The sequence below is a fragment of the Lemur catta genome, chromosome 3, assembly GCF_020740605.2.
Source record: "Lemur catta isolate mLemCat1 chromosome 3, mLemCat1.pri, whole genome shotgun sequence".
In the NCBI taxonomy this organism is placed as follows: domain Eukaryota; kingdom Metazoa; phylum Chordata; class Mammalia; order Primates; family Lemuridae; genus Lemur; species Lemur catta.
This window is the reverse complement of record NC_059130.1, coordinates 14203341-14342238: the sequence shown is the minus strand read 5'-3', so window position 1 is coordinate 14342238 and position 138898 is coordinate 14203341. Positions and strand designations below refer to the sequence as shown.

At 49.5% G+C, this 138898-nt stretch overlaps 8 protein-coding genes across 13 annotated transcripts; 3 read left to right on the top strand and 5 right to left on the bottom strand.

Moving 5' to 3' along the window:
- Positions 1-3470: 3470 nt before the first annotated feature.
- EPS8L3 (EPS8 like 3) lies at positions 3471-14955 on the top strand. Its single transcript, XM_045546317.1, has 18 exons — positions 3471-3501; positions 3669-3733; positions 5359-5517; positions 5786-5935; positions 6053-6108; positions 6482-6588; positions 6677-6792; positions 7015-7135; positions 7216-7277; positions 7500-7574; positions 7991-8136; positions 12000-12081; positions 12319-12353; positions 12847-13045; positions 13243-13371; positions 13679-13752; positions 14246-14378; positions 14638-14955. The coding sequence occupies exons 1-18, from the start codon at positions 3471-3473 to the stop codon at positions 14647-14649; spliced, it is 1752 nt and encodes a 583-aa protein (XP_045402273.1). The 3' UTR covers positions 14650-14955.
- A 3874-nt stretch (positions 14956-18829) lies between these two features.
- On the top strand, positions 18830-21868 carry GSTM3 (glutathione S-transferase mu 3). The gene is made up of 8 exons (XM_045546742.1): positions 18830-18939; positions 19293-19368; positions 19687-19751; positions 20471-20552; positions 20648-20748; positions 21076-21171; positions 21265-21375; positions 21665-21868. Exons 1-8 carry the CDS (start codon positions 18892-18894, stop codon positions 21761-21763), a joined length of 678 nt encoding a protein of 225 aa, XP_045402698.1. The 5' UTR covers positions 18830-18891; the 3' UTR covers positions 21764-21868.
- A 10167-nt stretch (positions 21869-32035) lies between these two features.
- LOC123635006 (glutathione S-transferase Mu 1-like) lies at positions 32036-37319 on the bottom strand. Its single transcript, XM_045546738.1, has 8 exons — positions 37187-37319; positions 36876-36951; positions 36383-36447; positions 36004-36085; positions 35803-35903; positions 34757-34852; positions 34560-34670; positions 32036-32564 (listed from the first exon to the last, which is right to left on the bottom strand). The coding sequence occupies exons 1-8, from the start codon at positions 37220-37222 to the stop codon at positions 32475-32477; spliced, it is 657 nt and encodes a 218-aa protein (XP_045402694.1). The 5' UTR covers positions 37223-37319; the 3' UTR covers positions 32036-32474.
- A 13492-nt stretch (positions 37320-50811) lies between these two features.
- On the bottom strand, positions 50812-56416 carry LOC123635005 (glutathione S-transferase Mu 1). The gene is made up of 8 exons (XM_045546737.1): positions 56325-56416; positions 56015-56090; positions 55525-55589; positions 55146-55227; positions 54945-55045; positions 53535-53630; positions 53338-53448; positions 50812-51341 (listed from the first exon to the last, which is right to left on the bottom strand). The coding sequence occupies exons 1-8, from the start codon at positions 56358-56360 to the stop codon at positions 51252-51254; spliced, it is 657 nt and encodes a 218-aa protein (XP_045402693.1). The 5' UTR covers positions 56361-56416; the 3' UTR covers positions 50812-51251.
- A 4864-nt stretch (positions 56417-61280) lies between these two features.
- On the bottom strand, positions 61281-67378 carry LOC123635007 (glutathione S-transferase Mu 2). Its single transcript, XM_045546739.1, has 8 exons — positions 67106-67378; positions 66795-66870; positions 65712-65776; positions 65333-65414; positions 65132-65232; positions 64068-64163; positions 63871-63981; positions 61281-61777 (listed from the first exon to the last, which is right to left on the bottom strand). The coding sequence occupies exons 1-8, from the start codon at positions 67139-67141 to the stop codon at positions 61688-61690; spliced, it is 657 nt and encodes a 218-aa protein (XP_045402695.1). The 5' UTR covers positions 67142-67378; the 3' UTR covers positions 61281-61687.
- A 14230-nt stretch (positions 67379-81608) lies between these two features.
- On the bottom strand, positions 81609-86921 carry GSTM4 (glutathione S-transferase mu 4). The gene is made up of 8 exons (XM_045546740.1): positions 86769-86921; positions 86459-86534; positions 85962-86026; positions 85583-85664; positions 85382-85482; positions 84314-84409; positions 84117-84227; positions 81609-82105 (listed from the first exon to the last, which is right to left on the bottom strand). The coding sequence occupies exons 1-8, from the start codon at positions 86802-86804 to the stop codon at positions 82016-82018; spliced, it is 657 nt and encodes a 218-aa protein (XP_045402696.1). The 5' UTR covers positions 86805-86921; the 3' UTR covers positions 81609-82015.
- Positions 86922-105939: 19018 nt separating this feature from the next.
- Positions 105940-117752, bottom strand: AMPD2 (adenosine monophosphate deaminase 2). 6 transcript variants are annotated; one of them, XM_045546733.1, is made up of 18 exons: positions 117316-117752; positions 112337-112467; positions 111974-112104; positions 111502-111570; positions 111302-111413; positions 110841-111027; positions 110462-110603; positions 110263-110352; positions 109895-110024; positions 109519-109713; positions 109302-109433; positions 108992-109155; positions 108584-108710; positions 108329-108492; positions 107883-108003; positions 107407-107580; positions 107132-107242; positions 105940-106980 (listed from the first exon to the last, which is right to left on the bottom strand). In XM_045546733.1, the coding sequence occupies exons 1-18, from the start codon at positions 117323-117325 to the stop codon at positions 106771-106773; spliced, it is 2400 nt and encodes a 799-aa protein (XP_045402689.1). In that variant the 5' UTR covers positions 117326-117752; the 3' UTR covers positions 105940-106770. The 6 variants fall into 6 exon arrangements, with proteins under 6 accessions (XP_045402689.1, XP_045402687.1, XP_045402690.1 ...); XM_045546731.1 differs by lacking the exon at positions 117316-117752 and adding an exon at positions 116355-117294; XM_045546734.1 differs by lacking the exon at positions 117316-117752 and adding an exon at positions 113629-116139.
- A 6370-nt stretch (positions 117753-124122) lies between these two features.
- GNAT2 (G protein subunit alpha transducin 2) lies at positions 124123-132567 on the top strand. The gene is made up of 8 exons (XM_045546729.1): positions 124123-124463; positions 126189-126231; positions 126515-126656; positions 127340-127497; positions 129702-129830; positions 130027-130156; positions 131804-131957; positions 132377-132567. The coding sequence occupies exons 1-8, from the start codon at positions 124346-124348 to the stop codon at positions 132565-132567; spliced, it is 1065 nt and encodes a 354-aa protein (XP_045402685.1). The 5' UTR covers positions 124123-124345.
- Positions 132568-138898: the final 6331 nt, after the last annotated feature.

The following is a 138898-nucleotide window of genomic DNA, read 5'->3' as shown; positions in this document are numbered from 1 at the left end:
CTTGATGGAGTTGGGGTGGGACTGGGGGAGGCAGCAAAGGGACAGGCTGTACTGTCCTAAAGAAGCTGAAGCAAGGCCATGAGGCTGAGACCCAGGAATGGAACAGCCGGGAGGGTCAGGAGGGCTGTTTCCTGGGAGGCCGTGGCTGGGTGCCTGTCCCACAGGCACCTGACCCCTGGGCCCAGAAGCTGGCTGCAGAGTGGGCTCTCCCAGGGACCCACACAGCCCAGGTGGGGAAGGCCCCTCACGGGGTCCAATCCCTGGACTCCAGGACACCCAGGGCAGTGTTGGGTGGGGTGGGGGTGGGACAGAAGGCTGAGATCTCCTGGGACAGTTCCAGGGAAGTCCTGCCCTCAGACTCTGCAGGACTCTCCATTAGACATTCCAGTGCCAGCGGGGTCCACTCCACACTGGGATATTCTCTCCTCTGCCCTCCCTTCTGGCCTGGTCCCCTTGGTTTCTGTTTACACCTGGCCTTACTTGTTAGACTGAGTTCCCAGAGGGCAGGTGGTCTTGCCCACCCTGGGTGCCAAGGAAGGATTTTAAATAAAATGAAGTACAAGGACTGGGTGGGTTCACAAACGGAGATAGAGGCAGGCCTCAGTTTTCCATCTTTGCTTGAAGCCAGCCAGGCATCCATCAGGGGTCTGGGGCACACGGTGGGGTGGAGAAGGAAAGAGAGTGGGAGGGCAAGAGTGGATGGGTGAGAGGGCTCCCTGCTGGGTGGGAGGGGACAGAAGAAGGGACAGAATGAGGGGGCCCTCACCGCAAAGAAATCTCAGCCCTCCAGGTAATGTCCAGGTCCCCATCTTCTCTGACAAGATTCACATCCTGCTCACAGACACCGCCTGGGCACATGTGATCACGAACCCATGGGTACAGCACACGTGCACATGCACACACACACACACACACACACACACACGTGCCAGCCCTCAGATTCCCCCAAGCCTGGGGTCCACCTCCAGCTGACCTGTCCCCTGACCGCAGAACCCAGACTCTCTGGGCCATGGGTGCCCTCTCCTTCTGGTGCCAGCTCCCACGCCCGGTGCCGTCCCGGGGCCCCAGACGAGGTGCCCATAATGCAGAGAGAAGAGCAGGGACGTACCCCGAGGCCAGGGGCAATCAGGGGAGGAAGCCGGGAAGCAGGGGTCTCTGGCTAAGCTCAGGGCACCTGTCAGCACAGGCACTGCCATGGCCCAGTTGGGTGTTGAGCGCGTGGTGGCCCAGGAGGCCTCCCCACCCACCAGAGTCCAAAGAGCACAGGTGTGGCTGCCTTCATTGCCTCATCACACACAGTCTGCCTGCTCGAGGAGCTCTGCCTGTAGCCGCTAGCAGAGGAGCTGCTGTCTTTCCGCCACCAGCCGCAGAACACCAGTACAGTCCCAGGGGGACCAGCCACCAGGCCTCACTGGCACTCAGGTACGGTCCTGGGCCCCAGGGAGGATCAGGGTCCAGCTCAGCCGCAGGGGATCCCAGGGCAGGTGCGGGCAACTCAACGGCTTCCCAGGCCAAGGTCTCCAGCCTACTCCCAGGAGGATCAACCCCAAGGAGGAGCTTGGGGCTCAGCAGCTGGCTGGCCAGCTAGAAAGCGGAGCAAGGAAGTCTAGGCTCCAGAAGTATCTCCGGATGTTTCCCCAGTGTCTGTGATGTAGATCCCTCTTCCTTGCCCCAAAGCCCTACATTTAGGGGATAAAGGGAGAACTGGGCTGCACAGCCCCCCGACTCCTCCAGGGGAAAGGCAGGCCAAAGCCAGCCCCGCTTCCTTTCCTGGGGTCTGGAACTCTAGCAGCAGCTATTTCTCCACCTCAACTGCCCACAGGGACCCACAGGGACCACCCTGGTGTGGGGGGAGCGAGCAGTGGGGCTGACCAGGGCAGAGCTCACTGTCTCTTCCGCATCTAGAAGCAGGAAGTGTCACAGCCTGGGGGGACACTGAAGGAGGGGGAGTGGGCTTCTCGCCGCCTTTACCCTTGGAGAGGAAGGGGTCCTCCCAAACACGGAAAACAGATCCAGCCACCCCCTCCACATTCCTCAATTGTTCACCAGCAATTCATTTCCCGATCACTGAGTCACCTCATGGAATCCTCTGTCATTTTCCAACGGTCCCAATAAACAAGGGTGTGGGTGGCTCTCTCACACTTTCCCAGGATAGCCAGGGTTTCTGTACAACTCAGGCGCTCCAAGTGCATGGGTGGATACCCACAGAACCGACACCCCACTCGTGGTGCGTCTACACCTCATTCCGATACCACGCACACCTGATCCCCCTCGCGTACCCACACCCCCACACTGAATTCCCCCATGGCAACATTTCTGTATGCTACACCCGCTCTGTGCCTGTTCCCAGCCCAGTGACAGAGGCAAGTTCACAAACAATGAAAACACGAAATTTGCAGCCAGTCAGATCTGGGTTCATTCTCTATGAAATATTCCTTTGTCACCTCAGAGCTGTTACTCTCTTTGGGCCCAGAGTCCTCCTACAGTGTGATACCAGTGCCCACCCCGAGAGGCAGTGAGCAGGATTAGATGAGTTGACGTAGGTGAAGCCCTACGTCACACAGCACCAAGTGCAAGGGAGTGGCATATTAAGTGAATATTAAGTGAATATTAAGTGACACGGTGTTCGTAAGGGGCTTGGCACCAAGCGCACGGCACTATGGCGGCTGGTGTGCCCACTGCGTTATTAGGGAGGAATGTGCAAGGTTCAGCGCGGCATGGAGAGGGCACCCCGGGCAAGGCGGGTGGGGAGGTCGAAGAGGGCTTCCCCGAGAAGGTGACCCTTGAGCTGGAAGTTAAAGGGTTGGGGCGGCAGGGTTGGGGATCTGGGCAGAGCACACAGAGTATGAAAAGCAAAGAGACGGGAGATTCGCTCAGACATTCGGGGAAGCACAGATCACTGACAGATCCTACAGAGCCCCACTGCAGGCGCGTTCGCGTGCGTGTACCCCCTCTCCTGAGAGGGCCCGTGGCTGAAGAACCAACATCAGCATCCTCCCAGCTTGCACAATCGAAGCAGGGTTGGCAAGAAGGCCTGCTGTGGTGGGGAAGGCTGCGGACCTCTGCCTTCGATACAGAAGCTGGGTGCAGCCCACTCACCTGGGCCCAGACAGGATCTGGTCCCGGGTCCCTGTCCATTCAGGGTTCCTGGACCCCCCCCACCCCCCGCATGAGGTTTATTGGTAAAATAAGGAGAGGCTGGAGCCTGCCCTGGGGCCAGCCATGCTGTGGTCTCCTGGCGCTCCTTCCCCTCAGCCTGGGGCCTCCAGGCCTAGCCGAGACAGAGGTCTCCTCAGGGGGGACACTGGCAGGAGACGCTCTGGAAAGGCCCCCTGGAGCCAAGGCTGTGGGTCTGGTCCCAGAGGCCCCGGGTCAGAGCCCCGCTGTGCGCGATGCCACTCTCCCCAGCTCTGATTGCTGTGTCTCTGGTCCACTTTGGGTTCCAGGAAGCCGTCCTCAGCAGGATCGACATGTCTCGGCCCAGCAGCAAAGCCATTTACTGTAAGCTCTCCCCCAGGCCCCTGTCCCCTGCCCTCCCACTGAGCTCCCTGCTCCCCCCCATCCTTCACTCTTCCCCGCCTCACACCGACAGCCCCCTGCAACGGCCCAAGTCTCATCGCACTCTTCTTTCTGCCCACCTCCTGTCCCCCCACTTTGTACACCCACAGTGCACCGGAAGGAGTACTCCCAGAACCTCACCTCAGAGCCCACCCTCCTGCAGCACAGGGTGGAGGTGAGTACCTCTGGAGCCCCGACTCCAGGCAGTGTCCAGCTAAACCCAGGTGTTTCCGTGTGCCCTCCCCCTGCTGAAACAGAGACACCTCTCACAAGTCCCTGCCATGGAAGCCAACAGCCTGACCCAGCCAGATCCTGTGGACTCAGATCCGACAAGCCTCACCGAGTGTTTGCTATGGGCTGGGGAGGAGGAGGGGCAGTCAGGGATGGGACAGCAGGCCTGGCTGGAGGTTGAGGGTTGGATGTCCTGTCCCCAGACAGAAAGAAGTAGCAGAGGGATGGGTCAGCAGGCACCCACAGCCACACCCCCACCCCCACCTGTCTCCCCCCACACCTCCTACCACACTAGTCCCCAGGGAACTGCTCTTTGCCCAGGACCGGGCATGGCTGGAGGAAGAAATGTGTGCTGTCTGCAGGCCCTGTGAGGGCTTGAGAGGGCCACTGTTGGACAGGGGCACTGTCTGGGCCTGAGCTCCCAGGGTGGGCATGAGCCGCTCAGAGGCTGGAATGGAGTCTCTGGCCCTGCCTGGGAGGATGACACAAGCGCTGCAAGATCTAGTTGCCTGAAGGACTGTCAAGGCCAAGGTACAGGCTACAAGGGTGTGGCTGGGGAATAGCATGCCCCAGGTCAGGCTGAAGCTCTGGGGTAGAGCCGCCCACCGCAGCATCGGGTGCTAGGGCTCTAATGGAGAAGAAGCGGGGACCTGGGGTGATGGTCTGCTGGTCCCACAGGGTAGTGGAGGCAGGGCTCCTCCAGCCAGCTGGGGAGAGGCCAGGAGTACTCGGTTCCATTGTGGGGTGGAGGCTGGGAAGTGGCTTCGTTTGGGCCCAGCAGGTGAGAGCAAGAGGAGACATGTTCCAGATGACAGGCGTTTGCTCATGGCGCCAGGCTCCCCTGAACATGCTGCCAGTGTGAACACAGGGAGAGGACCTGGGACCTGGGCAGAGAGCAGGAGTGTGGGATCAAGGGCAGGAGGCAGACTGCATCTCTCTCCAGCAAGAAAACGGGGTGGAAGGCAACTTGTGAAGGCAGCATTTGGCTGGGAGAAGGGAGGGGTCTCCTATAGGATCACAGCAAAAACCCACCAAATGGGCAGACTAGCAGTGGGCAAGGACACGAGTGAACGCTGAGATCACCATGGATCTCTATGGGTGGGGAGAAGGTGGGACCTGATCTTCCAGACGGGAGAAGGGGTCAGTGAGGAGGCAGATGGGGCTGGGGCTGTGAGTTCCCAAAGGGAGCAAAGAAAGCTGGGGACAGAATCTGAGGGTCCTATATCCCACCCACAGTTCACATATTATCGGGTGATTGGAACCCGCATCCATCACCACCCAGCTGCCTCACCTGGCCTGGACTGTTAAAGGCCATGACCATCCTTCCTGTGGAGTCCTGAAACCCCTCACACAGCCCCTCAGACCCAGGCTTGGAGGCCCCATCCCCAGCCCGACTGCTTCCACATGGGCCCCCACACTGGCCCTTGAAGGCTGTGTCATCTGGAGCCTGGCACCTCCTCCCTCAACGGGCCAAGGATACGTCTTCCTCCTCTGCGGCCTTTCCCACCACACCTGTGACCCACCCCCTCCAAACCTTCTCCCAGTCCTGGCCTCCTTCTGTCCCCTCAGCATTTGATGACGTGTAAGCTGGGGACTCAGAGAGTGCGCGAGCCCAAGGATGCCCTGCAGAAGCTGCAGGAGATGGACGCGCAGGGCCGGGTGTGGAGCCAAGACTTGATCCTGCAGGTCAGAAATGGCTGGCTGCAGCTGCTGGACATCCAAACCAAGGTCAGCCCCCCCACCAAACCCAGCGAGGGGCCACCGGTCACCCAGACTCACCCCTCCATGCCCCAAATGGCAGCCACCCCTTCCCATATATGACAGACACCCAGGCCTAGGAGGAGATGGGGATGGAGGCTGGGGACAGAGGCCAAGGGTCAGGGTAGATGACACCCAGCCCCGGGGCCACCAAAGGACTAGGGCGACCTGGTGAGGAGCTCCCAGGAGCCAAGCTTGGCTCTCAGTGGCCTCACAGTTGATCCTCTTCCTGGCCCAGGAGGAGCTGGACTGTTTCCGCCTGGACAGCATCCAGGCCATGGACGTAGCGCTCAACACCTGCTCCTACAACTCTGTCCTGTCCATCACCATGCAGGAGGTGGGCCTGCCAGGCGCCAGCACTCTGCTCTTCCAGTGCCAGGAAATGGGGGTTAGTAGTTCAATGACCATAGCATCACCCCCCAGCGCACGTGCACGCGCACACACACACACACACACACACACACACACACACACACACAGCCTACCTGACTGCTGCTTCCTCCAGGCATTGCAGCTGAGGACCAGCCTGGAGAAGGCCCTGGAGGAGGAGCAGGAGCAAAGGTAGGCAGCCTCTGCCCAGCCCACCTGTGAGGCCTCATCACTCAGGCCTTGGGGGGGCCAGACCCTGACCCTACATCTTGGGGAGCCCAGGAGCCTATGGCCCAACCAACCTGAGCCCGGAACTGAGGCAGGACCAGGGCAGAGACATGCATGGCCTAGGGACACTAGAGACTGTCCCTGGAGACTGATATAGGGCCCAAGATGGCCAAGAGGGTAGGCAGATGGGGCAGGGAAGGGTCTAGATAAAGACCAACGAGCAGGTGGAGGATACCTGGAGAGGGATGGTGGTGCCCCTGAATCCTGGGGCAGAAGGGTAGGCGGGGCCTCTGTCCCAAGAACCTTGTCAATGATGTGTCCCCTACCATGTCCTCAGCACACCTCACCCAGGCCAGGACAGATGGAGGGGCCCTGTGGAGCAGGCACCCACTCTGGAGCGAGGGCTCCCCCCAGAGCGGCTGTACCAGATGACCCCAGAGCACAGTAAGTTTGGGGCATGGGGGCAAGTGGAGGAAAAGGTTTAGATCAAAAGTCAAAGAAACTCTAGATCCATGGTCCCCTTACATTGCAGGCCTCCCCTCAACCCCGAGGTCCCTGCCACGGCACCCCAGCACCCAAGAACCAAGCGCCTTCCCTCTGCCTCCTCCAAGCCGGTCCCCATCCCCCGAGAACCCACAGAGGGATGAGGTAACTGCAGAAGGTCTTGGGGTTGCTGAGGCTTTCTGGGCCTGGGAGAAGGGAGGCTGAAGTCCCAGGAGGGACAGGGCAGGCTCCGGGCTGAGGAGGGACAGGGAGGCTGGGTTAGACCCCAGGCTGGGCCTGTGGTAGGGAGGGGCATGGTGGGCAGAGTTGGGAGTTCCAGGGTGGGCGTAACTGCCCACTCGAGGACATGGGTTGTGTGGGGCCCAGGAGGTGCTGAACCATGTCCTAAGGGACATCGAGCTGTTCATGGGCAAGCTGAAGGAGGCCCAGGGAAAGACCAGCCGTAAGAAGAAGAGGAGGCTTGGGAAGAAAACCAAGGATCAGGGCGGTGAGTGTTGAGAGCCCGGGAGAGGACTGGGGGTGTCTCGGGTGATCTGCGACCCACCACCTTTGCCCCTTCTCCCACAGAGCCGACAGAAGCACAGTACATCGACTGCTTCCAGAAGATCAAGTACAGCTTCAACCTCCTGGTATGTGCCTCCCCACAAGTTCCCCAGCCCTGCCACCCCCACGCCCACCCAGCAAGCCTCTGCTCTCTGCACTCAGACTATCCCAAGCCTTTCGCTGGAACCTCCCCTCCCTTCTTGGGACTTTGGGGGAGTACCAGGCTCCCAACAAAGGCATAAAATAATTATGGGGGCTGGTGAGAGGGTGGGCTGAAGGGTGGTAACGGGCACTGCCTTGTTCCCCAGGGAAGGCTGGCCATCAGGATGCTGGAGACGAGTGCCCCTGAGGTCGTGCACATCCTCTTCCAAACTCTGGACTCGGTGAGTTGGGGGAGGACAGGGTGGTGAAGAGGGACAGGCTGAAGTCCAGGAGGAGCAGAGGGAGGACAGGAGGTGGTAGAGGGGGATAGGGGAGCAGGGGCCAGGGAGGAAGGCAGAGAACAGAGGGAGACTGTGAGGCCTGACTCTTGCTCACCCCAACAAACCTTCCTCCTTGGCCCCAAAATGCCATCCCTGGTATGCACAGCACCCCTCAGCAGACTAGATGGACTGGGATCAAAGCCAAGATCAACAGGGCTCCAAGAGAGATGGAAGGAGCAGGCCCAAGGTGCACGTGGCCACTTGCGGGAAGCAATGCAGCTCTGCAAAAGGGGGCAGCCAGGGACTCTGGGCCCTTTCCCATCCCCACTTGGCCCTGAGGGAGCCTGGGCTTCCTGACACCTTCCATCCTTCCCCAGATCCTGGCCGAGTACCCCAAGGATCTAGCAGCCAAAGTGATCTCACCCCTCCTCACCTCCAAAGCCATCAACCTGCTGCACTCCTGTCTAAGCCCACCTGAGAATAGCCTCTGGAAGGAGCTGGGCCCAGCCTGGACTACCAGCCGGTGAGTGAAGACAAGTCCTGAACTGAATCAGGGGTGAGGGGCTGGAGGCATAGAGCAGGACATCAGATGTGGCCAATCTCTACACTGTTGCAAACCAGACATCTTTCAAAACAATTTGAGGACCAGGCACGGTGGCTCATGCCCATAATCCCATCACTTTGGAAGGCCAAGGCAGGAGGATCACTTGAGGCCAAGAGTTCAGGACCAGCCTGGGCAACATAGCAAGACCCCATCTCTAAAAAAATTTTTTTTCTTAATTAGCCAGGCGTGGTGGAGCATGCCTATAGTCCCTTCTACTTGGGAGGCTGAGACAGGAGGATCACTTGAGCCTAGGAGTTCAAGGTTACAGTGAGCTATGATCGCACCACTGAGCTACAACCTGGGCAACAGAGCAAGACCCTGTCTCTAAAAAAAAAAAAAAAAATTGGGAGGGAGGGGCCTCTACACGAAGTTCCCAACTTTTTATTAGGCTAAGTGCAAAAAGTTTATAAAAAAAAAAAGAAAAGCCTACAGGTTACCACCACCCACTACTGAAGGAAACACATTTATCTCAGAAAAAAGAACAATTCTTCCCAAGAAAGGAGATGACAATCTTCTACTGAAATAATTTCTCATTTTTGTCAAGGATAAATGAAAATTTTGTCTCAATCGAGCCCAGAATTTAAGGATTATTGATGTAAGAGATGCCGCAAATGTAATCTCAGTAAGACTTGGCCACCAACCGGCCAGGATTTAAGAGAGGAGGATACTCCACGGTGGTGAGACAGGCAGCTGGACGGAGGCCAGACCGATGGGAGCTCTGGGGGAGGGGACGCAGGGGACCAGCCTGGGCATGCTGAGCTGGGGCATCCCTGGAACATTCCACAGAGACCAGGCCCCCCAGCTGGAAGGGCGGACCTGGCTGTGCGGTACAACAGGGAGCCCAGAAGTGACAGCAGGAGGCACAGCCAGCGGAGAGCGCTCCAGTGGGCGCCAGTTTGCTCTAGTCCATGACAGAAGAGGGCAGGGCCTTGGGAAACTGCTACATGCAGGTGGCAGAAGGAAAAGGGTTAAGGCGGCAAAGAGAAATTCCAGAGAATTAAAGGAGAACCTAAAGAGCAGAGGGGTGAAAACCAAGAGAGAAGAGGCTTTCAGAAAGACAGAGACATCAACAGGGAAATAAGCTAGTTTTTCCTAGTGAGTCTTTCGCCTAGTGATCAGTTCCTTTCAATTCAGCCCCATTTAAACGGATTTTATTTGTCCAGTTTGTCTAAAGACATGAATTATAGTTCAAAACAATCCATTTTTATTGTGGTAGAATATACATAACATAAAATTTACCATTTTAACCATCTTAAGTGTATACTTCAGTGGCAGTAAGTATACTAACAATGTTGGACAACCAACACCATTTTTACAGTATTTCCAGAACTTTTTCATCACGCTAAACAGAAATTTTGTACCCATAAAACAGTAATTCTACGTTTTGCCGTCTCCCGAACCTCTGGTAACCTCTATTCTACTTTCTGTCTCTTTGAATTTGCCTATTTTACCTACCTCATATAAGTGAAGTCATACAATATTTGTCCCTTTGTGTCTGGCTTGACTCATTTAGCATAACGTCCTCAAGGTCCACCCATGTTGTAGCATCTATCAGAATTCCTCTCCTTTTTACGGCTGAATAATAGTTCATTGTTGTGGATATGACACATTTTATTACCTATTCATCTGTTGATGGACACTGGGTTGTTTATACCCCAAACAATCTATTTTTATGTGTTTTCTTGGTTCAATCGCCAAAATGAAATCATTTACGGATTCTGGATCTCCCATCTCATAACAGTGTCCAGTTGCCTGGGACACTGGGGACGAAGGGCAACTGGGCAAGCCAGTCCTGCAGCTCACTGGCTCTCACGGATATGCTGGGCTCACTTGATCTGTGGGAACAGCCTTGGTATCTGTCGAGCACTAGCAAGAGAGGAAAACAGAGGCTCTGCAATGGACTCAAACAAGAGGGCCTCAAACACTTTCATTCAGACACTTCAACATTGAGTAACCACGTTGAATATACCATTTTCTATTTCAAAACCCAGCCATGGCCGGGCGTGGTGGCTCACGCCTGTAATCCTAACACTCTGGGAGCCTGAGGAAGGTGGATCGTTTGAGCTCAGGAGTTTGAGACCAACCTGAGCAAGAGCAAGACCCCACCTCTACTAAAAATAGAAAGAAATTATATGGACAACTAAAAACATATATACAGAAAAAATTAGCCGGGCATGGTGGCACATGCCTGTAGTCCCAGCTACTCGGGAGGCTGAGGCAGGAGGATCACTTGAGCCCAGGAGTTTGAGGTTGCTGTGAGCTAGGCTGATGCCACAGCACTCTAGCCCGGGCAACAGAGTGAGACTCTGTCTCAAAAAAAAAAAAACAAACCAAAACCCAGCCATACTTCAAGAATTTGAGGCCTTAGAAAAACAGATCGGCAGTTATAATTTTAAAAAAAATACCCACAAAGATGCAAAACAACTCCAGTATTCATAAAATGATGTACATTTCATACTTATTTTAAATACAATATTAAGTCAGATGTACCTTTAGATGTTTTCTAGTTTCTTAACATAACCAGAAATGAATGAATGAATGAAATGAAAGACAGAAACACAGAAAAAAGAATAACTTAAGAGATGTAAAAACACTTGAAAGAGTTTAATTTCGGGCACATTATATTTAGGTGACTTGATTTTAGGCGAATTGACCCAAAGCTGTAGCTGCTGTGGTATCCAGAGGGATGGAGACCGTGCGAGGCCCCTGGATTTGGCAATTGGGATTTTAAATGGACTCGTTTCAATAACATAATGGCAGAGGTAGAAATCAGGTTGTAGGAATAATGAAAGAACCAGAGGTGAGAAAATGAAGGCAGGGAATAGAGGTACATTTGCAAGAAATTTGGTAAAAAGAAGGTAATAAAATAGCAGCTTAAAAGGAGTAGGAGCAAGGTCAAGGGACAGCTTGAGCATGTTTCTAAGGCAGAGAAGGAACCAATTAAGATTTGAAAGAGGGATAGTTTATTTTTTTCCCATTGAATAAACTCTTATTAGGTGCCTCCTATGTACCAGCCACTGTACTAGGGCTACAGCCCTCAGGAGATCACTATAGGGAAGAAACAAAGATATTATAAGAATCATGAGCTATATCGTGTGAGAGCAGCAATAATCCAGGGACGGACCAAGTTCAGCGGAAGTATTCACCTCTTCCCTAGTGAAGCAGGGAGGGGAACTTCCCAGCGGAGGTGAATGGGCATTCCCTGGGTGGGCACGTGGAAAACACTCCTAGCAGAGCAAGCCTGGAGGCCACAAACAGCACAGCCCTTCCGGGAGCTGTGCAATGGGCAAGGCGGGAGACCGAGAGGCAAGTACCTGCTCCATCCTACAGTCAACCAGAGCAGCTCTTCCGTGATCTATTTCACAAGGTGAAACTATTTAGCTAGAAAGAAAGACATCTGCTGCTGGCAACCTAACATAGGTTAGAAAAATACTGCACAAGACCCCAAGGGGTATTCCAGCCCTAATGCCCTGTGATCCTACCGTTTTAATTCAAAACCCCGATCAGCGCAATGAAGTGCCCACTGTGTTCTTATGGAGGTGATATATCTGCACTTCATGGGTGGAAGTGAGACTGGCACACAGATACCTGCCCCATGGGATTTGTTGAACTTAACTCTTTGCTCCTTTTAGATGTTGTGGGCTTTTCGTTTGTGCACATGGGCCACGTCACCTATTAGCTAGAAGATTTCTGAGGCCAGGCCTTGTCGTCTCCTCCCTCTCCACATCCCACAGCCTGCACAGAATAGACATGGACTCAGCTTTGCTTCCTCCTCCCCCCAGGGCTGACTGGACAGATAATGAGCCCCCACTCTACCAACCCACCTTTTATGATGGCTGGCAGCCTCCAGAGCCCTCCAACCAGGTAAACGGAGCTTAGCACAGGGCCCTACCCAAAGCCCTGCCTGTCCATTCCCTGGTCATGTGACAACTACCAGGTGGGGGGTGAGCCTGTGTGAGTACCCGGATCTGGATGTTGAGCGCTGCCAGAAAGGGAGCAAACCGCAGCTGGGTGTGAGCAGGCCTGCGGTCTGGTGCCCCAGCTCCCTATTCCCAGGCCTGCCCTCCTGCTCTTGCTCACGCTCTGTTCTGTCCTTTACAGGAACCCTTAGGATACCAGGACTCCATTTCCCTCCGGTATGCCCTGGGCTTAGCAAGGACTGCATGGTCCTGGGGAGGGAGGGTCAGAGCTGCTCCTCTGGATCTCTGGATCTCAGAGACCCTCTGGGCTCTTTTAGTCAGACGTGGACATGTACAAGCACACCCCTCCCCTCCCTTGGGTGAAAAAGCATTTGTTTCCCCTCCCGGGCCCCCATCCCTTCTTCTCATGCTGCTACCTACACATGCCTCTCACTTCTCAAGCTCAAGCACAAAGTGCTTAGAGCAAAGCTCCGATGTAGAAAATTCTACCACTGGAAATGTCTTCAGAAATCAGTGACATTTCAGACCCCTCCTGCCAGCAGAAACCCCCACTCCAAGCCCCACCTAACACTGACCTGCCAGCAAACTCTACAGAAACCCAAAAGTTAACACCAGACTGCAGGCAGGAGATATTTGGGGCTCTCTGGGCTGGGACATAGGCTCAGTTTCTGAGACCCCATTCTCCAGCCATCCTGACTCTGTTTCTTAGAGAGAGAAGTCCTAGGTTAGGGAGCAGCACACCTTTTGCTCAGGAGAAGACACACAATGATGGTCCTCGGCCTGGGGACCCCAGCTTCCGGCTCTCCAGACCCACACTTGTCAAGCCAGCCCTGAAAATGCAAGTCCTGTATGAGTTTGAAGCTAGAAACACACAGGAACTGACTGTGGTCCAGGGAGAGGTGCTGGAGGTGAGGCTTGGGCTGGAGGATATGGTGGTTGGTGGGAGCCACGGGCAGCTAGGGTGGGTGGTCGGGGATGGGGCTGCCAGGGTGGGTGGCCTGGGGAGGGAGAAGGAAAGTGGCAAAGGGCAGGAAGGAGAAAGCGTTGGGGCAGGGTGGAAAGGCTGGCTGGATAGAGGGGTGACTGAGGTAGTGCCTCTTGGCAGGTTCTGGACCAGAGCAAGCGGTGGTGGCTGGTGAAGAACGAGGCAGGACAGAGTGGTTACATTCCCAGCAACATCTTGGAGCCCCTGCAGCCGGAGACCTCCAGGAGCCAGGGCCAATCGCCCCCTAGGGTACTACTCAGCCAAGACCACCCAGAAGCCTTAAGTCCTGAGTTGAGGAGGTGAGGGTGGGGAGGATTCAATGGCAAGCAGAGGAGATAGTCCTGGTTGGATTTAGACAGTATTATTGCACGTTTACTGTGTGTCAAGTTTACTATGGGGCCAGAGCACAGAACGAGACCGGCTCCCTACCAGACCAGAAAACCGCGGAGTGAGATAAGTGCTTTGATGGGAACCCAGAGACGCAACCCAGATGCCAGGGGCTGTTGGTGGCTGTGAGATGAGATGGGCTCTGACCCCTAGCTCCCCCTGATCCTAGGCTTCAGTGCTTCGCCCCAGCTCGAAGCCTGAGGAGGTCGCGGCCTGGCTGCAGGCAGAGAACTTCTCCACTGTGTGAGTGCCTGGCCCTACGGGGTGTGGGGGGAGAACTTTGTAAAGGGCAAGGGCTCAGATGACAACCAAGGAAACCCAGTGATCCAGAACATACAACCTGGCCTACATGGTACATGACAGACCCTGTCCCCGCACTGTCCCTGCTGAGTTAAAAGGACAGAAGCGGGGAGCTTGTCCTAGCCTAGGTTAGAGCATTAAGCGGGACCCCTGCCGTGGTGAAGGCAGCAAGGTCAGCAGAGTGAACTCGGGAGGAACCTCGGCTGCCAGCTCAGCCACCCCTCCCCACCAGAAGATTCTGTTCCAGAGCACTTCTCCCTTCAAACCTGGAAGTTCTGAAATTGGTTGCAGCTGATTATTTTACTCCTTCACATTCAGATATCCTATCCGTGAATGCTCCTGTAACCCCAACCTCCAAGCCCCTCCTTTTACCCAAATACTTGGGCCTGGGTCCTTCCACCCTACCATGGAAGGGTTCTGCCGTTTTTGTTCACAGCACGGTGAGGACCCTCGGGTCCTTAACAGGGAGCCAGCTGCTTCACATAAGACCTGGGGAGCTACAGATGCTGTGTCCACAGGAGGCCCCACGAGTCCTGACACGGCTGGAGGCTGTCAGAAGGATGCTGGGGGTGAGGACACGTTGGGGTCCTGACTCCCACTGGGAGGGGCTGGTCCTCCCTGGGTGAGAGAAAGACTGCAGGAGGAGAAGCCTGCAGGCCCAGCCCTGGGGTGGGACTGAGCATGGCAGGTGCTGGGCACAGGATATTCCTCCAGGGGCTTAGCTTCATGCACTCAGGCATGCCTTGAGGCACCAAGCTTATTGGTGGCATGAGCTCTGGAGGTCCCTCACCGGACACTAGCCTCATCTGAAATCTTTTCTTTCTTCAGATGAGCCATTAGGCACCAGCTTAGACAATTCCAAGACCAAGTGCCGCTCACATGCAAGATGGCAGATCTGCCACCCTTTAGAGCACCAAGAAGTCCTCTTCCAGGTCCCCGGGTTGCAGTAAACCCCACACCCTGGCTCACACAGCAAAGAGGATGAGCAGACCCAGAGGCTGAAGCAAATGGTGCCCCTTCTGGCTGTGTTGGGAGCCCTCCCCGGTTACTACCTATTTATTTTCTCTCTCCCCTGAGCCTAGTGCACTTCTGTCTAGGCTTGCCAGGAATCTGTTCGGTCCCTCTCCTTCCCAATAAAAGCATCTTTGCACTTGACATTTGCCTCCATCGCAGCTTCTTGTCGACCTGATGGGGGCCAAAAGCAGGGAGGCAGGGGGTGCTGAGCATGAAACAGCCGCAATCCTACATCCACCACCGAGCCAGACAGAGTATGAGTGGGGATTCACACTGCAACCTGGAGCTGGGAACCAAAATTTTACAATGGTGGGCCAAGCTCTCCTTACTCTTTCTAAAGAAACTCCAAGATAAGGCTATGCTCACCATCTTATCCTGCATACATTTCTCCCAGCGTATGTCAAGGCACCCAGCACAGCCAAAGGCACAACGCTTCATCCACAGCAGCAAAGAGCACTGGGCTGGCAGTTGTGGGTTCTGATCAGTTGCACTGGCCGATGGTCCGGCACAGCACTAGCAAGCCAGGCAGGTGACCCCGGCTCTACTCGGTAACCTCCTCTTTTAATACAACCTCTGTCCCTTGCGGTTGGGTGACCTGACCTTGCGTTCCCACCCTGGCTTGTCTTTTTAGTAGCAGAACATAAGGAACATTGGACTGAAAGTTGAAAGTCCACCAATTAGCTGTGTGAACTCTAGCAGGTCATTTCACTGTCTGGGCCACTGCTTTCTCAAAGGTTAAATGAAAGATTTGGACTGTTAGTGGCTCCTTATATTTTTTAGTATAAGCAGCCTTGTTTAATCTCAAAACTGTCATGGACCCAGCTCTCCACATAATAGTAGCTATACTTTTATTGATTTAGTCTACAAATAAGTCCCAATGTACTTATGGATTTGTGGGTTCTTAATATGTTCGCTGAAGTCTCTTTTAGCTGACTTTGTCCCTGACCCTGACATGGTCTGGGCCCCAGATTGCCCTATTTTTAGTCTGCCTATGTCATTCCCTCAAGTTCCTGGCCTCAAAATCATCTCTCACGGCTGCTAACACAGAATAGGGAAGCACACATTTTCCCTCACAAAAGAGAAAAACAGTGAGACTCTTAGGGTCTGACTTGTCAAGGGCAAAAGTTAATCAGAAAAGTTGATTTCTCGGAATAGGGAAGGAGATATTAACTCATTGCCCTCACAGAGCTGAAGGAGCCCTAGAAGCAGGGAAAACCTCCAGGACCAGAGGGAAGTGTTTCAGCCCAGTGTTCCCCCAGTTTTCCAAAAAGGTGAGGTGAGGTCAGATGTCCATGTGCAGTGGGACTAGCACCAATTGTGTGTTATTAGGCAAATCTAGGTTTGGATCCCAGACCACCCATGGGACCTTGAGCTTAGAAGAACAGTTCACCTAAACCTCTCAGGGCCTGTTTTTTTTTTTTCTTCTATAAAATGGTCATAATGCCTACTTCATAAAGTTGTTGTGAAGCATAAATTGGAAGTTAGCTAACATGTGAAACACCTAGATATTTCCTGGCATATCACAGGTGCTCAATAAATGCTAGTGTTAGTCCTTAGCTTTATTTGTTATCTTGGAAGGTGAAACCCAGGCATTATAAATTCATCTGCCCCTATGTGTTTGCACTTTTTCCCTTTCTTCTTTTTAGTGAAATGTCCTTGTAAAAGTCTCAACCTTGCTTCAGCTGAACTAATATGCAAATGTGATTTCCCACGGCCAGACTAGGGCCTCTAGGAGCTGAGGTTCATATGTGGCTGTGCTGTGGAGGCCAGGCCAGAAACCCTCGGAGAGCTCTGGACTGCCCCTCTCCCACGCCTTCACAGTCCGCTGACAAATCCTATCTCTCTCCAGTTGACACTGTTGCAAATCTGTGCCCTGTTTTTCATTTTCATGGGCCCTGCTTAAACTCAGGATCTTAGTTCTTCCCAGGACTACAAGGGCCTCCTACAGATCTCTTGCTCTGTCAAGGTCACCATGACCCCCACATTGCTAAATTCAGCCATTATTTCTCAGTCTTCATCTTACTTTGACCTGTCAGCCACATTTGACATAGCTGCTCACTTCCTCCTTCAACATCTTCACTTAGTGTCCAGGACACTTGGTTTTCCTCCTGCCTTAGCAGCCACTCCTTTCAGACTCCTTCACCGGTTCATTCCCCCACTTCCAAGTGTTGATGTGCCACAGCACCCCAAACCCTTAGACCTCGTTTCTTTTATTACTGTCACTCCCATGGTGATCTCATCTAGTCTCACCGTTTTAAATGCTCTCTGTACAGTGATGACTGTACTTGTTTCCCTCTGCCTGGAGCTCCTCCCTCCCTCCTGCACCCATGGTGGCCCCCACAGCACAGTGGCTTGGTCCCTCACCTCTTGCAGGTCTTTGCTTAAAGGCCCACAGTAAACACATCCTTTAAAAACACAAACCCCCTTCCTACCGGGGCTCCCTCAACTCCCATTCCAAGACCCCCTCTCTCTCTTGGTTTTATTTCTCCCCATAGGCTGTGTCTCACCATCTGACTTACTAGATATCTATTATATATTTGTTTATTTATGCCTCTCCCCATTAGAATGTAGGCTTCCTGAGCACAGGAATTTTGTCTGCTGAGTTCAATTCTGTATTCCCAGCACCTAAACTAGTGGCTTCTCAGAAAGGGCATGTTATGTTAATAAACGTTGTTGGATGGATGAATGGGTGAATGAAAAACAGCAGTACCTTCCCTCCTCAAGTTCACTCCACACAAAGAAAGAAGTTAGATGAATTTCCCTGAAGGAGAGTCTGGCAGTATCACACATCTCAGCAAAGCATCCAAATCTGCACCCTCCAATAGAGTAGTCACACGCTGCGTGTGGCTACTGAGTACATGAAATGTGGCCAGTCTCAACTGAGATGAGTCTAAGTGTAAAATACACACTGTGTTTTGAAGACGGTACAAAGAATGTAAAATATCTCAATAATTTTCATTTTAATTACATGTTGAAATTATAGTATTTTGGATATATGGGGCTAAATAAACTATATTATTAAAATTGATTCACCTGTTTCTTTTTACTAGTAACAGAAAACTTTAAATCACATATATGGTTTGCATTACATTTCCACAGGACAGCTGTGCCCGGGGGACTTCCCACAGACCAAAGGAACAGCATCCACACTCCCCTTGCTGGCAGTCACTGCCCTCTGCGACCTGATCCCAACATGCTTTTCCAGCCTCATAAACCAGCCCAACTCAACAATACTTCCTTCTACACAAACTTGTATTTCCCACCTTTCAGCGTTTGCTCTGCGATCCTCCTGCCTGCTATGCCCTTTCCTACATCCTAATGTCCATGGCTTGTCCTACCTCAGGGGCCTTGCTCAAGTGCCCACCTCCTCCTTGAAGCACTCTGGGAACCACCCTCTCTCCTGCCCAGAAGAGATCTCCCTCTCCAAAGTAGGTAACACCTCCTACTTTGAATCGCTTCCTACCTTAGAGTTTTATGGCTTTAGGTGATTTAAGGCTTTATCACCATCCCTTCTTTTCCCAAACCCTCCCACCCCCTAACGCTGGCGCCAAAGATAGTGAGTCCCTTGAGCCCAGGAATTTGAGGTTGCAGGGAGCTATGATCATGCTACTGCACTCTAGCCTGGGCAACACAGCCAGATCCTGTTCCCCACCTGCCCACCCCGCCAAAAGAAGAAAAGAAAAAAAAACTGGCGATTCCCTGGTGTGGTGAGAATCCGGTTCTACTCCCAGGCGTCCTCCCACCCTCCCCCACCTTATCGCACCTTATGCCCGCCGCCCTCCCCCCACAGTGGGGAAGTGCGGAGCCTCAACTTCCGGGCCCCTGGTGCGTCCGAAGCGCTCCTAAACGGACCCCGCCTCGGAGTCCCAAGCCCTGAACACCTGGCAAAAGTCGCGCCTGCGCATGCCCAGTAGGCGCGCGGGAGTGGGGGTGGGGTGGAAGGGGGAACAAGGACAGAGGGGGCGGAGTCAGGGCGCTAGCGTTGGCCCCGCCCACTCACGTCGGTTATAAAGGGCCGCCCGCTCGCGCTTTGCCTCAGGGCCTCGAAGACTGGCTAGCGGCGCTGTGATGTCTTCTAAGTCGTCTATGGTCCTGGGTTACTGGGACATTCGCGGGGTGAGTGCCGTCTCGACGGCTGAGCAGCTCCGCCAGGAAAACGGACGCGGAGGCGGCCGGGGCTCTCAGCCCGCGGTCTCCGTGAGAGGCGGCTCTACGCCGGAGCCGTTTCGCGGCGGCCGGCCCCAGTCGAGCCCCCTGGCCACGGAAACCCACCCCTGCCCCGCCTCGGGATCGCTGGGCCTCGCCTGGAGGGCCCGAGGACGGCATGCCGCCGGGGCAGGGCTCGAAAGCCGCTTAACGACCGCCCCGGCAGGATGCAGGGTCTCGGCGGCCCGGGCCGGGGACGTTGGCGGGCGGGGGTTGGGGGCGGGTAGGAGCTGCGCAGGCGCCGACCGGGCTGTCTCCCCCAGCTGGCGCACGCCATCCGCCTGCTGCTGGAGTTCACGGATACGTGCTATGAGGAGAAACGGTACACGTGCGGGGAAGGTAATGCCGCGCTAGGCCAGGCTGGCCCTCCAACTGCCCCCGTCTTCTCGTGCCCAGAGGGTGGCATCACGCCGAGGTCGGGTGGGAAGTCTGCTGTGCCCTGTGTGGGGAGAGGCGCATCCTTGGAGCTGGGGATTTTCCTCTGCTACAGCCCAACTCCGTCTTAATGCTTAACCACATAGGGCCCAGAGACTAAAGGGTTAAGCTTTTGGGCCCTGGAAATTTGAGCTATTGGGACTAAGTCATTTCTTCAGATCTTTTCACTCATTTGGTGGGATGTTAAGGAGGTTGGGACCCACTTCATTCTGTCTCTTACAGCTCCTGACTATGATCGAAGCCAATGGCTGGATGTGAAATTCAAGCTAGGCCTGGACTTTCCTAATGTAGGTGGCTTTAGGAGAAGAGTGGGCAGAAGGGAAGGCCTTCAAGTATATCTGTTTCTTCCCTCCCTGAACCAAGAGGGACCTAGAATAGGGGCTCTTAACCTGGATAGAATAGAAAGGATTCAGGCATCCTCGAACTGGATGGGGGGAAGAATTACATTTTCATTTCCACTAACCACTAACAAAACATTAACATTTCCTTTTATTGTGAAAATAAGCAGTAAGCAATGTCGGTTATTATCCATCTCTGTGACTTTGTCACTAGTAGAAATCAGGTGTTTTCATATTGTATTACATGTGTTACAGATATCTTAAGTGTTATATATATTCATCACTACTTTGAAATTATGGTAGTTATTATGTGTGCTTGTTATTTAATGTATTTATTAATAGGCATATATTACTCTATTAAAAATTTTAAAAAATATTTTATAATTGTGTAAATATATGTATTTTGCTGTATGCATTTAAAAACTTTATTCTGATAAAGGGTTCATGGCATGCACATACACACACACATGCACACAGATTTAAGAACCCTTGTCTAGAATCACGTGGAGACCCAATTGCTACCTTATACTTACTTTCTTCTTTCTGCTAACACGGCATCTTCTCTGTCCTGTTCACTGCTCTGCAAGTCTCCACTTCCCCAGGAGAGAGAGGTAGGGGAGCGAGAGAGAGAGGTAGGCTGTTCAGTTGACTTGTCCTTTTCCTTTCAGCTGCCCTACCTCATGGATGGGAAGAACAGGATCACCCAGAGCAATGCCATCCTGCGCTACATCGCCCGCAAGCACAACATGTGTGAGTGGAGTAGAGCTGGTGAGGTAGCCCAGGCTGGTTGTTTGCCTGGGGGGGTGGATGATTCCGAGGGTGGTTTGTTGTCATTTGACCTACAGGTGGTGACACTGAAGAAGAAAAGATTCGAGTGGACATTGTGGAGAACCAAGTAATGGATCTCCGCACGAAACTGATACGGCTCTGTTACAACTCTGACCATGTGAGTTTCCTTGGCGCACATCAGCAGGGAAAGGAGCATTAGGAACCCAAAGGTTATCTTTTCTCCATTCTACTACTGCTACCTTCCCACCAACTCAGTCTGTCAGAATAAGAAACAGAACTCTTGTTTTTTGGATTGTTTCGTCATGTAACTCTGGTGTTGGCACCTCCTCCTTTCCAAACATCTCCTTCCCATCCTGCCTCCTCCAAATGAAGGCAGTGGGAAGGCACCTGGAGAGGGGCCTGCTAAGTGTCCATCACTGGCTTGTGCCCTGACCATCTATGAAGATGATGACTGCTATTTGTGCTCTCTTTTTCCCTCTCTCAGGAAAAAATGAAGCCTCAGTACTTGGAACAGCTACCTGGACAATTGAAACAATTCTCCATGTTCCTAGGGAAATACTCATGGTTTGCAGGGGACAAGGTAGGAAGAAGAGAAAAGAAGAGGATACCTCTCTATCTCTGCAGGTGTTAATGAACTCCTCAGACCTGACCATCTTATTTCCCCTCCTTCTAGCTCACCTTTGTGGATTTTCTCACCTATGATGTCTTGGATCAGAACCGTATGTTTGAGCCCAGGTGCTTGGAGGAGTTCCCAAATCTGAAGGCTTTCATGTGCCGTTTTGAGGTGATGGTTCCCATACCTTTCTCTTACAAAACTACTGCAGTCTCCCCTGGTCACTGAGGGACCCTATTGTGGTGGATTCTTGCCCAACACCAGCTTTTGCCTAAAGTTATGAATGGTTGGACACCTCTAGACCTTTAAGTCTTGGAAAAGGTCTGGCTTTCTAGACCCCAAAGACGTCTATAAAAAATGGGGTCAATAGAGGCAGGCAGCATGTGAATGTCGCTGTTTTGGTATGGGTCTATTGGACTGGGTTAGGGTCTTTATAAAGTTTGGTGTGTTTTCCCTTCAGGCTTTGGAGAAAATTGCTGCCTACATGCAGTCTGACCGCTTCTTCAAGATGCCCATCAACAACAAGATGGCCCAGTGGGGCAACAAGTGCACATGCTGAGCAGGAGACAGGCTTGCACTTCCTGTTTTGTTCCATCCTGTCCCTACAGGGCCTGCATTCTATCTTCTTTGTTCTTTTCAATAAATAGCACTTGTGCTGCTGGTGTCCAGCTAGATTTTTCTTGGGTGTAAGGGCCAAAGTAGAATAAGAATATGTGGAGAATTATCAAGATGTATGCTTGCATTATGTCAGGACAGGGAAAAAAGAAAAAAAAAAAGATGTAAATTGAATCACTGCAATATTGACATGCCCCTACTCCCCAACTGAGTTCAAGGGCTAGAGGTTCATGCCCAAGCCTTGAGAGTGAGTACTACAAATAAAAATTGCACAGTTGGAGAGAACAGGTGTTTCAAATGGGACTGGAGCCTGTGTGAAGACCTGGTGAAGATACCAAGTAAAACTGTGTAGTAATGATGGATTTAACTGGAGTTCAGAAACAGACCCATGTATATATGGGAATTTAGTGTGATAAAGGCAGTATTTCAAACTGGTGAGCTAGCCAATAGAGTTGGGACAATTATTTACCAATCAAAAATAATAGAGTCCTACTTTACACCATTTATTAAAATTAATCTGGAATTTAAGGCCCAACATTAAACACAAAGCTATTGAAGTATTGATGAAAATGTAAGAATATGATAATGGGGTAGGAAAAGTTTCTTTGAAGACTTAAAAAGAAAAACCCATAAGAAGATTTGGCAACTGAGTAGGATCAAATGCTAAAACTTTCATGATTAGGCACAAATAAAGGACAAGTGAGACAAAAGCAAAGGACCAGTGTAAAAATTATATAAAGAATTATAAATCTTTAAGACAACTGAGTTTTCAAAAATGGACAAAGTCTGTGAACAATTTACAAAATAGAAATATTGATGGCCAAAAAAATGTGTAAAAGATAATTATAATCCAAGGAACTACAAATTAAAATGAACATTTTTTTCCACCTATCAGATAAAAAAAATTAAGATGTTTCTAAAGTGTTGGCAAGCCTTAGGAAAGTGATATGTGTTTCCTGCAGGTGAACTTGTAAAATAATATAGCTACTTCGGAGAACAATTTATCATATCTTTAAAATTCAAATCATACCCTATGACCCAACAATTCCATCCTATGAAAACTCACCCATGTCCCTAAGAAGACACATACTAAGATGTTCATTGTGGCATTGTTTGTAATGACAAATAAGTGGAAGCCGTGTAAATGCTCACATCAATGCTGTGGAATACCATGTGGCATTTGAAGAATGAGACTGAACTGCATGAACTAACTTGCAAAGATCCCTGAGACATTTTCAATTTTAAAATTAGTTTGCAGATTAGTATGTACAGGATTATATCCTTTATGATATAAAAAGAGAAACCACGGAGGGGGTATTTTCTACAGATACATTCGTGTATATGAATGCATAGGGAAGAGGGACACGACCAAACTGATAACAGGCTTACTCTGGGCAAACGGGAGAAAAGCCCAGGCTCCAGGGTGGAGGTTAAAAGGTATTTCTGAGATAAGGCTAAGGTTTTCTAACTAGGAGAGTGTATTCATGCTTTACTTGTGCAATGGAAACTAGTTTTAAGGAGAAAAAAAGGCAACTTAAGGGAAACTGACTCCTGTGGAGATTGAAATGGCACCACCCTCCACTCACAGGCAAAGTCTTTAATAGTCTCCAGCCAAAGAGAGACCTGCAGGTCGGACTGCTGTTCCCTAGGAACCAGAAGCCAAGGATCTCTCTGGTGTGGGACAGAGGGCCCGAACGGCAGGGAGACCCAGTGACATCAGGAGAGGTAGTACAGACAGAAGATGCTAAGCAGACAGTTCCATTGCCATCTTCTGCCACTCCTGCAAGCAAAGTCCAGGCCAGTAGCTTGGGTATGGGCAGCCTTTGGCCAGAAAAGGTGTAAAGCTCTTCAGTTTGATAACTACTGACATGAATGTCCATAGTGTGAGGGAGTGGCATGCCCTAAGGAAAGGCCTTGTGGATTTTAGGGAGGACAGAGAAATTGAGGATGACTCTTCGACTACATAGATGATATAACCAGAAATCTATCTATTGCTACACAGCGATAAATATTAGTACAAATTTAGCAGCCTAAAACAACATACATTTCTTATCTCACAGTTTTGTGGGTCAGGAGACTAGGCACAGCTCAGGTGGGTCCTCTGTTCAGGGTTTCAGCCGAAAGCTGCAAGCAATGTGTCAGCCAGGGCTACAATCTCATCTCAAGGCTCAAGCGGGGAGGAGGATCTGCTTCCAGATAGTGTGATTGTCGATAGAATCAGTTCCTTGTGCCCTGTGGGACTGAGGGCCTCAGTTTCTTGCTGGTTATCAGCTGGAGCCACCTCCAGTTCCTTGCAAAAGGGGCCACCCCAATATGGCCACCTGTTTCACGAAAGCCAGAAAAGGGGTCTCCTGGAAAGAGGGACACTGCGGCCCTATGCAATGTAATCACAGCGGTAACACCCCATCACCTTTCTGTATTCTGTTAGAAGTCACAGGTCCTGCCCACACCGGGGGGATTACACAAAGGCATAAATACTGGAGGAGGTAGGGGCACTAGGGCCATCTTAGAGACTGTTCACCTCAGGGGAGAAGGCGAGGGCACAGGAAACTGGTCCTGCAGGCTCTGGGAAGGGCATGGCAGGAGAGAGCAAAGTGCTAGGGGATCAGCAGCTGTGAGGGAGAAGTTTAAAAAGCAAAGGTTTGCAGGTCAAATGTATTTCCTATGATTCCAGACAGACTACAGACAAATCACATGTTCTTATTTTTTCTAATTATTATGTTTGTCAGTGAAAATCCACTTAACAGTTATCCAAAACCTGGACCCAACTGGCCCCGAAAGCGAGGAAGGCCGCTGAGAGGAGCAGATCCTTTCCACAAGAGAGGTGGTTCCCCGGCCTCAATCAGCCCCTAACTCTAATTCTAACATGGGCCAAGAAAAGACACTGTCTTAATGGCTCCCTTCAAGGAAGGGGCAGTGGGGCATGGAGGAAGACATACTATCGTCCCATAGGTACAGAGGCACGCTAGTGATGGATTTAGACAAGCAGCATCAGTAAGAACTTAAAAAAAAAAAATTTGTGATAGGTACATTAAATTTGGTGGAGCAGCCAGGTGCGGTGGCTCATGCCTGTAATCCTAGCACTCTGGGAGGCCCAGGTGGGAGGATCACTTGAGGTCAGGAGTTCAAGACCAGCCTGGACAGCACAGTGAGACTCCAGCTCTACAAAAAATTTTAAAAACATTATCCAGGTCGTGGTGGCAAGTGTCAGTAATCCCAGCTACGGGGGAGGCTGAGGCAGGAGGATCCCTTAAGCCCAGGATTTTGAGGTTGCACTGAGATATGATGGTGCCACTATACTCCAACCTGGGCAACAGAGCGAGACCCTGTCTCATTTTGGTGGAAAAATTCCCCATAAGTATTAGGAAAACTCATTTGTATTCATTGTTGAAAATTGAGCAACTGGGTTAAAGCATTCTTAGTTCAGAAGGAAATAGCCTATGTGATCAAAGGAAAATTGTTGCAGAGTTGCTTCACTGATGCAATGGGCGGAGAAGGGGACACAGATACGTGTGCACATGAATTGGCCTTTAAAGCCAGCTTAAAAAGCACTTAGGAGAACACCTAGACTTTGTATTGAAATTGCACATTCTTGGGCTGGGCACGGTGGCTCACGCCTGTAATCCTAGCACTCTGAGAGAACGAAGCCGGTGGATCATTTGAGCTCAGGAGTTCAAGACCAGCCTGAGCAAGAGCAAGACCCCGTCTCTATTAAAAAATAGAAAGAAAATAGCTGGACATCTAAAAATATGTAACAAAAATTAGCCGGGCATGGTGGCACATGCCTGTAGTCCCAGCTACTCGGGAGGCTGAGGCAGAGAATTGATTGAGCCCAGGAGTTAGAGGTTGGTGTGAGCTAGGCTGACGCCATGGCACTCTAGCCTGGGCAACAGAGTGAGACTCTGTCTCAAAAAAAAAAAAAAAAAACGAAAACAAATTGCACATTCTTTATCCTCCAGCTGCAGGACAGGTGGCACAAATGAGCACCACTGATAAAGAGGGACTTAGAGGTCAGGTGACTAGTGAGGGAGAGAGGGGGAATTGAAATTTAGCCAGTCATTTTACTGATGTGCAAATTTGTTCATGTCACTCCCCTGCTTAAATATATTCAAGGACTTTTAATGCCTCAGGGAAAAAAAACATCTTCTCATGCTTATCTTCATATCTGCTTGTTTATCCAGCTACATCTTTTGGCACGTGCCCTCCTCCACCCTGGAGGACTAGGTCCCAGCTTTGGGAATCAATGTTTTCCTCCATCAGCACTCAACACTGAACTCTAATTGCTCATTTACATGTCTGTCTCTGCCACTAAACTATGTCACCTGAGAACAGGGATTGCCTTTGGGGCAAACTTTTATATTTAGTGCTCACAGAGAGCCTGACACCAGGTGAGCGCCCACAGCCATGCACTGCCTGCCTTCAGGCCAGTGAGACTGGGAAGAGAAAAGAGTTTGCTTTCTGTAAACGCTTAACGCCCTCAAGGACCTTTTAAAAATTCCTCTCTGTTCTGGTTGAGAAACAGAACATGGAACAGTGGAATGCCTTGTTCTTAAAACAGAGACAGTTAGGGGAGAAGTGCTTGCAGTGAGAACAGAAGGTCATGTTCAGGGAGGTCCCGGAGCACAGCGAGGAGCTGTGGCTGGAGAGTGGGCTGTGCTGTTTCACGGTGGGCTTGCTCCCTGCCCGGGGCAAACTGGAACGAAACATTTCTGAAAACTAACGGGGACCGGCTCTTAATGTTCTTGTGGGGTTTTCAGTGGAAATAATTACAGGTGACTCACGTGTGGGACTTGAATCCAGAAGATTAAATGGATGTGTGTGTATCTGAATTTTAAATGACTAGGTGCTGCGGTGGGCCCTGACTTGGAGACAGAGAGCGGCCTGAGGTTATTAGAAAGAGGTGCTCTTAGTGGTACAGAGGGTTAGAGATAGAACAAGCAGGATATTGTTCATGTTGTATTAGAAGTTTGAAGGAAAATTAGAGTTATTAGATAGGCCTGCATTTTATCTTCGATGGTATAATATTTTTAGGTATATTAAGAAATATTCTCGTTTTTTTTTTTTTGAGACAGATTTGCGCTTTGTTGCCCAGGCTAGAGTGAGTGCCGTGCCATCAGCCTAGCTCACAGCAACCTCAAACTCCTGGGATTAAGCGATCCTTCTGCCTCAGCCTCCGGAGTAGCTGGGACTACAGGAATGCGCCACCATGCCCGGCTAATTTTTTCTATATATATTTTTAGTTGGCCGGATAATTTATTTCTATTTTTAGTAGAGATGGGCTCTCACTCTTGCTCAAGCTGGTCTCAAACTCCTGACCTCGAGCGATCCTGCCGCCTCGGCCTCCCAGAGTGCTAGGATTACAGGCGTGAGCCACCGCACCCGGACTATCAAGAGATATTCTTTTTCAACTGAGACCAAGACCCTATCAGCTTCCTTCCAAAGTTGTGTTTCAATTGCAAAGAGCACTAAAGGAATGTAGGAAATGTAGGGGGGCCCTTGGATCTTTCAGGCAGGACTGTGCTTGAGGGGGGTATTGTTGGCGCTGCTGTGCAACGTGGAGTCCACTGGGAAAAGCCATATCTGATCACAGGGAGTATGGCACTGTACAGGCAGAGTTGTTCTGGAATCCATCAGGATGGACCCCTCTGGCTCGCTGCTTCTAAGTCTTGAGTTACCATGTAATGGCAGCTGGTCTGTCTCTGTGTGTCTGTCATCGACAAAGGTTTCCCTCATCATGCCACACGTTAGGAAAACGTACGCTAATAAAGTGGGATGACAGTGAACCTGAGTGGGGTCATCAGAGGGATGGAGACAAGAGCCAGTCCAAGGAGTTGCTTTAGGTTGCTCATATCAATGTTTTGTATAAAAGGCTCACTATGCAACATGTCTTCGGATTCCTTTCACCGAAGAAGGGCATTCTATAAGCAAATGAGTGTAAGCCGTTTTCTACTGCATTGTATAGGCTCACCCAATTTTCCCTTTTTTCCACTTCCCATTGCCTTTACTATGTTATGTAGGGTGAATTGGGGGTCATTGACATTACACTTTAATCTGTCATTTTCAAAATACTAATATGAACATTACCTGGAGATACCAAACTCAAGACTGGATCCAGAAATTGATAACACTTAGGGTTGTTCCTGTTTGGGGGGAAAGAAGGTGCACATGTTTTTGTTTTTACATTCTGTTAGGCAGGAGCATTTTATAGTGGTGACTGTCATAGTAATAACTGGAAATGTATTAATACATATGGAAAAAGAATATGTTTATGTTAGGCATCTGTCCTCTGCATCTTTTGAAAACCCTACTTATAAGGTGGGGAGTTTCTTACATTAGAATCTTACGTTTGAAGTCCCAACTCCCCAAGGTAGAAGACTGCTAGTTGACTCCCAATAGCCATTCTCTCCATCTTCTTTTGTCACAAAAATCTTCATTTCTGCTGAGCATATTACTTCCCAGGCAAAAAATGTCATTTCCAACATGACTAAGTTCTAGCCAATGATAGTAATCAGAAATATCATATATTATTTCCAGGAAGTTTCCTTATTATACAAGGGAAAGAACAACCTCCATTCCTCTTTTTCCCTTCTGCTGTTTGGAATGCAGGTGTGATGACTGGGGCTCTAGCAACCACTTTGGACTAGGAGGTGATAGATTGGAAACCACATGCTGAAGATAAAGATAGGAAGCTAAGTCACTAAAGCCACTGTGAACCCAACATTAGCACCATTTAATATCTACCTCTGGATATTTTTTAATATGAGAAATAAATTGCTGGCCTATTTAAGCAACTGCTATTATTTGGTTATAGACAACAGAACTTAATGCTAACTAATTCACTTGCTTTTCCAGCCTCCCTTGTGTCTGAGGCACAGGCCTGTGACCCAGACTCTTAATTGCACACAGTGATAAGGACTTCAATTCTAAAGAAGCAGGTCCTGCTTCTTTGTTTTCTTACAAGAAGGGTAGCGGTGGAGGGATTAGAATTTCAGAAACAGCAATGGTGAGACTGGTATCCAATGCCTCATGTCATGAGTAGGGGCTCTGGTGACTGTGCCCAGCAACGGCTATGGAGCTTTCTCTAGAACAACCCCACATGTGGTTACGCATACTTCCTGACCACACAGCTTCCAAAACCAACTGCCTGGCCCTCCCAGGGATTCAGTGAGCTACCTGATACCTCTAATACATTCTTTTCGTGTTTTAGCAATAAGAAACCCTAAGTGATATGCCACTCCACTCAGGTTTAGCTGAAGATAAAGATCTTGTTTCTAATACTTTGGCCTCTATCCTACCTGCTTTAAATCACTAGCTGAAACCCAAGGTTTCTCTTGAACTTGGGTTTAATTAACCTTTATCCCTACTTTTCTCGATGTGGGAGAGACTGGAGTTGGCTACCAACATCCATTCTTCCGTTGAAATATGCGTCTACTACTTGTGACTAGGTATAGCCACACGGCTGAGTCTCGCCTGTGGAATGTGAACGGTGGTGATGCATGCAACTTCTGCCTCACTTGTGTAATGAAAAGATGCTTCCTCGCTTTGGGCTTTTTCCTCTCTCTTTTCCTTCCCACACTCATGATACAGCTTCAACTAAGGAGATAATGGAGCAGCCGAGGGGACAGCAGACCCACAAGATGGAAGGAGCCTGAGTTCCTGAATAACTTCCTGGAACAGGGCCGCCCCACAACCTGGACTCTTCCCCATGGGACTGTGACATGAAGAAGAACAAACTCTGTTCCATAGCTGCTATCTTGGGGTCTCTTTCAGCTTGATCTTTCTCTCCTAATATAATGGTAACAGGGGAATATCAGACATGGAAGTTGTCATTAATACCAGGTGATTACGTACAGATCAATGCAGGAGACACCAACACAGGCAGCTGTGTTGTCACAGCATGGCTAGTTTCCCCACTCTAGAAGGGCAAGACAGACACTCAACAGTGTCAGAGCACTGTCAGGAGACTCGAAGAGTCTCAAGTCTCAGGACTTCTGCTAGCAGTCCTCGCCACATCAAATCATCATTTTTGGTTGCTGCAGTTTGAAATGTATAGGTTATACTACTTCCATCTCAGACTTCAAAATGTATGTTTTTATCTTTATTATTTTAACCACAATGTTTAGAAAATTGTTTTCATTTGCAACTGTCCTTATTTATGTGTCTGTTCTTTTTTAAGGATTGAGTTATTTCGGGTGAGTTCTTTGGTAATTAATCACCTTTTAAATTTCAAATATTTTACGTTTACTATAATACGCCCTTTAAATTTGAACTTCTAGATCAGGAGTCAGGAAACTATAGCCACCTGCTGGTTTTTTTGTTTTTCTTTTTGTTTCTTGAGACAGAGTCTCACTCCGTTGCCTGGGCTAGAGTGCCGTGGCATCGGCCTAGCTCACAGTAACCTCAAACTGTTGAGTTCAAGCAATCCTCCTGCCTCAGTCTCTCGAGTAGCTGGGACTACAGGCATGCACCACCATGCCCGGCTAATTTTTTCTGTGTACATTTTTAGTTGTCCATATAATTTCTTTCTATTTTTTTTTTAGTAGAGACAGGGTCTCACTCTTGCTCAGGCTGGTCTCCAACTCCTGACCTCAAGCGATCCTCCCGCCTCGGCCTCCCAGAGTGCTAGGATTACAGGCGTGAGCCACCACGCCCAGCCCACCTGCTGTTTTTTGTTCTGGTTTGTTTTTTATTTATTTATTTTTATCGTAGTAAAATGCACATAGCATACAATTTATCATCTTAACCGTTTTAACAATTCAGTGATATCAAATATATTTGTGACATTGTGCAACCATCGCCACCATCGATCTCCATTCCACTTTTCATCTGGTAAAACTGGAACTCTCTACTCCTTAAAATCACAGCACCCTCTTCCCCTGGCCCCTGACAGCCAGCACTCTACTTTCGGTCTAGATGATTTTGACTAACTACCTCCAAGTGGAATCATAAAGTTTTTCTCTTTTTGTGACCGGCTTATTTCATTTTACATAATGTCCTCATGGTTCATCCACCTTTTAGCAGATGTCAGAATTTCCTTCCTTTCCGAAGGCTGAATGATATTCTTTTCTACATATTTACCACATTTTATTTACCCATTCATCTGTTGACATAGTGTTATCTTTTATAGTTTATGGTTTTATCTTTTTAAATTAGTCATTGACTTCTTAATGGCCTTTAACATTCTGCCTATTGGACTGCAGGGAGTGATCATCTGGACAAAAGCTCCACAAGACTCTCCTCACATCTTCACCCTTCTCTGGGCCACGTCTCAGGCTGCTCCACTGTCCAGGCACTGTTTGAGGAACCTGCTCATCAAACGGGTATCCAGTGAGACCTGCTCCTTTGTGGGTGGCAATATGAAATGCCCACAACACCTTCTGACCTCACAGATGGCTACACTGCGGCCCAGCAAACCAGGCTTTCCCATCTCGGGTGCAGCTGTTCATAGACAGCCAGCACCTATTAAATGCTTGAGATAGAGACCGGCTCATTTCCAAGACCTGCACACACAAAATCTTCAGAATGTCATTCTATATCTCTGGTTAACATAACTACATCCAGAGCTCTAAATCCCAATCGTGACTGTAAATGTTGGCAGAGTCTTCCCTAGGGAGAATTCTTTCAAATTTCCAAACTTACAGAGCACTTAATGTATGTCAGGCGCTCTGATAGATATCGAGATTAAAAAGCCCAGTAAGACATGGATTCTCTCTTCAGTGAATTTATGATTGAGTTGGGTGAAAAACAAGTACAACAAAAACTTTTCAGTACTACACAGTGGGGTATATTTCACTGAGAAATGTTGTGAGGAGGGATGTCTGGATCAGGGGAAGCTTTCGGGAGAGGGTGAGAGAAGATATTCCACCTGGGGACTGCTCAGCCGCCACCCCAGGAGCCGAGCCCCTCTCTGAACCACAACACACAGTTCCCCCTGGCCCCCAGGAGGCATTCCAGATGCTGAACCCCTGTGGAATCCAGGCACAGAAGGAGCGCCCTGCTGTAAAAATCCCCGTGGTGAGGACCAGAGGGATATGGATAAGGCACAGAAATGACCAAGGAACCTCACGAACCTGCCTCACCATCCACACCACACACACGCACCCCCAGCCACGCAGTCCTCGCTGGGGACAACAGAACACAGAAGAACACGACCCGTAACCCCTACACAGTCAGTCCTGCGTCCACGGAGCGGAGGGAGTCAGAGAAGACGCAGCAGGAGTGCTCAGGCTTTATTGGGCATCAGGCAGGGCTGCGCGGGGAACTAGCTGGGGAGCGGGGCCTGCACACCGGGCAGGACTGGCCTCTCGGGGCACTGCTGGGGAACTCGGGGTCCGTCCTGGCTTCTCAGAGCAGAGACAAGCACTGATGAGAAAGAGGGTCAGCTTGGCGTTAGCACAGGGACAGGTGACGTTAGCAGGGGGACTTTGAGGAAGGAAAGTGTGCAGGTGAAGCTGTAAAGAGCCTGTATGGGCAGAGGTCAGGTTAGAATAAAAGGCACCAATAAGTCCCTGGGGGGAGAAAAGAGTGGAAAGAAAAACAAAGGAATCAATGGCTGGTGCGGTGGTATTTAGGGAATCTAATCCGGCTGTTCTCCAGGGCCCCAGGTGGCAGGCACAGCAGTGGCTCAATCCTCCGTCCCCTGGCACGACAGGGCTTTATTTGTTGCCCCATTTGGCCATCTTTAAAAACAGAGGGGCTCGGAGGAAGCGGCCGGACTTCATGTAGGCAGAGATCTTCTTCAGGCCCTGAGGGGGGAAAATAAGGCCAGAGCTCAGGGGCTGCTGCCCACCAGACTGCGGCGGCCACTGCAGGCACAGCGCCTCAGGGCCCTCACGACAGCCTTTCCACGTGGGCCCACGTGCGGCAGCATCACCCGGTCTCTTAGGGTCCCCAGCTCTGCTCAGGGCACTCTTCAACCTAAGTCACGGCATACCTGCATGACAGCCACCACCCACGGAGGCCCTACACTGTGCTGGGAGCTCTGGATCCACTAGATACGACAAGGCAGGCTTAGGAAATCCACCCAGCTAACCTGCAAGATTGGCTCTACTATCACCACTCACCAGAAGGTACACAGAGGTTCAGCAACCCCCTCACACGTACACAGCTAGTCAGTGGGGCAACACTACACATACCCTGGCTCTCACTGGCTCCAGTTCTGGGCCTTCTGCCAATTCCTCTCCTCCCTCTCTCCCAGAGGAGGTCCAGTCACACCCTATCCGCTCAAACATTCTCCTTTTTCACAGGGAAGCTCTTGGCTTGCCTGGGTTGGCACACAGAGCAGGGACCCCTGCCAGGACAAAGGGGCTCAGAACATGCCTGTGCAGCCTGCAGGGGAGCCCAGGGCTCACCCAGTGACTCAGCAAACCTGGATGAAAGGGGATAGGGGCCGTGGACCAGCACAAGGAAAACTGGGCCAGGCTGAATCATTCCCCGTAAGCAGAAAGTACACACCCCTCCACGCGGTACCTGAGCCCAATCTCACTGTGCCCCAACCTACCTCACCTCTAGCCCTGCTACAGCCGACCAGGCCTCATGGCACCCAGGTGTGCTGTGCACCATCCTCCCAGGATAAAGTGCCCAGATAATTTCTGCAGGTTCAAGGAGATCCAGGCTGCATGTTCCCCAAGGCCAGGCCCTGGCAGGCCACAGGCTGCAGTGCTCAGCTCTCTCCTCCCTGTCCCCTCCCACTACCTCTTCCATAATCCCCAAGGCCACTCGGCCTGGACCAGAACCAGCGCTGATGAGAACCAGCTGAGACAGCAGCTCTTGAGTGGAGGGAAAAGGAAAACACATTCTGTGCTGAAAACCCTGTTGGACTACTGCCTCAATCCCCTAATCTGTGCTAAAGTAGGATTTGTTGCTCTCAAACTAGTTGACTACAGGTAACAGAGGATCTTCCCTGAGCTCCACCCGGTTGGTACAACTGGCACCTCACAGTCTGCGGTGCCAGCAGTTGCCCACTGCACTCACTTCCACACTGGAGTGGCCATCTCTGCATCTCCACTGCGCCTGGCACCTGCCTCGTACGGACAAGACCAGTCAACACGGGCTAAAATGAGCCCACTGCCCTTCTCACAGATAGAGCGCCCGGAATATCGGAGGACAGAGGACACTTCAAGATAAAATCCTTCGACAGGGCACCCACCTATGCACTCACATCCAGCAGCAAGACAGCCCTGGGTCTCAGTGTTCCCCAGATGAGGGTCCGATGGGAGCAAAGCTTTCTGGAGACGAGGTATGAATATTGTCTGTGTCTTGGGTACGGGACCTCAATGCTACCTTGTGTCAGTCCTACAAATGCCAGCTACATACGCACTCCTGAGATGTTCTGCCGCTTCCACAGTGTCCTGGGCTGTCAAAGCCAGGGTAGACAGGGCCTCAGGCTTTTCCTTTTGGCACAAGAAAGGGGGAGCCCTGACTGCCGCCTATGGAAGCCAGAGGCTGACAGGGAGCCCCCCACACCTTCGTTAGCTCTGGGACCTTGAGCAAATGACTTACCCTCTCATTCTCAGTTTCCTTATCTGTAAAATGGAAGTGATAATTCTACCGGCCTTGTGGGAATGTTATACTGTTTAAATGTGACACCATGGATGTAATAGGCTGAGCACAGGTCCTGGCGTGACGCCAGTGCTCAATAAATGCTGGTTATTCTTTCTTTAGCTCCAGGACTAGGAAAGCGTGACAAAGGAGAACAAAGGCATAAGGGACACCAAAGAGGAGGAGGATGGGGTCATCACCTCAAAACGGGCCATGAAGTCCTTCAAGGAGGGGAACGCGTCCAGGCACTTGGGCTCAAATATACGGTGCATGTCAAGGACATCGTAAGTGAGGAAATCCACAAAGGTGATCTGCAGAAGGCCAACAGTGAGTGGGCTGGAAGCTTCGGGACAATGGAAGTATGACAACTCTCATTCCCCACTGCCCATCCCTTTACCTTGTCCCCTGTAAACCAGGGCCCTGTCCCCAGGAACTGTGAGTACAGCTTCAGCACTTCGGGGAGGTCCTCCAAGTACTTGGGCTTCAGTTTCTCCTGAGACAGAGAACAGCTGTCACCACCCTCAGACACTAGCGTCCCAGGCACAGAGGCAGGCCTCCCCAGGGCTGTGCGTGGCCCCCTTGACCACAGGTGAGCAGCCATCTTCCCCACAACTGGAACTGGGTCAGTGCGCAGCCCTCCATGAATACATCAGCATTGATTAGGCTCCTACTGACTACCAGACCCTATCTGAGATGATGCAAAGGCAGAGAGGATTAAGACTGTCCCTGAGTCTGTCACCACTGATTCCCAAACAAGTCTCCTGTGGGTCAGACCCAGGAGCACCCTGAGCACCCGGCAGGCTCTGCACTGAGATGTCAGGCAGGTGACAACAGTAAAGAATGAAAAGAGCTCAGGGAAAGAAGTCGAAAGTTCTACCTACGGCGGTGGCAGAAAAACGCAATGGACATTTCAGCAGTTTTCAAAAATCAGGAGAGTTTCAGATTGAAAAGAAGGAGGGAGAGGCACACGTTCTCTCTGGTGACCCTGAACTTTCTAATAGGAAAACACAGGGATCCATAAGACTGTCAAGACATCAGTTGGAAAACGGTAGAGCTGAAGTCCGACTACGAGGGTGCCACTACATTGTCCCATCTTGTACTTGTTTTCCTCATAGTTTGGTTCTGTCATCCAGAAGCAGGCAGATGGGGTGAACCACCCAGGAGAGATGGCCCACAGCAGAGGCCAGATGTCAGAGACGGAGAGGATTCTGGAAGTAAATATTATTGTCTAGAAACTGGATTTCCAACCTGCTAAGATTGGTGCGAATTGAATTAGTGGCTTTATTTGACATGATTTAGGGTCTTCAGGGTCACTGTAGCAGCAGGATAGGAAATAGCCTGGAAGATGAGTAGGAGTAAGAAGTGCAAATGGAAAACAGGTCCGGTATAGATGGGAATGCAAGAGTCCTGGCTGCCTGGAACCAGGGGGAGGAGGGGACTCACAACGTCAGGGTTGTAGCAGACCCTGGCCAGCTGCATGCGGGTATCCATAGCCTGGTTCTCCAAAATGTCCACACGAATCTTCTCCTCTTCGGTCTCCCCACCTGACACCCACACAACAGAGACTCACCCTCAGCATCCCACCCAAGACAAGCCCAGGGGGGTGGCCACTGTCCCCCACACCCTGCAGCCGGCCCCACTCACACAGGTTGTGCTTGCGGGCAATGTAGCGCAGGATGGCGTTGCTCTGGGTGATCTTGTGAGCCCCATCGATTAAGTAGGGCAGCTGCATGGGCAACCGGAGAGGTCAGCTGGGCCACCAGGCTCCCCAGCATCCCCTTCTCTTGGGCAAGGGCAGACATGAGACCTGGCACTCACTGTGCCTGCCCGCGGCCCTAGGTAAGAATACTGTCAGATGGGTGAGTGAGCTGGGACACAGAACACCATGGAAAGGCAGAGTGGAGAGCCGGGCATGAGAGCAATGGAGAAAAAGGCACCTGATCCCAAAACCTCTGAGCTGGGAAAGGGCATGGACACAGAGACACCTTCCCTTTCCCCAAACCACCCCTTCCTCTGCACCTACGTTGGGAAAGTCCAGGCCCAGCTTGAATTTCTCATTCAGCCACTGGCTTCTGTCATAGTCAGGAGCTGTGGTGGAGAAGACGAGTGAAAACAAACCTCCCCAGAGTGCAGCCCTCCTTCCCCAGGGACCCTCCCAAGCAGTCAGAGGCAACACCCCTGAGGCAGGGGGGTCTAGAACCTGAGCCCTTCAGTCTCCAATTCCAAGGTTGGAGGGGGAAGGGGCGGGTGAAGAATGCTTGCAAGGGCTCTGGACTCTGTCCCACTAAGGCTTGCAAAGGTTTAGGCAAACCCCAAGCGGGGACCCAGCCAACTGCCTACACCAGGCCCAGCAATCCCTCCCAGCCTCCTGCCTGGGAAGCCTCACTGCCCCCTCAAAGGGCTTCAGGGACGGCCAGGCTGCAGCCCCGGCAGGTGGAGGCTGCACAGGGAGCCACAGGCGGCCACGGCATGGGCTGCCTGGTAGGGCAGAGGTCGGGACAAGAGTGTGCCATTACCGTCCCCGATCGTGTACATCTTTTCCTCATAGCTGGAGTCCGTGTATTCCAGGAGCAGGCGGATGGCGTGAGCCAGCTGGGAGGGAGGGCCCGGGTCAGAGGTGGAGGGACCCCGATTCCTGACTTTATCCGCCCCACGTGAGCCCCCACCCGACACCCACACGCCCCTGTCCCCACGGGCACGCGCAGGCCCTCGTGAGAGGGACAGGCAGCGGCTCCAGCAAGAGCGACCACGCCCAGCCCCGCGCCCCGCTGCTCAGCCCTTCCCCGGCCCTGCCCGCGGCCCCACCGCCCGGGCGGCCCCTCCTCACCCCGCGGATGTCCCAGTAACCCAGTGTCATCGGCATGGCGCAGGTTGCCCTGGACTTGGTGCAAGGCCCGCACAGCAGGGCTAGGCCGCGACTTTGTGAGATTCAGGGCGGCGAAAGGCGGGGCCGGCTCGGATCCCCCCGCCCCCCCCCCCCGGAGAGCAGCCCCGCCTCGAGGCGGAAGCGCCGTCCCGGGGCCCCATTGGCTGCGAGTTCCAGCCGCTGTCGCCTCCAGGCCCCAGGGTTTGGGCGGCCAGCTCTGGAGGCCCCGAAGCCAAATCAGTGGTCAGGCTCCCCCGCTTCCCCCGCCCCGCCCCCGTCCAGACCTCTGCTAGGTGACAGGGCTTTGGCCGTGCACCTGGGAGAAAAGCCACATCCTAAAACAGCAAAGCTCTTCTCCCTTCTCCTTCTCTCCTGGCATCGCTCAGCCTCTCGGCCGCCGAGTCGCTGCGGCCTCTGGGAAGCTCGGGCTGTCGGGGTAGACTATAAAGAGGTGCCCCCAACCCGAGAGTTTAATTCAGAGTCTATCACTGGAAGACCAGGGTTTAGTCCAATCTGAAAGCTGCTCGAGGCCTAATACTCCTCCAAAGCAATCCATAGGGCCACAGTAAAAAAAAAAAAAAAAATATGATCTGTTGTCTTTTAGGGACTCTTGTGAGCTGAGTCCTTCTTTCATCTGGCTAAGATATGTAAATTAGCTAATTAGTATTTTGGCACAATTCATTAATTTAAATTCAAGAACCAGACTCTGCAAGTAGGTGGAGTATCTGAGGTTCTCTTCCAAGCTTCTCCCTCACAAGAAATGTCCTGCCAGTCCGCTAGGTGGACCTCACATTGACCAGGACAGTGACCAGGAGTGCAGTGGTCACAGAGGGAATGTGATGGAGGGTGGAAGAACATGTCCTCAGAGAGGCCAGACTTCTGTCCTTCTGTCCAGACTTCTGTCCTCCCTGAGAAGGGAGCTCAAAGGATGATGGCCAGAGTAGAGCCAGGGGACCACAGGCAGGATGGGTAGACCCTCAGCTGTCCAGGTCCACAAATTCTAGCCCTGGGCCTGGCTCCTGACCCGTGTGTGACCTGGAGTATGACAGGGTAGCTCAAATGGCCTTTGAAGTCACACCGTGATCTGTGGTACAACCTCCACAATGTCCTACCTGCCAACTTTCTTCTTGGAAGGCACAACGCTATTTCAAAACTAAGAGATGTGCAATAAATTGGCCTGTTGTTGATTTGGGTTTGTTTAAACATATGACAAGAAACAATGCACCTATGAAAACAGATCCGTCGACCTTAAATAGAAATGGATTTATAAGTTAAAAGGCAAGGTTGTTCCCCTGCAGAAAAGTCATCGGTGTTTTGGAAATTAGCTAACACTTTATTAGGATTGCAGGGGATGAACCCAGCATATCAGTAAAGGTTTCAAACCACCAGGATAGTGTGGACTAGGAGTTGAGGAGGACAGGCAGACTTCATCACATCCCTATCAGGTGATAGAGGCCAGATGGTCCTCAGCTCTCTGCTACATTGGGGCGCTTGGGACTATGTCCCTGGGGCTGGCAAGATGCAGCCCTGTTGCACATGCTCCCTGCTCATTCAGCCCTGGGCAGTACTCCCCGCTCTGGTACCCAGCTTGTATCTGGGCTCGGGAAGCAGCCTCTGGACTCACAGTGCATACCCATGCAGGTTTCCCTGCAGGGAGGCAGTAGCACCATGCACACACACACACAAGTGCCTGGCCCTAGGAATAGTTACAGTTCTCATTATACATTAAGGGTTTGGCATTCTGAGACTTATACATCTTAAGCTGAGAAAGATAAAATTTCCAGATCCAATTGAGAAAATGATTTTTTAAGAAGGCTAACACCAATGAGAATGATATATTTGAAAGACTTAGAACAGATATTGTTACATTACGATTCATCCATTTAGTCATAACTTTATTGCAAAAACAGTTTTTGAGATCCTACCATATCCTAGGCACTGTGAATAAGACAAACCAAGAAGATTGTACTTTGGCTGCCTAAGCCTAGAAGTCAGGTGGGAACTGCAGGGGACAGATTTTGAAAATACGGGACACTTCTTACTGTGTTTACACAGTGAGAGGCAGTGGAGGGGCAGAGAGGTTGAGTGCGGTGGAAAGGAGCGATCCACGCTCAGGACAGGACTCTGAGGAGCCGGGAAGATGGGCCCAGGGCACAGGTGGCTTCTTCAGCAGAAGCAGGACTCTGCAGGAGGGGAAGGACTAGACCAGTGGGCTCTCAAAAGCAGACTCCACAGGGGCCAGGAGGATCCCAATGGATGAAATGGGCCTGCGCCAGGCAGTCAGGAGCAGTAGGGATAAAGGAAGCTGGAAGAGGGGCTGCAGCAGGGACTGTAGCCAGTTGTAACCACACAGAACTCAACCCCACTGTTGCCAGATCTTCTGGATTTATGTGTGCTCTTTCATGACTACGAATCGTGGACAAGGTCTGATTTTTAAAAGAATACTGTGTAGGACAATCAAAATATATTGGATCAAATTTGGTCAAGGGACTATAATGTGACCTCTGGACTGGATTGCACACTTCCTCCCAGCCCCTCTGCTGACACTCTCACACTCTCAAGGCAAAGTAACAGAAATTCTACATAAAATGACCTCAGAATAAAAGACAACTTATCAAAAAGAAATACTAACAGACAAAGTAAAATGTGTCCTACTTCATGGAAAATTTTTAAGTCTCTTAAATATTGTCTGGATAAATTTAGGAAAGTTAAAATATAAAGAATATTTCCTTAAATGTGAAAATAAGAAAATCAAAACCACCATCTATAAGATAGTACCAAATTGGGATTGAGAAAAAAAAATGTTCCTACAAGCTGGCGGTATTAAGAACATGGCAAAAGAATCTAGGGTTTCAAGAAGGTAGAATGGGAACAAATTTCAAGATTAAAAAAATGCCAAACAAGAAATAATACTAAAAAGAAAAGTATTCACACTTTCACCCATATGCTTGTGTGTTGATTCTGTGAAATCAGGTATCAGCTGACAGAGCATTACTACAACAGCAAAAACAAAACTAAAATTACAAGGTAATAAAAGTCAGTCCCAAGAAAGAAGACTTAACATCAGTACAGGTGATCTCTAACAATTGGGAAAATGTCAGCTACATGTTAATTAATTACAAAACAAAATATATGAAAACATATTAAAAGAGACAAAGTACAATCAAGTTTCTGGCAGGAAAAAAAAGAAATGAAGATTCTGAATGAAGTAATAATAGCATAATAAAGAAAAATAATGACAGAAAAGGACGCTTGGTCCTCAGGAATTTGCTAGGTAACTTTTCAAAACTTTTCCAAAAGGAATGTATTATAGAAATTGTCATTCACTACAGACAAGTATGGAATAAAGGACATAAAGGAAGGACAACACAGGCTAGAATGACTACAAATTACTGTATGAGCCCGAAGCCAAACCTCAGGAATGGCGTGGTAGAGAGAAGGTGGTGTTCTGTTATAACGGGTGTGGAGCTCACAGACAGCGCACGGGAGGAGAGACAGACAGACAGACAGACAGAATGCTGGGGGTGAGGGCAGGTGGAAGGAGGAAGAGGGAGGGGAAAGGCAATGTGGAAAAGTTAACATCTGGGGTATATCAGAGTTCCTTGTACTCTTTTCACAAATTTTCTGAAAGTCTGATATTATATCAACATCAAAAGTAAAAAATATATATTTACCACATGATACAGGACACATATACTTACATACATATGATATTAACAGAAATAAAAGTTTCATCAAACAAAACTACCTTAACTACTTGAGTTGCATTCTCATTTTTCTTATGTTACCCTGTTTTATTTTATTTTTTTAATGCTAGTCTCCATCCACTAGACCAGTGGTTTTCGACTGGAGATGATTTTGCCTCCCAGGGGACATTTAGATTTGTCTGGAGACTTTCTTAATTGTCACGACTGGGAAGTGCCACTGGCATCTACTGGGTAGAGGTTGGGTATGCTGCTAAGCACCTCCTAATGCACAGGACAGCACCTCACAGCAAAGAATGAAGCTGTCCAAAATGTCAGGAGTGCCAAAGTTAAGACACCCTAGTCTACCCCCCATGAATGGAATTGCCATTGGAGAAACAAGACCCTTGAAATTCAGGTTAGCTAGAAGGAGACCAGAGTGCCCACTGCCCTGGAAACCAGCTGGCAGAAAGGGCTGCCTGAAGGGAGGACCTAGAAATAATCTTGCCTGGGGGCAGTCCCTGCAGGCATCAGGCTACAGATCAGGAAAGAGACAAGGAGAGCTGGGCAGACAAATGGGTCTGCCAGGGGGATAGGCTGGGCAGCCTGGTCTTCCAGGGTAAAGGCTAGGGAGAGGTGTGACTCCCTCTGGTGGTCAGACAGCAGGCCTCCCATGGAGCTCCCAGTCAGTACATTGTTCCAAGGCCCAGCGGCCTGACTCCAGGACCAGCATGGTAGTTCTTCAAGAGCTGCAAAGCCTGAACTTGGCAAAAAGAGCTGAAGTTCTTTTTAACAGGTATCTACCACAACTGTGAAGGGTGTGAAGAAGTTCCTACAAGTCACTACCAACTTATAATGCCTTACAGGGACCTTCCCTCCATTTAACACCCACATCGGGGTGGCCAAAAGTCAAATATATAAGCACCTAATGACAGTCACAGACATGGACATCAGTAATGGATGTCACCATAGAAACAGCTCCTTTCCCACTGTTCACCTACCCTTCCGAGCCTCCCAGAGACCCTCATACACAATGAATCAGCAAAATGTGCAAGTAGATGGATGATTTGCCCTTTCAGAGCCCTTAACAGTGATGATGAACAGGGATATCTGCCAGAAGAAAAGAGGATATTGTCCTCCCAAACCTCCTTGGAGTTGTATATTAAGACATCTCAGCCAGTCTATTCCACCATTCGGTAGAGAAAAAGCCCTCAAATCAATGAATATGCTCCAGCATTTCATCTTAGGTTTGATTTTACAAATTTATTCATTGATTGTTGTAATCCATTTCTGTATTTGTTTGCTATGTGTACTAGTCAGGTTTCTCTAGAGAAGCAGAACGAACAGGATATCTCTCCCTCTCTATCTCTCTATGTATACATATATTGTCATTGTTGTTGTTTACTATGGGAATTGGCTCATGCAATTACGGAAGCAGAGAAGTCCCGTGATCTGATGCCTGTAAGACAGAGCAACAGAAAGGACAGTGATGTAGTTCAGTCCAAGGCTAAAGGCCTCACACAGGGGGTGGGAACCAGTCGTGTTAGTCCCTGATCAAATCTGAGGGACAGAGAACTGGGCACACAGATGTCCCAGAACAGGAGAAGATGGACAACACAGTGGAAACACAGACAGCAGATTCCTCTTTCTCTTTTTTTTCTGTCTAGGCCCTGAAAGTTTGGTTGATGTCTGCCCGCATTGGTGCAGGTGATCTCCTTTACTCATTCTACTGATCCAAACGCTAATCTCTTCTGGAAACACCTCACAGACACAACCACAAACAATGTTTTACCAGCTATCTGGACATCCCTTAGACCAGTCAAGTTGACACATAAAATTAACCATTGTATTATGCGATAGGAAACCTTAAACAGAATCACAGTTCCATTGTGCTTATAAGGAGAAAAGGTTTTGACTACCACAAGCTCATCTTTTAACCTTTCCCCAGCAGTTGACTAGGCCACAGTACAGAATGGGAAAACAGAGAGTTTCACACAGAGATATGCATCAACAGGGACACCTATAGACAGTGCTTCATCAGGCAGAAATATGCACAACCAATAAACAAAAAAGGTAAATGTAGAAAATCTCAACATAGTATTATAAATCTTTAAAAGTATCATAAGGTGAAACTATAATTCCCCAAAATGCCTAAGGTAGTACAGAAAGATCCATGTGTCTTGCCTGCAACACCATAAATTCATTATCCTCTTTGGAGAGCAGTCAAATAACGTTATACTAGCATAAAACCATTCTTACCCTTTGCCTTACACCATCTGCTTTGGGGATCTACCCAGATGAAGTAACCAAAATGGGGGAAGCAATTAGTTTAAAGATGATCATATAGCTATAAAAAAGGAAAAATAAATTAGAAAAATCCACAGGCCCAATACTGTAAGAATGACTGGGCAAACTATAATTTATCTACAGATGGAATGTCAGATAACAGATAACATGCACAGATGTGGAATGCCAACATGTACAGATTTTTTTTTTTTTGGAGACAGAGTATTGCTCTGTTGCCTGGGCTAGAGTGCCCTGGCATCAGCCTAGCTCACAGCAACCTCAAACTCCTGGGCTCAAGCGATCCTCCTGCCTCAGCCTCCCAAGTAGCTGGGACTACAGGCATGCACCACCATGCCCAGCTAATTTTTCTGTATATTTTTAGTTGTCCAGCTAATTTCTATTTTTAGTAGAGATGGGGTCTTGCTCTTGTTCAGGCTGGTCTGGTACTCCTGACCTCAAGCGATCCTCCCGCCTCAGCCTCCCAGAGTGCTAGGATTACAGGCATGAAAACATGTACAGATTTTTGAGTGAAATGTCAAAGACAAAAACCTGTAGAATCTAAGAATATATATACACACCAATCATACCTATCAAAAGAAGCAGGCATGAATAAAAATCAAGAGAATGTGAAGAGACACCACCAAGTTAGAACATAATTTGCTTAATAACTACTCACTGAGCATCTACTATGTTCCAGGGCTGTTCTAGGTGTTTGTTATGCAAACATCTGTACCATCAGGGAGTGGAAAGAGACAAAGCTACATAATCTCATGGCATTGACATCCTATGGGGGAAAGCAAACACAAGCACATGAATAATACATGATGTAATTTTTTATAGGTATACTTGGGCACGTGCCCTCCCGAACCCTGGAGGACTAGGTCCCAGCTTTCGGAATCCCTGGGAAGCAGCCCTGTGTGGCCCTCAGGGGCAGGAACTCTGTAGTCAGGCTGCCCGGGTTCAGATCCTGACTCTGGCAGATGGTGGCCTGTGCTCAGTGTCTGCTCTGATCAGCGAAGCCTCCCTCACAAGGTCCTTATGAGAATTCAGTCAACATTGCTAGATCAATGTTATTAATACATAACTTTGCAAAGATGAATTATCCAAAAGCACCGCGTTCTCTTTTATAGTTTCACGCTTTTGTATTTGCTGTTCCCTCTGACTCTCGCTTTTCCCCAGCCCCTTGGCCTACCTAATGCTCATTCGTGCTCTAATCTGAGCTTCGAAGTCACATCTAGTAACCCCTATGCTGATAGTCACCAAAGATTTCTGATTTTTTTTCCCAAAGGAAAAGCTTCATAACCCTCTTGAACTTAAATGTGCCCTTGTGACTTGCTGTGGTCCATAAAACCCGAGTAGCGACTGTACACATTTTCCAGGCATCAGCTGTGGAGCCAGAGTGCAAACCGCCACATCCGCCTTGAGGCAGGCACCGTGGGGAGCCCTCCGGCAGTCTAGTCTCTGGCAGACCACGAAGGGCAGGGCCCTGTTGACCACATCGGACACGAGGAGTAAGAAATAAACCAGTATTAAGCCTCTGAGATTTGGTTTATCCTGATCTACGGTCCTCCTCCTCTCCCAGGCTAATATAAATGCATTTTTTCTATTCCCACAGAACTCAATGTTTTCCTCAATCAGCACTCAACATACTGAACTCTAATTGCTCATTTACATGTCTGTCTCTGCCACTAAACTATGTCACCTGAGAACAGGGACTGCATTTGCTGCAAACTTTTATATTTAGTGCTCGCAGAGAGCCTGACACCAGGTGAGCGCCCACAACCATGCACTGACTGCAGAAAGAGTTTGCTTTCTGTAAACGCTTAACTCCCTCAAGGACCTTTTAAAAATTCCTCTCTGTTCTGGTTGAGAAACAGAACATGGAACAGTGGAATGCCTTGTTCTTAAAACAGAGACAGTTAGGGGAGAAGTGCTTGCAGTGAGAACAGAAGGTCATGTTCAGGGAGGTCCCGGAGCACAGCGAGGAGCTGTGGCTGGAGAGTGGGCTGTGCTGTTTCACGGTGGGCTTGCTCCCTGCCCGGGGCAAACTGGAACGAAACATTTCTGAAAACTAACAGGGACCGGCTCTTAATGTTCTTGTGGGGTTTTCAGTGGAAATAATTACAGGTGACTCACGTGTGGGACTTGAATCCAGAAGATTAAATGGATGTGTGTGTATCTGAATTTTAAATGACTAGGTGCTGCGGTGGGCCCTGACTTGGAGACAGAGAGCGGCCTGAGGTTATTAGAAGGAGGTGCTCTTAGTGGTACAGAGGGTTAGACATAGAACAAGCAGGATATTGTTCATGTTGTATTAGAAGTTTGAAGGAAAATTAGAGTTATTAGATAGGCCTGTATTTTATCTTCGATGGTATGATATTTTCAGGTATATTAAGAAATATTCTTTTTTTTTTTTTTTTTTTTTGAAACAGAGTCCCACTTTGTTGCCCAGGCTAGAGTGAGTGCCACGGCGTCAGCCTAGCTCACAGCAACCTCAAACTCCTGGGCTTAAGCGATCCTTCTCCCTGAGCCTCCCGAGTAGCTGGGACAACAGGCATGCGCCACCATGCCCGGCTAATTTTTTGTATATATATTTTTAGTTGGCCAGATCATTTCTTTCTATTTTTAGTAGAGACGGGGTCTCACTCTTGCTCAGGCTGGTCTCGAACTCCTGACCTCGAGCGATCCACCCGCCTCGGCCTCCCAGAGTGCTAGGATTACAGGCGTGAGCCACCTCGCCCATCCTATTAAGAGATATTCTTTTTCAACTGAGACCAAGACCCTATCAGCTTCCTTCCAAAATTGTGTTTCAATTGCAAAGAGCACTAAAGGAAGGTATGAAATGTAGGGGGGCCGTTGGGTCTTTCGGGCAGGACTGTGCTTGAGGGGGGTATTGTTGGCGCTGCTGTGCAACGTGGAGTCCACTGGGAAAAGCCATATCTGATCACAGGGAGTATGGCACTGTACAGGCAGAGTTGTTCTGGAATCCATCAGGATGGACCCCTCTGGCTCGCTGCTTCTAAGTCTTGAGTTACCATGTAATGGCAGCTGGTCTGTCTCTGTGTGTCTGTCATCGACAAAGGTTTCCCTCATCATGCCACACGTTAGGAAAATGTAGGCTAATAAAGTGGGATGACAGTGAACCTGAGTGGGGTCACCAGAGGGATGGAGACAAGAGCCAGTCCAAGGAGTTGCTTTAGGTTGCTCACATCAATGTTTTCTATAAAAGGCTCACTATGCAACATGTCTTCAGATTCCTTTCACCGAAGAAGAGCATTCTATAAGCATTGTAAATAAATGTAAAACAGCTTATCTGCAAATCTGAGTGTAAGCCGTTTTCTACTGCATTGCATAGGCTCACCCAATTTTCCCTTTTTTCCACCTCCCATTACCTTTACTATGTTATATAGGGTGAATTGGGGGTAATTCACATTACACTTTAATCTGTCATTTTCAAAATACCAATATGAACATTACCTGGAGATACCAAACTCAGGACTGGATCCAGAAATTGATAACACTTAGGGCTGTTCCTGTTTGGGGGGAAAGAAGGTGCACATGTTTTCGTTTTTACATTATGTTAGGCAGGAGCATTTTATAGTGGTGACTGTCATAGCAATAACTGGAAATGTATTAATACATATGGAAAAAGAATATGTTTATGTTAGGCATCTGTCCTCTGCATCTTTTGAAAACTCTTCTTATAAGGTGGGGAGTTTCTTACATTAGAATCTTACATTTGAAGTCCCAACTCCCCAAGGTAGAAGACTGCTAGTTGACTCCCAATAGCCATTCTCTCCATCTTCTTTTGTCACAAAAATCTTCATTTCTGCTGAGCACATTACTTCCCAGGCAAAAAATGTCATTTCCAACATGGCTAAGTTCTAGCCAATGATAGTAATGAGAAGTATCATATATTATTTCCAGGAAGTTTCCTTATTATAAAAGGGAAAGAACAACCTCCATTCCTCTTTTTCCCTCCTGCTGTTTGGAATGCAGGTGTGATGATTGGGGCTCTAGCAACCACTTTCGACTAGGAGGTGATAAAATGGAAACCACACGCTGAAGATAAAGTTAGGAAGCTAAGTAGCTAAAGCCACTGTGAAGCCAACATTAGCACCATTTAATATCTACCTCCGGATATTTTTTAATATGAGAAATAAATTGCTGGCCTATTTAAGCAACTGCTATTATTTGGTTATAGAAAACAGAACTTAATGCTAACTAATTCACTTGCTTTTCCAGCCTCCCTTGTGTCTGAGGCACAGGCCTGTGACCCAGACTCTTGATTGCACACAGTGATAAAGGACTTCAATTCTAAAGAAGCAGGTCCTGCTTCTTTGTTTTCTTACAAGAAGGGTAGTGGTGGAGGGATCAGAATTTCAGAAACAGCAATGGTGAGACTGGTATCCAATGCCTCATGTCATGAGTAGGGGCTCTGGTGACTGTGCCCAGCAACGGCTATGGAGCTTTCTCTAGAACAATCCCACATGTGGTTACGCATACTTCCTGACCACACAGCTTCCAAAATCAACTGCCTGGCCCTCCCAGGGATTCAGTGAGCTACCTGATACCTCTAATACATTCTTTTCGTGTTTTAGCAACAAGAAACTCTAAGTGATATGCCACTCCACTCAGGTTTAGCTGAAGATAAAGATCTTGTTTCTAATACTTTGGCCTCTATCCTACCTGCTTTAAATCACTAGCTGAAACCCAAGGTTTCTCTTGAACTTGGGTTTAATTAACCTTTATCCCTACTTTTCTCGATGTGGGAGAGACTGGAGTTGGCTACCGAAATCCATTCTTCCGATGAAATATGCGTCTACTACTTGTGACTAGGTATAGCCACACGGCTGAGTCTCGCCTGTGGAATGTGAACGGTGGTGATGCATGCAACTTCTGCCTCACTTGTGTAATGAAAAGATGCTTCCTCGCTTTGGGCTTTTTCCTCTCTCTTTTCCTTCCCACACTCATGATACAGCTTCAACTAAGGAGATAATGGAGCAGCCTAGGGGACAGCAGACCCACAAGATGGAAGGAGCCTGAGTTCCTGAATAACTTCCTGGAACAGGGCCACCCCACAACCTGGACTCTTCCCCATGGGACTGTGACATGAAGAAGAACAAACTCTGTTCCATAGCTGCTATCTTGGGGTCTCTTTCAGCTTGATCTTTCTCTCCTAATATAATGGTAACGGGGGAATATCAGACATGGAAGTTGTCATTAATACCAGGTGATTACGTACAGATCAATGCAGGAGACACCAACACAGGCAGCTGTGTTGTCACAGCATGGCTCGTTTCCCCACTCTAGAAGGGCAAGACAGACACTCAACAGTGTCTGAGCACTGTCAGGAGACGCGAAGAGTCTCAAGTCTCAGGACTTCTGCTAGCAGTCCTCGCCACATCAAATCATCATTTTTGGTTGCTGCAGTTTGAAATGTATAGGTTATACTACTTCCATCTCAGACTTCAAAATGTATGTTTTTATCTTTATTATTTTAACCACCATGTTTAGAAAATTGTTTTCATTTGCAACTGTCCTTATTTACTGTGTCTGTTCTCTTTTTTAAGGATTGAGTTATTTCAGGGGAGTTCTTTGATAATTAATCACCTTTTAAATTTCAAATATTTTACGTTTACTATAATACGTCCTTTAAATTTGAACTTCTAGGAGTCAGGAAACTATAGCCACCTGCTGGTTTTTTTGTTTTTCTTTTTGTTTCTTGAGACAGAGTCTCACTCCGTTGCCTGGGCTAGAGTGCCGTGGCATCAGCCTAGCTCACAGCAACCTCAAATTCTTGGGTTCAAGCAATCCTCGTGTCTCAGCCTCCCGAGTAGCTAGCACTACAGGCATGCACCACCATGCCCGGCTAATTTTTTCTGTATATATTTTTAGTTGTCCATATAATTTCTTTCTATTTTTTTTTTTTTTTAGTAGAGACGGGGTCTTGCTCTTGCTCAGGCTGGTCTCCAGCTCCTGACCTCAAGCGATCCTCTCGCCTCGGCCTCCCAGAGTGCTAGGATTACAGGCGTGAGCCACTGTGCCCAGCCCACCTGCTGTTTTTTGTTCTGGTTTGTTTTTTATTTATTTATTTTTATCGTAGTAAAATGCACATAGCATACAATTTACCATCTTAACAGTTTTAACAATTCAGTGATATCAAATATATTTGTGACATTGTGCAACCATCGCCACCATCGATCTCCATTCCACTTTTCATCTGGTAAAACTGGAACTCTCTACTCCTTAAAATCACAGCACCCTCTTCCCCTGGCCCCTGACAGCCAGCACTCTACTTTCAGTCTAGATGATTTTGACTAACTACCTCCAAGTGGAATCATAAAGTTTTTGTCTTTTTGTGACCGGCTTATTTCATTTTGCATAATGTCCTCATGGTTCATCCATCTTTCAGCAGATGTCAGAATTTCCTTCCTTTTCGAAGGCTGAATGATATTCTTTTTTACCTATTTACCACATTTTATTTACCCATTCATCTGTTGACATAGTGTTATCTTTTATAGTTTATGGTTTTATCTTTTTAAATCAGTCACTGACTTCTTAATGGCCTTTAACATTCTGCCTATTGGACTGCAGGGAGTGATCATCTGGACAAAAGCTCCACAAGACTCTCCTCACATCTTCACCCTTCTCTGGGCCACGTCTCAGGCTGCTCCACTGTCCAGGCACTGTTTGAGGAACCTGCTCATCAGACGGGTATCCAGTGAGACCTGCTCCTTTGTGGGTGGCAATATGAAACGCCCACAACACCTTCTGACCTCACAGATGGCTACACTGCGGCCCAGCAAACCAGGCTTTCCCATCTCGGGTGCAGCTGTTCACAGACAGCCAGCACCTATTAAATGCTTGAGATAGGGAGAGACTGGCTCATTTCCAAGACCTGCACACCCAAAATCTTCAGAATGTCATTCTATATCTCTGGTTAACATAACTACATCCAGAGCTCTAAATCTCAATCGGGACTGTAAATGTTGGCAGACTCTTCCCTAGGGAGAATTCTTTCAAATTTCCAAACTTACAGAGCACTTAATGTATGTCAGGCGCTCTGATAGATATCGAGATTAAAAAGCCCAGTAAGACATGGATTCTCTCTTCAGTGAATTTATGATTGAGTTGGGTGAAAAACAAGTACAACAAAAACTTTTCAGTACTACACAGTGGGATAAATTTCACTGAGAAATGTTGTGAGGAGGGATGTCTGGATCAGGGGAAGCTTTTGGGAGAGGGTGAGAGAAGATATTCCACCTGGGGACTGCTCAGCCGCCACCCCAGGAGCCGAGCCCCTCTCTGAACCACAACACACAGTTCCCCCTGGCCCGCAGGAGGCATTCCAGACGCTGAACCCCTGTGGAATCCAGGCACAGAAGGAGCGCCCTGCTGTAAAAATCCCCGTGGTGAGGACCAGAGGGATATGGATAAGGCACAGAAATGACCAAGGAACCTCACGAACCTGCCTCACCATCCACACCACACACACACACACCCAGCCACGCAGTCCTCGCTGGGGACAACAGAACACAGAAGAACACGACCCGTAACCCCTACACAGTCAGTCCTGCGTCCACGGAGCGGAGGGAGTCAGAGAAGACGCAGCAGGAGTGCTCAGGCTTTATTGGGCATCAGGCAGGGCTGCGCGGGGAACTAGCTGGGGAGCGGGGCCTGCACACCGGGCAGGACTGGCCTCTCGGGGCACTGCTGGGGAACTCGGGGTCCGTCCTGGCTTCTCAGAGCAGAGACAAGCACTGATGAGAAAGAGGGTCAGCTTGGTGTTAGCACAGGGACAGGTGACGTTAGCAGGGGGACTTTGAGGAAGGAAAGTGTGCAGGTGAAGCTGTAAAGAGCCTGTATGGGCAGAGGTCAGGTTAGAATAAAAGACACCAATAAGTCCTTGGGGGGGAGAAAAGAGTGGAAAGAAAAACAAAGGAACAAATGGCTGGTGCGGGGGTATTTACGGAATCTAATCCGGCTGTTCTCCAGGGCCCCAGGTGGCAGGCACAGCACTGGCTCAATCCCCCGTCCCCTGGCACGACAGGGCGCTATTTGTTGCCCCATAGGGCCATCTTTCCAAACAGAGGGGCTCGGAGGAAGCGGCCGGACTTCATGTAGGCAGAGATCTTCTTCAGGCCCTGAGGGGGGAAAATAAGGCCAGAGCTCAGGGGCTGCTGCCCACCAGACTGCGGCGGCCACTGCAGGCACAGCGCCTCAGGGCCCTCACGACAGCCTTTCCACGTGGGCCCACGTGCGGCAGCATCACCCGGTCTCTTAGGGTCCCCAGCTCTGCTCAGGGCACTCTTCCAACCTAACTCACGGCATACCTGCATGACAGCCACCACCCACGGAGGCCCTACACTGTGCTGGGAGCTCTGGATCCACTAGATACGACAAGGCAGGCTTAGGAAATCCACCCAGCTAACCTGCAAGATTGGCTCTACTATCACCACTCACCAGAAGGTACACAGAGGTTCAGCAACCCCCTCACACGTACACAGCTAGTCAGTGGGGCAACACTGCACATACCCTGGCTCTCACTGGCTCCAGTTCTGGGCCTTCTGCCAATTCCTCTCCTCCCTCTCTCCCAGAGGAGGTCCAGTCACACCCTATCCGCTCAAACATTCTCCTTTTTCACAGGGAAGCTCTTGGCTTGCCTGGGTTGGCACACAGAGCAGGGACCCCTGCCAGGACAAAGGGGCTCAGAACATGCCTGTGCAGCCTGCAGGGGAGCCCAGGGCTCACCCAGTGACTCAGCAAACTTGGATGAAAGAGGATAGGGGCCGTGGACCAGCAAAAGGAAAACCGGGCCAGGCTGAATCATTCCCCGTAAGCAGAAAGTACACACCCCTCCACGCGGTACCTGAGCCCAATCTCACTGTGCCCCAACCTACCTCACCTCTAGCCCTGCTACAGCCGACCAGGCCTCATGGCACCCAGGTGTGCTATGCACCATCCTCCCAGGATAAAGTGCCCAGATAATTTCTGCAGGTTCAAGGAGATCCAGGCTGCATGTTCCCCAAGGCCAGGCCCTGGCAGGCCACAGGCTGCAGTGCTCAGCTCTCTCCTCCCTGTTCCCTCCCACTACCTCTTCCATAATCCCCAAGGCCGCTCTGCCTGGACCAGAACCAGCGCTGATGAGAACCAGCTGAGACAGCAGCTCTTGAGTGGAGGGAAAAGGAAAACACGTTCTGTGCTGAAAACCCTGTTGGGCTACTGCCTCAATCCCCTAATCTGTGCTAAAGTAGGATTTGTTGCTCTCAAACTAGTTGACTACAGGTAACAGAGGATCTTCCCTGAGCTCCACCCGGTTGGTACAACTGGCACCTCACAGTCTGCGGTGCCAGCAGTTGCCCACTGCACTCACTTCCACACTGGAGTGGCCATCTCTGCATCTCCACTGCGCCTGGCACCTGCCTCGTACGGACAAGACCAGTCAACACGGGCTAAAATGAGCCCACTGCCCTTCTCACAGATAGAGCGCCCGGAATATCGGAGGACAGAGGACACTTCAAGATAAACTCCTTCGACAGGGCACCCACCTATGCACTCACATCCAGCAGCAAGACAGCCCTGGGTCTCAGTGTTCCCCAGATGAGGGTCCCATGGGAGCAAAGCTTTCTGGAGACGAGGTATGAATATTGCCTGTGTCTTGGGTACAGGACCTCAATGCTACCTTGTGTCAGTCCTACAAATGCCAGCTACATACGCACTCCTGAGATGTTCTGCCGCTTCCACAGTGTCCTGGGCTGTCAAAGCCAGGGTAGACAGGGCCTCAGGCTTTTCCTTTTGGCACAAGAAAGGGGGAGCCCTGACTGCCGCCTATGGAAGCCAGAGGCTGACAGGGAGCCCCCCACACCTTCGTTAGCTCTGGGACCTTGAACAAATGACTTACCCTCTCATTCTCAGTTTCCTTATCTGTAAAATGGAAGTGATAATTCTACCGGCCTTGTGGGAATGTTATACTGTTTAAATGTGACACCATGGATGTAATAGGCTGAGCACAGGTCCTGGCGTGACGCCAGTGCTCAATAAATGCTGGTTATTCTTTCTTTAGCTCCAGGACTAGGAAAGCATCACAAAGGAGGACAAAGGCATAAGGGACACCAAAGAGGAGGAGGATGGGGTCATCACCTCAAAACGGGCCATGAAGTCCTTCAGGTTGGGGAACGCGTCCAGGCACTTGGGTTCAAATAGACGATGCACATCAAGGACATCGTAAGCGAGGAAATCCACGAAGGTGATCTGCAGAAGGCCAAGGGTGAGTGAGCTGGAAGCTTCGGGACAGTGGAAGTATGACAACTCTCATTTCCCATTGCCCCTCCCTTTACCTTGTCCCCTGCAAACCAGGGCCGTGTCCCCAGGAACTGTGAGTACAGCTTCATCTTTTCAGGGATTCCCTCTAAGCATTCGGGCTTCAGTTTCTCCTGAGACAGAGAACAGCTGTCACCACCCTCAGACACCAGCGTCCCAGGCACAGAGGCAGGCCTCCCCAGGGCTGTGCGTGGCCCCCTTGACCACAGGTGAGCAGCCATCTTCCCCACAACTGGAACTGGGTCAGTGCCCAGCCCTCCATTAATACATCAGCATTGATTAGGCTCCTACTGACTACCAGAGTCTATCTGAGGTGATGTGAAAGCAGAGAGGATTAAGACTGTCCCTGAGTCTGTCACCACTGATTCCCAAACAAGTCTCCTGTGGGTCAGACCCAGGAGCACCCTGAGCACCCGGCAGGCTCTGCACTGAGATGTCAGGCAGGTGACAACAGTATGGAATGAAAAGAGCTCAGGGAAAGAAGTCGAAAGTTCTACCTATGGCGGTGGCAGAAAAACGCAATGGACATTTCAGTAGTTTTCAAAAATCAGGAGAGTTTCAGATTGAAAAGAAGGAAGGAGAGGCACACGTTCTCTCTGGTGACCCTGAACTTTCTAATAGGAAAACACAGGGATCCCTGAGACTGTCAAGACATCAGTTGGAAAACAGTAAAGCTGAAGTCCGACTACGAGGGTGCCACTACATTGTCCCATCTTGTACTTGTTTTCCTCATAGTTTGGTTCTGTCATCCAGAAGCAGGCAGATGGGGTGAACCACCCAGGAGAGATGGTCCACAGCAGAGGCCAGAGGTCAGAGACGGAGGGGATTCTGGAAGTAAATATTATTGTCTAGAAACTGGATTTCCAGGGCCGAGCGCAGTGGCTCACGCCTGTAATCCTAGCACTTTTGGAGGCCAAGTCGGGTGGATTGCTGGAGGTCAGGAGTTCAAGACCAGCCTGAGCAAGAGCAAGAACCTGTCTCTACTAAAAATAGAAAAAAATTATCTGGCCAACTAAATATATATATAGAAAAAAATTAGCTAGGCATGCTGGCCCATGACTGTAGTCCAAGCTACTCGGGAGCCTGAGGCAGTAGGATTGCTTAAGCCCAAGAGTTTGAGGTTGCTGTGAGCTAGGCTGATGGACGGCACTCACTCTAGCCCGGGCAACAGAGAGAGACTCTGTCTCAAAAAAAAAAAAAAAAAGAAAGAAAGAAAGAAACTGAATTTCCAACCTGCTAAGATTGGGGGGAATTCAATTAGTGGTTTTATTTGACATGATTTAGGGTCTTCAGGGCACTCTAGCAGCAGGATAGGAAATAGCCTAGAAGATGAGTAACAGTAAGAAGTTCAAATGGAAAACAGGTCGGGTATAGATAGGAATGCAAGAGTCCTGGCTGCCTGGAACCAGGGGGAGGAGGGGACTCACAAAGTCAGGGTTGTAGCAGACCGTGGCCAGCTGCATGCGGGTATCCATAGCCTGGTTCTCCAAAATGTCCACACGAATCTTCTCCTCTTCGGTCTCCCCACCTGACACCCACACAACAGAGACTCACCCTCAGCATCCCACCCAAGACAAGCCCAGGGGGGTGGCCACTGCCCCCCACACCCTGCAGCCGGCCCAACTCACACAGGTTGTGCTTGCGGGCAATGTAGCGCAGGATGGCGTTGCTCTGGGTGATCTTGTGAGCCCCATCGATTAAGTAGGGCAGCTGCATGGGCAACCGGAGAGGTCAGCTGGGCCACCAGGCTCCCCAGCATCCCCTTCTCTTGGGCAAGGGCAGACATGAGACCTGGCACTCACTGTGCCTGCCCGCGGCCCTAGGTAAGAATACTGTCAGATGGGTGAGTGAGCTGGGACACAGAACACCATGGAAAGGCAGAGTGGAGAGCCGGGCGTGAGAGCAATGGAGAAAAAGGCACCTGATCCCAAAACCTCTGAGCTCGGAAAGGGCATGGACACAGAGACACCTTCCCTTTCCCCAAACCACCCCTTCCTCTGCACCTACGTTGGGAAAGTCCAGGCCCAGCTTGAATTTCTCATTCAGCCACTGGCTTCTGTCATAGTCAGGAGCTGTGGTGGAGAAGACGAGTGAAAACAAACCTCCCCAGGGTGCAGCCCTCCTTCCCCAGGGACCCTCCCAAGCAGTCAGAGGCAACACCCCTGAGGCAGGGGGGTCTAGAACCTGAGCCCTTCAGTCTCCCATTCCAAGGTTGGGGGGGGGTGAAGAATGCTTGCAAGGGCTCTGGACTCTGTCCCACTAAGGCTTGCAAAGTTTAGGCAAACCCCAAGCGGGGACCCAGCCAACTGCCTACACCAGGCCCAGCAATCCCTCCCAGCGTCCTGCCTGGGAAGCCTCACTGCCCCCTCAAAGGGCTTCAGGGACGGCCAGGCTGCAGCCCCGGCAGGTGGAGGCTGCACAGGGAGCCACAGGTGGCCACGGCATGGGCTGCCTGGTTGGGCAGAGGTCGGGAAAACAGACCACAGGATGCCATTACCGTCCCCCATCGTGTACATCTTTTCCTCATAGCTGGAGTCCGTGTATTCCAGGAGCAGGCGGATGGCGTGAGCCAGCTGGGAGGGAGGGCCCGGGTCAGAGGTGGAGGGACCCCGATTCCTGACTTTATCCGCCCCACGTGAGCCCCCACCCGACACCCACACGCCCCTGTCCCCACGGGCACGCGCAGGCCCTCGTGAGAGGGACAGGCAGCGGCTCCAGCAAGAGCGACCACGCCCAGCCCCGCGCCCGCTGCTCAGCCCTTCCCCGGCCCTGCCCGCGGCCCCACCGCCCGGGCGGCCCCTCCTCACCCCGCGGATGTCCCAGTAACCCAGTGTCATCGGCATGGCGCAGGTTGCCCTGGACTTGGTGCAAGGCCCGCACAGCAGGGCTAGGCCGCGACTTTATGAGATTCAGGGCGGCGAAAGGCGGGGCCGGCTCGGATCCCCCCGCCCCCCCCCCCCGGAGAGCAGCCCCGCCTCGAGGCGGAAGCGCCGTCCCGGGGCCCCATTGGCTGCGAGTTCCAGCCGCTGTCGCCTCCAGGCCCCAGGGTTTGGGCGGCCAGCTCTGGAGGCCCCGAAGCCAAATCAGTGGTCAGGCTCCCCCTGCTTCCCCCGCCCCGCCCCCGTCCAGACCTCTGCTAGGTGACAGGGCTTTGGCCGTGCACCTGGGAGAAAAGCCACATCCTAAAACAGCAAAGCTCTTCTCCCTTCTCCTTCTCTCCTGGCATCGCTCAGCCTCTCGGCCGCCGAGTCGCTGCGGGCTCTGGGAAGCTCGGGCTGTCGGGGTAGACTATAAAGAGGTGCCCCCAACCCGAGAGTTTAATTCAGAGTCTATCACTGGAAGACCAGCGTTTAGTCCAATCTGAAAGCTGCTCGAGGCCTAATACTCCTCCAAAGCAATCCAAAGGGCCACACTGAAAAAAATATATATATATGATCTGTTTTCTTTTAGGGACCCTTGTGAGCTGAGCCCTTCTTTCATCTGGCTAAGATATGTAAATTAGCTAATCAGTATTTTGGCACAATTCATTAATTTAAATTCAAGAACCAGACCCTGCAAGTAGGTGGAGTAGCTGAGGTTCTCTTCCAAGCTTCTCCCTCACAAGAAAGGTCCTGCCAGTCGGCTAGGTGGACCTCACATTGACCAGGACAGTGACCAGGAGTGCAATGGTCACAGAGGGAATGTGATGGAGGGTGGAAGAACATGTCCTCAGAGAGGCCAGACTTCTGTCCTGCTGAGGAGGGAGCTCAAAGGATGATGGCCAGAGTAGAGCCAGGGGACCACAGGCAGGGTGGGCAGACCCTCAGCTGTCCAGGTCCACAAATTCTAGCGCTGGGCCTGGCTCCTGACCCGTGTGTGACCTGAAGTATGACAGGGTAGCTCAAATGGCCTTTGAAGTCACACCGTGATCTGTGGTACAACCTCCACAATGTCCTACCTGCCAACTTTATTCTTGGAAGGCACAATACTATTTCAAAACTAAGAGATGTGCAATAAATTGGCCTGTTGTTGATTTGGGTTTGTTTAAAGATATTACAAGAAACAATGCACTTAAGAAAAGAGATCCATAGAACTTAAATAGAAATGGATTTATAAGTTAAAAGGCAAGGTTGTTCCCCTGCAGAAAAGTTATGGTTGTTCTGGAAATTAGCTAACACTTTATTAGGATTGCAGGGGATGAACCCAGCATATCAGTAAAGGTTTCAAACCACCAGGATAGTGTGGACTAGGAGTTGAGGAGGACAGGCAGACTTCATCACATCCCTATCAGGTGATAGAGGCCAGATGGTCCTCAGCTCTCTGCTACATTGGGGCGCTTGGGACTATGTCCCTGGGGCTGGCAAGATGCAGCCCTGTTGCACACGCTCCCTGCTCATTCAGCCCTGGGCAGTACTCACCACTCAGGTACCCAGCTTGTATCCGGGCTCGGGAAGCAGCCTCTGGACTCACAGTGCATACCCATGCAGGTTTCCCTGCAGGGAGGCAGTAGCACCATGCACACACACACAAGTGCCTGGCCCTAGGAATAGTTACAGTTCTCATTATACGTTAAGGGTTTGGCATTCTGAGACTTATACATCTTAAGCTGAGAAAGATAAAATTTCCAGATCCAATTGACATAATGATTTTTTAAGAAGGCTAACACCAATGAGAATGGTACATTTGAAAGACTTAGAACAGATATTGTTACATTACGATTCATCCATTTAGTCATATCTTTATTGCAAAAACAGTTTTTGAGATCCTACCATACCCTAGGCACTGTGAATAAGACAAACCAAGAAGATTGTACTTTGGCTGCCTAAGCCTAGAAGTCAGGTGGGAACTGCAGGGGACAGATTTTGAAAATACGGGACACTTCTTACTGTGTTTACACAGTGAGAGGCAGTGGAGGGGCAGAGAGGTTGAGTGCAGTGGAAAGGAGTGATCCACGCTCAGGACAGGACTCCGAGGAGCCGGGAAGATGGGCCCAGGGCACAGGTGGCTTCTTCAGCAGGAGTAGACTCTGCAGGAGGGGAAGGACTAGACCAGTGGGCTCTCAAAAGCTGACTCCACAGGAGTCAAGAGGATCCCAATGGAAGAAATGGGTCTGCACCAGGCAGTCAGGAGCAGTAGGGATAAAGGAAGCTGGAAGAGGGGCTGCAGCAGGGACTGTAGCCAGTTGTAACCACACAGAACTCAACCCCACTGTTGCCAGATCTTCTGGATTTATGTGTGCTCTTTCATGACTACGAATCGTGGACAAGGTCTGATTTTTAAAAGAATACTGTGTAGGACAATCAAAATATATTGGATCAAATTTGGTCAAGGGACTATAATGTGACCTCTGGACTGGATTGCACACTTCCTCCCAGCCCCTCTGCTGACACTCTCACACTTTCAAGGCAAAGTAACAGAAATTCTACATAAAATGACCTCAGAATAAAAGACAACTTATCAAAAACAAATACCAATAGACAAAGTAAAATGTGTCCTACTTTATGGAAAATTTTTAAGTCTCCTAAATATTGTCTGAGTAAACTTAGGAAAGTTAAAATATAAAGAATATTTCCTTAAATGTGAAAATAAGAAAATCAAAACCACCATCTATAAGATACTACCAAATTGGGATTGAGAAAAAAAATGTTCCTACAAGCTGGCGGTATTAAGAACATGGCAAAAGAATCTAGGGTTTCAAGAAGGTAGAATGGGAACAAATTTCAAGATAAAGAAATATGGGAAACAAGAAATAATACTAAAAAGAAAAATGCTAACACTTTCACCCATATGCTTGTGTGTTGATTCTCTGAAATCAGTTAGCAGCTGACAGAGCATTACTACAACAGCAAAAACACAACTAGAATTACAAGGCAATAAAAATCAGGCCCAAGAAAGAAGACTTAACATCAGTACAGGTGATCTCTAACAATTGGGGAAAATGTCAGCTACATGTTAATTAATTACAACCAGTGGAACTAACGAAAATATGTGAAAAGGTATTAAAAGAGATAAAGTACAATCAAGTTTCTGGCAGGAAAAAAAAAGAAATGAAGATTCTGAATGAAGTAATAATAGCATAATAAAGAAAACTAATAACACAAAAGAACACTTGGTCCTCAGAAATTTGCTAGATAACTTTTCAAAACTTTTCAAAAAGGAATGTATTACATAAATTGTGGCACACCACCGACAAGTATGGAATAAAGGACATAACGCAGGAAGGACAGCACAGACTAGAATGACTACAAATTACCGTCACTTATAAGCCCGAAGCCAAACATCAGGAATGGCGTGGTAGGGAAAAGAATGTGGTGTTCTGTTATAACGGGTGTTGAGCTCACAGACAGCGCACGGGAGGAGAGACAGACAGACAGACAGAATGAGGGGGGTGGGGAGACCGGGCATGAGAGGGAGGGAGCCGATAGCCAATGTGGAAAAGTTAACATCTGGGGTATATCAGAGTTCCTTGTACTCTTTTTCCCAATTTTCTCAAAATCTCATATCAAAAGTTAAAAAAAAAATGACCACATGATCCAGGACACATACACAAACACACATACTATATTAACTAAAAGTTTCATCAAAGAAAACTTACTTTAACTACATGAGTTACATTATCTTTTTTTATGTTACCCTATTTTTTTTTAATGCTAGTACCTAACCAGTACACCAGTGGTTTTCAACTGGAGGTGATTTTGCCTCTCAGGGGACATTTAAATTTGCCTGGAGACTTTTTAAATTATCACACCCGGGAAGTGCCACTGGCATCTGCTGGGATACAAGAGACTTTTATGGATTTGCAATAATTCCTCCCAGCTGAGCCTTGCCTCAATACCTGACCCACAAAATCAGCAACTATTTCTGGTAACAGTCTGGGGACTGCTGAGCTACGAGGACCTTCCTCTGCAGCAGCTCACTCTACATTCCAGGAGGACTCAATGCTCAGGTAGACATGTGACTGTTGAATCAGCCTGGAGCCAGCCCAGGCTTAGATCGTTCTTGGAAGGCTGTGAGGCAGGAAAACATCAGCCTGTAGATACACACATGGGCTTTGGACGTAGACACCTCAGAATGACCAAAAAAAACAAAGCTTCTTAAGTGAAAAAGCAAAGGGGATGCAGTCAGACCAGCATCCACCCTCTCATCAGAAATGCTCAGTTCTAGAAAGGAGGGGGTAAATCCATCAGAATGCTGAAGGGCTTCATCCTGGAATTCCATACCCAGCCAGACTATTAAGTCAGTGTGTACCAAGACACAGACTCTCTCACTTATGCAAGGACTAAAGACATTCATCTCATAGGTCCCCAGCAACATGAGACAGTGACCAGAGTAAACCCAGCAAGATGGTCCTCATCACAGCTGTGCAGCGAGACTCAGATAGCATCGGAGAGGAACAGTGGAGATTGTGTCCCAGAGACCTGGCAGGTGTGATGGACGCAGTGTGGAAGGCAAAAGCGACCTGGTTCTCTCTGCTGGGGATTTCACGCCTCAGGGAACCTCCTCCCTGAGACACACGGCTCTGTGTGACCACGGAGAGACTCAGTAACGCTGGGTGAATGAGCAAGACCCAGGCCCGGAGAGAGCTGTCCTTCCCATAGACAGCTCCACGGCCTTCCTGCTCCAAGGGCATCAGAAATGGAAGCAAGAAGTCTCAGGCACCTCGCCACACCCTCCACAACGCCTGTGATCCCAGCCACTGCCAGGGTCACCACTCAGTCCCTTGGAAGTAGCAGACACAGTTGGACAGTCTGGTAGCCAGGAGGAAATGAGACAAGACACAGAGCAAATGGGTTTGGGCTTTACTGGGGATCGGGCAGGCCTCGTGCAGGGACCACGCTGGGGACCAGGGCCCGCACGCCAGGCAGAGCTGATCCTCGGGCCCTGCTGGGACAGCGCGGGGCTCAGCTGCACAGACACAGCCACTAACAGGAAGGAAGTCGCGGTGGCCTGAGTGCAGGGAAGGGGAAAGGTGGGAGGGGACCCTGCTGAAGGAAAGTGGGAGCTGAGGCTTCAAAGGGTCTGGACGGGACAGGGGTTGGGGGAAATAAAAAGCGCTAATGAGGCCTTGGAGAGGAGAAGGGAATGAAAAGGGCAGAGGGATGAGAAGGCTGCAACTCGGGGTGCAGAGAGTCCACCCAGGCAGCAAGCTGAGCACGGGCTCCTCACTGCCATCTCCGGGCCTTACAAGGCCCTACTTGTTGCCCCAGAAGGCCACCTTTGTGTACACAGGCGTTGGGAGGAAGCGGCCAGACTTCATGTAGGCAGAGATCTCCTTCAGGTCCTGAGGGGGGAAAATAAGGCCAGAGCTCAGGGGCTGCTGCCCACCAGGCTCCAGCGGCCACTGCAGGCACAGCGCCTCAGGGCCCTCACGACAGCCTTTCCACATGGGCTCAATGCAGGAGCATCACCCGGTCTCTTAGGGTCCCCAGCTCTGCTCAGGGCACTCTTCCAACCTAACTCACGGCATACCTGCATGACAGCCACCACCCACGGAGGCCCTACACTGTGCTGGGAGCTCTGTATCCACTAGATACTACAATGTAGGCTTTGGAAATCCACCCAGCTACCCCGAAGGATCGGTTCTACTGTCACCACTTAGCAGAAGGGAAATGGAGGTACACAGAGGTTCAGCAACTTCCTCTGGCTCCCGCAGCCAGTAAGTGGGACAGGGCTGGAAAGCAACCTGGCTCTGGCTCTCTCCAGGTCTGGCTCTTTCTGACAAATTCCCCTCTTCGTCCCCTCCCCCAAATGAGGCCCTGTCACATCCTGTGTGCACAAACATTCTCCTTTTTCACAGGGAGGCTCTTGGCTTGCCTGGGTTGGCACACAGAGCACAGACCGCTACCAGGACAAAGGGGCTCAGAACATGCCTGTGCAGCCTGCAGGGGAGCCCAGGGCTCACCCAGTGACTCAGCAAACCTGGATGAAAGGGGATAGGGGCCGTGGACCAGCACAAGGAAAACCGGGCCAGGCTGAATCATTCCCCGTAAGCAGAAAGTACACACCCCTCAACGCGGTACCTGAGCCCAATCTCACTGTGCCCCAACCTACCTCACCTCTAGCCCTGCTACAGCCGACCAGGCCTCATGGCACCCAGGTGTGCTGTGCACCATCCTCCCAGGATAAAGTGCCCAGATAATTTCTGCAGGTTCAAGGAGATCCGGGCTGCATGTTCCCCAAGGCCAGGCCCTGGCAGGCCACAGGCTGCAGCCCTCAGCTCTCCTCCTCCCTGTTCCCTCCCACTACCTCTTACATAATCCCCAAGGCCACTCGGCCTGGACCAGAACCAGCGCTGATGAGAACCAGCTCAGTCAGCAGGTCTCTTGAGCAGAGGGGAAAGGAAAACAGATTCCTGGATGAATAGTAACCTGAGGGACTAAGGCCTCAAATTCCCAAATTTGTACTAAAGTATGATTTGTTGCTCTCAAATAATTTGAGTGTGGGTGACAGATGATTAGGCATGAGGTGAGGTACCGGCTCTGCTCCCAGTACCCAGGTTCTAGCATGCACCACAGAGGTGCCTGCAACTCTCTAACTGCAGGTGTGCCTGTAGTTCTCAGCTCCTGGTGGTGCGATTATTACTGCATCTACCTGTGTGACCGACACAGTGTCTCAGAGAAGAGTGTCAGTGAATATGAGTTAAAATAAGTGTTCTAGCCCATCTCCCAGCTAGAACACCTGGGAAACTGGAAGGAAGAGTGAGAGGGTGGAAGGGAGGAAAAGAAAGTGCTGCACCGCGTCACCCTTCAAGATAAACTCCTGCAGGATGGGCACCCACAGGTGCACTCAAATCCAGCTCCAACCACAGCCCTGGGACCTCAGTAGTTCCCACGATAGATATTCAATTGCTGCAAAGCACTGGAGAGACTGGGTGTAAATACTGTGTGTGTCTTTGGTACGGGACCTCAATCGACCTTGTCTACAAATGCCAGCTTCATACACACTACTGAAATGTCCTGCCGCTCACAGTGTCCTGGGCCGTGAAACCCGGGGTGGACAGGGCCTGAGGCTTTTCCTTTAGGTACAAAACAGGGGGATCCCTGACTGCTGCCCCTGGAAGCCTGAGGCTGACAGGGAGTCCCGCACACCTTAACGGGCTCTGGGACCTTGAGGAAATGACTTACTCTCTCATTCTCAGTTTCCTTATCTGTAAAATGGGAGTGATAATTCTATCGACCTTCTGCAAATGTTATAAAGTTTAAATTTGACTAAAGAGATATAAGATACTGCATATAACATGCATGGCCACACATCCTGGCATAAGGCCAGTGATCAATAACTGCTAGTTATTCTCTGTTTTAGCACAAGAATGAGGAAAGCATGATGAGGGAGGAAAACAAGAGAAGTGAAAGAGGCGGAAGATGGAGGCATCACCTGAAAAAGGGCCATGAAGTCCTTCAGGTTGGGGAACGCGTCCAGGCACTTGGGCTCAAACATTTGGTTCCTCTCAAGGACATCGTAAGCGAGGAAATCCACAAAGGTGATCTGCAGAAGGCCAAGGGTGAGTGGGCTGGAAGCTCTGGGACACAGGAAATATGACAACTCTCATTCCCCATCACCTGCCCCTATACCTTGTCCCCTGCAAACCAAGGCCGTGTCCCCAGGAACTGTGAGTACAGCTTCAGCACTTCGGGGAGGTCCTCCAAGTACTTGGGCTTCAGTTTCTCCTGAGACAGAGAACAGCTGTCACCACCCTCAGACACCAGCGTCCCAGGCACAGAGGCAGGCCTCCCCAGGGCTGTGCATGGCCCCCTGGCCTCAGGTGAGCAGCCATCTTCCCCACAACTGGAACTGGGTCAGTGCCCAGCCCTCCATTAATACATCAGCATTGATTAGGCTCCTACTGACTACCAGACCCTATCTGAGGTGATGGGAAGGCAGAGAGGATTAAGACTGTCCCTGAGTCTGTCACCACTGATTCCCAGACAGGTCTCCTGTGGGTCAGACCCAGGAGCACCCTGAGCACCCGGCAGGCTCTGCACTGAGATGTCAGGCAGAATGACAACAGTAAAGAATGAAAAGAGCTCAGGGAAAGAAGTTGAAAGTTCTACCTACTGGGGTGGCAGAAGAATGCAATGGATGTTTGAGTAGTTTTCAAAAAATGAGGAGAGTTTCAGATTGAAAAGAAGGAGAAAGATGCACAAGTTCTCTCTGGTGACCCTGACCTTTCTAATAGGAAAACACAGGGATCCCTGAGACTGTCAAGACAGCACTTGGAAAACAGTAGAGCTGAAGTCCAAATACGAGGGTGCCACTACATTGTCCCATCTTGTACTTGTTTTCCTCATAGTTTGAGTCTGTGATTCAGAAGCAGGCAGATGGGGTGAACCACCCAGGAGAGATGGCCCACAGCAGAGGTCAGAGGTCAGAGATGGAAGGGATTCTGGAAGTAAACATTACTGTCCAGAACTGAATTTCCAACCTGGGGAGTATGGACTCTATGCTATGATTGGTGGGAATTGAATTAGTGGTTTTATTTGACATGATTTGGGGGCTTCATGGTCACTCTAGCAGCAGAATAGGAAATAGCCTGGAGGATGAGTAGTACTAAGGAGTTCAAATGGAAAACAGGTCCGGTATAGATGGGAATGCAAGAGTCCTGGCTGCCTGGAACCAGGGGGAGGAGGGGACTCACAAAGTCAGGGTTGTAGCAGACCGTGGCCAGCTGCATGCGGGTATCCATAGCCTGGTTCTCCAAAATGTCCACACGAATCTTCTCCTCTTCGGTCTCCCCACCTGACACCCACACAACAGAGACTCACCCTCAGCATCCCACCCAAGACAAGCCCAGCGGAGTGGCCACTGCCCCCCACACCCTGCAGCCGGCCCCACTCACACAAGTTGTGCTTGCGGGCAATGTAGCGCAGGATGGCGTTGCTCTGGGTGATCTTGTGAGCCCCATCGATTAAGTAGGGCAGCTGCATGGGCAACCGGGGAGGTCAGCTGGGCCACCAGGCTCCCCAGCATCCCCTTCTCTTGGGCAAGGGCAGACATGAGAGCTGGCACTCACTGTGCCTGCCCGCGGCCCTAGGTAAGAATACTGTCAGATGGGTGAGTGAGCTGGGACACAGAACACCATGGAAAGGCAGCGTGGAGAGCCGGGCATGAGAGCAATGGAGAAAAAGGCACCTGATCCCAAAACCTCTGAGCTGGGAAAGGGCATGGACACAGAGACACCTTCCCTTTCCCCAAACCACCCCTTCCTCTGCACCTACGTTGGGAAAGTCCAGGCCCAGCTTGAATTTCTCATTCAGCCACTGGCTTCTGTCATAGTCAGGAGCTGTGGTGGAGAAGACGAGTGAAAACAAACCTCCCCAGGGTGCAGCCCTCCTTCCCGGGGGACCCTCCCAAGCAGTCAGAGGCAACACCCTGTTAGAACCGGTTCCTCGTTCCGCCCCAGGAACAGAATGGCAGAGTCCAAGGCTGCAAAAGGCAAAGGAGTTTATTGGCTGGCTCGAGCCAGGGTCCAAGTCCCAGAGCACCAACGCAGTGGTCTCTTTACGAACTAGGACCCCGCTCAATGGGACATATGCCCTTTTATACTTTTGCTATAGCTTGTTACAAAAGATTGTCCAATATTGATTGCCCAAACCCACACACACACCCCCTGCACAAGCCGTCTACGTGCGATTAGGAACGTTGTCCTGGCTGTTAGGCTGTTTACGAGCTGATCATGCCTCGGCCCCTTTATCAGTAAGTTGTTTGTAGTCACCCCCCCCAGGGCCTGGGTCTTGTTTACCAAGCATTTGAGTAAGCAAGCACCGCTTCTAGTCACCCCCCCAGGGCCTGGGCCTTGTTTACCAAGCATTTGAGTAAGCAAGCACCGTTCACAGAAGCGGAATTTGGCCGTTAGCTATAAGCAAATTATTTTACTTTTCAACACACTTAGTTCAATGAAATAGCATAACACACTTGAAATAGCACAACACACTTGTAGGGGCTGCAAATTATTTCTGCTCTTCAACCCCTGAGGCAGGGGAGTCTAGAACCTGAGCCCTTCAGTCTCCAATTCCAAGGTTGGGGGGGGGGGTGAAGAATGCTTGCAAGGGCTCTGGACTCTGTCCCACTAAGGCTTGCAAAGGTTTAGGCAAACCCCAAGCGGGGACCCAGCCAACTGCCTACACCAGGCCCAGCAATCCCTCCCAGCGTCCTGCCTGGGAAGCCTCACTGCCCCCTCAAAGGGCTTCAGGGACGGCCAGGCTGCAGCTCCGGCAGGTGGAGGCTGCACAGGGAGCCACAAGTGGCCACGGCATGGGCTGCCTGGTTGGGCAGAGGTCGGGACAAGAGGGTGCCATTACCGTCCCCCATCGTGTACATCTTTTCCTCATAGCTGGAGTCCGTGTATTCCAGGAGCAGGCGGATTGCGTGAGCCAGCTGGGAGGGAGGGCCCAGGTCAGAGGTGGAGGGACCCCGATTCCTGACTTTATCCGCCCCACGTGAGCCCCCACCCGACACCGACACGCCCCTGTCCCCACGGGCACGCGCAGGCCCTCGTGAGAGGGACAGGCAGCGGCTCCAGCAGGAGCGACCACGCCCAGCCCCGCGCCCCGCTGCTCAGCCCTTCCCCGGCCCTGCCCGCGGCCCCACCGCCCGGGCGGCCCCTCCTCACCCCGCGGATGTCCCAGTAACCCAGTGTCATCGGCATGGCGCAGGCTGCAGTGGACTCGGTGGACTGGCCTCAGTGGGGCTGGGCTGCGACTTTATGAGCGATTCAGGGCTGCCAAAGGCGGGGCTGGCTTGGGGTCTTCCCTGTGCAAGTCCCTCCCCGCGAGACCCGCCCCCTCCAGGCGGAGCGCTGTCCCGAGGCCCCTTGGGCTGCCAGGAGTTTGAGTTCGTTCCGCTGTCGCCTCCAGGCCCGAGGGTTCTGGCAGCCAGGTCTGGGCGCCTAGAAACCAAAGGCAGGGGTCAGGCTCCGCTGCTTCCCCTGCCCCGCCCCATCCAGAGCTCTGCTAGGTGACAGAGCTTTGGCAGGGCGCTTGGGAGAAAAGCCAGATCCTAAAACAGCAAAGCTCTTCTCCCTTCTCCTTCTCTCCTGGCATCGCTCAGCCTCTTGGCTGCCCAGTCGCTGCGGGCTCTGGGAAGCTCGGGCTGTCGGGGTAGGCTATAAAGAGGTGCCCAATCCGAGAGTTTAATTCAGAGTCTATCACGGGAAGACCAGGGCTTTGTCCTATTCAAAGGCTATTCTGTGGCTTATACTCCAAGACAGCCAATGGCTTACAGGAGCAGTATCAGAGGAATGAGAATGACCCTCTGGGAAAGGGCCACAGTAAGGGAAATGCGGTCTGTTGCCTTTTAGGGACCCTTGCAGGCTGAGCCCTTCTACCATCTGGCTAAGATATGTAAATTAGCCAATTAGGATTCTGGCACAATTTATTATGGACTAAAATAAAATCTTAAGCCCCCCAGCTGACTGAGTGAACCCCTTCTTGGCCAAGAGGGCCCCAGAAAAACCTTAAAGCTGAGTTGCCTGCCATGAGGAGAAGGGAGCTCAGACACACCTAGTTGTGCCCCCTCTGGGTGGAGTTACTCTTTGTAATAATAAGCTAATAAATCATTAAATGGGCCTAAGGCCATGCAAGACAAAGGTTAAATGACACCTGCAGGTCATTACTTTTCTTGACAGATCACTTGAGTCTGGGTATAGGTCTGGTTGCTTGTCTCTGATTAATAGACTCCCTCATCTTAACTTAAAATATTCCAAGCCTTTAGACAAAGCTTCATTTCTTTAACCGATTGCAAATCAAAGAATCTTTAAACCAACCTATAATCTGTGATGCCCTTGTTTGGAGATGTCTTGCCTTTTCAGACCAAACCAATGTATGCCTTCCATGTATTGATCTATGATTTTACATGTATTATTAATTCCTGTCTCCGTAAAATGTATAAAACCAACTGTAACCACCATGGCTGGACCACTTCTTCAAAACTTCTTGGGTGTGGCATTCTGGGCCATGGTCACACATATTCGCTTCAGAATAAATCTCCTTAAATTATTTTACAGAGCTTGGGTTCTTTTTTGTGGACATTCTAAATCTAAATTCAAGAACTAGACTGAGCAAGGAGGTAGAGTATCTGAGGTTCTCCCCACAACACCCCTCCCCCAGAAATGTCCTGCCACTCAGCTAGGTAGACCTCATATTGACCAGGACAGTGACCAGGAGTGCAGTGGTCACAGAGGGAATGTGATGGAGGGTGGAAGAACATGTCCTCAGAGAGGCCAGACTTCTGTCCTGCTGAGGAGGGAGCTCAGAGGATGATGGCCAGAGTAGAGCCAGGGCACCACAGGCAGGGTGGGCAGACCCTCAGCTGTCCAGGTCCACAAATTCTAGCCCTGGGCCTGGCTCCTGACCCGTGTGTGATCTGGAGTATGACAGGGTAGCTCAAATGGCCTTTGAAGTCACACCGTGATCTGTGGTACAACCTCCACAATGTCCTACCTGCCAACTTTATTCTTGGAAGGCACAACACTATTTCAAAACTAAGAGATGTGCAATAAATTGGCTTGAAATTGATTTTGGTTTGTTTAAAGGACATTACAAGACATAATGTACATGGATTTATAAGTTAAAAGGCAAGGTTGTTCCCCTGCAGAAAAGTTATGGTTGTTCTGGAAATTAGCTAACACTTTATTAGGATTGCAGGGGATGAACCCAGCATATCAGTAAAGGTTTCAAACCACCAGGGTAGTGTGGACTAGGAGTTGAGGAGGACAGGCAGACGTCATCACATCCCTATCAGGTGATAGAGGCCAGATGGTCCTCAGCTCTCTGCTACATTGGGGCGCTTGGGACTATGTCCCTGGGGCTGGCAAGATGCAGCCCTGTGGCACACGCTCCCTGCTCATTCAGCCCTGGGCAGTACTCCCTGCTCAGGTACCCAGCGTGTATCCGGGCTTGGGAAGCAGCCTCTGGACTCACAGTGCATTCCCATGCAGGTTTCCCTGCAGGGAGGCAGTAGCACCATGCACACACACACACAAGTGCCTGGCCCTAGGAATAGTTACAGTTCTTGCTACACATCAAGGGTTTGGCATTTTGAGTTTTATATATCTTAAGCTAAGAAAGATAAAATTTCCAGATCCCACTGAGAAAATGGATTTTTTTAGAAAACTAACACTAATGAGAATAATACTGTTGAAAAACATAGACATTGTTACATCAGTATTCATCCATTTGTTCATTCCTTTATTGGAAAAACAGTTGGGGTGACTATCAATTTAAAATCTATAAATTTGGAAAACAGAACTTTGTCTTATCATGGGTTGCAGCCTGCAGGCACAGAAGCAGAGCCTCTGGCTGAGTCCAAAAGCAGGCGCCTTGCTGGAGTAAGCGTGGGACAGGTTTTATAGTAAATGGGTTGGCTAAATATATATAGTAACAGGTTATAATAGCAGCTATGAGTATTCATAAAGGAGGTTACATACATGCGTGTTAAGCAAACATATATGTTACATATGTCCCGTATTCACTTTGGGGTGGAGACTTAACATTAAAATGCATAAAATAAAAAAAAGCATAAAATTAGGCTCTCTATGTCAAAAGGTGAAATATAGGACACAAAGGCACCTTGTGCACAGCCTCCATAACCTGGCCAGAACCAGTGCATGGCCAGTGATCATGTATCAGTAAGAAATGCTTTGTAAACTGGTTAACTGTCATGCTGGAGTCAAGAAAAGGCAGAGGAATCTGTCCCCAGTGTCAGATACTTGGTTGAAATCAGTGGAGGAATCTTCCATTATTTTATTCCAAGGCTGATTTCTATTTAACTCTTAGGAAAAGACAGTCTGGTGACAATTAGTGAGTAAGGGGCTGTTGAGGTATGACCAACATCCTATATCGTCAGGGCTGGGAAACTTATTTTTGAAGGGTTTTCTGGGGTCTCCCTGGCCAAGGGAGTTCTGTTCCATTCATCAGGGGGAGAGTTAAGATTTTATTTTTATTCCACATTTCTCCCTTTTGGCCAATATCTGTTGCAGGCAGCATCAATGGCCAAATTTTTATTTTGTCCCATGTTGTGGCTGAGGGACTTATAGCCAGCTGAACATTCTAGACCGCACAGGAACAGGGGGAGGTGGGCAGGTATTCATTAACCCTTTTAAAGCCCATCAAGAGACACAAGAGCTAAAATGCGGGGGTACACATTTAACTTGTCTATAAGTTCTATGTACTGAGCCACCATAACTATGATTTAACCGTGGGATTATAGCAGTTGATTACACAAATCATAAACAATTTAAATCTTAAGAAGAAAAGTATGATTGAGACTATGATTATAAGGAGAAACTGAATGGCAGCTTGAAAGGGATTTCCCAGTTCAGTAGGGAGCCAACTAAACAGATCATTGAGAGGATCAGTAGCTTGTTCCTTTTTAACCATTTAGCTTACTTGGAAATTCTTTCTATACAAGTTTCTACTTCACTTGAAGTGTTGATGTAAGTGGCAGCAGGTGGTATGGGTCACTGCAGACTCTTTCCTGTCTGGCTAGGAGGAAATCTAAAGCAATTCTATTATCTATTAATAGTGCTACTTGAGCTAGGGAGTTCAGAGACTTGGCGGGGGCGGGGGTGCTGTGAGGCTTTTTGCAGTGTCTTCAGCTGTCTGTCCAAGTGGTGGATAGGTTTCAAATCATATCCCTATTGACATAAACTCCAGCACTTGGAATTCACATTCCTAGAAAGCTTTGTTCTATATTATCTTCATATCCTGCTAGCATACACCTTTTACTTTCATAATGAAGAGAGAAACGGGGTGCTTCAACATGTTTGTGTAAGGATAATGGGGTTACAAAATGTCCTAACAGGCACAGAGCTTCTATGTGTAAGCTGTTGAGGCAATGGTGTGCCCATCCCTGTGCAGGCAGATCAAATGCTATGCCTCATACAAACATATGGCCGGGGCCAGGGGCATCACAAGTGATACCCCCAAAGGTGTGTTCGCCAATAGATTCATTCGTGGGAAGTGCAGACAATACCAAATTGAACCACAGATTATTTTCTTTGCAAGTTTTCCAGATGCCATTTTCATGATATTTTAATTGTAAGTATTGTTGGCATAGTAGGGACATATTTCCAACTTTATTTATTTGATCTAAACTACATCTGCCTACCCAGTAGTTGATAGCTCAAGGAGGCCCCATGGTATAGAATGGGTTTCCAATGTTTATTCTTTAATTTAAGGGCAAATTTAAACAAGGGATGGTAATATTTGGATCTTGGACCAATTGGACCCAGAAAGTCAATAGGAAAAGAAGTTGGTCTAGATGAGTGGTGATGTTAAGGACATCTCAGAAGTCAGTGACAGGTATTATCAATGACACATTTATCATACATGGATCTGGAAAGCTGCTGGCCAATCCAGCAATCCAATAGGTTTCCTCCAGTGTCAACACTGGGAGGGCTTAACCAAAGTGTTATCATGCCATTCTATGCATTGGGACAGGGGGAAATCACAAAAGGGAGAGGAAGGGCTAATAGGACTACGAGAGTAAAAGGAAAAGGGGGACAACCATGTCAGCTATTCAGAAATTTCAACCACGGGAAAAACAGTAAGTCCCACACAAATTCAGCGGGGTTATCCGACAAACTTTGGGGATTGTCCTTAAGGTAACAGAGTACCTGACTTATAAGGAACAGAGTAACAATGTCCTCAGGGGTGAGGGTCATGAGCCCTGCCTAGCTCTGACTATAGCAGGGAAAAGAAGCTTACAGGTAGCTAAACATTCAAAATATGCAGTACGAAAGCACAGAACAAGTTACGTTAGTTTACATTGAGGCAGAATTCTTAAATGAGTCCCAGCATCTTTGAATACAGGCCTGGCCCTGTGTCTTATGAAAGCAATTCACATTGGTTGTCACCTTTTCCTGGGTCTAAAGAGGAGACTTTGCTTAACTTGAGATTGGTGTCAGATGCCAGCCTCAACGTCCAAGATTCAGTGGGGGTTGGTGCTTTTTTCAGATGAGATATATGCACCAGGAGACAACTCCCTGTAATTTAGCAGCACAAGGATGAGTTAATAGTACCTGTTAGGGACCCTTTCAATAGGGACGGAAGGAGTCTTTTAACTAATGTCTCTTCCAGTATACGTAATCGCCAGGCTGGAGGTGGTGATATTGGAGTCTGTGACCTGGCTAGAAACTGTAAAAAGATCCTACAACTTTGAGGTGACTGGTTTTTATAGCCTTAATGTGACTCTGGCAATAAGCCAGGAGTTCCCCCTCTAATTGGGTAGGAGAAAACATCTCCTGGTCTAAGGCAAAGACTGATCAGTAACAATTTCAAAAGGGGAGAGTCAGTGTTGCCCAGTAGGAGTGGACCACAGAATAGCAACACCAGCAGGAGGGCTTTAGGCCAAGACAAATTAAAAGTTTTTGTGATTTTTACTAGTTGGTTTCTAATGATCCCATTAGTCTTCTCAACTAGCCCAGAGGACTGGGGCTAGTAGGCACCATGAAAGTGCTGTAGAATGGGCCATGTTTCACAAACCCATTCTATAATAGTATTTGGCCAGTAAAATGAGTTCCCCTATCACTGTGGAGTTCAGTAGGAACACCCCAGGTAGGAATGATTTTCTCAGGCAGTATTTTGGCCACCGCCACAGCTGCTGCCTGTTTACAGGGGAAAGCCTCAACCCAATGAGAATACATGTCAACCATCACAACAACATATTTGTATCCGTGGGATGGTGGCAACTGAATGAAATCCAGTTGCCATTTATTGAAGGGACCATTGGGAAGTGGAAATTGGCCCGGAGGATGACTTCAGGGTTTACCTCAGTGACACTGGGGAAAAACGTTGTAAAATTTGTATACCTGAGATCTGTCCCATCGAATCATTTTATCTGGGTTCCAAGGGTTAGACTATATGTATGAATATTAAAGTCTGTCTCTGCAGGGTGCTAGGTAGGACTGGATCTCTACTTGGGCCTTCTCATAATTTTGACTGGGGGTTGAAAGTGCAATTTTCTTTTATCCATTTCCCCCTTTCAAACTCCAAGACTGTCTTTTGATACAGAGCCTGGAAAGGAAATCTTCAGACGGGAAAGAGAGTGAGGGGGGAAGGAGGTGTGGCAGGGGGCGGGGAAGGAGGGCTAGTGGGGTTTGTAAGCATAGTTGGAGAAGGAGTCTCCTGCAGGGTGGTAGCTTTGGCTTCTGCATCCACTAGGTGATTACCTTTATGTCCTCTGTCTCGTCGGAAGAATGTTCCTGGACTTAGAAAATGGCCAGGGCACAAGGAGCCTGAATGATGTCTAGAAGGGCTAGAACAATGTCTTTATTCTTAATAGGCTTCCCAAAGGAAGTCAAAAATACTGTTTATCTCCAAAGCACGCCAAAATCACAGGCAACTCTGATGACTACCTGTTGTCTGTATGAATATTAGCCATTTTATCCCTGGCCAGTGGGCAGACCCAAGTGCGGGCATGTAGTTCCACTTGTTGGGCGAGTCAGGCACCTGGCAGGAGCCCAATGCACTGGTTTCTATCAGAGAGATCATCCCATGGCCTGCCCGATGGAAGCCAGCAGAATTTCTGAGAAGGATCCCTCTGTGTACCACATAAAATCTGGGGGTCCCCCATAAGTCTATACAGGGTAAGAAGAGGGTGTCTGTAGAGACAACACAGTCATGGGGACCACCTTTCCTGGTAAAGGCAAAAGGTGGCTGCATTAAGGCGGTTGCAATGAACTGTAGCCAAGTTAGAAGAGGAGGAAAAAAGTATTTCATAGGAGATCAATTGGTGTCTGAGTGTGGTGAGAGGTGAGAAGGGCCTCAACTGAATGAGGAACAACGCATTGAGAGGGGATCCCATTACTATTTTTTCAGTAGCTGTAATGGGAGTACAGGTGTCAGCGACTGCCCTTAAACAGAATGGCAGTCCTTGGGCCACCAAGTCTAATTATTGACTATACAACCCAATAGGTGGCCAGGCGTGATGGCTCACGCCGGTAATCCTAGCACTCTGGGAGGCCTCGGTGGGAGGATTGCTTGAGCTGAGGAGTTCGAGACCAGACTGAGCAAGAGCGAGACCCCATCTCTACTAAAAATAGAAAAATTAGCCGGGTGTGGTGGCATGCACCTGTAGTCCTAGCTGCTTGGGAGGCTGAGGCAGGAGGATCACTTGAGCCCAGGAGTTTGAGGTTGCTGTGAGCTAGGCTGACGCCACTGCACTCACCCAGGCAACAGAGTGAGACTCTGTCTCAAAAACAAAAACAAAAACAAAAACATGAATGGGCCGATTGCTACCCCAAGGTGCTGAGTTATGACTCTCAAGGCATTTCCTTCCTGTTCATGGACAAAAAGGGAAAAGGGGAAATGATAATTTGGGTGTCCTACAGTGGGGAAGTGAGGCTAATTGCTATGTCAGGTCCCCGAAGGTCCGTTTACTTTCTGGAGTCCCAACAAGAGGATCAGGGGAGGGAATGTGAAGTAGAGCATACAGGGGTTATGCCATTAAGGAGAAGTTGGAGACCCAGGCTCTGTAGGATCCCACAAGTCCAAGAAACCCTCTGAGCTGCTTCTTCTTTGGCGGGGAGAAGAAACGAAAAAATGGCTTGAAGACAAGAAGGGCCAATGTTTAGCCCTCAAGGCGTTCATAACTGTCTGAGAAACTTAATAGAATTTTGGCAGAACTGTAGCTTCTCTTTAGCAACCTAAGTCCCTCTAGGGCCAGCTGGTGGAGCAAGTGAATAGTGTCGGTAAAACAAGCGTCTTGTGAGGCAGAGTGTAACAGTGAACCCTCAATGTACTGCAACAGGATAGCATTGTGGGGGAAGGTTATGTCCTTTAGATCAGCCCGTAAGGTTTAAGAAAAGTAAGTGGGACTCTCAGTACATCCCTGGGGAAGGACAGTCCAAGCCAACTGTTGGCCCTGCCACATGAAAGCAAAGAGGAATTGACTCCCTAGATTGACGGGGATGCTCTGAAAGGTGCAACAGAGATGAACAGCTGAAAAACAAGGAGTGTTTCAGAAGCTATGTTAGATAGGAGCGTGTGTAGTTCAGGCACGACAGGGTGCCAAGGGATAACAATATTACTGATGGCCCTGAGGTCGTGAACAAATCTCCATCCCTTTCTGTTTGGGTTTGGACAGGTAACATGGAGGTGTTACACGGGCCAGAGCAAGAGAAATCATCAACAGTGGGCTCCATATCTGCCACAGCTTCAGGACTGAGGGGATGTTGCCTTAAGCTGGGCAGAAGTTTGGTGGGGTCTATCTGTAATACGTGGTGCTGAGCAGATCAGACTGACGTCAGGGTTAGATCCTGCCCAGAGTGTGTCGGGCAGTTCTCTTAAGGCTGGGTGCTCAGTGGCAACCGAGTAGCTCGAGGCCAAGAAGGGAAAGAAAACAGTAAGTTCAGTGGTTAAAGATTCTGAAGGAGAGACCTCCAGAATAGTATCTCCCTTACGAGAAAAAGAAATGTGGGCTTGATGTTTTTCAAGAAAATCTCTCCCTGTCATGTGGATTGAAGCAGAGGGAACAAGCAAGGGACTGTGATGCCCGTCAGGGGGCCCAGCTGATGGGAGATCAGCTCTGACTTGAAGAGAGGCGTAGGTTGGCTGGTGACCCTGACCATCTGTATGGTTTGGTTACTCCGGGATTGGGGGCTTTAGAAAGAGTCTGGCTAAGCACTGAGAGTGTGTCCCCAGTATCTATTAGGGCTCACACTGTTTTATTATGAATGTGAAGATCAATCTTTGCCAACTGATTTATTGTAGAAGAGAAATCCCCCTCCTTTACCCAGAGCACCCCTATTCCTGTAATGAGGGAAGACTGGGTTCTCTTTAGCCCATTCAGGGTTATTTTTTGGAGCCATTTTTTGTATTTCTCACAATCTCTCTTAAAGTGACCAACGTCCCTGCAAAAATAGCAAACTATGTTCTTTTGTATCAGACTCTGCTCCATCTTTTGCCCCTTAGGTGGAGCTCGCTGTTTAGCAGACGGCCCTGGAAGCTGCTTAGTGGGTATGGGTAAGGCCATGAGTTTCGCAGCCTCTTCTTGGCATTTTAGCGTCCCACCTGCCCAACTGTCTTTTCCTTTTTCTAACATTTTAGAGAGGCAGTCAGATGTAGAAGCCAACTCGTGAGGCCTCTTAGAGGCCCAGCCAGGATTATGTTGCTTAACTGAAGTGTTAAGGGCCTCATTGAGACCCAGGAGAATCAGTCAATTTAAAAGCTTAGCCAGAAAGTTTTTTCAAATCGATCAAAGAAATCAAAGACTGGCTCATCCCCTTTATGAGTACCTCACTCAATAGCCTTTTAATCTACCTGACAGGGAAGAAGTATCAGGATGACCTTAATCAAGTTCTCAATTGTCTCCCGTGCTCTTTCAAAGGCTGCCTCCCTGGTAAGCACAAGATCAGTCTCAGGGTGAACCGCCTTGCATGATTCATCCATTCCTGGGCCAATGTTTCCCACCAGCATCTGGTGGGAAACATCCAAAGGCCTGGTTGATACATATTCATAATTAAGCCGGTGTTCAAACTCAAGTGAGTCTGTCTCAGGGTTTGGGAAGTCTTCCATAAGGGACAATAACTCGGTTTGGGATCATGGGGAGACAGAGACGGTTTCCCCACCCTGATGTTCTCCTGAGCAACTTTAAAAGGAGCAATGAGAGAGGTCGAAGGGGTGTGATGGAGGGGAGTGGTTCTGGGATGAAGGGGGAAGAGAAGAAAAGAAGCTCAGAAAGGAGGAAGAGCATCAAAATAGGGGCAGTGGGAGGGGGAAGGTGGAGGAGTGCAGCAACCTTTCCTGATTCATCTTCAGGGTCTGACTCAGGAAAGTTCTCAAGTGTTTGAATACACCAGTCAAGTTTTGAATTAGGCTCTTTTAGTTTTGAATTAGTTTCCTGTAAAGAGGCTATCAGAGATTCCTGACCACGTTTAGGAATACCAATTTTAAAAGACCTCCTACTGCTTCTAAGAAGTCCAGAACCCTGTCTGTCTTAATTTTGTGCACAGGTAAACTCATTTAGGCATGTCAAAAGTTACCACCCATTGTGACCAACAAAGCTTTAAATTGTCCCAGGTTAGCTTTATCCAGGATCCCAAATACTCACAAGAATTTTTCTCATAATTCTTAAACATGTAAGCCACTTGAGTTCCTGATTGGCAGCAGGTCAGGGACTGTCCCCTTAGAACCTAGGGTCCCCGTACCAGCACTCACCTGACGAAAACTTCCCTTTGAGTGCTGCTGCGGGCGAGCATCCCTGCCAAACCTTACGGACCAGATGGAGGGATCAGCAGGAAGAAATGGGGTCTCTGAGATCTCACACTAAAAGCGGGGCCTCATTGAGGAAGTTCCTTCCAGCAAGGTCAGGGAGGAGACTGAGCGTCAATGGGATCTGCAGGCACCAGTGAATTGATCCTGATCACTCTAGGGGGAACCTGGGGGTCTCCACAGATCCTATCCTCCTCACCAATTATGTCTATTAAAAATAATGAGATCCACACATTTAGAAAGGATTTTATTTCTTATGATGGGTTGCAACCTGCAGGCTGGTTGCAGAGCCTCTGGCTGACATGGAAAGCAGGCACTTTGCCAAAGCAAGAGTGAGACAGGAAGTTTACACTAAATAAGTTGGCTAAATATATATATTTTACAGGTTATAGAAGGAGCTATGAATACTTGTGAAGGCAGTATCAGGCATGCCTGGTAAGCAAACATATATGTTACATACATCCCATGTTCACTTTGGGGTGGAAAACTTAACATTAAAATGCAGTAAAGTTAGGCTCTATACATCAAAAGGTGAAACACAGGACACAAAGGCACCTTGTGTGCAGTCTCTGTAAACAGCCCAGAAACAGCCTGTGGCCAGGTGTCATTTACCAGAAAGGAAATTGCTAAACTTTGTAAACTGGTCAGCTGTCATGTCAAAATCACAAAAAGGGAAAGGAGCCCGGCTGCAGAGTCAAGTGATTGGTAGAAATCAGCGGAGGAGTCTTCCATTTTTACTTTCTAGGGCTAGATTCTGTTTATCAATTACGGAAAAAATCTGGTGAGGAAGGGAATCTCCTTAAGTGTGATTGGCTTCCTGTCTCGTCGTGGCTGTGAAACATAGTTTTTAAAGTTTTTCTGCAGTCTCTTTGGCCAAGAAGGATCCATTCAGTCACTTGACGGGCTTAGGATTTTATTTTCATTCCACGAAATTCTACCATATCCTAGACACTATGAATAAGACAGACCAAGAAGACTAGAAGTCAGGTGGGAACTGCAGGGGACAGATTTTGAAAACACGGGACACTTCTTACTGTGTTTACACACTGAGAGGCAGTGGAGGGGCAGAGAGGTTGAGTGCAGTGGAAAGGAGTGATCCACGCTCAGGACAGGACTCTGAGGAGCCGGGAAGATGGGCCCAGGGCACAGGTGGCTTCTTCAGCAGGAGTAGACTCTGCAGGAGGGGAAGGACTAGACCAGTGGGCTCTCAAAAGCTGACTCCACAGGGGCCAAGAGGATCCCAATGGATGAAATGGGCCTGCGCCAGGCAGTCGGGAGCAGCAGGATGCGGGAAACAGGAAGAGGGGCTGCAGCAGGCACTGTAGCCAGTTGTAACCACACAGAACTCAACCCCACTGTTGCCAGATCTTCTGGATTTATGTGTGCTCTTTCACAACTGCAAATTGTGGACAAGGTCTAATTTTTAAAAGAATACTGTGCAGGACAATTGAAATATATTGGGTCGACTTTGGTCAAGGAACTATAATGTGACCTCTGGACTGGATTGCACACTTCCTCCCAGCCCCTCTGCTAACACTCTCACACTCTCAAGGCAAATTAACAGAAATTCTACATAAAATGACCTCAGAATAAAAGACAACTTATCAAAAACAAATACCAACAGACAAAGTAAAAAGGGTCCTACTTCATGGAAAATTTTTAAGTCTCTTAAATATTGTCTGAGTAAACTTAGGGAAGTGAAAATATAAAGAATATTTCCTTAAATGTGAAAATAAGAAAATCAAAACCACTATCTATAAGATACTACCAAATTGGGATTGAGAAAAAAAATGTTCCTACAAGCTGATGGTATTAAGAACATGGCAAAAGAATCTAGGGTTTCAAGAAGTTAGAATGGGAACAAATTCCAAGATAAAAAATATGGGAAACAGGAAATAACACTAAGAAGAAAAATCTTGAAACTTTCACCAATATGCTTATTAAAGCAATAGTTGCTTCTCTAAAATCAGTTAGCTGACAGAGCATTACAACAGCAAAAAGAAAAGTAAAATTACAAGGCAATAAAAATCAGTCCCAAGAAAGAAGACTTAAAATCAGTATCAGTGATTTCTAAAAACTGGGAAAATGTCAGTTACATGTGAATTAGCATTACAATCAATGGAATAAACCAAAACACATTAAAACGTATTACAAGAAATGAACATAAAATCAGATTGACAAAAAAGATAAAGATTCAGAAAGAAGTAATAATAGCATAATAAAGAAAACTAATAACACAAAAGGACACTTGGTCCTCAGAAATTTGCTAGATAACTTTTCAAAACTTTGCAAAAAGGAATGTATTACATAAATTGTGACACACCAAAGACCAGTATGAAATAAAGGATATAACGCAGGAAGGACAGCACAGACTAGAATGACTACAAATTACCGTCACTTATGAGCCTGAAGCCAAACATCAGGAATGGTGTGGTAGGGAGAACGTGGTGTTCTGTTATAACGGGTGTTGAGCTCACGGACAGAACACGGGAGAGACAGACAGACAGAATGCTGGGGGTGGGGGAATGGGGCAGGAAGAGGAGGTAGGGGAAAGCCAATGTGGAAAAGTTAACATCTGGGGTATATTGGAGTTCCTTGTACTCTTTTTCCCAATTTTCTCAAAATCTCATATTAAGAGTTAAAAAAAAAATGACCACATGATCCAGGACACACACACAAACACACATACTATATTAACTCAAAGTTTCATCAAAGAAAACTTACTTTAACTACATGAGTTACATTATTTTGTTTTATGTTACTCTATTTTTTTTTTTTTAACCGCTACACCAGTGGTTTTCAACTGGAGGCGATTTTGCCTCTCAGGGGACATTTAAATTTGTCTGGAGACTTTTTAAATTGTCACAACCGGGAACTGCCACTGGCATCTGCTGGGATACAAGAGACTTTTATGGATTTGCAATAATTCCTCCCAGCTGAGCCTTGCCTCAATACCTGACCCACAAAATCAGCAACTATTTCTGGTAACAGTCTGGGGACTGCTGAGCTACGAGGACCTTCCTCTGCAGCAGCTCACTCTACATTCCAGGAGGACTCAATGCTCAGGAAGACATGTGACTGTTCAATCAGGCTGGAGCCAGCCCAGGCTTAGATCGTTCTTGGAAGGCTGTGAGGCAGGAAAAGATCAGCCTGTAGATACACACATGGGCCTTGGACATAGACACCTCAGAATGACCAAAAAAAACAAAGCTTCTTAAGTGAAAAAGCAAAGGGGATGCAGTCAGACCAGCATCCACCCTCTCAACAGAAATGCTCAGTTCTAGAAAGGAGGGGGTAAATCCATCAGAATGCTGAAGGGCTTCATCCTGGAATTCCATACCCAGCCAGACTATTAAGTCAGTGTGTACCAAGACACAGACTCTCTCACTTATGCAAGGACTAAAGACATTCATCTCATAGGTCCCCAGCAACATGAGACAGTGACCAGAGTAAACCCAGCAAGATGGTCCTCATCACAGCTGTGCAGCGAGACTCAGATAGCATCGGAGAGGAACAGTGGAGATTGTGTCCCGGAGACCTGGCAGGTGTGATGGACAGTGGTGGAAGGCAAAAGCGACCTGGTTCTCTCTGCTGGGGATTTCACGCCTCGGGGTCTCTCCTCCCTGAGACACAAGGCTCTGTGTGACCACGGAGAGACTCAGTAACGCTGGGTGAATGAGCAAGACCCAGGCCCGGAGAGAGCTGTCCTTCCCATAGACAGCTCCACGGCCTTCCTGCTCCAAGGGCATCAGAAATGGAAGCAAGAAGTCTCAGGCACCTCGCCACACCCTCCACAACGCCTGTGATCCCAGCCACTGCCAGGGTCACCACTCAGGCCCTTGGAAGTAGCAGTGACGGTTGGACAGTCTGGTAGCCAGGAGGAAATGAGACAAGACACAGAGCAAATGGGTTTGGGCTTTACTGGGGATCGGGCAGGCCTCGTGCAGGGACCACGCTGGGGACCAGGGCCCGCACGCCAGGCAGAGCTGATCCTCGGGCCCTGCTGGGACAGCGCGGGGCTCAGCTGCACAGACACAGCCACTAACAGGAAGGAAGTCGCGGTGGCCTGAGTGCAGGGAAGGGGAAAGGTGGGAGGGGACCCTGCTGAAGGAAAGTGGGAGCTGAGGCTTCAAAGGGTCTGGACGGGACAGGGGTTGGGGGAAATAAAAAGCGCTAATGAGGCCTTGGAGAGGAGAAGGGAATGAAAAGGGCAGAGGGATGAGAAGGCTGCAACTCGGGGTGCAGAGAGTCCACCCAGGCAGCAAGCTGAGCACGGGCTCCTCACTGCCATCTCCGGGCCTTACAAGGCCCTACTTGTTGCCCCAGAAGGCCACCTTTGTGTACACAGGCGTTGGGAGGAAGCGGCCAGACTTCATGTAGGCAGAGATCTCCTTCAGGTCCTGAGGGGGGAAAATAAGGCCAGAGCTCAGGGTCTGCTGCCACCAGGCTACGGCGGCCACTGCAGGCACAGCGCCTCAGGGCCCTCACGACAGCCTTTCCACGTGGGCTCAATGCGGGAGCATCACCCGGTCTCTTAGGGTCCCCAGCTCTGCTCAGGGCACTCTTCCAACCTAACTCACGGCATACCTGCATGACAGCCACCACCCACGGAGGCCCTACACTGTGCTGGGAGCTCTGGATCCACTAGACACTACAAGGCAGGCTTAGGAAATCCACCCAGCTACCCCGAAGGATCGGTTCTACTATCACCATTTAGCAGAAGGTAAACGGAGGTACACAGAGGTTCAGCAACTTCCTCTGGCTCCCGCAGCCAGTAAGTGGGACAGGGCTGGAAAGCAGCCTGGCTCTGGCTCTCTCCAGGTCTGGCTCTTTCTGACAAATTCCCCTCTTCGTCCCCTCCCCCAAATGAGGCCTTGTCACATCCTGTCTGCGCAAACATTCTCCTTTTTCACAGGGAGGCTCTTGGCTTGCCTGGGTTGGCACACAGAGCAGGGACCGATACCAGGACAAAGGAGCTCAGAACATGCCTGTGCAGCCTGCAGGGGAGCCCAGGGCTCACCCAGTGACTCAGCAAACCTGGATGAAAGGGGATAGGGGCCGTGGACCAGCACAAGGAAAACCGGGCCAGGCTGAATCATTCCCCGTAAGCAGAAAGTACACACCCCTCAACGCGGTACCTGAGCCCAATCTCACTGTGCCCCAACCCACCTCACCTCTAGCCCTGCTACAGCCGACCAGGCCTCATGGCACCCAGGTGTGCTGTGCACCATCCTCCCAGGATAAAGTGCCCAGATAATTTCTACAAGTTCAAGGAGATCTGGGCTGCATGTTCCCCAAGGCCAGGCCCTGGCAGGCCACAGGCTGCAGCCCTCAGCTCTCTCTTCCCTGTCCCCTCCCACTACCTCTTCCATAATCCCCAAGGCCGCTCTGCCTGGACCAGAACCAGCGCTGATGAGAACCAGCTGAGACAGCAGCTCTTGAGTGGAGGGAAAAGGAAAACACATTCTGTGCTGAAAACCCTGTTGGGCTACTGCCTCAATCCCCTAATCTGTGCTAAAGTAGGATTTGTTGCTCTCAAACTAGTTGACTACAGGTAACAGAGGATCTTCCCTGAGCTCCACCCGGTTGGTACAACTGGCACCTCACAGTCTGCGGTGCCAGCAGTTGCCCACTGCACTCACTTCCACACTGGAGTGGCCATCTCTGCATCTCCACTGCGCCTGGCACCTGCCTCGTACGGACAAGACCAGTCAACACGGGCTAAAATGAGCCCACTGCCCTTCTCACAGATAGAGCGCCCGGAATATCGGAGGACAGAGGACACTTCAAGATAAACTCCTTCGACAGCGGCACCCACCTATGCACTCACATCCAGCAGCAAGACAGCCCTGGGTCTCAGTGTTCCCCAGATGAGGGTCCGATGGGAGCAAAGCTTTCTGGAGACAAGGTATTAATATTGTCTGTGTCTTGGGTACAGGACCTCAATGCTACCTTGTGTCAGTCCTACAAATGCCAGCTACATACGCACTCCTGAGATGTTCTGCCGCTTCCACAGTGTCCTGGGCTGTCAAACCCAGGGCAGACAGGGCCTCAGGCTTTTCCTTTTGGCACAAAAAAGGGGGAGCCCTGACTGCTGCCTATAGAAGCCAGAGGCTGACAGGGAGCCCCCCTCCACCTTGGTTAGCTCTGGGACCTTGAACAAATGACTTACCCTCTCATTCTCAGTTTCCTTATCTGTAAAATGGAAGTGATAATTCTACCGGCCTTGTGGGAATGTTATACTGTTTAAATGTGACACCATGGATGTAATAGGCTGAGCACAGGTCCTGGCGTGACGCCAGTGCTCAATAAATGCTGGTTATTCTTTCTTTAGCTCCAGGACTAGGAAAGCGTCACAAAGGAGGGCAAAGGCATAAGGGACGCCAAAGAGGAGGAGGATGGGGTCATCACCTCAAAACGGGCCATGAAGTCCTTCAGGTTGGGGAACGCGTCCAGGCACTTGGGCTCAAATATACGGTGCAGGTCAAGGACATCGTAAGTGAGGAAATCCACAAAGGTGATCTGCAGAAGGGCAAGGGTGAGTGAGTCACAAGCCTCGGGACAATGGAAGTATGACAACTCTCAATCCCCATTGCCCGTCCCTTTACCTTGTCCCCTGCAAACCAGGGTTGGTTTCCCAGAACCTGTGAGAAGTGCTTCATTTTTTCAGGAATTTCCTCTAAGTATTTGGGCTTCAGTTTCTCCTGAGACAGAGAACAGCTGTCACTACCAGACACCAGCGTCCCCGGCACAGAGGCAGGCCTCCCCAGGGCTGTGCGTGGCCCCCATGGCCTCAGGTGAGCAGCCATCTTCCCCACAACTGGAACTGGATCAGTGCCCAGCCCTCCATTAATACCTCAGCATTGATTAGGCTCCTACTGACTACCAGAGTCTATCTGAGGTGATGGGAAGGCAGGGAGGATTAAGACTGTCCCTGAATCTGTCACCACTGATTCCCAAACAAGTCTCCTGTGGGTCAGACCCAGGAGCACCCTGAGCACCCGGCAGGCTCTGCACTGAGATGTCAGGCAGATGACAACAGTATGGAATGAAAAGACCTCAGGGAAAGAAGTTGAAAGTTCTACCTACTAGGGTGGTAGAAGAATGCAATGGACATTTCAGTAGTTTTCAAAAAATGAGGAGAGTTTCATGTTGAAAAGGAGGGAGAGGCACAGGGCTCTCTGGTGACCCTGAGCTTCCTATTAGGAAAACACCCTAATCCCTGTTGGTGTCAAGGAGAAGCACTAGAAAAACAGTAGCCCAGAAGTCCACATATGAGCGTGCTGTTTCATTCCCCCATCTTGTACTTGTTTTTCTCCTAACTTTGTGTGTACTGCACGAGTAGGCAGATGGGGTGAGCCACCTAGGAGAGATGGCTCACAGCTGAGGGCAGAGGGCAGAGGTACGGAGAATTCTGAACAGATGACTTCATTGCCTAGGAAATGAATTTCAACCCTGGGTGTCTGAACTTCCTAAGATTGGTAGGGACTGGTTTAGGGTTTTCATCTGATACAGTTTACTGTTAAGAGGGTCACTCTTGTACAGTTTAAGGAACCCCCTGGGGTATCAGTAGCCATTAAGACCACAAATCACGAATAGAACCAAAGTAGATATGAACAGAAGAATCCTGGCTCCTGACTCAAACCATTCCTGGCTCAGCCTAGGGAGGCACTCACAAAGTCAGGGCTGTAGCAGACCGTGGCCAGCTGATTAGAAACATCCATAGCCTGGTTCACCAAAATGTCCACACGGATCTTCTCCTCTTCGGTCTCCCCACCTGCCACAAGCACAACAGAGACTCACCCTCAAAATCCTATGCCAGCCAAGCCCAGTGGAGTGGCCACTGTCCCCCACACCCTGCAGCCGGCCCCACTCACACAAGTTGTGCTTGCGGGCAATGTAGCGCAGGATGGCGTTGCTCTGGGTGATCTTGTGAGCCCCATCGATTAAGTAGGGCAGCTGCATGGGCAACCGGGGAGGTCAGCTGGGCCACCAGGCTCCCCAGCATCTCCTTCCTTTAAGCAAGGGCAGACATGAGACCTGGCACTCACTGTGCCTGCCCACGGCCCTAGGTAAGAATACTGTCAGATGGGTGAGTGAGCTGGGACACAGAACACCATGGAAAGGCAGCGTGGAGAGCCGGGCATGAGAGCAATGGAGAAAAAGGCACCTGATCCCAAAACTTCTGAGCTCGGAAAGGGCATGGACACAGAGACACCTTCCCTTTCCCCAAACCACCCCTTCCTCTGCACCTACGTTGGGAAAGTCCAGGCCCAGCTTGAATTTCTCATTCAGCCACTGGCTTCTGTCATAGTCAGGAGCTGTGGTGGAGAAGACGAGTGAAAACAAACCTCCCCAGGGTGCAGCCCTCCTTCCCCAGGGACCCTCCCAAGCAGTCAGAGGCAACACCCCTGAGGCAGGGGGGTCTAGAACCTGAGCCCTTCAGTCTCCAATTCCAAGGTTGGGGGGCGGGGCGGGTGAAGAATGCTTGCAAGGGCTCTGGACTCTGTCCCACTAAGGCTTGCAAAGGTTTAGGCAAACCCCAAGCGGGGACCCAGCCAACCGCCTACACCAGGCCCAGCAATCCCTCCCAGCCTCCTGCCTGGGAAGCCTCACTGCCCCCTCAAAGGGCTTCAGGGACGGCCAGGCTGCAGCTCCGGCAGGTGGAGGCTGCACAGGGAGCCACAGGTGGCCACGGCATGGGCTGCCTGGTTGGGCAGAGGTCGGGAAAACAGACCACAGGATGCCATTACCGTCCCCCATCGTGTACATCTTTTCCTCATAGCTGGAGTCCGTGTATTCCAGGAGCAGGCGGATGGCGTGAGCCAGCTGGGAGGGAGGGCCCAGGTCAGAGGTGGAGGGACCCCGATTCCTGACTTTATCCGCCCCACGTGAGCCCCCACCCGACACCGACACGCCCCTGTCCCCACGGGCACGCGCAGGCCCTCGTGAGAGGGACAGGCAGCGGCTCCAGCAAGAGCGACCACGCCCAGCCCCGCGCCCGCTGCTCAGCCCTTCCCCGGCCCTGCCCGCGGCCCCACCGCCCGGGCGGCCCCTCCTCACCCCGCGGATGTCCCAGTAACCCAGTGTCATCGGCATGGCGCAGGCTGCAGTGGACTCACTCCGTGGACTGGCCTTGCGGGGCTGGGCTGCACGTTTCTGTGGGTGCCGGGGAGAACACGCTCTCTCCAACCTAGTCCGCCCCTCGGCTCTTAAATGTCGTCACTTCCGACAAGTTTTCCGAATGCGCAGGCGCAGGAGGCCGGGAGCAGCGCGCCTGCGCGTCACCGGCAGGAAGGGGTTGAGGTCCGCTGCGCCCGCCAGCCCGCAGGGTTCGGGGGGCCGGGTCTGGGCGGCCGGGAGCCAAAGCGGAGCTCGGGTCACCTGCTTCCCCGGCCCCGCCCCCATCCAGACCCCTGCTGGGGGGCAGGGCGGTGGCAGCGCACCTGGGAGAAAGGCCAGATCCTGAAAGCGCAAAGCTCTTCTCCCTTCTCTTCGCCTCTTGGCTGCTGAGTTCCCGCGAGCCCTGGGAGCCTCAGGCTGCCAGGGCGTGGCCACAGAGTGGTGTCCCCAACCCGAGAATTTAGAGCAGCACTTCATCCCTATTAAGTCATAGAAATGTCATGGTGTGCTCATCTCTGCTAAGTTCGGGAGTTTGGAGAGTATGTCGCTGGTGCTGGCAGAGCTGGGTCTCTGTTGTGGATGCTCCCGCCCATTTAGACTGGGCTCTGAGACCAGGGTCCAGGCTGAGGAAGCGACCTCTGTGTCAAGGAGGATTCCCGTGTAGGTTTGCTACAGTGAGGCGATGGCACCATGGAGGTACACAAGTGCTTGGACTTCTGAATAGTTACATCTCTCATTATACATTAAGAGTTTGTCATTCTGAGTTTTAAGCATCTTGAGGTAGGAATGATAACATTTCCACATTCAATTAAGAAAATGATTTTTTAAGAAAGCTATCATTCATGAGAATTAGAATTTTGAACAACATAGAACGGATATTACATTAGTATTCATCCATTTGGTCATTTCTTTATTGCAAAAATGGTTGTTGAGATCCCACCACATCCTAGGCTAAGACACACCAAGAAGATTGTACTTTGGCTGCCTAAGCCTAGAAGTCAGGTGGGAACTGCAGGGGATTTTGAAAATACGGGACACATCTTACTGTGTTTACACACTGAGAGGCAGTGGAGGGGCAGAGAGGTTGAGTGCAGTGGAAAGGAGCGATCCACGCTCAGGCCAGGACTCTGGGGAGCTGGGAAGATGGGCCCAGGGCACAGGTGGCTTCTTCAGCAGGAGCAGACTCTGCAGGAGGGGAAGGACTAGACCAGTGGGCTCTCAAAAGCAGACTCCACAGGGGCCTAGAGGATCCCAATGGAAGAAATGGGTCTGCACCAGGCAGTCAGGAGCAGCAGGGATGAGGGAAACTGAAAAGTGGTGTCCTTGAGAAGAATGTGTATGGTGTTTTTTGTTTGTTTGTTTAGACACAGTCTCGCTCTGTCTCCCCAAATAGAATACAGTGGAGTCACTATAGCTCACAGCAACCTCAAACTCCTGGGCTCAAGATGCCTCAGCCCCCCGAGTACCGGGGACTACAGGTGCGCACCACCACACTTGGCTGATTTTTCTATTTTTAGTAGAAACAGGGTCTCACTCTTGCTCAGGCTGGTCTCGAACTCCTGGCCTCAAGCAATCCTCCCGCCTTGGCCTCCCAGGGTGCCAGGATTACAGGCGTGAGCACTGCGCCTGGCCTGTATGGTGTTCTTGTTAGGTAGAATCTTCTGCATGTGAGTTCTAGCTGTCCACTCTGGTGTTCAAGTCCACTATGTCCTGCTTCTATCTGGTTGTGTCTTCCATTATTGAGAGTGAGGTTTCGAAGCCTCCCATTGTTATTGTAGAACTATTTTTCCCTTCAATTCTGCCAGTGTTTGCAGCATATATCTTGCTTTTTTCCCCACTGTGAGAATTGTGGCCTGTATGACAGAGAAATCGATTATCCCTCCTGGATGTTCTCCCATATTATCTATGCGGTCCTCATTTTGGAAGCTTCTGTATATCCTTTTTAAGAAAACATGATTTCCTGGTGGAATGGTAGTTTTAAATATCTGGCAATCTCTAACAATTGGTCAGAATCACAGGGTGAGTTAGTGTGCACTAGACAGAGTGGGCCTGATGTCATATAAGAAACAATATTTTAGTGGAGCATAGATTGTACCGGGAGTAAATATAACATCATTTATTGCAATAGGAATGAATCACTTTTGTACTCCTAGAGATAGACACATTACTTGAGTGGAATTAAACTGTTCCTGCAAGGCAGACTCATGTCTTTGAAGAAAGCAAACAACTATGGCAGCTAGAATGGCCCCAATATTAGTCCTGATTGGATGGCCTTGTAATGGCCTCAACAGAAGCATTTTGTTGGCATGAAGTCAAGGCCCAATATTTGTAAGACTGAAGGTTGGGATTAATGACATGAAGGAAAGATAATTACCATAAAGAGCCTGTGAAAGGGAAGTTGCCTTGTAAAGCTTTTTTTTTTTTGAGACAGAATCTCACTCTTTTGCTGGGGCTAGAGTGCCGTGGCGTCGGCCTAGCTCACAGCAACCTCAAATTCCTGGGCTCAGGTGATCCTCCTGCCTCAGCCTCCCGAGTAGCTGGGACTACAGGCACGTGCCACCATGCCCAGGTTGGCCTTTTACTAATTTATAAGGAGATAACCTGTGGGTCCAAGAGGGGGTTGGTCTTACACATCTTAAAGCTAATAGTAATATTTTAGGCTAGGAGTTTGAGGGAGCTTTGTTCATTTTAGTTTTATAATTCCATTAGTTTTCTCTATTTTTTCTTAGGAGTGTGGATGATAAGGACAGTAAAGTTTTTGGGTAAAAAGCAAACTTTACAGAGTTTCTTAATGACAACACCAGTAAAATAGATGTCTTTGTCATTATTAGAGAGATAAGGGGGAATTCCCAGGTGGGAAAACAAAATCAAGCAAAAATGTTTGCCGGTTAGAGCCATAGCACTCCAGCAAGGAAGCTGTTTATAATCCATTGTAGGAGGCACTTGGCTAAAGTCCATTTGGAGGCATGAAGGGCCCTCAAGACCCTGGTTCTTGTCCATGTGTCATCTTTACAGTTAGGAGGATCACGTTGTTGGCAGCAGGACATGTTTTAAAAACATCCTTCAGAATACCTCTAAAATTACCCCACCAATGTTGGTTTAATACTGTTGCCAATTTATCCCTGCTATTATGAGTAATGTCATAAAACATTTTTGCAAAACTCCACTATAAAGTATTTGGCGTTATGAGTCAGCCATCCTGAAAGCACCAAATAATCTCTATGCAAACTTTTCCTGCTTCCAAATGTGTCCACTTTTTTGAATCCAGAGTTTGTAGCTGACAGTTAGCCTCTTTGAATTCTTCCCGGGCCTATCTTTTCTGTGTGGTTACAGAAGCAGTGGGTTAGCATAGTGGTCAGCTGAAACATTACTAGAGATTCTGGGTCTTTGTGCTTTGAATGATTGCTTTCATTATAGCTATTAATATTTCCTTAGGTAACAGCAAAGCAGCAGTTTTATTAACTTCTTGTCCAATTTTTATAGGTTTCTGTTGAGGTTAAAAAACTCTTCATTTCCAAAGCATTCCAAATTCACAGACTCCTCGCAAAAGTGCATCTACTGTTAGTATACATGCTTACAGATTTACATTTTACAAGCTGGCAAGCCTGGTTGAGGGCAATCATTGTAGTCATCAAAGCAGATTTAATTTCTGGAGTGGTCTATATTCTAAGGGTGAATTCAGGTCTGTGATAGCATTTTTGAAAATGAACAAATAAAATTAGGTCAGGGCTATCCAAAGAGATTTCTAACAAAATTATTAAGAATATGTGAAAAGCACTGAGAGTTAACAGAATAATTTGATGACAAAAAGAACCTCTTTTTTAATCTGGGTATAAAATAAATGAATTGTTTTACATGACAGATCCAAATTCTAATTTTACTCCTTTAGTTCATTATGTTTGTAACAGATTATAGTAAGGACTCAATTAATATTCCTGTATTTGTATATACTTGGGCATACACAGATATATAAACATACAAATAGGTAATACTTTAAAGCTTTTTAAAAAAATTATGGCACCAGGCATGGTGGCTCACACCTATAATCCCAGCACTTTGGGAGGCTAAAGCAGGAGGATTCCTTGAGCCCAGGGGTTTGAGACCAGCCTGGGCAACAGAGCAAGACCCCATCTCTATAAAAGTTTTAAAAAAAATTAGCTGGGCATGGTGTCAAGTGCCTGTAGTCCAGCTACTCAGGAGGCTGAGGCAGGAGGATCACTTGAGCCCAGCAGTTCAAAGCTGCAGTGAGCTATGATGACACCACTGCACTCCTGCCTGGTGGCAGAATGGGGCCTTATCTCAAAGTGATAACAACACTTAACGTAAGATCTACTCTCTCAACAAATTTTAAGTGTACAGTATAGTATTGTTAACGGTAGGCACAGTGTTGCACAGCAGATCTCCAGAACTTATTTACCGTGTGTAACTGAAACTTTATACCTGTTAAACAGCAACTCCCCATTTCCTCCTCCTCCCAGGCCCTGCCAACCACCATTCTTGTCTCGACTTCCATGAGTTTGACTACTTTAGATACTTCATATAAGTAGAATCATGCAGTATTTGTTCGTCTGTGACTGGCTAATTTCACTTAGTACAATGTCCTCCAGGTTCATCCATAGTGTCACATATTGAAGAATTTCCTCCTTTTTAAGGCTAAATAATATTCCACTATATGCATATATCACATTTCCTTTATCTGTTCATCTGGTGATGAACATTTAGGTTGTTTCCATGTCTTAACTATTGTGAATAACCCTACAGTGAACAAAGGAGTGCTAATATCTCTTTGAGATACTGATTTCAATTCTTTTGGATATATGCCCAGAAGTAGGATTGCTGGCTCAATACGGTAGTTCTCATTTTAATTTTTTGAGGAAACTATACTGTTTTTCATAGTTGCTGCACCATTTGATTTTCCTACCAACAGTGTATAAGAGTTCAAGTTTCTTCTCCACAGCATTTTTTACCTTTTGGAAGGATTGGGGAGTTTGTTTATTTTATTTTATTTTATTTTATTTTATTTTATTTTATTTTATTTATTTTTTTATGTTTTGTTTTGTTTTTTGACAATAGCCATCCTAACTAATAGGTGTGAGGTGATATCTCATTGTGGTTTTGATTTGCATTTCTCTTATGATTAATGATATTGAACATCTTTTCATATATTAATACCTGTCAGCCATTTATGTCTTCTTTGGAGAAATGTCTTTTCAAGTCCTTTCCAAGGGTGGTTCAACATATGCAAATCAATTAACGTGATATACCACATTAACAAAATGAAGGGTAAAATCAGATGATTATTTCAATAGATGCAGAAAAAGCATTTGACAAAATTCTTACCTTTCTTGGTAAAAAAAAATCTCAACAAACTAGGTATAGAAGGACTTTACCCCAAGCGTCATAATAAAGGCCATATATGACAAGCCCACAGCTAACACCATACTCCATAGTGAAAAACTGAAAGCTTTTTCTCTAAGATTAGGAACAAGGCAAAGGATGCTCACTCTCACCACTTATATTCAACATAGTAAGTATTCAAAGTCCTAGCAGAGCATTTAGGCAAGGAAAAGAAATAAAATTTATCCACATTGGAAAAGAAGTAAAAGTATCTCTATTGGCAGATGATGTAATCTTATATGTAGAAAATTCTAAATACTCCACAAAAAAACCTGTTAGAACTAACAAGTTGAGTAAAGTTGCAGGCTACAAAAATGTGCACCATCTCCAGTCTGCTGTGCCCGCCGTAGCTGTGAGACTTCCAGCAGTTCTCATGATGTTTGGGACTAAGAGTGCTCACCTAGGGTCCCTCACAGCACTGATGTGTTCCAAAATTTGATCTCACACTTGACTGCAGGCTGTTCTCCTAATTCCTTTGAGAGCAAACTTCCCTCTGCTACCCTTGGCCAGCTGTTGGAATGGGCACCCAGCTCCCTGCCAGCTGCCTCACCCTACCCAGACAGAGGGCCCAGATCCACCTCAAACCAGCAGAGTTGGAAAGAGTCTTTTTCCTGCTTTTCGCCTGGGAGTGCAGGTGTTTCCCTAAGTAGCAAGTGGCAGTCTGTGTCGCCCTGCACCCTGGAATACCCCTCCCCCAGCCTCTGCTCCTGGGTGTCTTGAGGAACAATAACTGCTTGACAGTCAGTTCAAGTGTGACAGTGGTGTTTAGGAAAGAGCTATGTTCTCTTTAAAGAAGGGGCCTATTAGCTTTTACTAACAATCCCAGCCAATGTTTACCGAGTGCCTACTATGTGTCTACTACATATATTTTCTCACGAAATTTTCCAAACATCTCTGAATTATTTTTCTTCCCTATTTTATGGATGAGAAAACTGAAGTTCAGGGAAATTAAGTAACTTTCCTGAGGACACACAGTTATATTTGATCAAGTCCAGTCAGCCCCAAGGCCTGGGTCTACCCAGAACACCTACAAAAGGCTGCAGGGTGAAGCCACAGGACCCAGACATCCAGCAACGATCCAAGACTGTTTCCAAACACCGTGGGAGCTGATAATCCTCAATCTTGGCACGAAGTAAGGGACTCTCACAAGCCAAGCACAGTGGACGTTTCTTAGAATGCTTTGTGTCCTCTGTGTTCATTATCAGCAAAAAATGACACTTCACAAGGCCAGAATATCTCAGTGTCACGTAGATCCTATACGCACACCTAGACGGGAAAACAAGGCCACAGATAAGCCACTGAGAGACCAGAGCCAGAGAGAATGTGTGGGGAAGCTTCAAGAGCAATGCACCAGGCCCCCAAAATAGCACTGGCTGCAAAAAGCTCCCAGTAGTAAGCCTTTTGGGTTTACTGTTGCTGTCCCCCTACATACAAAGACAGTGTACAGAGAGATCAGGCCCATGCGGGGGAGGCCATGGGTGGCCCTGGCAAGAATGCAAAGCAGATAGCAGGGTTGGCCCCAGAAGACTGGAGCTGGGCCATCTGCTCGTTCGGGGGTCTGAACTGGGGTTGGGGACAAGCAAGAATCTGCAGGTAGCAATACGGTGAAGGTGATGGTGGTGGTGGAGCATCAGGGGTCGGGGACACCCCCAGAAGAGGGGCTGTGGAAACTGGGGCTCTCAGTAGACAAGCTGAGATTCCAGACAGACTCCTGCCTGGCTGAGAACTGCCCAATTAAACAGGAAGCAGAGGTGACGCTGGCTCCTGCAGCTGTGGCTGGGAGGGAAGGAAGGCTGTGGCTTCGCGGCACAGAGGGGTCCGGACATACCACAGACCCCCAGTTCCCTTACCCTGCAGCAGAGAGACCAACCTCAACCCGCCACCCGCTGCGTCTGCGCCTTCTCACACCGGCCCTGCCTCTCAGTCCCCGGCCCGGCCCGATGGCAGAGGCACGGCCTTGGTGCCGCACTGCGGGACCCAGGTGGGAGGAACAGCCTCCGCTCCTCGGGAGGGGACGCAGGCTACAGGGCAATGGGACAGAAGCCTGGAGCGCTCCTCTGGCCACAGGGCCCCACGCCTGCTCCTGGGCAACGTGGGAAGCCTGGTGAACGCCGGCAAATCCCACATTTGCTGGACTCCATGGTTACCTGTAGGGTTGCACGTTAACTAATACCCTGCAGAGGCCTAAATCCCCGCCTGATTTCTGGGAACGCCAACGCCAGCAGCGCCCCCTGGTGGCCAAACGTGTAGCTCCCGGGCCGTGCCTGCGGAAGCCCTGGCTTCAGCCCTCGCTTCAGCCCTCGCTCCATCTGCTCCCCTGCTCCGGCAAGGGGGTCGGTCGGCTCTGGCCGCATGACAGGGACAGCCCGGTTGGCGCCACCTCACCCTACAGCTCTTTGGGCTTTTCTGGGTCTTTGCCCATGGACTTAAGCCACATCCCGCAGTGGCCAGAACAAAGACTTTGGGGCATCCCGCGGTGCAATCCTAGGAAGTAGCATTCGGAGAATAATGGCCATCTTTCTTGAATAGCTGAGTGCTGGCCACTTTGCACATATTATTTTATTCCTTACCACCTCCCCATGAAATAAGTAGTGCTTATTACCCTCTCCTTACAAGTAAGAATACTGAGCCTGATTGTTTTTTCTCACTTTTTTACACTGAAATGAAATTCACATAACAAAATCAACCATTTTTTAAATTTAAACTTGCATCTCATTTATTAAGAATAGGGAATCAATAACATTTATCATTCAAATAGGAAATTTTTGAGACTAAAAGGTGACACTAGCCATGATTTTGTTGGAGGAGCACCTGTAACAAGTACTTTCTCAGGGAAACGGGGTCAGCCTAAAAGTGACAGAGTCAAAGCATATATTCAATGGCCGTGTGAAAAACGAACCATTTTAAAATCAGCAATTCAGTAACAATTAGTACGTTTACAATGTTGGGCAAGCACCACCTCTATCTAATTTCAAACATTTTTATCACCCCCACAAAAGAAACCCCATACCCATTAAGCCGTTGCTGCCATTACCCCCTTAACCCAGCCCCTGGAAACCACCGTCTGTATCATGTGCCTGTGGATTTACCTATTCTGGATTTTTCATATAAATGGAACATGTAATGTTTTGTGTCTGGCTTCTTTCACTTAGCATAATGTTTTCGGGGTTCATCCATGTCATAGCCTGTATCAGACCTTAATTCCTTTTTATGGCTAAATAATATTCCATTGTATGGGTATAACACATTACATTTATCCATTTATTTGTTGATGCACATCTGGGCTATTTTCACCTTTTCACCATCGTGACTAGTGCTGCTGTACACATGTGTGTACATGTATTTGGTTGAGTCCCAGTCTTCAGTTCTCTTACATGAATATGCCCAGAAGGGGAATTGCTGGGTCACGTGGTAGTTCTATGTGTAACTTTTTCAGAAACCACCAAGCTGTTTTCCACAGTGGCTGCACCATTTTACATTTCCATCAGCAATCATGAGGGTTCCAATTTATCTGCATCCTTGCCAACACTTGTTATTTTCCATTTTTATCCTATTGTAGTCATCCTAGGGGGTGTAAAGCTGTACTGAGCCTGATTTTTAAGTGGATTTATTTAAAATCAATTGAAAGAAAATATTAAGAGAATAATAGCTTGGAAGTATGTGGCTAGAGTGGGTGAAACTGGGAGACCCTGAGCTTACGGCTTGGAGTCCGCCGGTTTATCGCTCTTCAAGGACCCGCACAGCGTCCCCCCAGCAACCCGTACCAAGCCCACCCCTGACTCCATAAGAGGCTAGCAAATCCTTTCTACCCCTGGCCTCAAAGTGAGCTCCAGGCCATCCTCTTTAGGACAAATCTCTTCAGTCAGACTGAAGAGGCCCTGTGCCCATGCACTCCCAGGGTCAGCAGGGTTTTCAGAGCTGAGCTCCCACAGGGAACAAATACTGGACTGTGTCATGGGACAAGCCTCCCGTGCCAGCAGACTCAGCCCCTGCCTCTGAGAGAGGCAAGGAGACCCCTCCAGGCTCCATCCCAGGGAGGCACTGGGCCAAGTATCAAGGACAGTGCTGTCCCCTTCTACTGTGGCCTTTGGGACGCTGACCCCACACAAAAGGATGGGGTGAAGATGCCCCCCCCACAGTCCCAGAATGCTTTCCTCCCTGCCATCCTGCAAGCAGGTTCTCCCCACCCTTGCAAAGTCTGGTCAAAGCCCATCTCCTCCTTGGAGACTTGCCCAAGGGCCCCAAACCCTAGAGCTCCCTTCCTGCCCCGACCACCTGCAGCCCATATGAGCCTTTGCCAGGAGCTTTATCTCCTCACTAGGACTGGGGTGTGACCAGGATATGGAGGTGACAATTAGGTCTTCCTCAAAGTTCTGAAGGTTACAGGAAAATCCACTTAGAGGAGATGAAATCAACACCTGCAAAAATCATCTAAAAATTAAGAGGCATTCCAGATGAAGAACAGGAAAAGCCCAGAAACCCAATTAGGTTGTGCTGATGTAAAAGATGCCGCCTAACCGCAGGTGGCCCACGTATCTGAAGGAAGAATGTGGTAACGAGACAATGGGGGTGGAGCGGAGGTTTAGAGCAGCACAGCCAAAGGGCCAGCGTGTGCGTGTCTCCAGCCTTGCCCGGGAAGAGGGTGTCCACCGCAGCTAGCCAGGGGCAGCTCTCCACCCAGTGGGGTCCTGGTGTGAGCCAAGCAGTAGCTCTCACCGGGGGATTCATACGTGAGCCAGCCTGTCTACTGGGCTGCTGGGGTGGGGACCCAAGGGTGCCCACTGCATGAGTGAGTGACCATGGGTGCCTGGAGAGGGTGCTCCAGCCCACCCGGCCCTGGAGCCAAGAGCCATGGGCAGAAGCAGGAGCTGTTCCCACGGGGTACCGCCACCATGTGGACATGTTGGAAACTGCACAAGGACTACCATCCATGGGCAAGTGGGAGCTGAGATCAGCCCACACTCTGCTCCTCCGGGAACTCGCCCTGCACAGCTGCAACCACCTAGAGGGAGGGACACTCTTCTTTATCAAAAGATGCCATCAGTTCCATGAGCTGTCCTAATAGCCCATCTCCTAACACACAAAGGAGACATGGAGGTGAGCATCAGCCCTGGCTTGTGCGTGACCCGGGACCCCAAGCCGCCCACAAGGCATCTGGTGCACAAGGACTGGGTGTGGCAGGGGGGAGGGAGTGAGTCATGCACCTGGATTGTCCACAGTGGGGTCTCTAGCACCCAAAGCAGACCACCCTCGGGATACTTTGGCATGAATGTGCATTCCCACCACAACTAGAGGCACACAGGCAGCTGTGTGGGCCCTGAGCCTTGCTCAGCTCAATGATTGGGGTGGAGTGGGGGTGCCTGGAGCTTCAGTTGATTTACAGGCTCACATAGGATACTGCCTGGAACTCTCAGACCCGCTGGGTGACATCCCCCAAGAGTAGGCACAAGAGCCAGTGGCATCAGCGATAATGTGGCTGCATGTGCACCATCAGGCTGCAGGTGCCCCAGGGACCCCAGGCTGGCTATCACACGTGTCAAGGTAGATCACACACTGCACAAGAGCCCCTGGGTGATCAGGGGCTGAGAGCCAGCCTGTGCTCTGCTCGCCACGCTGTGCTTCCCAGCATGAGGCTGTGTCCACCCGGGGGGGGGGGGGGCATCTTTATTTCTAAACACACACAGGCACTTTATAAGGGCCGGGCACGGTGGCTCACACCTCTAATCCTAGCACTCTGGGAGGCCGAGGTGGGAGGATCACTTGAGGTAAGGAGTTTGAGACCAGCCTGAGCAAGAGTGAGACCCCATCTCTATAAAAAATAGAAAAATTAGCCAGGCATGGTGGTACACACCCGTAGTCCCAGCTACTCGGGATGCTGAGGCAGGGGGATTGCTTGAGCCCAGGAGTTGGAGGTTGCAGTGAGCTATGATAATGACATTGCACCCTATCCGGGGTGACAGAGTGAGACTCTTTCTCAAAAAAAAAGGCACTGTATGGGCTAGCGTGGCTCTGCTCGGGGGCATGTGGGTGCAGAGGAGAAGGAGACCCAGGGCTGACCCAGACTATTCAAAACTCTGGTTCCAACTCACCCTCATCGAGCCACCTCTGGTTGACCTTTTTAAAAAATCCTATGCAACTAGGCATGGTGATTCACACCTATAATCCCAGCACCTTGGGAGGCCAAGGCGGGAGGATCACTTGTGCCCAGGAGTTTGAGGTTATAGTGAGCTATGATGATGCCACTGCACTCCAGCCTGGGTAACAGAGCAAGACCCTATCTCTAAAAAAAAGAAAAAAATCCTATTCATTATGTTTTGAGTTCTTATTATAAGCTAGTGTGTTAGTCCATTTTGCACTGCTATAAAGAAATGCCTGAGGCTGGGTAATTTATAAAGAAAACAGGTTTATTTGGCTCACGATTCTTCAGGCTGTACAAGAATCATCGTGCCAACATCTGCTTCTGCTGAGGGCTTCAGGGAGCTTACGATCAAGGCGGAAGGTGAAGCGGGAGCAGGCGTGTCATATGGCGAGAGCAGAAGCAAGAGAGAGGGAGCAGGTGCCAGGCTCTGTGAAACAACCAGCTCTCACGTGAACTAACAAAGTGAGAACTCGGAGGGCACCAAGCCATTCATGAGAAATCTGCCCTCATGACCCAAACACCTCCCACCAGGCCCCACATTCAACACTGGGGATCAAATTTCAACATGAGATTTGGAGGGGCCCAACATCCAAACTGTATCAGCTGGTAAGTAGCTTACCAGGTCTGCTCCACATCTCCTGCAAGCTGGGTTAGCGTTCCTGTGCACTGGTCGTCTCTGGGTGCTGGGGCAGATGGACAGAACACATCTCCTGGTCCGTCTTGGCCTCTGCTAATGTATCGACCCACCCAGGACCCTCGATGGGTACTGCAGAGGAGCTTCTCTCCTTGCTCCTCCCCTCTCCCCGCCTCTGCCCCAACAAACTTCTTTCCTGACTCCAGGGTCTAAGGAAAGAGCCCAGCAGGCCAGGCACCTGCAGCAGGAATCGGCCTCCCGGCCTGCTGGGGAGAAAGGCAGATGGAGAGAGACGGAGACAGGGAGACAGTGAGAAAGCCATCAGGAAGGCAGGAGGACCAGCCGGGCGCAGGGTTACCCACGCCAAGAGACAAGAAATGTTCCCCAAAAGGAAGCAGTTGGTGGGCTGCGGTGTCTCGGAGAGGTCAAGGAGAATAGCGGGGAGGACTGGCCTTGGAAGGGGGATGGGCGGCCGAGTAGAAGCCCAAGAGTGGTGGGGCTCGGGGGACAGTTTGCTGAAGAAGAGGAGCACAGGAAGGTGCAAACTACTTTATGAAAAAGTCACTTAGGGTTACCCTCGCTGGGTGGGTAACACTATGCATAGGGAGGTGCCGCTCTCCTACCAGAAGAAGGAAATACAGACTACCGGTCAAGACAGGGCTATTCACAGAAGTGGATGACACAGACACAGCTGTTGTGGGTATTGTCCCAACTTCTCCTGCTACCCTGTGGCAAAACCTGCAGACCTCTCATCTCAGCAGCATCTTGGCTGGATGTCACTGTGTCCCGGATGATGTGGGATTCCGATGCTCTGAGACAGCTCGGTCTTGCAAGATTCTGGAGTTTGCCAGTCCTCTGGTGACAGCGCACCCTAACGGTTCAACTTGGAGCCTGTCAGATGTCCCAGGGGTTGAATCCTGGCTCTACATCGTGCCAGCCGAGTGACCGGGCCAATCACTTACCAATCACCTAATTTCTCTGTGCATTAGGACACACATCTGTGCAGTGTGGATAAAGATAGTAGATACTGCACGGTGCTGTTGTGAGAATTAAAAAGTTATTCAGGGAAAGGAATGAGATAAATAAGAAGTTGGCTAATGAAGGCTGGGAGCAGAAGAGAAGGAGCAGGAAGGAGAGGGGGCTGAGATGAGGGCAGGGGGCCGAGCCTCCACCCAGGAGGCCCCCAGGACGCGGAGCCAGCAGGCTCTCCCAGAAGGCACTCAGGCCCACGGTAGGGGTGTGAGGTGGGGAACAGCGAAGGGGAGGCTCAGAGGAGTTAAAGAGACCCAGGGGCACCTGCCTTCGAAAGTCTCAGTGGCCTTGTCAAAGCCAGACCTCACCCCTTGCTCCCCGCTCTCCACCCCAGCCCCTATTCACACCTCTGGCCAGGCCCTGACTCACATCTCCAGCAGGTCCCAAAGGGAGCTCACAGGCAAGAGCACTGGGCCAGGAGTCCTACGCCGGGTCCTCTCCCCACTCACCACCTTTGACCAAGCAACATGGGGCCTCTCTGGTTTTCCACGCCACTACCCATTACATATGTGTAACACTCGATTACTTCTGTTTAGATCCCACCTTGTTCTGAAAGGAGCTGAGGCCGCCGGTGGGAATAATCACACTCTTGTCTCATCCAATTCATCAGGCTATTATAAAAATTCAATGTAGAAATTATAAAGCACAAAACCAACATGATATTATTGCTATTCTCTCCAGAAGGAATTAGCTCACCTTTCTCTGGCCCCCCGATGGAGTTTCCATAGTTGTCCAAGTCCCCTGGACTTGAACTCAGCTTCATAAACAGTATTTAATCTCCATAACAAACAAATGCAGGTGGACCCTGATGTCCTCATTTTATAGATTAGAGAACTAATGTTCAGAGTTCATATAATCTGCCCAAGATCTCACAGCCAATACCTGACAGCTGTACCATGAAATGGTGATTTTCATCCAGGGATCACAAACTCAGGCAGCTCCCCGGCCATGTGTGGCCTGGGCCGGGTGGAAGGCAGCAGGGAGGAGTAGGGCTTGCAGCCCCATCAGGGCATTCAGGTCTCAATCTTTTACCAGGTTGCACCAGCCAATCACAAGGTTATTGCCAGCTCTGCCACCCTGTCTTAACCACGGGTCTTAACTACCCCCCTAAAAATCCCCTTTCTACCCCACAGCCACCATCCAGAACCTCATCACCCACATCCGGGATGTGGCAGGAGCCTCGTCCACGACCATTCTGCCTCCAGACTCCCCCACACTGGTCCATCTGCTCATCAGAGCCAGACACTGTCCCTTCCCTGAGCACCCCACCCCTGCAGGGACTCCCCGCCCCCCGCCCCCAAATCAGACACGTGGAACAAAGACTTTGCAGACAGATAGTTCTGGGTTCAAATCTCAGCTCTGCCACTTACTAGCTGAGTCATGTTGGGTAAGTTACTTAACCTCCCTGAACCTCATTCTCTCTGAGAGGGAGTATGTGATAGCTACAATGCAGAGTCCCAGGAACAGCAAGTGCATTCACCGTGGTAAAGAGCCTAGACCAATGCCAGGTGCTCATAGGTATTTTACCCCACCATCACTACAGGAAACGCACAGTAGACAGGCAAACATACCCTAGTGTTGCTTCCTTAGGACCCCAGGCTGGGGATGGGTTGGTAGTGGCCTCCTCTTTGCGTATTTTCCCCAAGCCTGGGAAGTCAGGGAAGAGGGCTGACTTGCCCAGCCAATAAAGGGAACACTCGCATTTAAACTCAGGTCAGGGCCGGGCGCAGTGGCTCACGCCTGTAGTCCTCACTTCCTGGGAGGCCGAGGCGGGAGGATAGCTGCAGCTCAGGGGTTTGACACCAGCCTGAGCACAGTGAGACCCTGTCTCTATTAAAAAAATGAAAATAAAAATAAAAAAAAAATAAACGCAGGGTAGTTTCTCATCTGCAAAATGGAGACAGAAACTCCAGCCGTGGATGGTTGTTGCACAGATTCAGAGAAGATGCCAGTGGTTGTAGTAGCTGCTCCAACTCTGCCCAGACTATTTGTTGAGGCAGGAAGGCTGAAGGCTAGACCTGAAGCTGAGCCAATGCCCTGGCCCAGAGCGGGACTGCAGGGCTGAGCCTTTTAATCCCTTCACAGACCCTGTGTCTGATTCTCGGAGGCCCCATCCTCACTCTAACAAACATTCAAATACACCCACATCCTGCATTAAATATAACTCTTCTTTGCTTTAAATTTAAGAGCTTTTATAAATTTGATTTTGAAATTACTTGACTAAGAGTAACTCATTTAATTTACTATTGGCTATGATTTCTCTTTAATCATCAGGAACTCTTGCCAAAAATCCAACTTACAAATTGTTTTCAAATATACTGACATTTGTCAGGGTACCAAACTTAACAAATATCAAAGTTGACATACTCTTTTCTCAAGGCAGTTAAACATTTGTCAATTTCAACTTTGCTTTTTTCATATTTTGCAGCCCCAAAGTTTTTCTTTCAGCTGGGGAAGGGGGGCCTTTAAAAGTCCGCCTTGCCCTCCAGAGAGGACAGATTTGCTCACAAAGCCAGGGCACTTGAATCGTCCCCATCTCTAGACACGCAGGCCACCCCGAGGGTCTGGCTGCAGAGACTACACACTCCAGATTGACTCCAGGGCATCCTAAATCAGGCATCTTTACTCTCATTTTGAAAACAAAGTGATTTGTCAAACATTGGATTAAATATGATTTAATGTGTAAACCTTTATTGGAATTTCATATTAATAAATTTGCAAATGAGGCAATATTTTGACAGAGTAAATGTCCTGAGGTGGAGTTTAGAAGTCAAGATCACTGTCAGCTTAACCAAGCACCCCTACCCTCACCCGGCCTCCAACTCTGCAGGAACAGCCAGCTCTCCACCCGCTCCCCTCAACTCCCCCAGGAGGGGGCGCCAGGGAGGTGAACCAGTGCAGTGCAGGATGGGATGTGGCTTGGCACAGGGCCCTCCAACTGCCCAGTTTGCAAAGTTTTGTGATTGACAGGGGACAGTCTCCCATGTAGATTTCACTCAGGGCCAGCCCCAGGACTGGGAGGTGGCAGATTTGTTTGCACATTTTACTGCACTCTGTTGGGGGCCTTTTAAAGCAGATCAAGTTTTAAAATTCCCTCTGGTGCTCACCCTCATTCCCCTCCCCTATCCAGGCAAGAGCCTCTGGCCCCTGACCTCTGACTACAGAGAGGGCGGAAGATGCTGCCTCCTTCACGAAGACACACGCACCTCCCAAAGGGTCTCAAAGAGGGGCGTGATGGGTTCCAAAAGGAAAGGAGGTGGAAGGACAGCGAGGAAGGCGTGGGCAGGTAGAGGGCAAGGAAAGGACTTTAATCTCGGTTCATACACTTTGATCCATCTCTATCAAGAACAGTAAAAAAAAAAAATTATACATTGGACCTGGTGACTTCACTCATGGGCATCTAGACTTAGGGCTTCATGCAGAGACAGTAATAGCTAAGATTTATTGAGCACTTACTTAGTACTTTATAACCAGCGACTAATTGAAACCTATGAGGAAAGTGCTATTATTATCCCCATGAAATGGGGTGAGGACCTGGAGGCACAGAGAGGGAGAGTAACTTGCCCAAGGTCACCCAGCAGGAAAACGGTGGAGCCAAAATTCAAACCTGTATGGCCTGGCTCCAGAATGCACACTGTCAGCCACATTAGGCCATGGCTATTCTTAACAGAAAAGAGCTGTAAGAGTAAATCATGGGCAGGCTCACCCTGGGGCAGTGCACTGTAATTAAAATTTATATTTAGAGTATTTTCATGACGTGGATTTATGTTAAAATAATTTGAAAAACACAAAATTATACCTATGTGATCTTAACTCAAAAATACGTTTTAAAAGAACTGAAAGGAATACATAGATAAAATGTTTTAAAAATATGTATACATATATCTCAATCATACAGCAAATATTTGAAGATTACATTATGAATGGGTGGGCAAAGAATTTATGAAGACCAAAAAAAAAAGATTATGAATAGGCTTTTTTCTTCTTCCCATTTTCTTATATTTCCCAAATTTCTTTAATGAAAATGATTTTCTTTTCACATAGGAGGAAATTTTAAGACCTTACTGTTTTAAGATTATTTGCTCTTGATAAATGTTTGAAAGAGAAATTTCTGGCAAACTGGAAAACCAGAAGCAAGTTGTTTAAAAAATAAATCGTGGAGAGTTTGCTAAAAAATTCTTTACTCTTTAGTAATATTACTCTTTTAGTAATATTCTTAGAGCTAGGCCTTAGCACACACGGAAAAACAGGAGACAAGAAAATGGAATGAAGGATTCTATTAAATAACAAATTCAATGAGTAGATGTGGAGTCCTAAGTGCTGGCAAATGGGACAGGCAGTTCTTGTCTTCAAGGGACCTTCTAGAAAGATCTTCTGGCTCACACCTGTAATCCCAGTGCTTTGGGAGGCTGAGGCGGGAATATTACTTGAGTCCAGGAGTTTGAGACCAGCATGTGCAACATAGCAAGACCTCATCTCTAAAAAAATTTTTTTTTAATTAGCTGGGCATGGTGGTACACACCTATAGTCCCAGCTACTCAGGAGGCTGAGGCAAGAGGATCATTTAAAGCCCAGCAAGTCCAGGCTGCAGTGAGCTATGATCCCACCACTGCACTCTAGCCTGTGCAAGAGTGAGACCTTGTCTCAAAAAAAAAAAAAGAAACAAAGATCTAATCCTGCTTCCTTGTCAAAGACAAGATACAGCTTGCTTATATTATTAAATATAGTCATCTCCTTGAAAAGTGATTCCCCTTGAAAAGCATCACCCCTTGGGCAGACGAGGCCATGTGAGGTGCAGGAGCCCTGGACACTGAGTTCCAGTCCAGGCTCTGCCACCAGCCACTTTCACCTCCTGAGCCTGTTTTCCAACCAGGAGTCAGCCAGAGGTGCCCAACCTCTCACTCTTCTCCAGCCCTGACATTCAATCGTGTGACATGTAAATGGCTAGAATGAATCGGCAAGAGACATCTTCTGGAACTGAAGGGCCCTGGGTCTTGGCCAGCAGGGGGAGGCTGGGGACGAGAGCTTTCGCCCAGGGCAGCCAGGCACGGAACAGGGCCAGGTACAGATGCGCCCTCCCGCCTGCTGGCAGAGGCGGGGCTGGGGCAGAGCAGCTGACAGGACAGGAGGAAGCTGACGGCCTTCCAGCCTCCTGCTCTTGCTCTCGCTCTGCCCAGGCCCTCAATTACACAGGCTCACGCTGTTCTAGAGCTAATCATCTCCGAGGCAGCCAGCCAGAGGAGGCCTTTCCTCCCCTCACAGCTGCAGCTGCAATGACAGGACCTCCCGCCTACCCAGGACCTTGCACAGTCCCGGGCACATTCCACGTTCCTTCGGTACTTAGGCAGCAGACTCCAGCAACCGCTGTGCCAAGGGGGTACTCCAGAAATTACATATTAAACGGGGGACAGAAGCTGAGTGGGTCAAGGCTGGATTCAGAAGACACAGGCTCGCTTCAACCCCTTGCAACAGATTCTGCCCAGGAGTTTGCAGATGTCTGGGCCACACCTTCCTGAATCGGAATCCCTGAGGGTAGGGCCTGCAAAGGGCATTTTAAAGAAGACCCCCAGATGACCAGAGTTTCAGAATCACTGGCCTGAGGTTTGCCTGTAAGTGCATATTCTCATATCTACCAGACTGTCCCCTAAGAGGCTGAAAGTGGGGAGGAAGTACAAGGCGGGAAAGGGGTGCCATCCCCCAAGCTGGGGAGACAGGGCTGTGCCCCTTAGAGGGGGCAGGCTGGATGCGGCCTGGTGGGCATCTCCTCTCCCCGACGGCCTCCTTTGTCAGTTCCTGTGTGCACAAACGCCACCCAAGCCCGGCGGCTCCCCTCAGACTGTGCTGTTCCTCCATCCACAGCCACCCCACCACGGCCCTCCCTTCTCCCAACAGAGACCCCACCTGCCTCATTACTTAAATAATCTTTATTTCTCATGCACTAGGAAAGACGGATCGTATGAAACACTGTATTTCACAGCAAAAGTCTCAGTCCAGAACACAACATGGGGGCCAGCCGGGATCCAGGTCTGCTCAAAGCTCTGGGGGCCATACTGGGACACTACTCCCAGGGCTAGTGGCAGATCCAGGACCCTGTGGCTGCAGTGGCCCCGGACACAGCATAGGGCATCTGTCCTCTTCATGGAGGCACAGGAAGCTGACACCAGAGGAGCATGTGGGCTGGGGAAAGGACGGAGAAGGCTGCTGGGCAGTGACTCGGTGGAGACGGGGGCCCACCCCCTCAGGCCAGGCAGCCCAGGGCTGTGGCCCAGCTCTCCCCACCACAGAGCTGATGCCCACAGCAGCGCTGTACACACCCCACCCAACTGCTCCTTGGCCACATAAGACAGGGGTCTAAACTTCAGCCCCGGCCAAAGCTCAGATTTGCCCAGGTAGGACTCCAAAGACTAGAGGGGCCAGCCCCCCACAACCATCCCCAGGCCCTGTGGACACTGGAGAAGCCCAGAGGATAGCCAGGCTTTTGAGGATCCTAGGACAGAGCCTCCAGCAGGGCCATCCCTCAGAACCTCGGCTGTCAGGTGCCACCTGAGCTAAGACAACGGTGAAGGAGATTCCCAGGCATTGCTTTCCCTGGGGTGGCCCAGGGACAGGGACACGGTCAGAGACATGCAAGACACAGACAAAGAACGGAGACATGCAGAGACTACAACAGGATTGGGAGGGCTCTGAAAACGAAACCCGGCCGAGGTGCTGAGATGAGGTGGGCGCTGCGTGGGCCAGGCTCACTGCGGCCCTGGGCTTGTGGCCACACCCGCCTCCTCCGGGATGGTCTCCAGCATCTCGCTCTGGACGGCCTGCGTGATGAGCGCCAGCTCCTGGCACAGGGTCTCATGGCGGTAGCCCACGCGGATGTCTGGCACGTTGGTGCGGCGGATGTCATTTCCCTCGGGGCCCTCCTTGGTATAGTTGGGTCCCAGCCAGTGACTCTTCACCTGCAGGAGGTGGGGTGACGGGCAGAGCTGCAGCCAGTCCTGGGTGGCCATGCCTCACCCCAGACCCACCCAGGGCCAGGGCCAGGACTCAAATGCAGAGGAGGGGAGGAGACACAATCCCAAGGTGCAGCCAGGCAGGAAGGCATCGTACCTTGTGGGAGAAGCCGCTCATGAGCACACTGTTGCGGGCCAGCTCACACATGTCGCAGGAGCTAAGCTTCCACACCTGGGTGGCGATGCTGTACTCCTCCATCAGTGGCTCCTGCGTGGGCCAGGTTCCCTCAGGCAGGCCGGCCCCAGCCCTGCGCCCCCTCCCCTGTGGGCCTCGCCCCTCGCTGCGCCCCACCAGCAGGGGGCAGCACCAGCCCGGAGCAACCCCAGGTGTTCCAGGACACCAGCCTGCCCGGCTGCCTGCCAGACTCTGACCTTGGTAAAGTGGAACTGCAGGGGATCGTCAGTGGACAGGGAGACCATGAGGCCTCGGGACAGGTACTCGGGTAGCGGGTTCCGGTGGTAGCTGAGGAAGAGGCTGTTGTTGCTGAGTGGGGACATGGCAATGCCGATCTGGGCCAGGTAATACAGGTACTGCAAGACTGGGGCCTGCACAGGTGACAGGGAGGAAGAGACTGTCGGGTGGCCTGGAGTCGGGGAGGGCATGCTGGTCCTGGGGCGTCCAGGCCACAGCAGTGGGCAGGGGGAAGAGAAGCCAAGCTGGGCCTGACGTGCGAAGGGCGAGTTGCAGCCAGAGTCCAAGCTGAGGCCCCAGTCTGGAGGCTGGGGTGGGGAGGGAAGGTGGAGTCCAATCTGGGGGCTGGGGGGGAGGGGGGTCAGTCACTGAAGGGCTGGATGGTTCAGAGGAAGGTGACCAACTGGGAGGGGAGGCTGGAGGTGCAGAGCCTGACCTTGCGCAGCAGCAGCCCGTGGGAGATGTTCTCAGCCAGCATGAAAGCTGACACCAGGTGGTGGATGGGCCCAGCCTCCCCGCAGTGTGGCCTCAGCACAAACGTGTGGAAGCCCCTCTGCCTGGGGGGCATGAAGACAGGGTCAGCTCCTGAGCCTGGGCTGGCCTGGGCTCACTGGAGCTCCTGAACCCCACCCCGGCACACGCACATCCTCCAGGCAGGGACTGTGTGGGCTTGGATGAGGGGAGCAGGGGTAGATTCCTGGCTGTGAGGGCTGAGGGGTGGGGGTGGGGCCCTCAGGGCAGAGAAAGAGCCCCTCCAGTCCAAGCATGGGGCACCGGGTGGGTCGGGGCTCTGGTGGCCCCAGGACAGGGCACCCAGAGCGAGGTTTGCTGGGTGAGAGACCACATGGTGCACAGGGGTTCAGCGCTGGGTGGTGCAGGTACCTGCGCAGGTGGTTCAACGTGGCCATGTTGGCGAAGGTGTAGTACAGGTAGTAGGAGTAGGGTGGGTTGTCCTCCTCCACCCAAGCCTCGGGGAGGGGGCTCTCCAGATTGAAGACATGGTTCTCGGGCTTGGACTCATCATCCACGCTGTCAAAACCATCCACCTGGCACAGAACCCTGTGGTCAGGCCCAGAATTGCAGCCGGGGCTGAGGCTGGCCGTCCTCCCCATACCCCGCCCTGTGCTGCCTGCTCACGTGCTCCAAGAAGAGGTGTAGTTCCGGGTGGCTGGCAGGGTGCACAGTGGCCTCAAACAGAGGCAGGAAGATGTTCTCCAGCATCTCCTGGAAGTTGGCCAGCTGGCCCTTGGTACGGTACACGTCACTGCAGGCGAGACACAGCACACAGGCACGTGCAAGTCGGGGCCAGCGAGAGGAAACCCAGCAGGCCAGTAAGGGTCAGAGCTCGGCCCAAAAGCACAGAAGGACACTTAAACCACGCTGGGAAAGTGAGGGCACCGGGGTGGGCTGGGCTGAACAGACCACGGGTGGAACCAGGCAGCCCCTCCTTGCACTCAGAGGGCTTGTCGGGGTCAGGGGAGGTTCAGCCACCCGGCCCCTTGAACACGGCCCCCCATGTTCCCTTCCACTCCACGGGACACTCACAAGAGGCGGGGCACCTGCACGAGCCAGCGCACATTGGGAGAGTGCACGCGGTGCATGACAGCCCAGCGTGCCAGCTTGTCCCACTCATCCCTCGAGCGCCCGTAGATAGAGAGCCGCAGCTCCGCGTTCTGGTATTTGCTCTCCTCCAGGTCCGACATCACCTCCTAGACACATGCGGAGCAGACATTCTTGCGCCCACCACGTGTACTCAGTCAGACCTCTTCAGGCCTCTTACCCCACATGACCCCCGCCCAAGGGCCCCCCAGATGCCCAGGTCACGTGGCTCAGTAGCTGGGGGCTGCCTCCTCACCTTGATGATGTGAGCAAAGTACTTCCCAGAAACCCTGTTGTCGGTCTTGATGAAGATCTCTCGGAGGACAGACTCCCCAATAGGGTTGTATTTGGCATTGAACTTGTCGAAGCGATGGAAGGTGTTCCTGTCCTGGAGGAGACGGGCAGGCCCAGGTCACCCTGACCCCTCGCCCCTACCCTGACCCAGCCCCTCAGCCCGTGCCACCGGGACGGACCGCGTGCACGTCGAGCGTGTCCACACTGAGGTCGTAGGCAGTGAGGTTCATGCTCTCGAAGACCTCCCGCAGCGTCTGCTCGCGGCCCTGCTCCACATGCACGATCTCATCCAGGTGCCGCTTCATCGCCCGCTTGATGAAGCGCAGCAGATGCTTCTGGTTCATGCAGGATGAGGCGTGGATGTGGGTGTCCACCTGGGGTGGGATAGGGCACTGCTGGTCCACCAGAGGCCGGGAAGGCCCAGGGCGGTGGGATGGGAGAGGACACTCCATTCTGGATGCCGGGTTGGGGGGCCCAAGCCCTTGAGGGGGGCGCTGGACAGAGGTGCAGGGTCAGGACGCAGAGAGGGCCAGAGGGCGGGGAGTGAGGGCCCACCTTGCGGATGTTGTAGAAATCTCGGTGTGGCACTTTCTTCTGGGCGGCCAGCTCCTTCATCTCGTTGAGCAGCACGTGCATCTGGAACTTGGAGCTCAGGTACTGCAGCCGGCGGTAGCAGAATGACTTTCTGGGCACGAGGAGAACATTGCAGGGACTCAGGCCCTCAAGGGAGCACCTGGGGAGGGCCTGGGTAGCAGAGTGGAGGGAGGAGGCGGGAGGGTGCGGGAGGAAGGCTGCCAAGAGGGCAACAGACTGAGGGAACCCGAGAGGGGCAAGACACCAGGTGACAGGGGCTGGGGCAGAGCTGGGGCTGCAGAATCTGGGCTGGGAGGTGAGCTGACTGTCTGGGACTAGAGGGGACTCACATGGGGCCATTGATAATCAGGGCCATCAGCACATTGACATCAGCCACAAATTCCTGCAGGTCGGGGTACGGCAGCTCCACCTCTGAGCAACTGGCACGGAGGGGAGCCTGGGTGAGGAGGGCGTGCCAGGCCCGGTGGCCCCTCTCCAGCCACTGCAGCCTCCCACACAGTGTCCCCCAGCACATAACACCGCTCTTACTGCTCATCGGGTTCCCTGCGGGTGTAGACGTGCACCACGCCCCGCACCATGCGCAGACCCAAGCCCAGGTCCCCAGGCATGGTACTTGGCTCACAGCGCTCATATGGGTGCTGCTCCAGCGCAGGGGGGTGCACCGGGGCATCTGCAGGGGGAGGGAGGGTAGAGTCAGGGCCTGGGCTCTTCCAGGCAGGGGCCCCCAAAGAGGGTGAGAGATGTCAAAGACCCCAGCAGGGTAGGTAGCTCCTGACTTGACCTCCACCCCTGGGCACCAAAAGGCTGCGTGTGGGCAGAGGCAGGCAGGGCGGAGATGCCCAGGCCCCAGGCTCAGGGAGCCCGGGAGCCCAGGGCACTTGCAGCGGGGCAGGGAGGGGGGTCCCACCAGCAGACACAGGGGTGTCGGGGCCCTGCTCGTAGGTGCGTGTCTCTAGGGGCTTCTCGGCCAGCTGCTGCAGGTAGCGGCGGGTGGTGGGGCAGAAGCTCTGCAGCGACAGGGCCATGTACTTCTCCCGGATGAAGAGTGCCCGCACCACACTCTTGGCTGCGTCCAGCAGGTCTGTGAACGGCACCTGGAGACAAGGACACGTGATCACTCTCCTCCGTCTCAGACTCGGGCTCACTCTCATCTCCTTCCTGAGGCCTTACCCAAGACCCCAAGCTACGCCCACCTCCCGCAGGCCCTGACCCCGGAACACACAGACCACTCTGGCCCCAGCACATCAGGTAGACCCTCTGACCTCCAGCTGCTGGGGAAGAGAACCACCCTCCCCAGCAGCCCCTCACTCAGCTCCCCAGCTGGGACACAGTCACGAACGGAGACCCAAGGTCCTGCCCCACACTCACCCCACACTTCTCCTCCCCGGAGATGGTGACCCGCTGAAACTCCCGCTCCAGCACCACATCACGCTCCCGCAGGCCCCTGTCACCCTGCCCCTCGCCCTGCTCCTTGTACAGCCTGCACGGGAGGGGTACAGGGAGGAGGTTGGAGCCAGCAGCTGGCAGGCCCCGGCGCCACATCCCCGGCACCCCTGTGCCCTCCTCACTGTAGGTCCGAGTCACTGTCCGTCTTCAGGAAATCTTGCTTGGCCCTAAGCAGGATGTCCGGCTCCAGCCTAGAGGGGTGAGAGGTCAGGCAGATCACGAGGGATGGTCGTTGCTCCCAGGTCCCGGCACCGTGCTAGGTGCTGTTACACGTGTTGTCACATGTGATCTCACAGGCAGAGCTGCAGAACCCCGTGCTGTTCCTACCCCACTCTAGAGATGAGACACCAGACCCAGAAGTTAAGCAAAATGTTCCAGGCCACATCGGTGGATGGGAGACAGAACCAGAACCCAGCAGCCTGTCTGTGAAGCCCACACTCTATGCTGCCACCCCGTGTGGACCCCAAAGGGAGGACAGGAGAGGAAAGGGGACAGGGAAGGGGCTCTGAAAGGGTCCAGACGGAGACAGAGGGATGCTGAGCCGACCACAGTGTGTGCCCTCGGCCGCCCGCCAGGCTCCGGGGCCGGGCTCACTTGACATCCTGGCTGATCTGCCGCTCCAGCCGCTGCCGCCGCTCCTCCAGCTGCTCGATGGGGCTCTCCTCGGGGAACTCATACGGGGCACTACGGAGCTCACTCTCAGCCAGCGAGCGGCTGAACAGCTCCTGGTGGGAGGGAAGGAAGGGTCAGTGTGGCCTGGCCCTCAGCCCCTGGGCCCTCTCCTGCAGAGTCTGGGGATAGGGTGGGGGCGGCAGGACCTGGGGGTACCTGGGAGAGGCTGAGGATCAGGAGACAGCCAAGCACGAGGCCAGGGGACAGCTGGGGAGGAGGAGCATGGGGAGCAGAGGCAGGGCATGAGGACATGGGGTGAGGGGTGCAGGTGGTGCCAGGTGATACCTCGGCGATCTCCTTGCATTTGCCATCCATAGACGTGCGCAGGTCGAGCGGGAAGTGCTTGAGGCAGGGGGCGGGGCCCGGCAAAGATCGGGCAGCCTGCAGCGGAGGGGCCCCCAGACCACCCCGAGCCTCTGCAGAGACAGTGATGCCAGGGTCAAAGGGTGGAGGGGCAGCCGCTGGAAGCCCTGGGCCCCCACCTGCCCCAGGCCAGCTCCCAAAAGAGCCCAGGGCCTGGAAAGTGGGCAGTCCCTCCTCAGAGGCGGAGGAGTGAGCCAGAGTGTGACTCCTAAAGGACCCCACCCGCACCCATTCCAGGCTCGCGGGTGGGGGTCCTGAGTCTGCCCCTGGAACGAGTGCATTCATTCACTCAACAGATAAGACCCCCGGACTAGGGCCTGCGCCCTCAGGCCATCTTCAAGTGACTGCCTCCCAGAGCAGGCACTCATGTGTCCGTGCGCACACACGCACATACGTGCACGGACACATGCACACTCACATGCACACAGACACATACCAGACGCTCTTAAAGACCAAGCAGCCACACCAAGGACCCCAGCCTACAGCTCCCAGAGCAGGTGATCCGGGATCAGACCTGCCCCGGGGACTAGCAGACCCTCCACTCAGAGGGGCAGGGCAGGGCAGGGCACTGCACCCGACCTCCCAGACCTACGGAGCACAGCAGAGCCACAGCTGCCCCTCAGCTCTCACCAGGGGACCAGCCCTCAAGGGAAGAAGAGGAGAGCAAGTGGAGGACCTGGTTGGCAGGGGAACCCGACCTCCTCCCTAGAGGCCTGCCTCTCCCCCAGGACCCCAGGGCTGCCAAGAAGTGGCCTGGCCCTGGCCCGCCCCTCCCACTGCTGGCTGCCCCTCCAAAGGGAGCTGCCACAAACAGTCTGCGCCACTCAGAGGCCCCGGGATCTGGGCCGGAGGCCCTGGGTAAGGGAGTATCAGAAGCCAAGGGTCCTTCTCCATCAAGGATGGAACTCCTCATCTGTACCACCAGGAGGCTGGCACTAAAGACCTCGAGGCTGCGAGTCTATAGGGGCTGCCTGAGCCCCAGCCCAGCCCCAGAGAGCCCTCCCTGGGCTCAGCACAGCCTCCCCAGTGGGAAGCTTGGCTCTCCCCTCCAGCACTCTCCTTTCCCCTCTCCACCCTGGCTTAGGAAAGGGTTGAAGTCTCTGTGCCCCACACTCCAGGTCTGGTCCCAAGCCTGGACAAAGGGAGGAGGAAGGTACTTGCCCCAGATACAGGACCCAGCCCCCCACTTAGCCTGGTCCCTGCCTGGACCCTACCTGCAGAGTTCAGCCAGCTCCAGCCAGCAGCCCCATGCCCCTTGCCTGTTTGCCGAGTGAAGCTGCAGCCAGTCCCCCGGGGCCGCACGGGCTGTACCAAGTGCAGCTGTGAGCAGGGGAGACCCTGGGATGGCTGTGAGCAGGGGGCTGGGGGAGTTCAAAGGAGCCCAGAAATCAAGGGGATGAGCATCAGAGTTGGGAGGTAAGACGAACTCCAGAACTGACAGGGCCTTAACCTCCACAGTGCCATGCAGGGCCCAGCAGAATGCAGGGATCCCAAGGGGGAGAAACAGGGTAGGCTGATTGGGAAGGGCAGGCAGGCAGGGAGGGGCCAAGCTTCCTTAAAATCCAATGCTCTAGGGGACAGCGAGTAGGCAGGGCCTGGCCGGCCAGAGGGTAGGAGGGGAGAAAAGGGAGGGGGAGCAGCCCTCAACTCTGAGCCCAGCCTCCCGGGCCAGCTCCCTCTGCCCAGGGGCCTTGCTGCTCCCCGCTGTCCTCTGGCCCGGCTTGTGGGGTCACTTGGGAGAGACAAGGCCTTGCTGGGGAGAGGAGCTGGCTGTCAGCTGGGGAAGGGGCCCAGTCTGAGTAGGAGCCAGTTACTGAGGCTTCCCAGCCGCCCAGCTGCTCAGACCTCCAACTCTGTTCCAGGCCTACGTTCAGGGACAGGACAAACTGTCCAGGAGGAGAGGTTTGGGAAAAGAGGATCTAGAATTTGGAGGACTTGAGTCTGACTCTTCCCACTTATTGGCAAGTCTCCACCTACCTCCGAGAGGCTTTGAGTCTACAAACGGGGTGATAAAGGGCCCGCGCCCTGTCTAGCCACAGCTGCCCCAATGCTCACAGAGATAAGTGCTCTCCAAGTGTTCTGTGAAACACCAGCCTCTGCAGACGTGAGGGTCTACAATTACGGACTCCTGGGACCCTCCAAACGCTTCCCACATGGAGTCTCACTCCTGGAGGAGGGTGGGAGGCTCTCGGCCCGTGCAGGGCCAAGGCAACTGAGCAGTGAAGGGCAGTGAAGAGAACTTGGCAGGGGCGGAGATGAGGATGATGCTTTCTCTTCCTTGGAAAAGGACAGAGTAGGAAGAGGAAAAACAGAGGGATACCTGTGTCTCCTCCAGAAGTAAGGTCTTTTCTTGCCCAAGAACCCTGATCCTACACACCGCCTCTCCACATACGGCCCCAGACCACAGACCTCCACGGCTGCTTTGTATGGGGTCAGCAGGAGCTGAGTCAAAGGCCCAAATTGCAACCACCAGCCCCGCTCCCCCCAGCAGGGTGCCCGGGGGCTCCATCCACAGCAATGCTGGGGTGAGCAGGACAGGCTACAGCAGCTGGCCCGCCAGGCACTGCACAAGGCTGCAGAAGGCTCAGCGGAGGTGACAAACAGGCAGCAACCTCCATGCTCTCTGAGGCCAGGCCTAGAAGACTCAGCTGCCTGCTGGTCCCTTCTCCTGGGGCCTGTGCTGGAGGTTCCCAGCTACAGCACCAACACACACATAGCCCACACTCACACAGGGAGTCGACCAAAGCCAACTCCACTAACCCCACGGCCACCGACTGCAAGGTTCTGACCGCCCTATCTCCCCTCTTGGCCAAGAGCCCCCTCACTCCCTGCCAGGACCACCTCTGTAGGCAGGGAGTGCCCAAGGCCGTGACCCACGAGTATCAGCTGCTCACACCATCTGACCACCCAAAGGTCTCTGCTTCAACAACAGGGCAACTGGTGCAGATCTAGCCACAAGGGACACACTTTCTGGCCACAGAGAACACTCTCAGGACAGTACAGACCTTGCACCAGGCATCTTCAATGGCATAAGAAAATACAGGAGGCAGATGATCAGACTGTTGTTATCCACAGCTGCGGGAGGGGTGGGGGACTATGTTGGCATGACCTGGTCACCAAAGTGGAGGGGGTCTTTCCGTCGCCACAGGCCTGGGGGCAGCAGACAGGGGGCAGACATCCCCCTGCAGGCACAGACCCAGGCAGCCGAGGCAGCGGAGCCAGCAGAGGCCTCACCGAGACAGGCACTGCTGCACCTGGCTGCCGGCTCCAAATGGTGCAGCGATGCCTACTACAGTGGGAGCCGAACCAAAGGGTGCAGGAGCACACGCAGTGCAGGCAGCAGCCCCAGCCGGATCCCCACACAGTCCTGACCCGAGGACACCTCATTCTCCTAAGGAGGCTCACAATACAGACCAGGAGCGAGCAAACAGCAAACGACAGATACAGTCGAGCCCCCAGCTCTGGGATGCCAGCCAGCAATGGGCGTGCCCAGCTGTCAGACGACCAGTGAGGGGGATCTAGTTCTGGGATCCTGGAAAGAGGAACTAGCCCGAGTCTGTCTGGTAAAGGCACAGGCGCCAGTCTGAGTGGCCGGTCCACAAAGCAGCCAGTCCCACACACCCCCGCTCCATTCACACACACTTTACAGCAGTCTTAGCACATGCACACGCTGACACGTGTGCACACACACTCTGGCTGCACCCACACCCACACCCACTCCTTGTTACAGAGGACAGCATCCCTGACATAGAAACCTCAGTCACCCCCCCACCTCCCTTCCCTCCTCCACCTCCAAGCCCCAGCCCCCGGGCACTGAGGTTGAGGAGCACCACCTCAGATAGGATGCTGGAGAAGGGGGCCCCCTCTCTGGGGGACCAGTGGCCTGGATGAGGGGTGGTGGGACAGAGCCCGTGCCTGAGGCCGGCAAGCACACACTCACCTGGAACTGCAGTGGAGGCCTGCAGGCTGGCCCGCTTCTTAAAGGGGTATTTGGCCTTGCGCTTGCCGGGGTCAGATGGATAGGATGCCATGGCTGGGGCCACAGCGGTGCCAGCGGGGGAGTCTGAGCGGCACTGGCTGGGGCCTGGCTCTGCCACATCCAACCCCTTCCTCCGCCCCGCCTCCAGCGGGAGTGACTGATGCAGGAAGCAGCGCCCTGCCGGCGGAAGAGGCCCTGGCCACGATTTCTCAGGTTGTCTAGGCAACCTCGGGAGTGGGGCCTCATCCCTGCCCCTTATCCCTCTCCTCCCTCCTCAGTCCCTGGAGTGACGCGACTGATGGTGGCTGGGCCTGGGAATGGGGCCGCGGGAGAGAAAACAAGATGGGGAATGGCCAACCCCTGGCCCTCCACTAACCCTCTCAGGAACCCTCACCCCTTGCCAGCACTCACTCTAGGGCAAAGGAGCCAAAGGAGCCAAAGTCCAGGCTAGCTGGTCCAGCTAGCCTGGGAGGAAAAAAATAACAGTAAACAGGAATCCAGCAGTGAATGCCTCTAAGCTCAGAACACATTCCTCTCAGAGCAGGGATACTCTGGGGTAGAGCCCCCTTTTTTTCTTTTCCATATGACCCCCAGGGGTGGCTTAGCTCTGGTAGGAGGGGGTAGAACTGAGAATCTCAGCCGAGGAGGGAGGGGCCTGTCTTGGGAAAATTCCACTGTCCAGCAGAAGCTATCTCCTAGGAAGGCAGGGAGGCCAGGAGGCAGGGGCTTGGCTGGGGGTCTGGGAAGAACATCCCAGACTTGTCCCTCTGTCTTTGTACACTCAGGCTCTGTTTCCCCGGGCCCTTCCAGGAGGAGCTGGCCGCCTTCCCTAGCACCTGCAGGCTGTGCTGGGACCCCCACCCTGTTGTCATCCTGGCCACAGCACTTCTCTGTCCCAGAGACCACGCGAGCACACACTCACCTGAGGCCATGATGCCCGAGTCTCAAGGGCCACCGGGGACGCCGCCCAGGAGGGTCTGCAGAGCCGGGAAGCCGGGTCCTGAGGGAGTGGAGGGGGAGGGGCTGGCGCACAGACCCCTGCCAAGTCGCTTCGAGGGCCCCTGCCCTGGCACCGCGATGGGGGAGGTGCAGCAATCTTTCAAAATTGCCGGCTGGCTGGAGACGGACCCCCACTGACCTCGGCGGCCAGGCCGGGCTGGCCTCAGGAGACCCCGGCGTCCCGACCCCCAGCCCAGCACTCTACAGGCGGGCAAGCCACGTGCTCCCCAGGGAGCGGGATCCGGAACTCGTCTGGGCTCCTCTCAACACTGCCCGGGTATTCAGGGTCAGAGTCCCGCGGCTGGATTGCGGGGGAGTCACGCAACAGGTGCGACCCTACCAAACTCTCGCAGACGCGGTCTGAAGCCCCAGGCCCCGCCAGTCCGTGGCCCCGCCCCCGCTCGGGCCCGCCCCCGCCGCGCTGGCCCCGCCCCTCTCAGGCCCGCCCCCGCCCGGCCCCGCCCCCGCCGCGCCGGCCCCGCCCCGCCATCTTTTCTCGTCCCGGGCGCCACGTGGGCACTCTCCGCACCACGTCTGCCCCGCCGACCCTAGGGCTTGGGCAAGGTTTGTGCGTCAGCTTCCTCATCAGTAAGATGGGATGGCGTAATGACAGTACCTCGCTCAAAAGAGTTATTGTGAAGATTGAAGGTAAAGTCCCTTTGCACAGTCCCTGGCACAAAGCCAGGGCCCAATAAAAGGTGGCTGTTATTGTCCCAGGATTCATTTTAGGCAGAAGTCCTGCCCCTACATTCTCACCCAGGTCATGTGTTCTTCTGGCTGCCCTAGGTAGGCAGGGTGTGCTCTGCAATTCTGGCTCCCCTTCCCACATTGATTTCTGTATTTGGTGGTGAAGAGCTTCAATTCTGTTGCCAGAATGTCTAGGTTCAAATCCATACTCCTCCACCTAATTCCTGACATTGGGCAAGTTACTTCTCTGTGCTCCTATTTCCTCTGTAAAATGAGTGTAAGAGTACCTGCTTTATATGGTGGTTGTTAAGATAAATCAGCTAATATAAGTTAAGTACTTAGAACTGTGCCTGGCCTGTAGTTACTACTCAGTGTTCGTGTATTATCATCGCTTTGGCCTTGGCCTTTAGTCCCTGTTGACATTTACAGGTTGATTGACCTTGTAGCCTGTAAAGAAATGGAGTTGGGCTGTTTTGGGGACTGCAGACGCCCTAGCCGACCAGCATCCCCACTCCCAAGGGGTAGAGAATCCAACCTAAAGGGAACTTGTGGAGGGAAGTCCCTGAGACTTCACTGAATATAATTAAGTGCATTAGCAGCAATTAATCCTTTCCCTATTCTCCTGATTGTGGAAGCCCTTTGGCCCCCCACACCCAGTTGTTCTAATGTTGTTTGTCCAGCTCCTCCCAGTTCTCACAACCCCCACAGCAAAGTTCCTTCCCAAACTCTGCCTCTCTCTTCTCTACCCAGGCTGGATTCTGGACCCTGAACCCTAATCTCTACCTGCATGTGGTATCACTTCTATTGATCCCCTGTCTACTGCTCCTCACCCCAAACAAACTTAAAAACCCTTGGCCTCCGTAAATATTGTGGTGGGGCAGGGGGAAGTTCACCTCACAAAGAATCTAATAAAACTAAAAGGAGAACAAGGAGATACCATATTTACCCATCAAAATAGCAAAGACTAAGAAAAATATCCTAATGCAGGCAAGAATGTAGTTAGTGAGATGGGACACAACACAACACACACATACACACACACACACACACACACACACACACAGAGTATTGGTGACCATAAACATTGATATAATCTTTTTGAAAGCCATTTGGTAATATATAATAAGAGTTTCAAAAAGGTTATTATTTAACACAGTAATCAACTTTCAGGAAATTGTTCTTTTAAGGAAAACTGCCAGAAAAATATGTGTACACAAAGTCATTCATCACTGCAATGTTTATCACATAGAAAGTTTAGCAACTTAAAGGTCCAACAATGGAGACTGTTTAAATTATGTCATTTGCATACAATGAAATACAGTCATTAAAAATTGTTCTTGGAGAATTTTTTAATGATGTGGAAATGTTTACAATATAAAGTTAAGTGAAAGGCTGAATGTAAAAAAGCTGTACATACAGTATGGTCCTAATTATGTGATATATATGCACAGGAAAGAAACGCACCCAAAAGTTTACAAATGACTATCTGTAAGTGGTAGAATTATAGATTATATTTATTCTTCTTTATCTGCATTTAAAAAATTATCTACAGTACATATCCATTATTTTTATAATCAAGGGGATAAAAATCAACAAAAGCCTGTAAAAATTTGTAACTGCCTCCACAGTCCCCCAACCCCAGGTTCTCCGAGTCTTAAACCCAGACTCAAACATAAACTATTCTTAATATGGCTCTCTAAATTGGTCTTGGGGCACTTAAGAATTTTGAGCCTACTGGGCTTTCAATAATGAATAAAAATAAGTCTCAGAATTAAAATCAAGCACCATGCAACGATGTAGAATGTCATCTATATTCTGATAAGATACAAATTTTGACACAGTTTTAAGGGGTGGTGTTTTGCATTGGGCTAGGCTTCTTAATCCAGACCTACCTACCTAACCAGCCAATAGGTGGCAATCCCTGCCCTCCACCCAACCCAGGCAAACCAGTTCATTAGTCCCTTTATGTTCCTCCCTAGTTCCGTCTGCAACTCACCCTTCACTCTAAAACCCTCCCCTATTTCCAGGCTATCTGATGTGTTGTCACTGCTAGGAAGTCTGACCTGATTACAGCTAAGCATCAATCTCCCCACCTACTCAACACCAGCAAGAATCTCAGGGAGGTTTCATTGTCTATGTAGAACAGAGCTTAAGAAATGAAGAAGTGTGTCATCCTGTGGCCTAGGCTTTTCTCACATTGAGGCCTTAATGTTGCCTTTGAGCTTCTGGGATCTTCCCTAGCTCTGAACACAACTTCTTCCCCTCCTGGCCTATTCTCCAGATGGCTCCATAACTGGCCCTCCCGGAACCTCAGGTCTGCAATGATAGCGCACTCTTGTTTCTCTGAAGAACTGCTTCTCTTTGCTTCTGGCCTTTAGCTCACTTCTGATGTCAGCCTCCCTAGGCCAGAATACTTGTCACAGATATTAAACTTGGGAGAGAACACCTATACCTCCAAAAAGATCCATGGCCAGGACGGTTTCCCAAGCCATACCTTATGCCTAGACCCTTCCAGAAACAAGCTGTTCAGCCCTTGTTTCTCAGCTTCTCCTAGCAGCTAGCTCCCCTTCCCCCTCCCCTCTGTCACCTAGCATTGATTCTTTCTAGCACTGTGCAGCTGTACCCATCTGTACTTGCTTACAAGTCCCCGGTGGATTTTAGCCAAACCCCTTACCTTGTCCATCAAGGCCCCTCACTGGCTGACCCCAATTTCCCTTTCTCATCCTCATCTCCCAGCCCTCCCTTCCATTTCCTTTTACCAGTCACATTCAACTTACCGGTCTTCTCTGAGCACACTTTGCACCTTGTGCCCCTATGCCTTTTTTCATGCTCTTTCCTCTCCCCAAAATGCTTATCCCCTATTCTACTGTTGTTCTGCTTCTCTGTGGAAAGTCTGTTTATTTTACAATCACCCCTTCCTTCCTTCTACCATAGAACTTATCAGTCTGACAGTTAGATGAGTGCTTAATTCCCTTTCTTACCAGGGTGGAGGCTAGGTTTTAAACAGCTCTGAATTCCCCAGCACTAACGCAATGTCCCTTTAACTAAATGTTTTTCTGTGACTTTCCCCTACCTCTCCCTAGGGACTGGAAGGTCCTGAAGGTAGTTCCTTATCCTTCTAGGTCCCCCTACTCCATCTGGGACAAGGCTTACCAATGGACGTGAGACAGATCCTGAGATGTCTCCTTAACTCAGGAAACATGCCCAAATTTGTTGGGAATCAGTGATTCCTTTTTCACTCAAAATGATATAGTCATTAGGAGGATCACTCTTCTGTGCTTCATTTCTACAATGGGAATAGCACTGCATGCCTTACCTACTTCACCAGGACTCTGTCCCTAAATGTGATAATAAAGTAGAACAGCCACAGGAAAGGCACAGGAGCTGATGATGGGAGGCATGAGGTCACTGGTACCAGCAGTGGTGCATGCACAGTAGTGAATCTGGGCTCGCAGGCCCAGGCAAGGGCCAGAAGCTCCCTTACTCAGCGTAGCAGTAAGAATGGGGAACTTCCACTCAGCAAGCTAGGGAACAACACAGAAGCAGCACAGAAGTTTGCAGAGGCAGCAGCAGAAAAAGGAACAAGCTCACATTTTCTCCATGTGTGAAAGAAGTCAGTGGTTCCTTTAACAAAACAAGTGCTACTGTTATTGAGTTCATGCATTTGCCCAAGTGTTCCTTCTCTCACTGGGTGTTTCTGTGGGAGTAGTGGAAAGAAGGATCACTGGTTTGTCTGTTTACTAAGGTATATGACCTTGAATGAGTTACTTAACCCTCAAGTCTTAGTTACCTGGTCTGTAAATTGGGGAAAACAGCACTTACCTTGAATTTATTGTGAGAATCCACTGGTATGAGCCATACAAATTGTCTAGCAATTATTAGTTATAATTACAATACAATATAATAATTAGTTCCTAGCAATCCATTATGCACAGCTCTGGCTCTATGGAAAACAGTATGGAGAGTTCTCAAAGAACTGAAAGTAGATCTGCCATTCAATCCAGTAACCCCACTAGTAGGTATCTACCCAAAGGAAAAGAAGACACTTTATAAAAAAGACCTGCTCCCATGTTTATTGCAGCACAAGTCACAATTGCAAATATATAGAACCAACCTGAGTGCCCAACAACTGATAAGTGGATAAAGAAAATATGGTGTGTGTGTGTGTGTGTGTGTGTGTGTATAAAATATATATGTCATGGAATACTACCCAGCCATTAAAAAGTGTGAAATAATGTCTTTTGCGGCAACTCGGATGGAATTGGAGACCATCATTCTAAGTGAAGTAACACAAGAACAAAAAACCAAATACTGTATGGTCTCACTTATAAGTGGAAGCTAAGCAATGGGTATGCATGGTCATACAGAGTGACTTAATGGACACTGGGGACTCAGAAGGGGGGAAGGTGGCAAGGGAAGAAAATGCAGGATGCAGAATTACCTATTGAGTACAATGTACACTATTCAGTTGATGGGCAAATCAAAAGCCTAGGCTTCTTCACTATGCAATTCATCCATGTAACAAAAAACCAATTGTATCCCCTAAGTCCAGTTAAATAAAAAATGGGAAAAAGTACAGATTCTAGGGCAGGCTTGGTGGCTATGCCTGTAACCCTAGCACTTTGGGAGGCTGAGGCGAGAGGATCACTTGAGGCCAGGAGTTCAAGACCAGCCTGGCCAATATAGGAAGACCCTGTCACTACAAAATATTTTAAAAATTAGCTGGGAGTGGTGCCACACGCCTACAGACCTGGCTACTCAGGAGGCTAAAGCAGGAGGATCACTTGAGCTCAGGAGTTTAAGGCTGCAGTGAGCTATGATCATACCACTGCACTCCAGCCTGGGTGACACAGTGAGACCTTGTCTCTGAAAACAAAAAAATCCACACAGATTCTGAATCAGAAGGTCTGGGTTAAGGCCTGAGATTCTGTATTTCTAACACGTTTCCAAGCAATCTGATATTGCTGGTCCTTGGACCACATTTTGGGTAGCAAAATTCTAAAGTATCTCCACCTGAGGAGGCTCCATCAGCAAGACTAAATAATAAACTGAAATAATTGGCATAGAGAAATATGACCAGTGGAGAATCTTCAATGCCTGTGAAGCAACTGCTAGACTGCACCCTCATTTCTCTCCAGGAAAAGGCAGCTTGGATGAGGTCCAGAGGGAGAGCTCCCCCAACCTTTGAGAAGCCAGAATCTAGAGTCCCATTTCCCAAAGAAGTAGTGTTTGTTGTGTGAGACAGCACAAGCCCCACACTAAATATCAGCAAAGTTCACTTCCCAAGGGAAGTTGGACCTCAGCTGGCTTTGGTCAAGGGGAGCTGCCCCATTCTCTCTACTGCATACCCTTTTTTCTATGTGTATTCATTCACCAAATCTTTACTGATGATCCACTAATAAACTACAAGTTCTGAGGGGTTCAAAGATGAATGAGATTTGGTACCTTGAGCTCCAGGGGGAGGAATTCACAGTGGGAAACAGATTGTAAAACAAAGTACAATGCGAAGTGGTAAGTGCTAATATTAATAAAAGGCATATGTACAAAGAGATGAGCCAACACAAAGTAACAATACTAATAGCTTCCTGGAGCAGCAGCCACTGGGGGAGCTGCGTGAAAATTCCAAATCTTTCCAAGTAAGGGCACCACACTAAACAAAAACGCCTTGCCAGGACCAGCCAGTGATGATAAACAAGCATGCATTGATGCCTTGAAGCCCTTGATAACAAGATCCTATATTCTGGAGGCTCAACATGGGGAATGCTTCCTATGTTTGTGCCCCTAGTCTCTAGCTTTATACTGCAAGTAAATCTAAGGAAGCAAGAGACTTTTAGAGGATGAGACCCTCAAAAGGATAGAGGTGGCCATTATCTTATTCCAGACAGCTTCAGTACCTGCATCCTATCCCGTGTCAGAACCCAACTGATCATTTCCCTAGTTACAGAAAGATTTGAGTCTTTACCCTTTGTCATATTGACAAAGCTCTTAATTGGCTTGACCCATCACACTGCTAGATATAAAGGCTACAATCCCTAGACTAAGAAGTAGGTCTCCAGTTGGGGTAGGGAGTCTCAGCCAGTGTAGGAAGGGTAGAAGAACCAACAGCCTGCTCTCACCCGGCTCCATATAGACCAGCTTTTAGGAGAACTAAGGAACTGATACTCGATCCCAATTTATTTTTTTCCTTTTCTTCCATCTCATATGTAGGAAAACTTACAAGAGCAACTTAAGAGCCTGAGGAAGCAGCTGAGGAAGAGACGGCAGAGATGGGGAGTGGAGTCAGCGCTGAGGACAAAGAACTGGCCAAGAGGTCCAAGGAGCTAGAAAAGAAGCTGCAAGAGGATGCTGACAAGGAAGCCAAGACAGTCAAGCTGCTGCTGCTGGGTGAGTGAGACGGAAGATGAGACAGGAAAGGAGAAAGTGATGCTCCTTCCTGCTTTCATTTTCCTTTCCTGAGGGTCAGTGGGTTCTAGCCCACCCCATGGGAAGGAGGGGTGGCAGGTCATTTTTCCTCTCCCCTATCCAGTTTCTGGCTAGGGGATTGGGAGCTCTAGGGCTGAGTTAATATGGGGCCTGCACAGCCACCCCAAGGGGATCCAGAGTGCCAAAGCTACTCTGGAATATTTCCACTCTTCCTTGAACTAGGAATAGTGCAAGGGCCAGGATGAACCCACCCATCTCCAAATCTAATCAAATGTAACATTTCCTTTCGTCTTGGCGAATACTGAGAACCCTGGACTTGCTAACATGTACCCAATCTGCAGAGAACTCTGAGCCAAGGAATCTGAAGAGAACAAGACCTTCCCTCACCAATGGACGCAGAAGTCTCACCATACAATCGGGGCCACATAGTCCCAGGGATAGGCCCACTGGTTCTTGCCGAGTATGCTGGTTCCTTCTTGCTTTCAGTAAAAATTATGGAAGTAGGGAGGCCTGAGTGAGGCAGAATGGAGTTTTTATCTACAGTAGTCCCTTCCTGGCTTTCTATTCAGTACCTGCGTCTAAAGCCCCTGCCAGATGGGAGGTTCATCAACTTGATGAGCTCCTAAGGAGATCACTGGTCTGGGCTGAGAAAAAAAATCACCCCAATAAGTCAGTAAGTCAGTCTGGGAAATTGATCATGGCTATAAATAGAACCAAGTAAAGAAAATTTGGGACACCTGGCTTAGAAAAAAACCAATGGTACCACAGAAGTAGGCTAGCTGGAGCAAGTGGGGTCTATGTAGCAGAAGACTGGCTGCCTGGCCTGGGTTTCCAAACCCATGAGCAACCTGGGAACTGATGCACCAAGGTAAGGCACCTCTTTTCCCCCAGCTGATCTGTGGCACAGCCCTAGGGACACACTGAAGGGGCATATCTCTGTAAGCTGGACCCAGACTCTAAGGAGCCCAGGAGGTTACACAGGGGGAAAGAGATGGCAGGGCCACTGAGAGATCTTTTAAGCCTAAGCAGATTTCTTCTAGGTTCAGGATAAGCAGCTTAGAGGGAACAAGCACAGGCTAAGTAGGAGGAGGCTGAGGCATTAGGGCAGTATAGACTGAGAGAGGGTTGAAGGATATGTGAGTTTTTGACGGGGGAGAGCAGAGTGTGAACAAGGACATTAGGACATTTTAGTCAATAAAGGGAACCAGCAAAATGATGAAAAAATAGTATTTCAGTGAAATGATCCAGCTCTCTCCAGTCCTACCCTAAGATCACTCTCCTGAGTCAAAAACAGGCAGAGAGGAGAAATGAGGTAAAGGAATTCCCCTGAATCTATTATTGGTGGTTCGCAGCAGGGAGATTTTGACCCCCAGTGGCCATTTGTAAATGTCTGGAGGTATTTTTGGTTGTCACACGGAGGGGAATGGGTATTCCTGGCCTCTAGTGGATAGAAGCCAGGAATCCTGCTAAACATCCTACGACAAACAGGACAGCCCAAAATGTAAATAGTACTGAAGAAACTCTGGCCAGGTTGAATGGCCTGAGCTCAAGGCTGCCAGACACTGAGGGTAGCAATTATTCCTGTGTTCTCCCCTCACAGGACTACCAAGCAGCAGGGGGTCTGACTTCTCATGGGCCTCCTGGAAGGTTGGGGGAAACTGGAAGCATAAGCGTTTCTCCTTTCAGGTGCTGGGGAGTCAGGAAAGAGCACCATCGTCAAACAGATGAAGTGAGTAGGAACAAAGAAAGCCCCAAAGGACTGGGGTAGGGTGAAGCCAGAGGAGGTTCTGAGTGAAAGGCTCTTTAGCCTCAAGAAACTCAGCTATGAGGGTATAAAGGAATTGATTCTCATGCCCCTCATCTGTATGCCTCCTGTCCCTAACCCTCCACTTTGAGACAGCAGTAGGAACAGAGGGATGGGGTGCTCATGACCCTTTAAATACTCCAGATTCCCAATCCTTTAGGTCTAGTTACTCAGGTCCAGCTAAAGACTGGGTGTTTGCCCCTTGCAGGATCATTCACCAGGATGGCTATTCTCCGGAAGAATGCCTGGAGTTCAAGTCTATCATCTACGGGAATGTGCTGCAGTCCATCCTGGCTATCATCCGGGCCATGTCCACACTGGGAATTGACTATGCTGAACCAAGCTGTGCGGTACGTGATTGTCATGTGGTTATGGGTGGAAGCAGGAAAGGCTAATGAGAAGAAACAGACCAGATGCCAACAAACTATGAGGGAAGATGGGTAAGAAAAATAGTTTTGTGTAACTAAAATCCTACTTGCTGAGCTTCAAATCTTTTTATTCAGTTTGGGAGAAGTAAGCAACTCCTACCTTTATAATAAATATTCTCAGCTTCATCTGCCTTTTTGCCTTATTTTGCCATTTAAATTGCTCCCCTTAGGCTCCTGACCATGGAACTTCCACAAGCTAAATCCCTAGTTCTAGTATTGGCCTTTTTCTAGCTTTAAATCATTGAAAAAACAAAAGTGAAGGCCAATCTGGCCTTTAAACTTCCAGGCTCCCTGCAATTAGAGGACTCATGTTTTATGGCAGTACCCTTTCAGACTAAGGATAGAAGCCAGAAACCCCAGAGAGGAAGCATCTGGGACCTCTGCTATCCTCTAGGAACCCCAGGGCTGGATATAGTGCCACCCTCTACATCTGGGGAGCACACTCAAAAATTGATCAGTATGTTTTCTTAGAATCTTCACTGGAGACTGCCTCTACCTCAGGCTTTGGTAGCAATGGAAATTGCATTCCCTTCAACAGTATTCCCAGAAGCCTCCTGGAAAGCTGTTACTCCTGTGTAGTTCTCAGCCAGGTTTCTGCATTACAGGATGATGGGCGACAGCTCAACAACCTAGCTGACTCCATTGAGGAGGGAACCATGCCTCCCGAGCTGGTGGAGGTCATCAGGAAGTTGTGGAAGGATGGTGGGGTGCAAGCCTGCTTCGAGAGAGCAGCAGAGTACCAGCTCAATGACTCGGCATCTTAGTAAGACTCCGGGGAGGGGCTGAGAGGACACTTACACAGTCTTCCAGGCAAAATCTCACCCAGCCTACAATTTCAGGCACTGAAAGCTGGAGACCCACAGACTGAATTCAGCCTGTAGATCTGTTCTGTTAGGATTGAGTTGAGCAGTGTTTTACTGTGTTTGAGTTTAAGGCCACAGAGATATCTGCCATAGTTGCCACCACTCTGTATTGCTTTACACCAACTCAGGGCAGCCTACGAAGCTGAAGACATAAATGTTTAACAGAGGTGGTCTGTCTAGCCGCCCTCAAACCTGTTCTCTTGAATTGTACACTTCGTCTCTCCTTTCAGAACCATAACATAGCCCTACAGTTCTGCCACACACGCTCCCAGAAGGCATGTGATTTATGACGGCTCTTTCAGGGCAGAATTTTCTAGCTGGTAACCCAGGTTCTACTTAGGCCACTAAGCAGAAATGAAAGTTTCCTACACCTAGAGCATCTTATGTCAGGATGCCAGGCCAGGGGACACAGAAATTGCCAGGGCGAACCAAAGGAAGGTGGTCAGGGATTAGAGAGAACCAACTTAACGAAGTTGGTTCCAAAAAAATCAGCAACACAGTTTATCAGTGCTTTCTCAGACAATATGGGATCATAGACAAGCATGGGCTTCAAAGTGAAACAGACCTGAGTTTAACTCCCATCTGTCACCTAATCTGGAAATAATGTTACCATTTACCATCCCTGGAACACTCACTAAGGCCTGTCACTGCAAGGTGCATTATGAACACTGTCTCAAGACCCTTTACCCACCTATACAGTAAGAGTTAAAGGTAGACAGTACTTTTTATTAGCCCCATTTTATAGATGAAAAACTGAGATTCAGAGAAGTTAATTAACCCGCCCAAGGTCATATAGATAAATGGCAGAAGCCACATTTGAATTCAGGTCTCCTTGACTACAAAGCTCAGTATTTTTCACGATACAGCACAGTGCCTCTTGACCCTGGGCAAGTTATTTAACTCTCCTCAATTTTTCTTTCATCTGTAAAATGGAGATATGAAATGTGAAGGCTTAGGAGCTTCCATGAGAATTTAAATGTGAAAATGCCTGGCATACAGTAGGCACTTGTGTTAATTGTCCTCCCTCCTTCCCTCAGCCATCTCACTTCACACCTGCCTTCCTCCTCTGCCCCCTTCCCTGTTTATTTATTTTTGGAGACAGAGTCTTGCTCTTCTGCCCTGGCGTCAGCCTAGCTCACAGCAACCTCAAACTCCTGGGCTTAAGCAATCCTTCTGCCTCAGCCTCCTGAGTAGCTGGGACTACAGGCATGTGCCACCACACCTGGCTAATTTTTTGCATGTATTTTTAGTTGTCCAGCTAATTGCTTTCTATTTTTAGTAGAGACAGGATCTCACTCTTGTTCAGGCTGGTCTTGAACACCTGACCTCGAGCAATCTTCCTGCCTCAGCCTCCCAGAGTGCTAGGATTACAGGCGTGAGCCACTGTGCCCAGCCCCCCCTTTATTTTATGGTAACTTTCAAACACATACAGAAGTGGAATAATACAATAAATCATCTACCTTCAACAGTTATCAACTCATGGCTACTCTAATTTCATTTTACCCCCAACCCCTACTGGATTATTTTGAAGCAAACCTCAGATATAATTTCATCCTAAAAATGTCATTACATATTTCTAAAATAAAGCCTCTTTTAAAAAAAATAAATCACAATGTCATCATCACACCTAAATATTTAATTAATTCCTTAATATAAAATGTCATCAAATTAGTGTTCAAATTTCCAATTATCTTAAATGTTTTTCCCCCAATTTGATTCAAGATATAAACAAAATCCATGCATTGCATTGGTTCATGTCTCTAAAGTCTCTTTCAATTTTGCCTCTTGATGAAACTTTTAGCACCCATTTAAACCACTAAATCTCATTCAAGGGTCTAGAAAGGCTTGCAGTTAGGCAAAACCCAAGAAAAACTTATCTGACTTGATTTTAATAAGATAGAACCTCTGCCTCAAAGGGGCTTGTCCCTCAGCCCATCCCCTACTTCCTTTATTAAGAACACAAGCGTTTGAAGGAAAGAATCCTAGATTTAACAATATGGATTCCAGTCCTGGTTCTATAACCAAATTAGCTGTGTGGCTTTGGGTAAGACCCTTTACCTCGGCTATGGAAAATCTGTCATCAATACCAATCACTTTTCTACAGCTACCTAAACCAACTGGAACGAATTACAGACCCTGACTACCTCCCTAACGAGCAAGATGTGCTACGATCCAGGGTCAAAACCACAGGCATCATCGAGACCAAGTTTTCCGTCAAAGACTTGAATTTCAGGTGAGTACATGGTTCCCTGGGGCATCTCAGATACACATGCGGTATCCCCAAAACAGGCATGGGCATGCTGCCTGGTCTTCGCTGCAGCCTAACCTAAATTACTGTCCTACTTCTCCCCAACCTTTCGGGGTAAACACCAAAGGCATGTGGGTCATATGTTAGGCATACCTATGAGAACAGCTGCTTCCTCCCTCAGGATGTTTGATGTGGGAGGGCAAAGATCGGAGAGAAAGAAGTGGATCCATTGCTTTGAAGGAGTCACCTGCATCATTTTCTGTGCAGCCCTCAGTGCCTATGATATGGTGCTGGTCGAAGATGACGAAGTGGTGAGTGGCCTTTGCACCAAGCAGCTTTGCTAGAACAAGTTCTCCCCACAACCGTTTCTCTAAGCCGTGTGTCACTCCAATGCCCTAATTTGGGTAATTTCAGCTAACAATGGCAGTCTAGCAGTCCTCTAGCAGAGCAATCAACGTCTCATGCAAATACCTCTAGAAAAACCTCTTCTTCTGTAGGTTACAGGTAGGCAACTTAGAGCTCCAGATTTACTGACAGTAAGCTTGGTCTCAGGTTAGACATCCAAGTATCACTTGGATGTCACAAAGCTCATAAGAGGAATTGAGTATTAAAGAGACAAGGGATCATCACCTAGCCAATGCAAAGGAGTTACACTTAATACTCTCCCAAGTTGTCCAAGGAAGGAGATGAAGATGACAGAGCAGAGAAAACAACATATGATATGAATCCTCCTGCCACATGACAGAAGGCTCACTTTAGAAGCCTAAAAATGTAGAATGTCAACAGGAGGAAGGAGAGACTGTCAGACCAGGTTTCTGACATACTAATTAAATTGGCAACTGACTAGGTGAGTGGTTTTCTTTAACCTGTAGAATTCTACAATACAGGAGCTCTGCAGAACAAGTATCAGAGTGCAGCCAGTTACCTTCTCTCACTTTGACATCGAGAATGTCATAGGCATGGAAGATGTTAATTTCACATAAGCATCTGCTTCATAAATGGAGGCCCACAGTTTACTGATGAAAGATAAAACTCCTCTACTCCTATGCCTTGCTCTCTAACTCTTTTCCTTCTTATTAATAGTAGTACAAGTTTACAGTAGAGCACTCTGAATATCTTCTAACCAAAATGTCTTACAGGGCTATTCACTTTCCAAGATTTCTTCTATCTTTAATTATGAAGTCTATGAGATCTTAAAGGGTTTTGTAGGACTATTAACAATAAGGCTACAAATCTGTTCTTTATTAGATGAAAAAAGATTGAGCCTAAGTCAGGTGACAGCATACTTCAAGACCCTCAAGTCCTGCTCCCTAAAAACAGGCTAGGCTGGGAACTGGACAACCTCTCTAGATACACAGCACCACTTCTCACTCTCTGAGTAGCAATCAGAGAAGGAAATGAGAGCACTAATGCTTATGGTATGGCACTGGTAAATTCTTTAGCCCTCACCATGTGGCTAAGGATCCCTATCATGTTCCTGTTCAAACTGAGAGCCAGGATCCCATGACACAAGCCTATCAAAATCATCCTGGAGATGCAAATGAACACATGTTAACTTGGGCCTGGTTTCAACTCTTGACCAGCAGTACTTATGGAATATCAAAGTCCTTAGCTGTGCCCTGGCTGATAAAAATCTGCATATATCAGCCACTATCATGGACACTATACATACATGACCTCATTTAATTTTCACAATAACCCTATGAGATAAGGAAACTGAGTGAGACACTGAAAAGCTCAGTAATTTTCCCCAAGTCACACAGCTATTAAAATGACCAACAGAGGATTAGAATGAACACACATCTCTTTGGCTTTATTCCACTACCTTAAAAAGAGATAGCTGTTCCCTGTCTTTCCTTTTACATTTGGAGCACTGGTCTTTCCAATGGGAACAAGAACAGGAAATAGATATCCTATAAGCCCAATCTGATATTTTCAATGGTGTTTCCTCTTACTAGAATCGTATGCATGAGTCTTTGCATCTGTTCAACAGCATATGTAACCACAAGTTCTTTGCGGCTACTTCCATTGTCCTCTTTCTCAACAAGAAGGACCTCTTTGAAGAAAAAATCAAGAAAGTCCATCTCAGCATTTGTTTTCCAGAGTATGATGGTAAGTGTCAGGGGCTAGAGACAATAATAATGTCTTTTAGTAGTGACTGGTGATTGCCTCATTTCCTAGGCCAAGGTGACATAAAGAAATTTGTCTTATGGGAGAAACTTGAGCAGTTATGGGGTTTAAATTCAGATTTGTCCAGAATAGAGCAGACATTCAATGGAAGAGAGCCACTGACTGTTCAAATGATACCTACTGGAAACCCAAGGCTAAGACATGGAGACACTTCTCAATTTCTCTGTTCAATTCAAGTGGGAGACACTGGAGTACAACACAGAGAAACCTCCCTCCAAAAATAGGTCTCCAACTGCAGTTGTCTAACACAACATTTCAAGGATCAAGTCAGTCACCTAAAAAGTGAGCAGCTAGGAAGGGTTAATTTATCCCACTTCTTCATTATTTTTCTGGAAAACCAGGGAACAACTCCTATGAGGATGCGGGGAATTATATCAAGAGCCAGTTCCTTGACCTGAATATGCGAAAAGATGTCAAAGAAATCTACAGTCACATGACCTGTGCTACAGACACACAGAATGTCAAATTTGTGTTTGATGCAGTTACAGATATTATTATCAAAGAAAACCTCAAGGACTGCGGGCTCTTCTAGTCCTCACCATTCCTCAGGTATACATTCTATTAATATAAACAGGATTGGAATCTGGATAATTTCAAGCAGAAAATTATAGTCAATATACCATGACACGAGGAATGAATCTGTTCTTCTTTGGAGACAGAGCATGCATGATTGCAACTGTGTCTCACACCTTTTTAAAGTAGGATAGCTAGTGCAGTTTAAAGAGCTCAAGGCCAAGAGTCGGAAGACCCAGGTTCTAGTACTAGTTTTGCAACTTAATACAAAAATGTAAATACTTCATTTCTCTGAGACTTGAGTTCCCCAACTATAAAATGAAGATAACTTCCCTGCCTACTTCATAGGGTTATTCTGAGGAGCATACACATAGTGAAGGCACATAAATGTTGTTATGGTTAGAGTCACAGTAAGAAATCTTATATAAATGCTGCCATTTATGAAATTCAACACCTGGTTTTTAGAATAAATTATACCAACTACCCAAGAAAAACAGCAAATCTCCCTACACTCTGCAAAAAACTATTATAAACAAAACCTCAATAAACCTACCACTCCTTTTACTAACAGGCCTCTATGTGCCTTAGTTCAGAGATTTGGGTCACTGGATAGGGGATATGAGTTTGTTAGATTCTAAGGCACACATCCAAAACTGATCTTTTTTTTTTTTTTTTTTTGAGACAGGGTCTCACTCTGTCACTTGGGCTGGAGCGCAGTGACATCACCATAGCTCATTTGCAACCTCAAACTCCTGGGTGATCCACCTGCCTCAGCCTCCTGAGTAAGCTGGCCATACAGGCGCATGCTAATTTTTCTATTTTTTGTAGAGATGGGGGTCTCACTCAGGCTGGTCCTGAACTCCTGGCCTCAAGTGATCCTCCCACCTTGGCCTCCCAGACTGCTAGGATTATAGGCGTGAGCCACCATGCCTGGCCTGATCATCTTTATTAAGCACAGATTATCCCTCTGTCCCCCAAGCTGTCAAACCAACTGAGTTTCCTTTACCTCTATAAATAACTGTTTCTCAGCTATACAAAATACTTTCTGAATAAACTTAGGGGACATCAACAAATTCCCATTTAGAGTACTAATGATTTTATGGCTGCCACTTCTCTATCATAGAATTTACAACAATTCTAAAATCTCATTTCAACTGCTACATGTTTCAGGAGAGCAAAAGACAGCTGACCTTGTTTTAGGCACTGAAAATCTTTGCAGTTGGGTCCATGTAGTACTGGCATCTACCCCAAACAGGCCAACAAGTAAATTATTCCTTTGAACTCCTTTGAGGGGAAATGAAGCTTGTATTTATCTTGACAGGAGGTGGTGAAGTCAAGTATAGATTTAGCACTTACAACTACTAGTGAGGAAAGCTCTTGGCATCCAAGATTTAGTATATAAAAGAAAATGTCAATTAAAATGAAAATCTGCTCCTTGCTAGAAACATCCATTCACACTTAGGCTGCTACTAGCAGTATTAATACCAGAGAGCCATATGAGCTCGAAATAACATTGAATAAATTTGTAGCTGTTAAAATTAGAGTCCTTTAATACTCTTTCTGATTCCCTAAAAAGAAACCAAGAGAATTACCAGAGAAACTACTCTGGCTACTGCCAATTAAAAAACTTAAGCCAAAGAAAAATCCTAGGCAAGACTTTCCACATTTGAGAGCTGTTCAGCTCATGCCTATAATCCTAGCACTTTGAGAGGCTGAGGCAGGATTGCTTTAGTTCAGGAGTTCAAGGCCAGCCTGAGCAAGAGTGAGACCCTATAACTACTAAAAATAGAAAAAATTAGCCTGGCATGGTGGTGAGTACCTGTAGTCCCAGCTACTTGGGAGGTTGAGGCAGGAGGATTGCTTGAGCCCAGGAGTACGAAGTTGCAGCAAGCTATTATGATGCCACTGCACTCTAGCCAGGGTGACAGAGTGAGACTCCGCCTCAAAAAAAAAAAAAAAAAAAAAAGCTGTTCAGGGCCTATTCTGAATGGCATGGTCCAACCATCACTAACCTGTTCGCTTTAACTCAACATACAGGGGTTCTGAATCTGTTTTGTATCATGGATCCCTCTGGCAGTCTGATGAAACCTACAGATCTCTTTTCAAAATGCATAAAATAAAATTTAGAGAATTACGAAGAAAACCCCATACTAAATACAGTTCTATCCCTAAACACTCCGGAGCTCTGAAACCCCAGGTCAAGAACTGTCACTACAGATAGGATCTTTTCTATTCAGTCCCCAAACATAATTTATCCCATTTATTCCATCTCCACACGGGATGGCCACACCTAACCTCAAACAGAAACAGATCGTTGCCTCTTTTATTACCTCTTCCTTGTTCTTCAAATCTAGGTGGAAATTGGTTATGGGCCAAACTATAAAAGTGTAACATAGGTTCTTTGTTTATCAATGTTCACATAGAACCTGTCCTATAGTATGAAAGCAAAGCCAGTGGAACAGGTCTTCTGGCAGACCAATTAAAAATCCCTAGTAGAATAAAACGGGGCTGTATTTTACTCTTCTTTTTTTCTGGTAGATATCCCAACATTTAATTGGTTTATAAACAAATTCACACAGGCCACCTTATATGAACACTTTGTAAAAAGTTCATCTTAGAGGAAGGAGGGTGAAACAGCACTTAAAGCGACATGTTCTACAGCTGTTTTTTAACTTAGGTTATTTTTATCTCATGGACATTCTGACTGCGTTCATGAAAACTTCTCTGTATAAAATGGCTGTAAGAAAGATTAAAACCAAAATTAAGCCGCATACTCTGCTGTCTTTCGCTTCTTTTGCCTCATTTTAAATTCACCCGGTACTGTTGAATCTCACATACCTTTAGAAGCCATCAGAAATTGTTTTCTGTAACAAGGTCAGAAATAAATATTCAACCCTATTTTCTAGTACTACAACCTTAATTCTTAGAAGGCTAAAATTAGAAGGAACTGAAAAATACTCTAGGCCCATCACTAGCAATTTATGGATAGGAAAGTGAGGCCTGGGGAGGTAGTGTGTCTTCATTAAGATCATGCTGCTAGAAAGTAGCAGAACTAGAACTCCAAAACAGGTCTTCTGAGTCCAAAGCCAATAGTGACATGCTACCAACAGCCCCACTATACACTGTAAAGTCAAAGTCAATTTCCCATTCTTCTAAGCTCCTCCCATTCCCAATCAAATTCTTGGTTATTTTTTAGTTATTATGCCATCTCTAAATCATGGATATTTGACAAAACCATCTCTAAACTAAGAGAGAGATCTCAAAATGAAATGTGAAAATCACATACAATCACAAAAATATAAATAAGTTTGCTTGTTTGTTGAAAGTATAATTTCCTGCTCGTATCCTTAGAGGGCAGAGACTATAATGTACTTCCTAGCATAGCATGATTGAAGAGACACTGCTAACAATAAAGCAAATATAAATTAGGTTACATTTCACATATATCTAATGACAGTTTTTCTTTTCTTACAAAAATACAGTATGATTGACACAAAAGGGCGAATACTGTATGATCCCACTTACACAAGGTTACCTAAAATAGTCAAATTCACAGAGATGGAAAATAGAATGACGGTTACCAGGGGCTAGGGAAAGGAGGAGAATGGGGAGTTAATGTTTAATGGGTACAGAGTTTCAGTTCACAAAGATGAAAAAACCATTATGGAGATAGATGATGGTGATGGTTGTGCAACAATGTGAATGTATTTAACGCCATTGAACTGTATACTTAAAATTATTAAGATGGTAAATTTCATCACAATTTAAAAAAATGGGAAAAAATAACACTGTAATTGGAAATTTGCTTTTATATTTTCTGTGGCTAAAGGATGGATAAAAGAAGCACAAAAATTCAGTCTTAAAAGCTACATAAAAGACACATTAACACGTAACAGTTCCTACTCTGATAATAAAACTCACATGTACCCCAAATAGTCCAAATCAGAGTACTCCCTCCCATTCCTATGGTGAGACATAACACATTGAAAACCCACGCTATACTTGGAGATGTGCCGTAGACCAAAGTGTGCCGGCCATGCTGGGTGGAGAAGGTGGTGAAGGGTGAAGAGCTCTTACCTCCCACTGCCCTCTCTACCCGGCACAGCCCCCGGAGCACAGATTCGCAGGACTTCGGTGTTGGGCCAGGGACTGCAAGTGTGACAGAGCCTCTGGTTGTCCTGCTAGGTAAAAGCGTGAAGACGTTTCTGTGAGGTCAGACAGACATACTGGAGATTGAAGAAGGAAACTTTTCTGCTTTTTGCCCATGAAAAAGTAAGCACTGGTATGAATAGAAAATAGAGAACTGGATTTAAATGTAAAACAAAGCAAAGACCTTTTCACCCTGCTTTACAAACTTTAAAGCAATTTATAGTTCAACTTCATTTCAGGTCTTCAAAATGAATATGGGCAAAGTGATGCTATGAAAAGACCACCAGCTATAATGAATACATTTGCTGTTGTTGCCTTAGGATAGTACTTTTTATGCAGTGCAGTATTATCATGAGTATCACAAAGAACTTTTATAAAGCACTTTCAAGTATGTTCTTTCTACTTGATGATAACCACAGAGTATAACAGCTGGAAGAAATAATTTAATCTAGTCCATCTTTAGATAACAGATGAGGGATGTAAGACTGAAAGTGACCTACACAAGATTTTATAGCTAGTTGGATGCAGAGAAAAGACCAGAACCCAGCTCTCCAAAGAACTCTCCAACCTCATAAGATTCTGAGAGGTCTCAGAACCTTTATCCTACATGAGCAAGTATAAACAGAAATAACAGGTAATTTCTTGTTTTGTTATGTCTACTGGGAATCTCTCTTACCTATAATTTAAGCCTCTTAGGAAAAATGTAGGATAGGAGGTGATAGATAAACCAGGTTGTACAAAACTTAATATTCCAGCTATCAAAGATCTTACATTTTACTAAATGATAATACACTGGGATGTGTAATGTTGGGATAGTGTATCCCCGCAGTGCATTAATATATATTAATACTTATTTCTGCTACCTTGTGATTCCCACTGGATTTCAGGAAAACATTAGCATTGGGCATACAAAGATTTTTACATTTGACTGAATCATTCCCTTTTTACCCCTTCCCAAATCATTTCAAAAATTTGGCTTTCATTCCCAAGTTTAGAGCTAGGTAGCTTTGCTTTATGCACCAACTGTAAATAAATATTCAAGTTATTTACATATATAGTCACCTCTGTCACAGGATTTTCTTCTATTTTTAATTTCATGTGTGTACCTTTTAGTTTTCACTGCATAAATGCAGTGAAATAAATGAAATAAAAATAAATGTTTGGATACCCCAAGTTTCTTGTTTTGTCTCAATTTTGTATAAAAACCAAATACTCTGTATCTAAAATGTAGGAACGTTTTTTGACCAAGCAGTCCTAAATTTTTGTGGAAGGCTCTTTAAGCTATGCACGAAAGGTATTTCTTATTGGCAAAGGAAAAATAACTTGTCATTCACTAGTGATTTTGAGGTCATGTTTGTGTTGAAATTATTTTTTAATTTGTGTTGATCTTTAATACAGGTTGGGCATCCCAAACCTAAAAATCCAAAATCAGAAACTTTTTGAGTGGCAACATAATGCTCAAAGGAAATGCTCATTGCAGCATTTTGGATTTCAGATTTTCAAATTTGGGATGCTGAATTAGTAAGTATATAATGTAAATATTCCAAAATCTGAAAAAAATCCAAACTCTGAAACACTTCTAGTCCAAAATGCTTCAGGTAAGCAATACTACTCAACCTGTATTAGGTCTTATTCAGTTGTCCCCAAATGTTGGCCCAGGTTGGCTCCATCAAAATCACCTGCGGACTTTATTAAAAAATATACATTCCCAGGACCTGGCTAAGACATTTTAATTTACTAGGGTTTAGCCAGGGAATCTGTATAGATTCATCATCCACCTCAGGTATCTACTGCTGTATAAAATTCCTTATTACATCTTTTATTCCTGAGAAGACTTGGGTCAGGCCAGGCGTAGGCCTGACATAGTATCAGGAAAAAAAAAAACTGCCCTTGCCTTACTGCCTTGACTTGTTCTGAAGTATGTTGTCCTCAGAGGTAACTCATTAAGTGGTGGGGGGCAGAGGGTGGATTTTAAAAGCTAAAGGAACGAAGACCTTGACCATCCTGGAAGTTAGTTCTCTAGTGCCTCACAAAACCTTTCTTTTACTCCCTGATAGTTGACAGCAAAATTAACTTTCAACTTTTAGGCCTCTAAACAGCCTGCTTTTTTTCTCTTGTGATTATTGGCAGCAATATAACAAAATATGATGGTCATAAAAATATGTGGAGAGCTGTGGCTGGTCCAGGCTGATTTGTGCTAT

Bases quoted from the DNA above. Each gene is read 5' to 3' on its own strand.
- EPS8L3 (XM_045546317.1), top strand. From the start codon at position 3,471: ATGTCTCGGCCCAGCAGCAAAGCCATTTACT. The intron at 5,936-6,052 runs GTTAGTAGTTCA...TGCTTCCTCCAG, and splicing joins TCCAGTGCCAGGAAATGGGG to GCATTGCAGCTGAGGACCAG. The intron at 7,136-7,215 runs GTGAGTGTTGAG...CTTCTCCCACAG, and splicing joins GAAAACCAAGGATCAGGGCG to AGCCGACAGAAGCACAGTAC.
- GSTM3 (XM_045546742.1), top strand. From the start codon at position 18,892: ATGTCTTCTAAGTCGTCTATGGTCCTGGGTTACTGGGACATTCGCGGG. The intron at 19,752-20,470 runs GTAGGTGGCTTT...TTTTCCTTTCAG, and splicing joins TAGGCCTGGACTTTCCTAAT to CTGCCCTACCTCATGGATGG. The intron at 20,553-20,647 runs GTGAGTGGAGTA...TTTGACCTACAG, and splicing joins CGCCCGCAAGCACAACATGT to GTGGTGACACTGAAGAAGAA.
- LOC123635006 (XM_045546738.1), bottom strand. From the start codon at position 37,222: ATGCCGATGACACTGGGTTACTGGGACATCCGCGGG. The intron at 34,853-35,802 runs GTGAGTCCCCTC...TCTCTGTCTCAG, and splicing joins TCTGCTACAACCCTGACGTT to GAGAAACTGAAGCCCAAGTA. The intron at 34,671-34,756 runs GTAAAGGGATGG...GGCCTTCTGCAG, and splicing joins CCTGGTTTACAGGGGACAAG to ATCACCTTTGTGGATTTCCT.
- LOC123635005 (XM_045546737.1), bottom strand. From the start codon at position 56,360: ATGCCGATGACACTGGGTTACTGGGACATCCGCGGG. The intron at 56,091-56,324 runs GTGAGGAGGGGC...CCTCCCTCCCAG, and splicing joins GTTACTGGGACATCCGCGGG to CTGGCTCACGCCATCCGCCT. The intron at 51,342-53,337 runs GTGATGACCCCA...TTCCCCCCTCAG, and splicing joins ACTTCATGGCCCGTTTTGAG to GGCCTGAAGAAGATCTCTGC.
- LOC123635007 (XM_045546739.1), bottom strand. From the start codon at position 67,141: ATGCCGATGACACTGGGTTACTGGGACATCCGCGGG. The intron at 66,871-67,105 runs GTGAGGAGGGGC...CCTCCCTCCCAG, and splicing joins GTTACTGGGACATCCGCGGG to CTGGCTCACGCAATCCGCCT. The intron at 63,982-64,067 runs GTATAGGGGCAG...GGCCTTCTGCAG, and splicing joins CTTGGTTTGCAGGGGACAAG to ATCACCTTTGTGGATTTCCT.
- GSTM4 (XM_045546740.1), bottom strand. From the start codon at position 86,804: ATGCCGATGACACTGGGTTACTGGGACATCCGCGGG. The intron at 86,535-86,768 runs GTGAGGAGGGGC...CCTCCCTCCCAG, and splicing joins GTTACTGGGACATCCGCGGG to CTGGCTCACGCCATCCGCCT. The intron at 82,106-84,116 runs GTGATGACCCCA...TTCCCCCCTCAG, and splicing joins ACTTCATGGCCCGTTTTGAG to GACCTGAAGGAGATCTCTGC.
- AMPD2 (XM_045546730.1), bottom strand. From the start codon at position 112,699: ATGAATGCACTCGTTCCAGGGGCAGACTCAGGACCCCCACCCGCGAGC. The intron at 110,604-110,840 runs GTGGGACCCCCC...CTCCCCCTGCAG, and splicing joins CGACACCCCTGTGTCTGCTG to ATGCCCCGGTGCACCCCCCT. The intron at 107,243-107,406 runs GTCAGAGTCTGG...TGGCCCACGCAG, and splicing joins TGCAGTTCCACTTTACCAAG to GAGCCACTGATGGAGGAGTA.
- GNAT2 (XM_045546729.1), top strand. From the start codon at position 124,346: ATGGGGAGTGGAGTCAGCGCTGAGGACAAAGAACTGGCCAAGAGGTCC. The intron at 124,464-126,188 runs GTGAGTGAGACG...TTCTCCTTTCAG, and splicing joins AGTCAAGCTGCTGCTGCTGG to GTGCTGGGGAGTCAGGAAAG. The intron at 130,157-131,803 runs GTGAGTGGCCTT...TCCTCTTACTAG, and splicing joins TGGTCGAAGATGACGAAGTG to AATCGTATGCATGAGTCTTT.